Source organism: Trachypithecus francoisi, unplaced genomic scaffold (genome assembly GCF_009764315.1).
Source record: "Trachypithecus francoisi isolate TF-2019V2 unplaced genomic scaffold, Tfra_2.0 Lachesis_group2, whole genome shotgun sequence".
Classification (NCBI taxonomy): domain Eukaryota; kingdom Metazoa; phylum Chordata; class Mammalia; order Primates; family Cercopithecidae; genus Trachypithecus; species Trachypithecus francoisi.
The window spans coordinates 138834426-138937432 of record NW_022681465.1 but is presented as its reverse complement, the minus strand read 5'-3'; the positions used below and the strand labels follow the sequence as shown (position 1 = coordinate 138937432).

At 50.3% G+C, this 103007-nt stretch overlaps 2 protein-coding genes across 9 annotated transcripts; both read right to left on the bottom strand.

Moving 5' to 3' along the window:
• Positions 1 to 11537: 11537 nt before the first annotated feature.
• MYOZ3 (myozenin 3) lies at positions 11538 to 30855 on the bottom strand. 4 transcript variants are annotated; one of them, XM_033180617.1, is made up of 7 exons: positions 30618 to 30855; positions 28714 to 28775; positions 20469 to 20623; positions 19474 to 19527; positions 19228 to 19369; positions 18674 to 18836; positions 11538 to 14218 (listed from the first exon to the last, which is right to left on the bottom strand). In XM_033180617.1, exons 2-7 carry the CDS (start codon positions 28772 to 28774, stop codon positions 14050 to 14052), a joined length of 744 nt encoding a protein of 247 aa, XP_033036508.1. In that variant the 5' UTR covers position 28775; positions 30618 to 30855; the 3' UTR covers positions 11538 to 14049. The 4 variants fall into 4 exon arrangements, with proteins under 4 accessions (XP_033036508.1, XP_033036512.1, XP_033036509.1 ...); XM_033180621.1 differs by having other exon boundaries at positions 11538 to 12485; XM_033180618.1 differs by having other exon boundaries at positions 30270 to 30827.
• Positions 30856 to 32476: 1621 nt separating this feature from the next.
• SYNPO (synaptopodin) lies at positions 32477 to 74839 on the bottom strand. 5 transcript variants are annotated; one of them, XM_033180614.1, is made up of 5 exons: positions 67833 to 68110; positions 61360 to 61489; positions 60540 to 60628; positions 41316 to 43675; positions 32477 to 35216 (listed from the first exon to the last, which is right to left on the bottom strand). In XM_033180614.1, exons 4-5 carry the CDS (start codon positions 43341 to 43343, stop codon positions 34551 to 34553), a joined length of 2694 nt encoding a protein of 897 aa, XP_033036505.1. In that variant the 5' UTR covers positions 43344 to 43675; positions 60540 to 60628; positions 61360 to 61489; positions 67833 to 68110; the 3' UTR covers positions 32477 to 34550. The 5 variants fall into 5 exon arrangements, with proteins under 5 accessions (XP_033036505.1, XP_033036506.1, XP_033036503.1 ...); XM_033180615.1 differs by lacking the exon at positions 61360 to 61489; XM_033180612.1 differs by lacking the exons at positions 60540 to 60628; positions 61360 to 61489; positions 67833 to 68110 and adding an exon at positions 74195 to 74839.
• Positions 74840 to 103007: the final 28168 nt, after the last annotated feature.

Below are 103007 nucleotides of genomic sequence, written 5' to 3'. Positions count from 1 at the left end.
TTTATATTTTCAGTAGAGATAGGGTTTCACCATGTTGGCCAGGATGGTCTCGATCTCCTGACCTCGTGATCCGCCCACGTCAGCCTCCCAAAGTGCTGGGATTACAGGCGTGAGCCACTGTGCCTGGCCATTTCCTTAAGCCAATTTTATGCCACTTTTATCTAAAATGTTTACTTCCAAGAAGGACATGCCCCATATGGCACCCTGTTTTAGATTTGCAGAATTTCTATTTTTCTCTCTAGAGAACTTAAATTGCCTTTTTTTTAAGATTTAAAAATCTATACTTAGAAATTTTCATTTTATTGCTAATAATGTCAAATGTGAAGCAATGTAGGATACTTCCCAAGTATTTTTGTACCCTTTTGGGTCTTTTTTGATTGCCTGCTTTTGAGCATGTAAAGGATTTTTAGCCAATTTGTAAATGAGATGTGAATCTTAGGGATAGCATTTTAATAACTGCTAGATTCAATGATTTACATCTCCACATATACATACATACATACATGCCTGTCCAATTGTGTATCCTAATGTTGCTTTCTTGGGGAGGAGGAGATTCTAATTTTTGTGCAGTCTGGTTATGGATCTTTTTAAAAAAGATATTAAGTATAGAATAGCTATTCATCATAAATAAATCAGAATTATGAGCAATTAGATCTTGGCAAAAACTCTTTTGCTTGCCAAATTCCATTGCCTAGAACACACAGCTGGGTACACTTGGTGAAAATCAACTTTTGCCATTCCTAGGCTTGGCCTGTAAAACCCTCACCCAGTCCTGTGTGCTTTCTCCATCTGGCTGAATGCACAGAATGGTCTCTAGAAGACAGCAGAGTCACACGGTGGAGCCTGGGTTCCTCCATCACCACTTAGAAGACAATATTGTTGCTATATGAGAAATTTTTGTTGTATTAAGGCATTGAGACTTGGGGATTTATCTGTTATAGCTGATAGTGTTACTCTAATAAAAATATAGATGTCCTCAAATCTAATAATAAAAAGGCACTTGTTTATATAGTAGGTTTACACTGAGTGATGGTGTTTTCCTCTTTTTTTGAAAAATAGGGGTCTCACTACATTGCACACGCTGGTCTCAAACTTCTGGGCTCAAGTGATCCTCCCACCTTGGCCTTCCCTTTGTTGGGATTGCAGGCATGAGCCACCGCGTCCAGGCAAGTAATGGTGTTTTAAACAGACTCTGGAGCCAGACTACCTGAGTTCAAATCTCAACTTCAGCTCCTCCCAGCTGTATAACCGGGTACGTACTTAATCTCTGTCTAGTTGTCATAAGGCCTCATCTCTTAACCCTTTTTGCTGCCTGTAATATTTTGAGCTCCTCCTACAGAAAAGGCTCAGAAGGTAAAGCATTATGACAACCGAACTAAAGCAGTGACAGCCCATGGGGCAAACAGTGAGATGTAACAGATGTTCTGAAAGCCAAATCAGTGAGCCACTGTGACCTGAAATAAATGGAGGTGAACAGAGAGGAGTCTAGGGTAACCCCTAACCTCCCACCTCAGGTCTCTGGGTTGGTCAACTGAGTAGAAGGGTGTCTTTTCCTGAAACAGAGAATGCTGGAAGAAGAAAGGGAGATTGGGAAGTAGGGGTGGGAAAATATGAATCCCCTATGGGATCTGGTGAGTTTAAGATATTGTTAGGCCAATAGAAACTCACAACCCAAGGGGAATGGAGGTTCAGGGAGATTAAGATTTGGATGGGCAGTGAAGTGGTGACAGCTGAAGCCCTGGCTGTGCAGTGGAATTCTTCTGGGTTGGCAGGTAGAGCAATTTTTAAACTTCAGTGAGTCTTAAGTTCTTGGATTTTTATGAGGCAAAGACCACCCTTTGAGAAATACTAGTATAGGATGAGATCACTTTTTTTAATTTTGAGACAAAGTCTTGCTCTGTTGCCCAGGCTGGAGTGCAGTGGTGTGATCTCCACTCACCACACCCTCCACCTCCTGGGTTCAAGCAATTCTCCTGCCTCAGCCTCCCGAGCAGCTGGGATTACAGGCACACACCACCATGCCCAGCTAATTTTTGTATTTTTTTTTTAGTAGAGACAGGGTTTCACTATGTTGGCCAGGCTGGTCTTGAATGCCTGACCTTGTGATCCACCTATCTCAGCCTCCCAAAGGGCTTGGATTACAGGTGTGAGCCACCACACCCGGCCGAGATCAATTCTAAGATCTGAAAATGTTACTCTTCTCAGATTCTGTAGTCTTTTTTTTTTTTTTTTCTGAGATAGAGTCTCACTCTGTCACCCAGGCTGGAGTGCAGTGGTACCATCTTGGCTCACTGCAACCTCCGCCTCCCGGGTTCAAGCAATTCTCCTGCCTCTGCCTCCTGCGTAGCTGGAATTACAGGCGTGTGCTACCACACCCGGCTAATTTTTGTATTTTTTTAGTAGAGACGGGGTTTCACTATGTTGGCCAGGCTGGTCTTGAATGCCTCACCTTGTGATCCACCCATCTCAGCCTCCCAAAGTGCTGGGATTACAGGTGTGAGCCACCAACTGATTCTACAATTAACATTTTGCCATATTGGCTTTATCACATATCTATCCATTTCTTTATGCATCCATCAATCTATTTTCTTTTCTTTTCTTTTTTTTTTGAGCTAGAGTCTCACTCTGTCGCCCAGGCTGGAGTGCAGTGGTGCTGTCTTGGCTCACTGCAACCTCCGCCTCCCGGGTTCAAGCAATTCTCCTGCCTCTGCCTCCTGAGTAGCTGGAATTACAGGCATGTGCTACCACACCCGGCTAATTTTTGTATATTTTTAGTAGAGATGGGGTTTCACCATATTGATCAGGCTGATCTCAAACCCCTGACCTCAAAAGATCTGCCTGCCTCAGATCTTCACGAGATCTCCCTCAGCTTCCCACAGTGCTGAGATTATAGGCATGAGCCACCGTGCCCAGCCCCATCAGTCTATTTTTATGCATTTCAGAGTAAATTGAAGACATCAATAGACTTCACCTTTGAACAGTTCAGCATTTATATACAGATGCTCCTCAGCTTATGGTAGAGTTACATCCTGATAAGTTGAAAATATCATTAAGTGAAAAATGTATTTAATACACCTACTGAACATCACAGCTTATCCTAGCCTATTGAGCAAAATCACGTAACACAAAGCCTATTTTATAATAAAGTGTCGAATGTCTCATATAATTTATTGACTACTCTCCTGAAAGTGAAAAACAGAATGGTTGTATTGCTTTCACAACATCATAAAGTTGAAAAATCATAAATTGAACCATCCTAAGTCAGGGGCCATGTTTAATTAACTAGAGTTCAATTCTATTTTCCATCTGTCCAGATGAAAGAGTTCAATTTTTTTTGTGGATTTTTAAGGTCAAAGTTACATAGACTAAAATGCATGAGTATGTCATTCAAGAGTTTTGACAAATGTATACATCCATGTGACTCAAACCCCTGTCAAGATATAGGACATTATCATCATTCCAGAAAGTTTCCTCCTGCTCTTCCTAGCCAATACCCACTCCCAACAATCTCCAGAGGCAACTACTGTTTTGATTTTTATTACCATAGATCAGTTTTGCTTCCTTTAGAACTTCATATAAATAGAATCATGCAGTGTGAACTGTTTTATATTTGGCTTCTTTCTAGCAGCATGTGTTTCAGAATCATCCATAATGTTGTATATAGTTCCTTCTTATTGCAGGACAGAATTCTACTGTATGACTGTGCCATCACTTATCCATCCTCCCATTGATGGACACCAAGGCTGTTTCCAGTTTATTTGGGGTTTTTTTGCTACTGAAAATAAAAGCTACTATGAATATTCTTGTACAAATTGTTTGTGAATATATGTTTTCTTTTCTCTTGAATAAATACTTAGGGCTGGGCCCAGTGGCTCACGCCTGTAATCCCAGCACTTAGGGAGGCCAAGGTGGGTGGATCACCTGAGGTCAGGAGTTCGAGACCAGCCTGGGCAACATGGTGAAACTCCATCTCTACTAAAAATACAAAAATTAGCCGAGTATGGTGGCAGGTGTCTGTAATTCCAGCTACTCGAGAGGCTGAGGGAGGAGAATCGCTTGAACCTGGAAGGCGGAGGTTACAGTTAGCCAAGATGGCACCACTGCACTCCAGCCTTGGTGACAGATCAAAGCTCTGTCTCAAAAAAGTAAAAAATACATAAACTTAGGAGCAGAATTACTAAACATGTCTGGTTTTAAAAAGAACCATCAGACTTTTTCCCTTTACGTTCATACCACAATGTAGGAGAGTTCCAGTTGCTCCACAATGTTGCCACCATTTGATGTAAATGGTCTTCTGAATTTAGCCATTCTGGTGAGTGTGTAATGGTAATTAATTGTGGTTTTATTTTGCATTCCCATTGTGACAAATAAGTTGGACACCTTTTCAATTACTTATGGCCATTTACATATCTTCTTTTTTTTAAAAAAATTGAGAAACTTAAGGATGAAAAATCTGTTTTTATTTTTATTTTTAGAAATGGGGTCTTACTTTGTCAGCCAGGCCGGAGTGCAGGGATGTGATCATAGCTCCCTGCAGCCTTGAACTCCTGGCCTCAAGTGATCCTCCCACTGCAGCCTCCCAAAATGTTGGGATTACAGTTGTGAGCCACTGCACCCAGCCTATATGTCTTCTTTTGTGACATATCTGTCCAAATATTTTGGTCATTTCTATTGGGTGTCTTTTTTTGTATTAACTAGTTGTAGAAAGTATACATCTTAGGTATTAGTCCTTTTTCAGAGACGTGTTTGCAAATACCTCTCTCCCAGTCTGTGGCTTGCCTATTCACTTTCTTTTTCTTTTTTTTTGAGACAGAGTCTTGCTCTGTCGTCCAGGCTGGAGTGCAGTGGCGTGATCTTGGCTCACTGCAACCTCCACCTCCCGGGTTAGGTGATTCTCCTGCCTCAGTCTGCTGAGTAGCTGGGACTACAGGCATGCACCACCACACCCAGCTAATTTTTGTGTTTTAGTGAAGATGGGGTTTCACCATGTTAGCCAGGCTGGTCTCGAACTCCTAACCTCAGGTGGTCTGCCCACTTTAGCCTCCCAAAGTGCTGGGATTACAGGTGTGAGCCACCATGCCCAGCTTTATTCACTTTCCTAGTCATATTTTTTGATAAGCATAAGCTTTTTGTTTTAATCAAATCTAACTTAGTATCTCATATACCAAATCTGTATTAGTTTGCTAGGGCTGCCATAACAAAGTACTAAAAACTGGCTTAAACAACAGGAATTTATTGTCTTACAGTTCTGGAGACTAGGCCTCCAGGATTAATATGTTAGCAGGTTGATTCCTTCTGAGGCTGTGAGAGAATCTGGTCCATGCCTGTCTCCTAGGTTCTAGTGGTTTGCTGGTAATCTTTAGCATTCCTTGACTTGTAGGCACATCACTCTGATCTCTGCCTTCATCTTTCCTTGGTGTTCTCCTAATGTGCATGCCTCTGTGTCCAAATTTCCTCTAGTTATAAGGACAGCAGTCATACTGGATAGGGCCCACCCTAATGATATCATTTATTGTTTGTTGAAAACATTTTCCTTTTCTAGGGCCCTTGCATTTCCATATAAATTTTTAAACCAGCCTGGCAATTTCTGCAAAAACGTAAGCCTGTGTTTGGGATTGTGTTGAAAATAGGTCAATTTGAGAAGAACTGACATCTTACAAATATTGAGTTTTCCAATCTATGAGCACAATATATGTCTCCATTTAATTATCTTCTTTAATTTCAGCAATGTTTTAAGGTTTTGGTGTACAAGTCTTACACAACCTTTCTTACATTTATTACTAAGAATTGTGTGATTTGTTGCTATTTTTTAAAAAGTGTCTTTTCCAATTGTTGCAGTTAATATAGAAATACAGTTGGGTTTTGTGTCTCAACCCTGTATCCTGTGACCTTGCTAAATTCACTCAGTACTTCTAGTAATTATTTTGTAGATTTCTGCAATGATCTATGTAAACAATAATTCCATCTGTGAACAGAGACCATTTCATTTATTTATTTCCAATCTTTATGCCTATTTCTTTTTCTTGCCTAACTGAACTGGTGAGGACCGTGAGTACTACATTAAATAGACGTGGTAAGAGAAGACACTTTTATCCTATTCTCAAACTGGTGGGAAATGCATGCAGTATTTCCCCATTAGGTTTATTAGCTGGAGATTTTTTGGAGCTAATTTTGATCAGACTGAGGGAGTTGCCTTCTAAATTTTTAAAGAATTTTCACCATAAATTGGTGTTGAATTTCATCAATGCTTTTCCTGCACCATACAGTTTTCTCATTTACTATGTTAATGTGAATTCATTGATTGATTTTCAAATAAACCAAGATTTCATTCCTGGGGTAAACCTAACTTAGTCATGATATATTACATATAGTTATTTATAAATTATATATACAGATATATTTATAAATATGTGTTTGTATATACATATATGAACGCACATGTATATCTTGGGTTTTGTGTCTGTATTAATGAGGAATAGTGGCCTTTTCTGTAACATTTTTGTCGGGTTTCTTCTGGCATTATAAAATTTGTTTGGAAAATGTTGTCTCTTCCTTTATATTTTGAAAGCATTTGTGTAACAATGCTCTTTTTTTTTTTTTTCTTTTTTTTTTTCCTTAAATGTTTGATACAATTCTCTGGTGAAGTGATCAGGTCCTGGTGTTTTCTCTGTGGGATTTGTTTGTCTTTAGTTTCACAGCTTGTTATTTTGGAATAACTTCAGATAGACAGAAAAGTTCCAAAGACAGTTCTTGTGTACTTTTCATCCAGCTTCGCCTCATCATGTTAACACCTTACATAGCCATAGTATGTTTCTTTTTTTTTGAGACAAAGTCTTGCTCTGTTGACCAGGCTGGAGTGCGGTGGCACAAACTTGGCTCACTGCAACCTCCGTCTCCTGGGTTCAAGCAATTCTCCTGCCTCAGCTTCTTGAGTATCTGGGATTACAGGTGCACACCACCATGCCCAGCTAATGTTTGTATATTTTTAGTAGAGACAGGGTTTCACCATGTTGGCCAGGCTGGTCTCAAACTCTAGACCTTGTGATCCACCCACTTGGCCTCTCAAAGTGCTGGGATTGTAGGCGTGAGCCACCACACCCGGCCTCTTTTTTTTTTTTTTAGATAGAATCTAGCTCTGTCACCCAGGCTAGAAAGCAGTGGCACGATCTCAGCTCCCTGCAACCTCCACCTCCTGGGTTCAAGTGATTCTCCTGCCCCGGCCTCCTGAGTAGCTGGGATTACAGGCGCCTACCACCACGCCTGGCTAATTTTTGTATTTTCGCAGAGACAGAGTTTCATCATGTTGGCCAGGCTGATCTTGAACTCCTGACTTCAGGTTGATCTGCCTGCCTTAGCTTCCCAAAGTGGTGGGATTACAGGTGTGAGCCGCCATGCCCGGCCTAGTATGTTTTTCAAAACTAAAAAATTGGCCAGGCGTGGTGGCTCATGCCTATAATCCCAGCACTTTGGGAAGCCAAGGTAGATGGATTGCTTGAGCTCAGGAGTCCAAGACTAGCCTGAATAACATGGTGAAACCCCAGCTCTACAAAAAATACAAAAATTAGCCAGGTGTGGTGGCATACACCTGTAGTTCTAGCAACTCAGAAGGCTGAAGTGGGAGAATCACTTGAGCCTAGGAGCTGGAGGTTGCAGTGAGCTGAGATTGAGCCCCTGCACTCCAGCGTGGGTGACAGAGTAGTGAGACGCTGTCTCAAAACAAAAAATTAAAAAAAAAACGAACAAAAAAAACTTAAGAAATTAACATAGGTACCATGCTATTAACTCAATTAAGTCTTTATTTGGATTTCACCTTTTTTTTCTGTCCTTTTTTCTGTTTCAGAATTCAGTCTAGGCTTCCACATGACACTTAGTTGTAATGTCTCCCAGTCTTCTCCAATCTGTGACAGTTGATTGGTCTTGCCTTGTGTTTCATGCTGTGGTAGGTTTTAAAAGTACCAGTCAGGTGTTTTCATAGAATGTTGCTCAACTGGGTTTTTCTGATGTTATCACATGATTAGACTGGGGTTAAGGATTTGAGGAACAATATCACAAGAGGAAGTGCCCTTCTCATCACTTCATATCAGAAATCTGAGTATCGCTGATGATGTTAACCTTGATTACTTCGTTTAGGGAGTGTCTTCCAGGTTTCTCCTTTGGGAAGTCATAATTTTTCTCTTCCTATGCTCTGTTCTTTGGAAGTAAGTTGATAAGTTCAGTCTATAATCAATAGGATGGGAATTAACCTCCACCTCTTAAAGGGGAAAGTATCTACATACATTATGTGAAAGTCTTCTACAAGGAAAAAGGAAGTTTTATCCCTTCTTTCTCACTTGTTTGATTTTTATTTATTAAATTATTAATTTATATCCCTACAGTTTCATTGATATTTATTCTTTGAGCTATAATCTCCTATTCTGTGGGTTCTCTTTTCACTCTCTTGATAGTATTCTTTGTTACACAAAAGTTTTGAATTTTGTATATTTGGTTTTTTAAAGTGTATGTAGTTAGAATGAGTATTCTCTAATCTGGTGGTGCAGGATGCTACTTTTTCATTTTATTGTTCATATCTTCTATATCCTTACTAATTATTTGTCTGATAACCCATCGATAATTGAAAGAAATGTGTTAAATCTTCCACTGTGACTATGGGTTTATTCTTACGTGAAGATCTGCTTTATCACAATAATGCTTTTTGCCATCAAGTCTACTTCGTCTGATGTTAATGTGGCTAAAACACATTTCTTTCTTTTTTTTTTTTTTTTTTAAGACGGAGTCTTGCTCTGTCACCCAGGCTGGTGTGCAGTGGCGCGATCTCGGCTCACTGCAACTTCCACCTCCTAAGCGATTCTCCTGCCTCAGCCTCCCATGTAGCTGGGACTGCAGGCGCCCCCCACCACGCCCGGCTAATATTTTTGTATTTTTAGTAGAGACGGGGTTTCACCGTGTTAGCCAGGATGGTCTCGATCTCCTGACCTCGTGATCCGCCCACCTTGGGCTCCCAAAGTGCTGGGATTACAGGCGTGAGCCACCACGCCTGTCTAAAACACATTTCTTTTGGATAGTATTTCTTTCTCTCTCTTTTTCTTTCTTTTTTTGAGACAGGGTCTCTTTTGCTCAGTCTGGAGTGCAATGGCATGATAATAGCTCACTGCAACCTCAAACTCCTGACCTCAAGTGATCCTCCTGCCTCTGGGATTACAGGCATGAGCCACCGTGTCAGACAATTTCTTTTTTTTTTTGAGACGGAGTCTTGCTCTGCCACCCAGGCTGGAGTGCAGTGGCCGGATCTCAGCTCACTGCAAGCTCCGCCTCCTGGGTTCACGCCATTCTCCTGTCTCAGCCTCCCGAGTAGCTGGGACTATAGGCGCCCACCTCGTCGCCCGGCTAGTTTTTTGTATTTTCTATTAGAGACAGGGTTTCACCGTATTAGCCAGGATGGTCTCGATCTCCAGACCTCGTGATCCGCCCGTCTCGGCCTCCCAAAGTGCTGGGATTACAGGCTTGAGCCACCGCACCCGGCCCAATTTCTTTATTTTATTTCTGTGCCACATATTTTAGGGGCGCTGCTTATGAACAGCACAGAACTGAAATTATTTTCGTCCAATCCACAAGTCTTTTTTTTTTTTTTTTAAGACGGAGTCTTGCTCTGTCACCCAGGTTGGAGTGAAGTGGCTGGATCTCAGCTCACTGCAAGCTCTGCCTCCCGGATTCATGCTGTTCTCCTGCCTCAGCCTCCCGAGTAGCTGGGACTACAGGTGCCCGCCACCACGCCCGGCTAATTTTTTGTATTTTTAGTAGAGACGGGGGTTTCACCGTGTTAGCCAGGATGGCCTCGATCTCCTGACCTCATGATCCGCCCACCTCGGCCTCCCAAAGTGCTGGGATTACAGGCATGAACCACCACACCCGGCCCAATCCACAAGTCTTTAAACTGGTGAGTCATGTCTAAATGCAAATATTAGTTACTGTGATAACTGATATGTTTGAAAGTAATTATACCACTTTATTTTATGTGCTTGTGTTTCTTTTTCATCCTTCCTGTCATCTAGTGGATTGATCGTGTTTTAGGACTTAGTCACGTGCTTACCATTTCTCTGCTCACTAGTGCTGCTTAGATTCCATAATTTCTTTCTGGGTCCTTCCTGAAGTATGTTCTTTGTCATTTTTTCAGGGGTCAGTAGAAAACTCTCTTAATATTTATTTGTCTGAAAATCAATGTATTGTGCTCTCACTCCTTGAAGACATTTTTCCATTATTGCCGGAAAGTGTCGACATTAGTAGTGTTGGGCATTGTCATTTTATTCTCCATATCTTTTAACTTCTCTCTCATATTTTCCATCTCTTTAACTCTCTGAGATGCATTATGGGCACTTTTAGCTCACTAACCCTCTCTTCAGGTATGTCTCATGTCCTATTAACCCGTTCATTCCGATTTTAAAAGGAGGGATTATTTTGATAAAATATGTACATGTGCAGAAAAGTGTGAAACACACAGGTGTACAACTAACTTAAATATTGTAAAGTGAACATTGACGTAACAATCACCCAGGTCTAGAAACAGAATTTTTCCAGCTACCCTAGAAGCATTTGATGGGGCCCTTCACATTCACAACCCCCTCCCCACTCCGAAAGTTATCACTATTCTGACTTTTATATTAAATCTTTTCTTCCATCAGGAAACATTTGCCTTCCTTTGCTTACCATTATGTTTCTGAGATGCATTCACATCATTGCATGAAACTATAGTTCATTGTTGCTATGTCTAATGCCACGTTTCTCTGCGTTTTGGCTATTCTTAGTCCTTTTCATTTCCATATCACTGTATGATTTAATTTATGGAAAGAACAAAAACAGGCAAAAATATAGAATTTTATATGAAGGATTTCTTTCGTTTTCTTTTTTTCTTTTGAGATGGAGTCCTGCTCTGTCGCTCAGGCTGAGTGCAGTGGTACAATCTCAGCTTACTGCAACCTCCGCCTCCTGGGTTCAAGCGATTCTCATGCCTTAGCCTCCCAAGTAGCTGGGATTACAGGCACCTAATCCATGCCTGGCTAATTTTTGTATTTTTAGTAGAGATGGGGTTTCACCATGTTGGCCAGGATGGTCTCGAACTCCTGACCTCAAGTGATCTGCCCACCTCGGCCCCTCAGACTGCTGGGATTACAGGTGTGAGCCACTACGCCCAGCCTATATGAAGGATTTCTTATGATTTATTTCATGTAATCTCAAATTACATGAAAGGTGAGTGATTTGCTTTTTCAGGATCCAAATTTTACTTCTTAAATAAAGCAGCATGATACAGAACAATCCATATAGTATGATTCCATTAAAACAAAGACATGCCTATGTGGGTGTGCATCTATATACACATGCACATATTTATCCATTCAAATAATTCCACAATTCTAGAAGGAGCAAATTGTCATCAGTGGTTACCTCTGGTGTGTAGGAATGGCAGAGACAGGAAGGTAGGAAGGGGTACATATGTGCATGGGAGGGCTATGTGGGCAGACACTTTCACATTTTACTCCTTGCTTCTTCTTCTTATTATTTTATTTTTACAATGAGCATTCTTTTTTTTTTTTTTTTTTAACAACACCAGAAAAAGTCACACTCTCAGAAGAAGAAAGGATTTGTTTTGGGTGCAGTGGTCTCCCCACCAGGCTCCTTTTCGTACCCGGTGGCTACAGTTACCTTCCAGAGCACAGCAGAACCAACCCAAGGCAATTGGAGTCCTTTTGTCTACTTTTCAGACTCTTGAATGGCTGCTCCTCAGCACATGGAAACCTGGCTTTCAATGGCAGCCCCCAAATTCAAGAGAAAACACCAATTGCAAGCAATTCTAAAAGTCAGGCCATTGGGCCCTTGGGACCCAGAAGGGGAGTGAAACTCCAGAGCAAAAGGAAAATACAATCATTATCCCATGCACCCTGGGAATGGGCTGGACTCCTGACCTTCCACATTGCTCCCAGAGAGAAAGGCAGGGAGAGCTCTACAGCAATGAGAGGCTTTCCTTCAGGCTTCAGCTTTACTGACCCCCAGTGACATCTTAGCAGCCAGCTTCTCATGCTGCATCTAGTGCACAAACAACTTTTCCAGCCTAGAGCAGCAGTTGCATGAAACCTACCATTGACTGAGCTCTTATAAATGTGTCCTGCACTGTGTTCACAACAAACCCATAAAGGAGGTTTTATACTTGTCCTCATCTTACAGATGGAGAAATAGAGGCTCAGAGATGTGAAATGATTTGCTCAAGTTCACCCGGCTAGCAGTGGCAGAGTTAGAACCCAGTCCAGCCAGTCTGACTCCAAAGCCTGCACTCAACTTCCAAACTCCAAGGCAGGGCACCACAATCAGATGATTTCAGAGCGAGTGGGCATTGACCACCCAGTGCAGAGAAAACAGACATCCACTGGAATCAGATTTCCATTTGGTCTCTGTCCCTGGACAAGTCACTTCCTCCTTTTGAGCCTAAATATCCACATCTGTAAAATGGGGACAACAATATCTTGCTCTCAGGGTTGTTGTGAGAATTAGAAATAAGATATGTAGAGAACCTACCACCAGCCCAAGCACTGAGGCACTCACTATAAAGCTGCCTTCATCATCATCATCACCACCACCACTTTAAGCAGCCTGCTCAAAATGGACAGTGGAAAGAAGGAATCTTAATAAGCACCCCACTTTGTACCTGTCCTGTAAGGTGCCCAGCAGGCGGCCCCTTCTCTCCATTCCCATGGCCTCATCCCTTGCAGGCTTCCTGGCTTCCGGCATTATCCTTCTCCAATATACGCCCCACACAGCACCCAGCAAGACCCATCCCTAAAACCTTCCCCTTTTCCTTAGTGAGGTCCACCCCACACTGGCCCTCACCGGCTCCTCTAGCACAGCCCTCTCCCTTCTGCAGAACACCCTGCACCCGTGCTCAGTTCCACATTTTTGCACATGCTGGTCCACTTTCCAGGAATACCCTCCCCCTCACACCCCCTTCTCTTCATGGACTCTCACACCTCCTCCAAGGTCGCACTCCGATCCTCCAGGAAGCTTCTGGAATCCCATCCCACACCTAGGGTGAGGGACTCCTTCCTCTGCCCCACAACACTTTGTTCCTCAATTGTCAATAAGCATGCTTTAGGGAAAATTAGGATGATTTCATGCTCTATAAATCTGTCTTCCCTACTGTCTTTTCCTCCTCGAGGCCCGGGCCTGGCACAGTGTCTAGCACACAGTCAGTGCTTAGGAAGTGTTTAGAGCATGAATAGATGAAGACCAACTGCCTCTCAGTAAAAGGAACATTTTCTAATTATTTGAGTTATTCACAGGAAGATGGGGTGCCAGTGAGCAGCACCCTGTCACTGGGGGAGTGTACACTGCAGGAACAGGGAAGAGCAGAGGTGTGGATGTGGACTCCTAATGACACAAACCATGGAAAATTTATGCTGGAATCACCTGGAGTACTGATTGTTATTTATTTTATTTTATTATTTTGTTTTTTAGAAGGAGTCTCACTCTGTTGTCCAGGCTGGGGTGTAGTGGCGCAATCTCGGCTCACTGCAACCTCTGCCTCCCAGTTCAAGTGATTCTCCTGTTTCAGCCTCCTAAGTAGCTGAGATTACAGGCATGCACCACCATGTCTGGCTAATTTTTGTATTTTTAGTAAAGACGGGGTTCCACTATTTTGGCTAGGCTGGTCTCAAGCTCCTGACCTCAGGTGATCCTCCCACCTTGGCCTCCCAAAGTGCTGGGATTACAGGCATGAGCCACCATACCCGGCCCTGGTTGCTATTAGTAATACAGATTCCTCGACTTAGGAGACTCTGATGCTGCAAGTCTGGGATAGTCCAGTCATCTGTATTCAGAACAACATCCCCAGGTAATTTTGAAGCACACCCATGTTTTGGGACTACTGAACTTTGTGACCTCTGAGGCCATTTGCAATCAGGTTTTGTGTGTGAAGGCCCTTCTTAAACTGTGAAGTGCTGTCCGCAAGTCTTGGTTCCGGATGTTACCAGGCCCCCAAGACTGGGGAACTGAAGATGCAGGCTTGGGCTACAGCTCCTCGGACTCTGGGAGGTTACGGACCCAGCCCTGGGCCACTCTGTTGAAGCTGGGTCTGAGGCGGAGGAGTTCCAAGCCACTGAGGGGCTCCGGGATGAAGGGGGTGCCTGGCCTGGGAAAAGTGCCCCCCACGAGGGGTCCTCCAAATGGCACCGGGGTCCTGGAGAAAGAGAGCAGCAGGAGAGGTGGGCTGTGTGGAACAGGGACAGCAGTATACTGACATGTGGGTCACCATGTATGGGCCCCTCCCTGCTGTTCTCTGAGCCTCAGTTTTCCCTTCTATACAGCAAGATTCTGTACATCTTTTTTTTTTTTTTTTTTTTTTTGAGATGGAGTCTTGCTCTGTCACCCAGGTTGGAGTGCGGTAGTGTGATCTCGGCTCACTGCAACCTCTGCCTCCCAGGTTCAAGCAATTCTCCTGCCTCAGCCTCCTGAGTAGCTGGGATTACGGGTCTGTGCCACCACACCTGGCTAATTTTTATATTTTTAGTAGAGACGGGGTTTCACCATGTTGGCTAAGCTAGTCTCGAACTCCTGACCTCATGATCCGCCCACCTTGGCCTCCCAAAGTGCTGGGATTGCAGGCATAAGCCACCGCGCCCAGCGATTCTGTACCTCTTAAGAGGTTTTTTCAACTTTGCCCATTTCCAAGTCTGCGCCTACGTGGGTGGCTCGTTGCTTAGCAATAGAAATGAAGCTGATAGAGTCAGAATTGATTTGTCCTAGGCAAGACTCTAGACTCCCCTTCAGTAAGCTCCCCTTAGGACAAAAGGCCCAAAACTAGAGGGAGAAGAGAGCATTAGAAAGAGCACTGAAAATCAGGGGGAAAATGCAGATTACAACAGACATGACATTTCTCCTCCAGGACACTGGCACAATGAAATCATTTGATAACGGGGCAAAGTTGGTGAGGTGGCGGGGAAAAGTTTCACAGCGTGCTACTGGTTAGAGGGTAAGCCAGTGCTGCCACCGCAGAAGGCAATGTGGCAGGATCTTTGTAACCTGAAATGTGTGAGCTATGTCACCCCGCATCTCCACCTCCGAGCATATGGCTTAGGGAAGCACAGGTGCGTAGGCACTGGGATGCAGACCTCAGCAGCACATTAGTGACAAATCAGAAACCACCCGTATGCCCACTAGCAGAGAAATGGGCAAGACAGATAGAGCATGTTCACACAATAGAAAACTATACAGCAGGCTGGGCACAATGGCTTACGCCTGTAATCCCAACAATTTGGGACGTCGAGGTGGGCCGATCACCTGAGGTCAGGAGTTCGAGACCAGGCCTGGCCCACATGGTGAAACCCCATCTCTAGTAAAAACACAAAAATTAGCTGGGCATGGTGGTGGGTGACTGTAATCCCAGCTACTTGGGAGGCTGAGGCAGGAGAATTGCTTGAACCTGAGAGGCAGAGGTTACAGTGAACTGACATTGTGCCATTGCCTGGGCCACAAAAGTGAAACTCTGCCCCACCCCGCCAAAAAAAAAAAAAAAAGAAAAAGAAAACTAGACAGCAGCTTAAAAGGAACTAGAGCTCTACGTATTAGTATGGTAGATTTCGAAAGCATAATGTTGAGTAAAAAAAGCAAGTTAATAGAATTAAATGCAAAGTATTAAAACACACACACACACACACACACACACACAAACATCATTCCCCCTACAGGCATGCCGTTGCCCACACAAAATGTTCTGAGCCCATACAGGCCAGCCTGACAACCATGTTACCTTTGGGAAGCAACTGGGATTGAAGGATGGTGAGCAAAGGGGCTCTACATTTATTTGCCTAACATTTTTTAAAAGAGAACCTATGTATGTGATTTTAATAGTACTGTTTTGTTTTGTTTTGTTTTGAGACAGGGTCTTGCTCTGTCACTCAGGCTAGAGTGTAGTAGAACGATCTCGGCACACTGCAACCTCCGCCTCCCAGGTTCAAGCGATTCTCCCACCTCAGCCTCCTGAGTAGCTGGGATTTTAAGTGTGTGCCAACAAGCCCAGCTAATTTTTGTATTTTTAGTAGAAAAGAGGTTTCACCATGTTGGCCAGGCTGGTCTTGAACTTCTGACCTCAAGTGATCTGCCTGCCTTGGCCTCCCAAAGTGGGATTACAGGCATGAGCCACCACACCTGGCCTTAATACTGTTTGTTAATTTTAAGAAAAATAAAAATCATTGCTTGCGTTGTTTTTCCAGCAGCTTGGGACCAGTGGGAAGAGGATAGTGCTTGCCTCTGGGGTGGAAAGACAAACCTCGGGCCAGGGCCTGGGTCCCAGCCAGGAAAGCATTTCTGCCTGGACCACCCCAGTTTTGGTGGCAACAGCCAGGCCTCACAGGAACAGGCTGGGTGGTGTCCAAGCCATGCAAGGCCCACAGTCAGGCCCTTGACCGGGAGCCCAGGGCCCTGGAAGCTGAGCACATCTTGGCCACCCAAACTGCTGTTTCTCTTCTCTATGCCTCAGTTGCTCTTTCTCCCTCAGAAGAGGTCTGGGTGCAGGGCTCCCTAAGACCCTCTTCCTGCTAGTGGGAATGTGCCTTGCTGTCATACTTGAGGCATGAGATCAGTGGGAGATGCAACCTGAGTGGCCCAGCCTGGAAGCTGCCTGCCAGGACTGAACGTCTGGTGCAAGTTTCAAATGGCTGGGCAGGCAGGGTCTGAGGGCCCAGGAGGAGATAGGGCAGTCCTGCCTGGCGGGGAACTCCAGAATGTCTGTTAATGGCTTGTGACTCACACAGCGCCTGCTAGGCCCAATTCTTCCCATCAGGACCGTCTCTGCCTATTCAGATATTTGAGGGCAGTCACATCCCTCCGGAGCTGTCTCTTCTCAAGGCGGATCACCCCCAGTTCCTTCAGCCTTTCCTCCTAAGTTCTGATTTTCCAGGCCTAGCTAGGCTCTGGCACCCACCCGTCTGTCTTAGACAGACACAGTCTCCACGTGTGGTCTGAGCAAATGCCAGAAGAGCAGGACCGTGGCGTCCTCTCTGTGGACTCCCCTTTTCCTCACTAAATGCAATCCAAACCAGAGGAGTATATTCAGAAATAGCACCAGACCGAGGAAGCCAATGCAGTTAACATGCACCCCTCAGCCCAAGGCCTTCCTCCAGTGCCAAACTTCTGTCTTGATTCCTACGGTTTGTTTTCAGGCCTCCAGTGCAGGATGGTAAATGTATCCCTTTAAGCTCTCCCCTGTCCAAACCTCATCTCAGCTGTAAATAATAATCATAATAGGCCGGGGGCAGTGGCTCATGCCTGTAATCCCAGCACTTTGGGAGGCCGAGGCGGGTGAATCACGAGTTCAGGAGTTCGAGACCAGCCTGGCCAACATAGTGAAACCCCTGTCTCTACTAAAAATACAAAAAATCGGTGGGGCGCAGTGGCTTACACCTGTAATCCCAGCACTTTGGGAGGCTGAGGCAGGAGGATCACGAGGTCAGGAGATTGAGACCATCCTGGCTAACACGGTGAAACCCTGTCTCTATTAAAAATACAAAAAAATTAGCCAGGTGTGGTGGCGGGCGCCTGTAGTCCCAGCTACTCAGGAGGCTGAGGCAGGAGAATGGCGTGAACCTGGGAGGTGGAGCTTACAGTGAGCCGAGATCTCGCCACTGCACTCCAGCCTGGGCGACAGAGGGAGACTCCATCTCAAAAAAAAAAAGCCGAGGCTGAGGCAGGAGAATCCCTTGAACCCAGGAAGAGGAGGTTGCAGTGAGCCGAGATTGTGCCATTGCACTCCAGCCCAGCCAACAGTGCAAGACTCCGTCTCAAATAATAATGATAATAATAATAATAATAATAGTTATTGTTTGTTGAAAGTTTCTTACTTGCCAGAAACTTTACCTATGGCTTCTCATGTCATCCCCACAGCAACCTTATGAAGTAGGTACTATAAACCCCTCATTTTACAGGTGGGGCAGTGGAGGCTCAGAGAGGTTAAGTCACTCGCCTTAAGGTCATACGGGCAGGCCTGGGGTCTGCATTTAAGTCCACGTGGAGGCCCCATGCTCTAAACCAATACAGGCCACTGCTGTGTGGCCCTCACTCTGGTGTCCAGTGTTTCACTGCCACTCTCCACTTCGCAGCATCCTCAGAGCTACCTTGTTGGCCTCTTCTAGGCCATTGGTGAAAGGAAAAGCTGAGCTGGCCTCAAACTGCTGAAATCTGGGGACTCCTCAGAGAAGAACACAAACCTAGATGTTCATCAAGGAGGTAGCACACAGCAGCCATGGGGAACAAGGCACTGGTCTCTGGAGTCAGACAAACCCAGACCAGAACCCCAGCCCTGCCGGTGCTTCCCTGTTTTGTGACTTTGGCCGGGTTGTTCATATTCCTGAGCCGCAGCCTCTTCATCTGCAGAACAGGAAAACTCATAGCACCCGCCCACCATGTCCTGGAGAGGATCCAAGATGTGCGGCACCTTCACTCTTCATTTCTCCCACGTTTACTGAGCACCTACTAGGTGCGGAGGCGCTGTTCCAGCCAGAGCTCAGTCAAAGAGTAGAAAGCGCTGGGGACAGAGCCTGGCCTGCAGAAAGTGCTCAGGAAACGCAGGCTCCCGCTGTGGCTGTGACTGGCTTCCCACCCCTCCCGGTCTGTCCCCGGGCTGCTCGCCCCGCCTTACTTGTTGAAATTTCGGTAGTCGTTGGGGCTGGGGGTGTGACTTCGACCATCGCTCTGGTAGTCCCGGTAGCTGACGAACTCCTGCCAGGGGCAGCGGTAGCCCTTGGGGATGGCGGTGTGGTTGAACTTCTCTGGCGGGACGCCCTTCAGCGGCTCCGCATAGCCTAGGGGCGGAGGGGAAGGGGGCGCCTCGGTTCTTCCACCCTCAGCCCCCACTCCCACTTCGCCCCACCCCCATTCCGCGGACGCGGTTGGAGGAGGGAAGATCCGAGTAAGGGGAGAGGAGTAGGGGAATAGGACGCCACAGTTGCTCCAGCACAGGAGACCCCTTCCCGTCCCAGGAAACTCGGAGGACTGCAGTGAGGAAGCCACGAGTTGGCGGCGCGGGTTGCAGTCTTGGCCTTGGCTGACTTGCTGTGTGACCTGGGGCGCGGCGGCGTGTGTGTTGGGGAAGGGGGCGGACTAGCTTTCTGGGTGCTCTTCCTGCCCCATGGGAAGCACACCCATGCTTCAGGCCCCCAAGCCCTGGTCCTGGGACCCGAGGAGGCCACTCACCTGGCGCCAGGGCGCTGGGGCTGGGGACGCACCCAGCTGGGGCGGCTGCAGAGTGGGCACCCTCGGGACCCCCGGGTGAGGCCCGGAAGATGTGGAGCTCCGAGCGGTAGTTCTGCCCCTCGGGGCCATTGGCATTGGCAACCTGGGCACAGGGGCGGGCTCTCAGAGGCCACCGACGACCTCCCGCCCCCAGCCGCCTTCCCCTTCCCCCAGCTTCCCTTCCAGGGAGCTCCCCTCCACGCTCACCGTCCCCGACTCCGCTGTTCCAGTCACCTTCCTCTTGGCGCTTCCGGCCAGCATCTGGGAGCGAGGGGGTAGAATAAACCGCAGAGAGGCTCAGCGGAGCGGGGGACCAGGGTTTTCCCTCCACCAAAAAAAAAAAAAAAAGGGGAAAAGGCAAGAATCCTAACGCCCATCATCGGGGAACAGGGATGAGTTACTAGTTTACAGCGCTAAACCCAGTGCCTGGGACCGAGAAATAATCGATATATGTTAATTGCTATTGTAATGCTGAGCCTGGGCAAGATACTTAATTTCCCTGAGCCTCAATGTCCTTCTCTATAGAATACTCTCTTCCTCAGAAGAATCTATGAGCATTAAATGAGATACCTGCAAAGTGCTTAGCTAGCACTGACTTAGGCACATAGCAAGGGCGGGTGTTTTGCCATCTTTATTTTTCTGCCACATTACTCCCTCTCAGTTGCCTCCTGTCTGGCCCAGAAATTAAGTGGAGGGTGGATGGAATAGCCCTGGCTTCCTTAGAAGTATCTGGAACTGCCTGCTGCCTTTCTGAAGCCTAGGGAAGAACCATTCTTGCCTTTCTTCTCCACCAGCAGGTTATTCCATGGCCTTTCCTTCCTCCAGTGGGAAGAAGAAAAAAAGGCATTCTACATTTTCCATCTTAGATCAGGCCCAAGTCTAAACTAGATCCTGCCTGCTGCAAATGTAGCCTGGAATGCATGCCTGTCTTCGCATTTTTTTTTTTCTTTTTTTTTGTAGGAGCCAGAGTCCCTTCACTCAGCGGCTTATCCTCAACCCCCCAATCTACTTTGTTCACTTTGTTCTGTAGCCAGGGTGAAATGCCTAAAAAAAAACACTTTTCAAGGATCACACAGAAAGGCAGGAGCTTAATCTGATAGGAACATCACAGTCTTCAGCCTGGCTTACCGTTTGGCTTTAGGCTAACCACTGGCTCTCTGTCGTCCTCAGTTTCCCCATGAGCACAATGGTGGCTTACTCACCGCCCGCTGGCTGGCTGCTAACTCGAAAGTGAACTTCTGCACACGGCGCTGCCTTTTCTGGAAGAGGAGGGACCCTCTGTTGTTGCGTAGTGACAGCTCCTCCATCATCAGGTCCTGGGGCACGCTCACCTTCTTGCCCAGGTCCAGCGTAGGGACTGCCAGGAAAGGCCAGAGTGTATCCCCCATACACTCCAGACCCCACCTCTCAAGGCACCTCCTCAGCATGGCATGCTGTGTGTAAGAATGCCCGTTTCTCCCCAAGCTTGCTGACACCAGGTGTCATGATTCTTTGGAATCTTTGCCCACCTGATGGGCAAAAAATGACACCTTAGAGTTTAATTTGCATGTGTTTGTTGCTCAGTGAAGTTTAGCACTGTTTCAGAAGTTCTTTGGCCACTTGTATTTATTGCATGAATTCCCCACGCAGGTCTTTGCCCATAATGGTGGAGGTAGTGAGCAATGGTCAGATTCTAGCTATGTTTTAAAGGTAAGCCATGGGTATGGTCAATAATCGAGAGAGGGGTTGAGGTTGACCGCAGGGCTTCTGGCCTGAGCCACTAGAAGGATAGAGCAGCAGCTCACTGAGATGGGGAAGGCAAAGGGAGGAGAAAGTTCTGGGAAAGATCAGGAGTTCAGTTTTAGACATGTGTTCTTTTAACTTTAAAATAACCTTTTATTATTATAAAAAAGCATATATGGGCCGGGCGCGGTGGCTCATGCCTGTAATCCCAGCACTTTGGGAAGCCGAGGCAGGCGCATCACCTGAAGGATATGAGACCAGCCTGGCCAACATGGCGAAACCCCACCTCTACTAAACGTAGAAAAATTAGCTGGGCATGGGTGGCACGTGCCTGTAATCCCAGCCACTCCAGAGGCTGAGGCAGGAGAATCACTTGAACCCAGGAGATGGAGGTTGCAGTGAGCTGAGATTGCACTGCTGCACTCCAGCCTGGGTAACAGAGTGATTCTCCATCAACAACAACAACAATAACAACAAAAAGACTATATGGGCCCTGAGGAAAGTTAGAGAATACAGATATCAGACAAAAAAAGAGAAAAATACCATTATCTATCGCCCAGAGACTGCCACTATTAACACCTTGGTGTATGTCCTGTCATATCTTTTACTTTTCTTTTTTTTTTTTTTTTTGAGACGGAGTCTCGCTCTGTCGCCCAGGCTGGAGTGCAGTGGCCAGATCTCAGCTCACTGCAAGCTCCGCCTCCCGGGTTTATGCCATTCTCCTGCCTCAGCCTCCCGAGTAGCTGGGACTACAGGCACCAGCCACCCCGCCCGGCTAGCTTTTTGTATTTTTTAGTAGAGATGGGGTTTCACCGTGTTAGCCAGGATGGTCTCGAACTCCTGACCTCGTGATCCGCCCGTCTCGGCCTCCCAAAGTTCTGGGATTACAGGCTTGAGCCACCGCGCCCGGCCATATCTTTTTCAATGACTATATTCGTACGAGATTTTAACCAAAACAAAATCATAGCATACATGTTTTGTAACTTTTTTTTGTTTTGTTTTTTGAGATGGAGTCTCGCTCTGTTGCCCAGGCTAGAGTGCAATGGCACAATCTCGACTCACTGCAACATCTGCCTCCCGGGTTCAAGCAGTTCTGCCTTAGCCTCCTGAAGTAGCTGGATTACAGGCACGCACCACCACTCCTGGCTAACTTTTGTATTTTTAGTAGAGATGGGGTTTCACCATGTTGACCAGGCTGGTCTCAAACTCCTGACCTTGTGATCCGCCCGCCTTGGCCTCCCTAAGTGCTGGGATTACAGGCGTGAGCCACCGCGCCCAGCCTGTAACTTGTTTTTATCACTTAAAGATCTCCAGCTTTCCAAGTGAACAAATTTTTATTTTACCTAATATCTAGTCCATATCCAAACTCTGCTAATTATCTCCCAAACTGGGCATATTAAATTTGAGGAGACTTGTAGGCATCTAAGAGGTGGTGCTGAGGAGGGAGATAGATGTGTGAATCTGGAGAAAACTGACCTGAAGGTGAAATTTTGAGCATCATGAGCTTTTACTGGTATTTACTGGTATTTGTTGTTGTTTTTCAACGAAGAACATTACATTTATTTCTTTCCTCATAGTTGGAACTACTCTTTATAGCTATTTAGGGGATTTTCAGGGTGATGACTGTTCTTAGCAGTTTGTGCTTTTCCCACTAGCCAAATGCAAACTTTCACATTTGGCCAACAAAGGAAGCCTTTTGCAGGACAGAGGGGAGAGAACGGTGAGGACCTTGGCAGGTGAGAGCCCTGTGTGGGCAGCATGGCCTGCCTGGTCCATCTCTAAAATCGGATACACATATGTTCATATTCCAGCTCCATAAATGGTACTTTAAGCTGGGAGGCTGGATGAGATCACAAAGAAATGAGAATAGGTAAAGAGGACCAGAGACGGAGCCTGGGGCCTCCAACATTTACAGTGAGGCGGTGAGGATGAACTAAGCCAGGAGCCTGGGCAGGAGCAGCCCACAACATAGGACGAAACTAAAGAGGATGGTATCCTGGAAATAAATGAGGAAAGCATTTCAGATATGATAGAGAGACTAACAAAGCCAAATGCTGCTGATGTGTCAAGGAAGATGAGAGCTGAAAATCGACTATTATATTTAGTAACACAAGGTCATTGGTAATTTTCACCAAAGCAGTTTCTATGGAGTGTTTGGGTGTGAAAGCCTAACTGGAGAGGGTTCAAGAGAAAATGGACAGAGGAACAAGTTTAACCACACCACGAGGAAACGATAAGGCAAATCCAGGACGCAGGACATTCTACAGGACAACGGGCCTGGTTTTTCAAACAAGTGAGTGGCATGGAAAAAAGGGGCAGAGGGCTTGCTTCAGATTAGAGATTTAGAAGCCATAGCAACCAAATAAAAACTGTGGCCCTTGTTTGGATGCTGATGAAAACAAACCAGAAAACTGAAGAAGGTTGAATACAGACTGCTTATTAAATGGTATTAAATCATTAGTGCTAATTTTGTTCAGTGTGCTAATATCTTTGTGACATGTAAGGAAACATCCTTTTACTATTTTGATGTATTCTGAAGTATTTGCGGGGTGAAATAACATGCTTTTTGGTATTAGCTTTGAAATTTAGGAATGAAGGAGGGACCATGAACTCCCTACTTGTATGTGTGTTTGGAAATTGACTAATAAAATGTCAAAAAGAGAGAAAGAGAGGATTGGTAAGAAAAATATAGGCAACTGCTTGGAAGAGTTGGGCTTTAAAGGATCTTGGCTACAGACAGCTGTGGGATCAAGAGGGGTTTGTTTGTTTGTTTGTTTGTTTGTAAAGAAGGAGAATAAAAGCATGTGCGTTAACTGATGGGAACATTTGAACAATGCAGTAGAGAGAGGGGAGAATTGCTGCAGGAATGTCCTTGAGCAGGAGTGACAGGAGAGCTGCATTTCCAGAGCCCAGCCAGAGGAGTTGGCACCAGGCAGGTGTGAGAAAAGTTCATCCACCATATCAGAAAGGAAAACCACAAACACGGGCGTAGATGCAAGCAAGTAGACAGATGTGGCAGAGGATGCTTGCAGATGTTCTCTTCTGGTTACTCTATTTTTCTCAGTGGAATAAGAAACAAGGTCTTTAGCTGATAATGAAGTTGTGCAAGGAGGTATTGAAGGTTTGAGGAGAGGTGGTGCCAAAGTCATTAAGAGAGTAGCATGAGAGAGTGAATGAACTAGGGAGATGGACATGGCTACCGGGCAGCACTGGGGTCACTCGAGTGCTGTGATTCATGCCAGTCAATGGAATCCTGAATAGCTGTCTAAAAAGGACACTGATTTTTTTTTTTCATTCTTTCAACAAAGACATAAAGGGCACTTTCTATGTGCTAAGAACAAGCTGGGCGCGGTGGCTTACGCCTGTAATCCCAGCACTTTGGGAGGCCGAGACGGGCGGATCACTAGGTCAGGAGATCGAGACCATCCTGGCTAACACGGTGAAACCCCGTCTCTACAAAAAAAAAATACAAAAAACTAGCCAGGCGAGGTGGTGGGCGCCTGTAGTCCCAGCTACTCAGGAGGCTGAGGTGGGAGAATGGCGTGAACCCGGGAGGCGGAGCTTGCAGTGAGCTGAGATCCGGCCACTGCACTCCAGCCTGGGCGACAGAGCCAGACTCCATCTCAAAAAAAAAAAAAAGAACAGAAAGAAACCCACTTATAGGCTGGGTGCAGTGGCTCACACCTGTAATCCCAGCACTTTGGGAGGCGGAGGCAGGTGGATCACTTGAGGTCAGGAGTTCGAGACCAACCTGGCCAACATGGCAAAACCCCGTCTCTATGAAAAATACAAAAATTAGCTGGGCATGGTGGCGTGTGCCTGTAATTCAGCTACTTGGGAGGCTGAGGCACAAGAATCGCTTGAAGCTGGAGGTGAAGGTTGCAATGAGCTGAGATCATGTCACTGTGCTCCAGTCTGGGTGACAGAGCAAGACTCTGTCTCAATAAAAAAAGAAATCTGGTATAAATTAAATTAATTCCCCTCCAATTGCAGGGAAAGTAAGATTCAGAAGAATAGGTATTTTAAGATCCCATTTGTATTATATATTACATAAATATTATATGTGTGTGTGTGTGTGTGTGTGTGTGTGTGTTTTTGAGACAGAGTCTTGCTCTGTTGCCCAGGCTGGAGTGCAGTGGTGCAATCTCGGCTCGCTGCAACCTCTGCCTCCTGGGTTCTGGTGATTCTCCTGCCTCAAACTCCCAAGTAACTGGGACTACGGGTATGAGCCACCATGCCTGGCTAATTTTTGTATTTTTAGTAGAGATGGGGTTTCACCATGTTGGCTAGGCTGGTGCCCAACTCCTGACCTCAAGTGATCTGCCTGCCTCGGCCTCCCAAAGTGTTGGGATTACAGGTGTGAGACACCACACCGGGCCCCCATTTATATATTAAAAAATAAGTATGTGTTTTTGCATGCATTGAAAAATCTGCAAGGAGACATGCCAAGGAGACATGTCACCATAGCAAACATCTACAAGGAGACATGTCACCATAGCAGTGACCATGGGACATATAAAGGAGGAGGGTTAGAAATTGTTTACACTGTTTTGTTGTTACTGTTTTTAATGAGAAAGTGTACTGCCTACTTAAAAATACAAAAGAATAGTTATACCTAAATACATAATAAAGCATGCTCAACATCATATTCTCAAATACTATACAGATGAGCTGAGTTCAATATTGTTTTTTTTTTTTTTTTTTTTTTTTTTTTTAAGATGGAATTTCGTTCTTGTTGCCCAGGCTGGAGTGCAATGGCGCCATCTCGGCTCACTGCAACCTCTGCCCCCCAGGTTCAAGGGATTCTCCTGCCTCAGCCTCCCGAGTAGCTGGGATTACAGGCGTGTGCCACCACACCTGGCTAATTTTGTATTTTTAATAGAGATAGGGTTTTTCCACGTTGGTCAGGCTGGTCTCAAGCTCCCAGTCTCAGGTGATCTGCTTGCCTCCATCTCCCAAAGTGCTGGGATTACAGGTGTGAGCCACCTCCCCCAGCCGAACTCAATTAAAAAAAAAAAAAGAGCAGCTGCAATGGCTCACAACTATAATCCTAGCACTTGCGGAGGCCAAGGTGGGTGGATTGCTTGGGCCCAGGAGTTCGAGACCAGCCTGGGCAATATAGCAAGATCTTGTCTCTAATAAAAAATAAAAAAAGATAAAACCTATTTGACTGAGTAATTCTATTTCTAGGAATTTATTCTCAGGGAAAAAGTTGAATAAATATGTCCAAAGATATATGTATAAGAATGTTTATTGCAGTGGGGTTTAAAATTGTGAAAACCGGGACTCAGTCTTCTGGTGGATGCTGCCCAGATGCCCCTTATTAGCAGCTAATAGTTCAAACTGCCACCTTCTACAAAGAACTGCCAGTGGAACGGATGCTGCCACAGCACCCTTGCCTCAGGTGGGATGAATTTTGTGGAGGAGTTCATGCTCGAGAGCTCCCCACAGGCTCACACTGAACCTGGACAGCCGCTGAGCCCACATCCTCGCTCAGCAATACCCCACCCTAGGCTGCATTCCTCCTTCTCTCCCGAGAGCACACTCTCAATAAGTCACTTGGACAAGGCTCCTCTGGTTCTGCCCTGAAGGATCTCACCCCAGACAACCCTCATGACCACCATCAGGGGATGTTTAAATACACATGGCGTGTGCAAACAGCGGAATGATGGTAAGCACGGGGAAGGAAGCCATGAGATAAATCATACTAGGATGGAATGCTGCTAAATGAAAAAAAAAAAAAAAAAGCCGAAGAACATAGCATATAGTATTTAGCCCATGTGTATGTATGTTTATATAAAGACATTCATATATGAACAGAAGAATTTACATAAATATGTTAACAGTGGTTATCTCCAGACAGTTCCATTATGATGCACTTTCATTTTCAAAGCCGTTCATGTCTGTTTTGTCTGAATTAAACAAATTTTTTTAACGTATGCCAAGTCAATGGCAAATGGATATTTTTTTAAGAAGTGATGTATTATCATTGTAACCATATAATAAGGAAATAGCTCTGGAGACAGAGACCTGGAGTCAAATTGCAGCTCTACCACCTACCGGATGTGACCACCTGCTCTTCCCAGCCTCAATATTCTCATTCCCAAAATGAGGATAATATCTAACTTACAGAGTTGTGCTGGGGATGAAATGACACAAAGCATAAAGGATACTTTTCTCTTAGCAAAGTATCTGCCACCTAGTAAACATGCAACGATGGTAAACATTTTTATAACTTTTACTTTACAGTGGCTGTCTTTAGGTGGAGAGATTATAAGATTTATTTTTTCTTCGTACTTTTCTTTTGTTTCAAAATTGTCTTTAGTCCGTACCTTAGCAATAATCAACAAGTTATATATTTCAAATCTTGCATCAATGATGTGTCTCCATATTTGGGGGTCTGTAATTAACTCCCCAAGAGAAAAGAGAATGCATTGCCTGACCCTTCTAGTTAGAGCGTCAATATGCATAGAATGTGCATATTTTAGCTACAAAATCAGGGTGGGAGAAGAAACTGGACATCAACAAAAGGAGGCAAGAATACACAAAATAGGTTAAAAGGATGCCACATATAAAGTCATGAAATATGATTGACTCCTTAGCACGCTGAAGGCAAATGCACAAGTCCTGCCTCAGGTCCCCTGAGTCAGAATCCTCAGGAGTAGATGCTGGGCATCTGTATGCCTAACCAACGTCAAATCATTATGATTCACAATAAAGCTAGAGAGCTCTGATTAGTTGATTTTTTTTTTTTTTTTTTTTATACAGAGTCTCACTCTGTCACCCAGACTGGAGTGCAGTAGCACAACCATAGCTCACTATAGCCTCCAACTCCTAGGCTCAAACGATCCTCCTGTGTCAGCCTCCTAAGCAGCTGGGACCACAGGCATGTGCCACCATGCCTGGCTAATTTTGTGTGTGTGTGTGAGATAGAGTCTCACCATGTTGCCCAGGCTGGTCTCAAACTCCTGGGCTCAAGCAATCCTTCCACCTCAGCCTCCCAAAGTGCTGGGATTACAGGCATCAGCCTCTGTGTCCAGCCCCTAAATTAATTTTTAAAATACCTGAAAGTAGACCAAATCCTGTAAAGTAGACCAAATACACAGATTCCAAAATTGTATCAAGAGTTCCTGAAGAGGTCTTATAAAATTGATAAAAATGAATTTAAACTTTTTAAATGAAATGATAAAAATGATTTACTCATTGGATAAATCAGCTTTTAAGTAAAAAGTTTTGTATCCAAACGGGCAGCCTGCTATTCCCACCCTGCTCCATTCTCTCCACTTCCCTGTCTGAGCCATGGGGCCCAGCCATTCTGGGCCATCCAGAGGCCTCGGTGAACCCCAAGGAGCAATAAGCAAGGGCAAGTATGTGCAGAGCTTGCAGCCACAGGTAGAGCTGGAACTGGGACCGGGGTCTTCAGAGCTTAATTGGGGGCTGAGGTGAGGCCTTAGATAAAGCCAGGGCCAGGGTCATTTTAGAGCCAACGCCCAGCCTGGGACACTCAGCCTCAGCTCCTGGGTCTGTGGACAGATGGGCAAGACCCCTCCCGGTGCCTCAGGAAGCGTCCCAGCGAGGCGGCACATTCCACAGGCACTCCCTCAGGGCTGGCCTGGAGCTCACACCTGTCTGCTCAGGCCTGGGGCCAGCAGGCCAGGGTGAGTGCAGCCTGGGAGCGAGGAAAAAATGGAGTCTGAGGAAGGCATGAGGCTAGAATCACCTTACCTGGTTCAGCGAAGTTCCCCATGGCAGCCATCACTGGCCCCTTCTGCTCCTTGGGGATCATCCTGTGGAGGAGAGACCCCCATAAATGGACCAGGCTGCCTCCATTTCTCCCCAGACCTCCTTTCAGTCCCTGGTTCACCCTGTCCCGGTCCTGAACAGCTTTAGACCAGCCCAAAATCACAAGCAAGGGATATCTGAGCTGGAAGGGCCTTCAGGGTCTCCATGCAGAGGAGACTGAGGCCCAGGGAACGACAGGGAGGTGCTCAAGTTTGCACAAATTGATTTTCATGTTGCTAGGGAAGCACTGTCTCTTCAGGGGTGGTTTCTAGGGGCTTTCCCAGCTCAGGCATCCTGATCAGAGGGAGAGTAGGTGCCAGGGGCATCCGGGTGGGGCAGGCAAAGGTCTCAGGCACTACTGTCATCTGTTGACCCAGGAGAGTCCTATTCCAAGACTGAAAGAGGTTGGAGGTTTAAGTTAGGGGAGAGGGAGCATGGGCTAGGCTGCGGCTACAATGGGGTCTGTGAGGCTGGTGTGCCCCTCTCATCCCTGGCCCTTGGCCCTGAGGCTTGAGGGCACAGGCTGGTCCAACCAAGCAGAGAGAACCATCCCCCATCTTCCACATCTCCCCATTACTGGGCTAACTTCTGTGGTGTTCTCTTCTCCCTCATCCCTTCTCTCCCTCCTGTTCCATCCCGCGATTTGTATCTCATGGCACTTTCAAGGAATCTTGGAAGATATCCGCAAATAAAATGAGGTCCAGAGCCCTTAACTTGCTCTCTGGAGAAGAGGCAGAGCCCTTGAGCCCCTTGACTGACCACCTAGCCTGGTACCCTTCTCCTTTGCCTCCGGGTTTTTCTATACTCCTTCCTTTGGAAAACAATCTGCCTTCATCTGTATCCCCAACACCCACAAGAGGCCCTCGGTCTGTGGGCACTCATTGTGCAACTGGAGTCTAGTGGATGTCCCTGACTTTCTCTGTAACTGCAAACAAGTAGCTCTGCAGCTCTGCACCTCAGTTCCCCCTTCTGTAACATTAGGGGGCTAGGCTAAATCACGGAGATACGTGGATGGGCTTTAGGGTGTTCACAAACCCCCTAAAACTGTATGTAAACATGAGTGTGTCTACATGCATTTGGGGTGAGGGTCATGGGATGACTGAGAATGCCTTGATCATGACCGTTTAGGATTCTACAGTCCACAGATCTGTTTCTTGATAAACACTCCCTTTACAGAAATTCACAGACGCTGGGAAGGGTCTCTCATTTTACAGACAGAGAAGCTGCTTCCCTCTACTGTGTAAAAATCCCAAAGTCCTGAGCAGAGCCATTACCTATTCCCCACCTTTAATCCTAGCCACACCCTTCCCATTTAATGCAGGGTAACCTAGAGCTTAGAGTTCCTCTCCTCCCAAACCAGGATCTAGGCTTTCATGGGGTTCCAAACTCCCTAGATCTACTGCAGGGCCCTTCCTCTCCTGGAGAAGGAGCTCTGGGGATTGGCTCGTCTTCTCTGCCCACTCCCCCGAGTTCCCCAAGCTCCCCTAGGATGCTGGTACCTGAGAGGGTGGGACCACAGTGGGCAGGAGGGAATCTTAGACCCCCAAGATTAACACCTCTGTCGGGAAGCTGAGAGTTGCGTGGTGTCCCTGTAGGCAGTCAGCGGTCAGCAGTCAGTAGGCAGCGAGCAGGGTGTCCCCTGCAGCCAGCTCTGGCTTCAGCTGATGAGAATCATTCCTGCCTTGCCATGGGTCACAGCCTTATTTCGGGCTGCAATAGGAGCTGGAGCCAGATGCTAAAAGCACCAGACCCTAGGGAAGACAGGTGCCCTGGCAACAGGCCTTTGCAGACAGAGGGCTTGCACCCACGTGTACACACACACTCACATATGCACGCACCAAAGTCACCTGGAAATATTGAGGGTCAGCTGTTGGTAGCTTCCGCTTGTTAACTGTTAAATCCTTAGTGCCAAGAATGGTGCCTGACAGGAACTCAGTAGATATTTGCCAGATGAATGAATGGATGGATAGATAGATGGATGGATGAATGAACTGCTCCTCAATATCTTTGCTTGACTTATCCTTTTCTTCCTTCCTTTTTTCTCTCCTGCCTTTCTTCTTCTGTCTCCTTCCTGCCTGCCTTCTTTTCTCCCTTCCTCCCTCCCTCCCTCTACCTTCTCACATTCCCTGAGCCTCTCTCTAAGGACTGAAAATAAATAAGGCAGGGCTGTGTCTTCAAGGAACTCAGCCAGATCAGATTCAGATGGGTAAACAAGCTTTGGGGAAGGCTCTAGGAGAGCTGAGGGGAGGGAGTTACCAGCTCAGTCTGGGGTAGGGGGTGAGAAGGCTTCCCAGAGGAGGACACACTGGAGTTGAGCCTTGAAGGATGAGTGGGAGGTCACTGGGCAGAGAAGGGGCATAGCAGGCAGTGGACATGTCACTTATAAAGATGGTAGGGGGTTGGCAAGTAGAGCCATTGCTGAGGGCAGTGCTGAGAGATTAGCCCAGACAGTGGGGGCAGGGGCCAGATCCCAGCAGGCTTTCAAAAGGAAACTGTGTTTATAAAGGGTTGCTGACGAGATCAAAGTGGTGAAATGGAGTGATCTGATTGGCATTTTCCAAAGATATCTTTGCTGCCATGTGGGAAATGGGTTGAGGGGGCCAGACTGGAGGCACGAGGATCTGTCAATAGGGGTGGCTAGATCAGAGCAGTGACAAGGGGATGGAGAGGAGAGGGAGTTGAGGGGTATTTGAAGGACTCTCGGGTCTTGGTGAGGAATTGGATGTGGGAGGTGAGGAAAGGGAGTCCCACTCACCTGTTTCATGCTTGGGTGACTGGAAGAGGAGGAGCAGGTGGGGTAGGGGTAGACACTGAGGTCAGTTTTGGATGAACTTTGTTTGAGGTGTCGGGGGACTGGGATGAGATCACCAGTAGGCAGTGGGACACTGTGCTGTGGTGAGGCCCCAGCTGAAGATAAAGATTGGGTCCAAGGCACACACACCACTCCTGGGGAATGGTGGGCCTAGCAAGGATGGGCTGGGCACAGGGTGGGGAGCACCTCTGTCTGTATGCTGGCAGACTATCCTGGGGTGTATTTCTGACACTCTCTCAAATCAGAAGCCTGGGTTCTGCTGTCCACCGCCCTGACCTTAGCTTCCCAGCCCTCAGTGGGCCTGAGCTTCTAGAGAGGAAGAGTGAGATGTGTTCCTAGGGCCAGCTTAGCCTCACCTGGGAGCAGGACCACAATCCTCTGGCCAAAGGACGCTCCTGTCAGGAGAGGATGCCTCATGGCCCGAGTCCTTGCCTAACTGGGGCTTCCTGGCTCAGATGGGACCTCTTACAGTGGCTCCTTTCCTGCCCTGGCACCCCCACCTGCCATGAGGAAACAGCCCCAGAGCACAGAGCCCTGACCCAGCTTGGCCCTGCCCACTCTGGTGACAGCGCTCTGTGGTCAGGGCCTGGACAATACCACCTGAGACATTACCTAGACCAACTCTCCCCTTTATATAGATGGGGAAACTAAGGCCTAGAGAAGGAGTGGGCTCACCCAGGGTCACCTCGCTTATCCATGACAGGACCAGGACTTCAGCCCAGGAACTTCTATGGCCTCAAGTTGTCCGTTGTTCCCATCTCTCCCCATGGCTGCTTCTTCCCAAGCTCCCATCCCATGTGTCTCAAATATTCCCAGCCACCCAGAGTCCCATGGACTGCTCCATGCTTGGGGAGAAGGGAAGGGCATCAGACGCAGCTGAAAATGACACAGGAGGCAGAAGAATGCAGGAAGCATTTATTGAGGGCCACAGCTGAATTCTACAAGAGGCAAGAGGCAGGACACAGGCAAGCTCTAGTGGGTTAGAGGAGAGTTTGGGGAGAAGGCAGTGACAATGAGAGAACAGCCAGGGGCTGGCTTGGGAACTGCGGGTTTCTCAAGGCTGCCTCCTGCTAGTCCTTTGGGAAATGCAGGTAGAAGTGGATCCTCTAGGCAACTGCCTCAGCCAGAGGCCTGATGGTGGCCCTTCTCCGGGAGGGGCCCTTAGCCCCAATCTCCTGCACTACAAGGGACCCAGCAGCAGGTGGGGGCTTTGGTAAATATAGTCACTCATCATTAACTGAGTAAGAGCCCCTTCTCATCTTCACACCAGCAGGAGCTGTGTCCTCATTCCTGAGGCCCAAGGAGCCCTCTAAGGTCACACTTTCATTCCAAAGCACCCCGTCCCAACCCTATCTTTCATACTGACCTTAACTCTCTCCAGCCTCACTTGGGGGTTCCAGATCTAACACCACCCTGACGGGTAAGTCCTAAACCCACACTCTCCATCACCTTTAGCAACATCCTGCTATCCTTTCACCTACATACATTTGATCCTCAGCCAATTCCATCCCCTCAGCTGATCCTGAAGCTAATATTCTGAACCTCTAAAAGGCTCTACCAGCCAACTCTGGAAACTACAGAACTCAGCCATATTCCTCCCTGAGTCCCACTGGGGACTGGAATCAGAGCCACTGTGGTTTAGGGAGTCAGTGAGGGCCTACAGCCAGGCTCCCCCAGGTCACTGGACACCAGGCACCAGCTAGGTCAGAGTGCACTGGGGAAGGGATGCAGCAGGATAATGTCTACTTTTCTGGGCATGATACGGACACTGGGACACTGAAGAAGGGGACATTTCCAAGGGGGCCAGAAATACACGCAGACCCTAACCTAACAGCCTGCTCATGTACCCAAGCTCATCAGCCCCTAAATTCAAGCCCAACTAGCCCACCACCACCACCCACCCCCCACTTCCTAATACCATGGAATGCATTTCAAGACTGGAAGAGACCTCAGGGGTCATCTGAGCCAATCCTGTCCCCTGCTAGAATCTCCTCTATGCATCCTGGCCATGCTTTTCATATTTCCCGTAACAAGTAACTCTTTGTCTTTCTCTTTCCCAATAAGCAACCCCGAACTGAGGGCAATCAGGTAAAGCCACATGGTAGTTCTGTATCTCTTCTCTCCCCAGTTCAGCTTTGAGCCCAGAACCTGCCATGACTGGGCCCAGAAGGAACAGATGAGCTGGAGGCCCAAGTCCTGGGCCTAAGGGAAATCACTGCCTTATAGTTCTCTTATGGCTGCAGATAAGATGTCCTGGACAGTTTCAACCGGGGTGGAGAAAGTAGCATGACAGGGACCCAGGGAGAATGTTCCTGCCTCTTCTCTCCAGAGGGTATAGTGGGACACCTTGAGCTGGCCTGGGAGACCTCTCTAAAGGTCATTGTGATAAAAATAGTGCTTGTCTGGGAAGGGATGGAAAACAGCTGCTCCTGCCTGGGACTTGGTGCCAGGGAGCCGGATGGTCAGGCCAGTGCCTGGACATGGGACATAGGCCTAGGATCTTCCGAACACACTGCACTTGCCAGACTCCAGAGAGCAGAGCCAGGAGGGGAGGGAGGAGTATGGAACCCCGAAGGCAGCAAGTCCCGGGGTCCATATACACACTGCCCTGCTTCATCCAAGGCACTAACGTGTATATGTGTGTGTGTGAGAGAGAGAGAGTGTGTGTGTGTATTGATGGGAAGGGGAATTTTGACGTTTGTGGATTGTCTTGGCCAAAGCCACCATTAAACAGATGGGAAAGCTGAGGGTCAAACAAGGAAGGGTCTTACCACAGGGTCACACAACAGCTGAATGAGAGCAAGGGCTAGAACTCAAGCTTGCATCCCTAACCCATCCCCAAGCCCAGAGCTCTCCTCTGCTGACCCCTCATCTCTGGGGCTGCCCAAAGAGGCCAGACCCTTTGGGTCCCCCAGGTCTGATGAGCCTTCTGGCTCTGTCCTCCCGGGGTGGGGCCGGGGGTGGGGCTCTAGGTGGTGCAGGAGGCCTCAGCAGGGAGGCTGCCACGCTTCAGCCGAAGGCTGCCGTTCCACCCGCGGGGACAGATATTGTAGCCGAGGATGCCGGGAGACTTAGCCCCGGAGTCCTCGGAGTCGAGGGACACGTCGGAGTCCGTGGGCGAGCGGCGGTAGAGGAAGGGCCTGGGAGGCGCGGGCAGCGGGCTCCGGGGACTGGTGCAGGACGACGGCCCGGCGGGAAGCGGGCTCCGCGGGATGGGCGCGAAGGCTGCCCCCGGCACAGCAGCCGAGCCGGGGCGGGCGGGCTGTGGCGAGCGCATGCGCGGGGGCGGGGGCGGCGGTGCCCTTGGCGGGGAGAAGGGCCGCAGGTTCTCGGCCCCCGCCGACCGCGGGGAGGCGCTCTTGCGCCGGGCCGCGTTGATGATGTTTCGCGCCAGAAGCGCCTGCAGCTGGCGGCTGGGGGGCCGGGCCTCGGTCTCAGGTCGCAGTGGGGACACTGAGCGCTCGCTCCACGAGGGAGACATGGGCGGCGGCGGCGGCAGCGGCGGGGGGCTGCTCATGCTGCTCCCGCGGCTTGGCTCCCACGGCCCCGGGCTTACCCAACCGTCTAGGCTGCTGGGGGGCCGGGACGCGCCCGGCGTCCAGGGCGGGGAGGTGGGCAGGCTCTCCCGGCGGTCCTGGGGAGAGAGCAGAGAGGGTGGGGCAGTCATTAGTGCTGGGGTCCTCCACACCGGGCTTTAGGAAGGGACGGAGTCCGATTTGTCTATTACATCGAGAAGGGAAGCCACCGATCCAAGTCAGGTAGTGCCTGCAATAAAACGCAGGCGCCCAAACTCAGCCCAGAACGCTTGAAGAGCCCCCGCTGTCTTGTGTCTGCCCCCGTGTTAAGAAGACTCGCTTTGGAGAGAGACGCCTTAACTTACTAACTGAGCTTGGGCAAGTTCCTTCACCCCTCTGGGCTTCAGTTTCTGCTTCTGTAAAATGGGGTGTAACAACAGTACTTAACCCTATAGGGTTGTTGTGAGGGTTAAATGAGATAACTGATGGAAAAGAACATTACATATATCGGCACATTCCTTGGAAGAAAGTGCTCAATAGGTGTTGATTACCATAAAGAAATACTAGAAGGGCCTGCCTGGCGCGGTGGCCCGCGCCTGTAATCCCAGCACTTTGGGAGGCCAAGGTGGGTGGATCATCTGAGGTCAGGAGTTCGAGACCAGCCTGGCCAACATGGAGAAACCCTGTTTCTACTAAAAATGCAAAAATTAGCGGGCATGGTGGCACGTGCCAGCTACTGTGGGAGCTGAGGCAGGAGGATCACTTGAACCTGAGAGACGGAGGTTGCAGTGAGCCGGGATCATACCACTGCACTGCAGCCTGGGCAACACAGCGAGACTCTGCCTCAAAAAAAAAAAAAAAACTAGAAGGATATAGAAAAATACACGCGAACTAACCAAAGTGGTCACCTGTTAGGAAATGGGGTGAGAACAGGATCAGGGCATGCAGCCTGAGGCACTGGGAGCTGCTCTGTTTGTGGCACATCCCGGGAAGCTTTCAGTCAGGCTAGCTGAGGGAGGCTTCGGTTTCCCCATGATTTAGGGAGAGGAGCTGGGAGGGAGGTCCTGGACCCAGGGCCACATGGGAAGAACTAGATAGAGGCTGAGGCTAGTGTCTCAGGGCCAAATGACAAGTCAGGATGGGCTCTGTATGTCCTCCCGTCTGACCACAGTGTCACCTGAGCAGGGAGGTGGGGCCTAGAGCTCATGACCCAAGCCAGTCAACAACTATTGAGGCAGGGGAACCCGGCTCTTCAGCCAGAAGAGTAGGCTGGGGCAGGGAAATGGGAATAAGACTTTTTAACGTATTACTTTTTATATAAGTTTAGATTTCCAAACCGTATGAATGTATTACCTATTCAAAATTAAAATTTAAAAATATTGACCATTATTATTATTTTTTTAAGATGGAGTTTTGCTCTTGTTGCCCAGGCTGGAGTGCAATGGCACAATCTCAGCGCACCTCAACCTCCGCCTCCTGGGTTCAAGTGATTCTCCTGCCTCAGCCTCCGGAGTAGCTGGGATTACAGGCATGTGCCACCACGCCCGGCTAATTTTGTATTTTTAGTAGAGACGGGGTTTCTCGATTTTGGTCAGGCTGGTCTCCAACTCCTGACCTCAGGTGATCCACACATCTCAGCCTCCCAAAGTGCTGGGATTACGGGCGTGAGCCACTGCGCCCAGCTGACTGTTATTAAAGTTGGACTTAGGGAAAAACCTTCTCAGCCCCAAACCCCTTGCCATGTCGCCATGGTCACTTCCTCATCTTTCCTTGGATGCCCAAGCAGGGAGGAAGAGCCTCCTGACAGATGGAAAGACAAAAGGAAGTCGGGTCATTCTTCCCCAGGCAGCACATGCCCCTCACTGAGCTTTCTCACAGCATGGGGAGGGGAGTGTGATTTTGGAGAGGCCAAGATGGTGAACAGCTTGGAGGCTATGAAGCACTGGTTGGCAATGCACGGCCATGCCTGTTTCCTATGTACTTAAGGACTTTCAGTCTACAAACTTTGTTCTCATCCTTTATCTTATTAGGTTTTCACAACAGACTAGTGAGGTAACTAGCATTACCACACCCATTTTACAAATGATGAAAATGAAGCTCAGAGGTGTAAATAACAATCTAGTGTGTTCTGCCTCACCAGGAAGTGTGTTTTGTGTGTGTGTGTGTGTGTGTGTGCGGCTCAAAGCCTACATGTTTAAGCAGTTTGAACTGGTTGGAAAGTGGAGGGCTTGGGAATCCCTGCCTAACATGTATCTCCTGAACTTTCCAACTGTTCACCCAATCAGATTCCAGCAATAACCAGTCCACCTTGCCATTCAATCCAATCCAAATTCACTAGCAGTCATCCACCAGAGTTCAGAGCTAGCCAGGCCATTCCATGCTTCCTACCCAATCAAAATCTAGAACCATCCAAAGATTTATTCTTTCATCCAATCAATGATCAGCCATAACCAAGCCAGTCATCCTCTCATCCAACTGAGGGTCTTCTAATTCCTTCCAATCCAAAGGAAATAGACACTAATTGTATGTTTTATCCAAACTGAATGTAGCAGCTGCTAGATGAGCCCAGACTCTAAATTGGAGCCTTTTAAACTAAAAAGGAATGTTATACAACAGCCTGAGCAGGACATTTTTCATGGGATGCTAGTGCTGGAGTGACCTTAGAGACTCTCTAGGGACATCCAAGCTCCCAGTCATCAAGCTGAAAGTTAAGGCTCAGCCTGGGATCCCACTCTTTTCCTCCCAGGGTCAGAATTGTATATACATGAGCCAGAGACACTGGGAGCTTCTCTGCGTCTGTGAAACATCCCAGTCAGGCTGGTCGTAGAAGGCAGACTCCACAGTTTAGGGAGAGGAGCTGGGAGGGAGGTCCCAGTTCCAGGGCCAGAAAAGGAGGGCTAGGGCCAGATGCCAAATCAGGGTGGGCTCTGGCATGACCCAACACCTGACCACAGTGCCACCCTGAGCAGGGAGGTGGGGCCTAGAGTTCATGACCCAAGCCAGTCAGTAACCACCCAAGGCAGAGGAACCTGGGGTCTTCAGTCAGGAGAGTAGGCTGCGCAGGAGAGCTATGATAATTACCTAAAAATCTCTAAAGCATTGTTTCTGCCTTTGGTGACCACACGGGGAATGCTGGGGCCAATAAGTGGAAGGAACAACAATTCAGCCAAGACTACAAAACAGAAGGGCTCAAATGGGGTTGAATGTTGAGGGCAGTGGTAAGCAGCTCCTCATATCTGGAGATGGGCCAGAATCTGACCTCACTCTAACAGCCATGCCTGGGCACTGACTCTGTGTATGTTTGGAGTAGGGGGTGTGCACTATAGGAAAAGGCTGCAGGAAATCAGAACTCTTCACTTTCTGACAGACAGTTCAATGCACCATGCACACCAGAGCTCCTTGGGAATGCGGTGGGTGAAAATTCAAAAAGTAGCATCCGCTCAACCCAACCCCAGACCCAAAGCAGGGCACGTGTGTGGGGTGAATGCATAAGTAGAACACAATCAAACCTGGACTGTCAGAGATCAAATGGAGCTCCCATACCACCTTCTGTAATCCTTTCACTGCACAGAAGGGGAAACTGAGGCCCAGAGATTGGAAGAGGTTGTCTGAGGTCACACACGAATCAGATGCAGACCTGGGGTTATAACCCAGTTCTCCTGACCATCTATGGCAGTTCTTTCCTCCCCACCAGGGGCAGAAACTCCATGCTTTCAGGATCCAGACAGTGAAAACAATGGCAAAAGTGGGAAATGGCCAAATGTAGATAATAGAGAGGAGGGAGGGGGCCTGAGGGAACTGGAGAACGAATGCTGGCTAGAGGAATTTCTATTCCACTTGTAAAGAACCCAAACAAACCTGAACCAGAAGAGGTAGTGCATTTTCCCCAAAAATCCTCTACAGTATTTTTGGCCAAACTCTGAGGGAAGGAAAGAACAAAAGGTTGCTATTTGCACAGGGTTCTGGCTCCCTGAGTGCTGTAGAGGAAGCCCTCCCTTCCAAGCCAGCACACGTCTGTACCCGTGCAGAACCAGACATACAGCAGATGCAGGCAGCACGCTGGACATAGCCACTTTCACGCACAGTAATTGAGCAGGCCCACTCCACTTCCCAGGCTAGAATCAGGGAGGAGGAAGAGAACCCTGACCCCTAGCAGCACGGAAGAAAGAAAGAAGCAAGACGGATTTGAGGCAGAGTGTATTGAGAACATGAGAGAAAACAAAGTTGGGGGCAGAGCTCAGCCTGGCCGCAGGTGCTGCAGAATGAAAGGTGGGCTCTTCCATTGATGGCCCTCAAGGGTCGAAGGGAGCAGGGGTCCAGGGCAGGGGCTTCACTCTCTTCTGGGAGGGGCCAGGCCTGAAGGAGCTGAGCTCACTCACAACTCTCCCATGCATACCCCCTCGATTTGTGTGAAATGAGCTCACTAAGAAGGCACCCCTGTTCCCATGGAGACAAGCCCAGAGCTCACAAAAACTGCAGGCTCAGCCCAGCATGGGCACCGCCTCCACCACCCCTTGCCCCACTGGGGAGCCCAGAAATAGGGCTGGGAAAGAGAAGTGGGTGGTCCTCGGCCCCCAGCCTTGCGAAGCTTCCATCTGAATCCTGCCACTTGTGTCTGTATTCTCTCACCCCCCACAAAGCTTTGGTCGGGGGCTGTATCATATCACCTCTAAAAGTGTCAGAGGTGATGGGGAGTCTCCAGCTACCTGACTTAACACCCTCACTGTATGAATGTGGAAACTGAGACCTACAGACACACATGCAGTTGGTCTGTTAGAATCCAGGTTTCAAGTCCTAAATTTTCCTCAAAACTCTAAGATCTCCTCTGCCCCTTCCCACTGCACTGCTATGCACTTGCCCCAGCTCCTGCTGGTACTCCCACTGTCCCCAGGCAATCTTGAGCCTGAGCCAGCCCAGCCCAGCCCAGCCCAGGCATCCCTTGGCCTCTTGCAGCAGCTCATTTCAACCCTTCCCTCACCAGGTCACCCTCACAGCCATCTAATGCCACCTGTCCTTTGGCAATAGCCCATTTCCTTTCTCTTTCTTCCCGGGGGACTGTCTTGTCACTTACAAGGTCTTCCTTCAAAGGACCAGCCTATCCTCTCAATCCTCACAGATTGTTACAGCTAGAAAAGCCCTCTTTGTATAAATGATAAAACTGAGGCCCAAAGAGAGAACGTGAGTGGGCCAAAGTCACACAGCAAATGGGAGGGTAACATGGGACCAGAACCCTCCTCTCCTGCCTCCCCCTGGGCCCCGTTCCAGTGCACTGAGGTGGCTTCTTTTAGTCAGGCAGATCTTGGTTGAATCTGAAGCCAAGAACAGCCAATGGATACATGGCTAGGGGCCACCCTCCCTGTGGCACACCCACATCTGCACAGCCTCCTACAGGGCTCTCCTTCTCTTGGGGATCCCCTGGGACGTCCCCTACCCCTACAGCAGTGACAGCAAGCCAGGAAGAACTGGGGCTGAGGCCTGGGCCCAGTGGTCTCCCTAAAACAGAGCCAGGCCTCGGAGGGGGCAGGAAGAAAAGCGTCAGACAGCAGTGGTGGGCTGAGTCCGCAGCCAGCAGAAGGACCCCGGAGAGGAGCGCAGGCGGAGGCGAGGCAAAGCTCTCTGAAGCAGCGGAGAGGAAACGGTGTCCGGAAGGCAGAGGCAGAAGAGACAGGCCCATGGAGGTGAGAATCCAGCGATAGGAAGAAAGATGCCAGGAGCTTGAGCCTCAGGAGGGAGGCCTCCACTGGGGCAGCTGAGGAGGCAGACCCTTGGCTGGCTGACTCCACAGGCACTGGCAGGCTCTGTCTGCTCCAGAAGTCCCTGTTAGGATCCCCTTCTAGGCCACTCCTCCAGCAAGACGCTGGCATCAGACGCTGCATCCCTACAGCTCACAAAGGCCAGAGGATGCCCCTCTACGCATCAGGGCTTCCAGACAGTTCTCTCTCCATGACCCTCCTCCCCACTCAGACATGGAGTCCGACCCCTGTTGTAGTAGGGGAGGGGCAGCTTCAGCTCAGAGAGGGGAGGCGACTCGCCCAAGGTCACAAAGCCAGCTGGTGGCCGCATCTGACCTTGAACCATGGACTCCCCATTCTCCTCACTCAGCTCTGTGCCATTTCCTGCCACGTCTGCTCTCCATCTGGCCCTCAAGGAGGGGAACTTGACCGGCAGTGGGACCCCAATGGGGTTCGTTACTTGAAGCAGAAGGAAGGCTTCCACACCTGAGCCTCAATCCCGGCGTTCCGGGTAGAGAAGGAGGGCCTGGGGGCCTGCTTGGCTCGGGGAGACCATGCCCTGGAGGGAGACACAGGGGAGATGTCACCGCCGTAGGGAGGGCTCACAGCCGTGGGCTGCAGGCTCTCCTGGCCGGGGGAGGTGTAGAGGCCCGGTGAGGAGCGGGAGGGCCGAGGCAGGGCAGGAGACGGAGGGAGAGCCCCCTTGGGCAGGTTGGGCACCAGGTCCAAGGAGCTGGGCTTGGCAGGCGAGGCAGCTCTTGGTGAGACCTTGGCAGGCTCCTTGATAGGCGAGAGGACAAAGAGCGAGGGCCGCAGCTGGTACGGCGGCTGCTTGGTGGGCTCTGGGCGCAGGACCCCGTTCTCAGGCAGGTAGCCATGGTAGAGGGAGGCAGGCGGGGTCCGGGCTGGGCTTCGCGATGCCACTCGGAAGGCCCCGGGGGCATTAGTGGGGTATTTCCAGGAGGAAGGCAGGGACATGGTAGGTGATGGGCAGCGGGCCAGCTCCGGTGTGTGACTTGAAGACTCGATGACATATTTCTCCATCCGTGACTGGCGGCGGGCATAGAGCTCAGCCCCCTTCCCAGAGGCCTCGGAGAGGTTCTGGTTGGGTTTGGGCTTCGGCTTGGCCTGGATGCGGGGTGACTTGAGGCAGGAGGCCCACTCTGGGACTGCCTCCTCTACCGCCGCGGGGCTGGCCCTGTCGCGAGGTGCTGGCTCCTGCTGGAAGTTGGAGGCCTCGGCCCCCAGTGCGAAGGGCTCCTCCTCCACGCCTACCTCCCCCTGGTCCCTCTGCCGCCGCTTCTCATCCGCTGTCTGTACCAGATCCAGCAGGTCTGGATTCGGGGTCACCTTGGGCTTCTCCACAAAGGTAAACATGGATTTGCGGCTGCCCCGGCGGGCCATCGACTCCTCTAGAATGCCTGTCTTGCTGGCAGGAACAGCCTGGCCCTTCAGATGAGAAGACTTGGGGTCGGAGCTGGGGTACAGGGCAGAATATGAGGGAGGAGACCTCACCCAGGAAGCCAGAGGGGCTGTGGACAAGGTCTCAGTGTAGGTGGGGGGTGCAGTGAAGTTCCCCAAGGGGCGTCTTTCTGAGGCCGGGCTTCGCTGCCCCATCAGCCTCCTTTCCACCATGGGGCTGTGGGACATTATGTGTCTCTGTGGCCGGGGACTCCTGTCTGGGATACTGGGGGGCTGGGGAGCCGGGGCCTTCTCCCCAAAATGTCGTCTCTCTAGCATGGGGCTCCTCTCCATCTGGCTGGTGCCTCCTGGCGCCTGGATCCCAAAAGGCCTGGCCGTCCTGTTGACCACTGATGGGGGCTTGGCCAGTGTGAAGTGGACCTCACTGTAGACCTTGGTGGGTGTGGTGGCAGCTGCTCGCCCAGACATCTCTTGATCTGCTGACACCACTAGGGTGTTGGGCTGGATGTCAATGAGCAGAGAACTGGACATGAAATCTGAGGCTGGGGGCCTGGAGCTGGGGATGAGCGTAGCTTCTCTGGAGAAGGTGCTGGTGGTGGTAGCTGGAGTTGATACCTTGTCAATTAGGAGTGTGCTGCATCTCACTTCCTCAGCCGGTGCCTGGGGTTGCCCGTCAGCACACAGGGTGCTGGGTTTGGAAGCAGGCACTGTGCCACTGGATGGGAGTTGGGCCTCTGAGGAATTCTGTTGGATGCTAGAAAGTGGCAGGCTCTGTGGGACGACAGTTGCCGGTGGGTTCTGATTGACATCGGTGGCTGGCGGGTTGTGGCTGCTGTTAGAAACTGGTGTGGTGAGCGTGGCACTGGGCGAGGCAAGGTTTTGGTTGACATCTGCAGATGGGCTGTGGTCCTCAGCTGGAGGTGGGGCCGGTGAGGACTGCTGGGCCTCTCGGTTTTGGGACAGGTGGAGCCCATTGGCTGTCAGCAGTGCTGCGTTCTCCTTTAGATAAACCACCAGTGGCACCTCTTCCTCCTCACTGGCCACCCTCTCCAGGTGCCGCAGCAAGCTAGCCTCCTCTGAGTACCCCTCCATGCTGCGGCCAGGGACCCCTCTGTCGGGGCTCTGGGGATTGGGGTGCCGTGGAGGGCCTGGCTCCGGCAGCGAGGTAGAACTCAGGCTGAGCCCCGGGGCATGGCCTGGGGGGCTTTCAGGGAGCACTTTGAGGGACTCTTGGCTGGGCTTCTGTCCCCTCTGGCCGTGGCTCTCCAAGGTGAACTCGTTCACCCTCTGCCGGCGCCTGTTGAAGAGTTGGACGCCACGGGAATTGGAGCTGGGAGGGGTGGTCAGCTGGGCTGCAATCTGCTGGCTCCGCGCCTTGGCCTCTTTCAGATCCTTCTCCGTGAGGCTAGTGATCTGGCCCAATGCTGCGGGGAGGGACAGAAGCCCAGTTAGCAAACAGGAATGCAGTGACACAGGGGTGCACAGACAGACAGGCAGACCGAGATGGAAGCCTCGGCCCTTCCTACACAGGATCTCTTCTTCTGGAATTTAATTGTCACTCACTGTTTCTTAGAATTAGCTCACTTCGTAATCAGCCCTGACCTACCTTTCATGGCCCAACTCAAATGCCACCACCTCTACGCCACTCTGATTATCCTCTCAGGATTAACTGGTCCCTGATTTGGATTCCCCCTGACAGTTGCTGATACGGCACTTTACCAAACTGAGTACGAACACCTCACCCTAGAAGTCCCACTGTGTCCCTGGCTCCTCCCCACCGCCTTCTCCTCTCTCACTAGGCTCTGCCACACTGGCTTGCTTTCTCTTCCCTGAAAATGCCAAGTATGTTCCTGCCCCAGGGCCTTTGGACTTGCTGCTCCTTCCGCTTGGAATAATCTTTTCCCAGGTAGCAGTCCATGCTGGCTCCTTCTTGCCACTCAAGTCTCAGCTGGAATGTCCCCTCTCTGGAGGCACCTTTCCTTCTCCTATCCCAATCTGTTTTGTTTTCTCCATAGCATTCACCAAGTTGAAATGATTTTTATGTTTCCCTCTCTATTATCCATCTCCTCACCTAGAGCATAGCTCCAAGGGGGCGATGACCTTGCCTGACATGTTTTTTGTTTTTTTTTTGTTTTTTTGAGAAGGAGTTTCGCTCTTGTCCCCCAGGCTAGAGTGCAGTGGCGCAACCTCGGCTCACTGCAACCTCCGCCTCCTGGGTTCAAGTGATTCTCCTGCCTCAGCCTCCCAAGTAGCTGGGATTACAGGCATGTGCCACTATGCCCAGCTAATTTTTGTATTTTTAGTAGAAACAGAGTTTCACCATGTTGGCCAGGTTGGTCTCAAACTCCTGACCTCGGATGATCCACCCGCCTTGGCCTCCCAAAATGCTGGAATTACAGGCGTGAACCACCACACCCAGCCACCTGACTTGTTTATCGCTCTAACAGCAGCTCCTAGAACGGCACCTGTCATACAGTGGCACTCAGTAGATATTGCTGAATGCACAAATGAACCCCCAGAATATTTTCTGTGTGCCTTCCTTAGGGCCCTTTATACTTTCAGACTTATAGTATAGGAATGTGCCCTAATTTTTTTAAACAAAAATATTTTAATAAACCACTGTCTGGTTTAATTTTTTTAATTTGTATTTATTTATTTTTTTGAGACAGTGTCTCACTCTGTCACCCAGGCTGGAGTGCAGTGATGAGATCTCAGCTCATTGCAGCCTCTATGTCCTGGGATCAAGTGATTCTCCTGCCTCAGCTCCCCAAGTAACTGGGACTACAGATGTGTGCCACCATACTCGGCTAATTTTTTTTTTTTTTTTTTGAGATGGAGTCTTGCTCTGTCGCCCAGGCTGGAGTGCAGTGGCCAGATCTCAGCTCACTGCAAGCTCCGCCTCCCGGGTTCACGCCATTCTCCTGCCTCAACCTCCCGAGTAGCTGGGACTATAGGCGCCCACCACCTCGCCCGGCTAGTTTTTTGTATTTTTTAGTAGAGATGGGGTTTCACAGTGTTAGCCAGGATGGTCTCAATCTCCTGACCTCGTGATCTGCCCGTCTCGGCCTCCCAAAGTGCTGGGATTACAGGCTTGAGCCACCGCGCCCGGCTAATTTTTTTTTTTTGTAGAGACAGGGTTTCACCATGTTGCTTAGGCTGGTCTCAAACTCAGGTGAGCTCAAGTGATCTGCCCACCTCAGTCCCTCAAAGTGCTGGGATTACAGGCATGTGATTTGATTTTATAAAGAGATGTCACTAATATTTCCCCTTTTTAGAGTAGGTAATACATTCACATAGTCTAAAAATTTATTTATTCATCCATTTTTATTTTATTTTTACTTTTCTGAGACAGGGTCTTGCTCTGTTGCCCAGGCTGGCATGCAGTGGCACCATCATAGCTCACTGCAGCCTCAACCTCCTGGGCTCAAGCCATCCTCCCATCTCGGCCTCCCAAATGGCTGGACTATCATCAGTGTGCACCACCACACTTAGCCAATTTTTTCTTTTTTGTATTTTTTGTAGAGAAGGGGTCTCGCTATGCTGCCCAGGCTGGTCTCAAACTCCTGGGCCCAAGTGATACTCTGGCCTTGGCTTCCTAAAATGCTGAGATTATAGGCATGAGCCACCATACCTGGCCCTAAAAATTAAAACATAAAAAGGTATACAGTAAAAAGTGTCACCCCATCCCCGATTACTCCATATCATAATCAGGTAACCACTGCTTGTGTCATTATTCTATCTCCTCCCAGGATTTCTTCCCATTTTTACTTAAATAATCATTTTAAAATTCACATCCTTTAACACTAGAAAAGTAACAAATTGAGCTAGTTTCACCAACGACTACTCTAGAACATTGCATTCTTTTATTTTATCTGCACAAGACCACAATGAGATAAGCATTGCTTGCCTGTGTTTTTCAGAAGAAGAAACGGAGGTTCAGAGATATATAAGGAAATCCCCCAAGGCTGCAAAGCCAAGGGTGACAAAGCTAGAGTCAGAACTGTTCTTTCTGGGGTTTCCAGCCCATGCTCAAGCTGTCTGCTCATCCCAAAAGGTCTCTTTGGGACATAAGGGGCAGAAACAAGGTCATCAGGGGTAAGGGGTCAGTCTGGGACTTGAGGTCCTGAGATCAGGCTGAATTCAGTCCCCTATTAATCTATAAGATCACTATAGGCAACCATTTCTCTTTCTATCCCCAGTGCCCAGCTGGCACACAGTTGGTGCTCAATTTATAATTGTTGAATAATTAATGAACAAAGGATGCATGAACAAACGACTTGACAGACAGGTGGATGGATCAGCCTGTGACCAGGGTCAGAAGCAACATCAGTGGCTAAGAAAATTCCTCCCTCCGTCACCCCTCTCCTCCCTACTGTGGGAAGCTAATTAGTTCTTGAGGAATCTGACCCTGCTCTCCCCTCCCTTGCCCTCATTAGCACTGGCCATGGCATGCTGAGTCTGTCTCCAGGGACAGTCTTTCTAGGCATCTTGCCAGCAAGGCTCTGAATTCATGGACTCTCAGAGCTGGAAGAATTCTTATAGAGGAGGTATTTCATCACCACCCTGTTTCATAGGTGGGAAACAGAGGTCCAGAGAGTAGCCCAGGGTAGAGCCAGCTGACCCCACATGGGAGCCACAGGGAGGTCCACACAGAGCAGAGAAGCTGTGACCAACAGCGTCACAGCAACTCCACTGGGGCTAGGCCAAGTAGCCACAGGTTTTCTGGCCACAACCTCCTTCTTCCCTCCTCCATCGAACCTGGCTTTCCCCTAACCTATTAGAAACAGTGAAAGCATACAGCCTATCCCACCCACCCATGATACTACTCACCTCAATAGGACTCCTCTCCTGCCTGGATCACCCTATCTATTAAAGATGTCTATTAGCCAGGCTGTTCCCCTGGGAGGTGCCTAAGGGATGGGGTGCCAGCCACACAGGAGGGCTCTGAGAGGTTGCTCAGCTCATGCAGCATCTGCTTAGAAACCAGGTGTCCTGGCCTGAATCCAAGCTCTGCCATTTGCTAGCCGTGTGACCTTGGCAAGTTACTGTACCTCTCAGAGCCACAGTCTCCTTAACTCGACATGAGTGTTGGGAGGCCACAATGAGATCATGAATGCCAAGGCCTGACTGCCATGAAGCCCAGGTGGGCAGAGGGCTCATGCTCTCCCGGCATAAGCTGGCAATTGGTCACCCCATTCCCCTCCCTGGAAAAGGTCAGATACTCTTCCAGCATAGGAGATTCGCTGAAGGTCAAACAGCAGGGGATTCCAGAGCTACGGGGAGGCAGAGCTTACTGCCCCCAAACACGGAACCTCGGAATCTCAGAGGCGGCTGTCACCAAGTCCAATCCCCACACAATTCTTGCATCTTCAAAACCACACCCTTGAGTGTGCAAGTCTCTGCTTATATACTCAGGTGACATGAGCTCACTCCCCCAGGAGGTGCCTTCCACTAATTAACATTCCTCAGTTAGAAAGTTCTTCCTTACATTAACTTCCATCCACTTTTTTTTTTTTTTTTTTTTTTCTGAGATAGGATCTTGCTCTGTTGCTCAGGCTGGAGGGCAGTGGCGCCATCATGGTTCACTGTAGCCTCAACCTTCCAGGATCAAGCATTCCTCCCACCTCAGCCTCCTGAGTAACTGGGACTACAGGCATATGCCACCATGCCTGGCTAATTTTTGTATTTTTTGTAGAGACAGGGTTTCACTGTATTGCCCAGGCTGATCTTGAACTCCTGAGCTCAAGTGATCCACCCACCTCAACCTCCCAAAGCGCTGGGATTACAGGTGTGAGCCACCATGTCCAGCCTTCATCCACTTTCTTGATGTGGGTCTGCCTCCCCAGGCTGCACAGAAAAAAATCTTCTCAGCCAGGCGCGGTGGTTCACGTCTGTAATCCCAGCATTTTGGGGGGCCAACGCAGATGGATAATGAGACCAGGAGTTCAAGACCAGCCTGGCCAATATGGTGAAACCCCATCTCTACTAAAAATACAAAAATTAGCTGGGTGTGGTGGCAGGCGCCTCTAATCCCAGCTACTTGGGAGGTGAGGCAGAAGAATCACTTGAACCAGGGAGGCAGAGATTGTGGTGAGCCAAGATCACACCACTGCGCTCCAGCCTGGGCGACAGAGCAACATTCCGTCTCAAAAAAAAAAAAAAAAAAGTTTTCTCGTTCATTCCAGCCTGACAGCCCTGCAGAGATTTGCAGATACATCAGATCCCCTTGGGACAGGGTCAGGATAAACATCTGTGGTCCTACCAGTGTTTCTTATGACACAGTTGCAGCAACAGTAGCTAACATTGATTGGTCCCTTACTGTATACCTATACACATACTTTACTCATATTATTTAATTTTCAAAACAACCCTATAAGGCACAAATTATTGTTATTTATTGATGAGAAATCTACGGCCCAGAGAGGTAAAGTGAGCTGCCCAAGATCACAGAGCCAAAAGGAGTAGAGCTGTGTTCACACCTGGCTCTGCGTTACTGCAGAGAGCACTAGGCTCCTGGCTGGCTGGTTCCCACCGTGCAAGGCTCATAGAAAGCCCTTCAGTGTTTGATTACTCCAGACCTCGCAATGCCCTTGCATTTTTCTGCTTTTCTCCTTACTGGCTCTAGAAGGCCATGGGTTTAGAAAATCCTCAAATGTCAGAGTGTGAAGGGCCTTTAGAAATAAGCTGGCCTGGGAGGCCCAGCCAAGGAAGGGGTCAGAGAGGAGGATGTGAGTCCAAGACCAGGTCAGCTGACTCCCAGTGAGGCTCCATTCACAGCCTGGGCTGCTGCTAAGATCCCATCACTGCCACCTCTCTGAGCTTAGAACTGCTCCCAAGCTACTGTTCTGGAACAAGAGGAATGGCAGAAAAGGCCAGGAGGTAAGAGAGCTCTGCCCTCCAAGGCAAGCTCCTGCAGCCCACACTCCAGCCCACAGTGACTCCATGGAAAAGGAATTCAGCAGGAGGTTTGGACCAGATCCAGCCAGCCATCCAGATGATTTTTGCCACCCTTCACAAACAAAGCTGGGGAGGGAGGGGCACCCCAGAGTCCCTCGTAGCAGGGCACCAGGGGGCAAGTCCATCCAAAATTCCTCAGACTAGGGAGCTGCCCTCTCTGGCAATACCCCAGGCAGCTGCTCCAAGATCTTGCTCCTGGTGTCAAAGGTAGGGGTGGGGAAGTGGCCAAAGGCTACAGGGGACAGGTACCTCATTGAACCCTCAATTGGCCTGGCTGTGGCCTGCACTTGTGCAAGTCATGATGTCCCCACCGCCTCCCCACCCAAACGGATGCAGAGCCAGGTTGGGGGGGCTAGCCCTTTAAAGACCCACCCTGGACATTGGATCAGGAGCCCTGAAGACAGGCCTTCAAGAGAGGAAGGCGTGGAGCGCGGACACAATGAAAAGCTGCCTGGGGTCGGGAGACTTGGGTCCAACAGGGTAAATCCTGAAGTGGAGGAGTAGGCAAGAAGCCCCAGCACAGTCATTAGAAGGGGGTTTGCAATGACCGCTGTCACTACCAAGCCCCCGCTGCAGCCCAGGTGCAGTGCTGTGCACTTTATGCTTACCACCTTGTTCAGTTCTCACAGCACCTCCAAGAGGTAAGTCCTGTGATTCTTCTCATTCTGCAGGTGAAACTGGGGCTCAGAGAGACCTGCCCAGGGTCACACAACTTAAGAGTGGCAGAGCTGGAATTCAAAACTCAGAAAAGTCTGGCTCTGAGTCTAATCTCTTAACTATTCTCCTTCCAGACTAGGACTCTGGAAAGACGAAAAACAAGAGAGGCTCCAGTGCTCCTGGATGATGGTCTGCAAAGCCCTCTGCTTCCTCATCTCGTGATCAATGCCCCTCAGCAGCGTCTTCTCCCCTGAAAACCCAGCTGCCTAGAACAACTCCTTCTTTCTCCCACTTCTTCCTCTCAGAAGAAGAGTTGATGAACTCATTCTTACTAAGGTAGAAAGGACTGCTAGGACATGAAAGATTAGTAGAGTGGGAAGATCACAATGTTGGGAGTCAGGAGACCCCAGTTCTCGTTTGGCGTAGGAAGGGACAAACCCTTTCTCCCCCGCCACCACCCACTGTGGACAGCTGCCTGTTCTGCCCACCACTTGGGGCCCGTGTGGACGGAGGATCCGCAGGAGGGAGGTGGGGCCGGGGAGGGGAGGCCAGAGCAGAAGGTCAGGACAGGGAGAATTCAAGGAAATGCTTCTTCACACGATGCCGTCAATGGGAGTGACTAGCCAGGGTCGGGTGGGGTGGGGTGGGCCAGGGGGCCAGGGGTAGGAATAGAGATTGGCTCAAGGCAGCCCATTGTGGTTGTCCAGGGGTCTTGGCAACAGGAAGGGTAAACAGGCTGGGTAAACTGCCGCCCTGGTGAGGTCAGGAAGGAACCAATGACTGGCCACTGCACAACCTCTGGCTCAGCTGGGGGCAGGAAAATGGAGAGGCCTGAGTGATGGCCTGGCTACCTTGGCAGCCCCTTCCCCATTCCTCCCGCTGAAAGGAGGAAATGACGCAGGCTCCAGGCCCTGGGGACTTCTCCATCCCCAGAGTCATGGCGAGTGCAACCTGACTGGGGCCGGCAGACTGCCAGACCTCCTCTTGGGAGGAGAATAATCTAGGCTTTGGTGGGAAAGACTGCCGGGCATGGGAGAAGACACAGAAGTGGGGTGGGGAGCCCCAGGCCCAGCCCCCGCCTCACCACTCACAGGCTGGCAGAAATCACCGCATACCTCTCCCTTGATGCCCAGAGGACAGACTAAGATCAGAGGGGGATACCACATGCCCTAAGTCATATACCCCAAGCCACAAAGGCACCTCCGGGTGCTCATCTTACTCACTCTGCTGGGTCCTCCCTGAAGCCAAGCTTCTCCCTGGATGCTCCTGCCGGCCTTCGGGCCTCGGTTCTCAAAGCCTCCGGCAAAGGCAGCCAATTGCCTGGCTGACGAAGCCAGGAAAATCCCACATCGACAGCAACACGACGGAGCTGGATATGACTTTTCTCCTCCACAGATGACTCAGCCCAGCTCTTTATCAGGAAAACCGATTTTGCAACAGCCTTTTAAATGGCCTCTCCACCCCCAGTCTCTCCCCCGCCAATCTACCCGCCCCACGCTGCCAGATTCATCTTCCTCCCTCTGGGCTCCACTCATGCCTCTCTCCTGCTCAAAACCCTCTGCTGCCTCCCCAGGACATGGAGGATCAAGAGGAGAGGCTTCATCCTGGCATTCAAAGCCCCTCCATTGGGGCCTGCCCGAGAGCTCACTCACCTTCTCTCTGTGCCCTCAGCAACAGTGGAGGGAGTTCGGTGGCCTGCAGTTCCCACAGTTGCCCAATGAATTCCTGCCTGCAGAGCAGCGTTTGCACAGACCCCCTCTACCGGGAACCCTCCTCTGTCTCACATCCTTTCTACATGCCCTAATCCCTCAGATTTCCGGCCTACCTAGAATGCTACCACCCCCTCCAAAAAGCCTTCCCTGATCCACCAACGTTCTATCTGCACCACTTCATAACCATCACCTTGTGTGTTATTCATTCTAGTAAAAGTTATCTTTCAGGGTGTGCTCACCACATGCCAGGTGCCAGGACAGGGCCTTACTTCACTTACTTCCATAGCAACCCAGGAGGCCAGCACTATCCTCATCTCCACATTAGAGAAGACGCTGGCTCAGAGGGGTGCAGTGACTTGCTCAAGGTCGCACAGCCAGCCAGAGGAAGAGCTGAAATTCAAGCCCAGGTTGGCCCAATGCCCAGTCCAGGGCCAGTCACGTGGGCCATGCCGCCCCTCCCAGTGTTTGCTTTGTAGCAATCAGGCTATGGGCCCTATTTTCCCCTAGAGACTGCAGCGGCCTCGAGGGCAGGGGCCTTTACGGCTTCACCTCTGTATTCCTCCCTGGTCCCCTCCACATCTTTCACTGGCACTTGCAGAATAAACATGAAATCTATGAGAATGACAAGAGCCAACATTCTGGGAGCACCAGATGTTGCCAAGCCAGGGGTTTAATGTGCCTTTTCTCATTTAATCCTCACAGCAGCTCAGAGAGGAGGTTCCCTTATCCCCATTTCGTAGATGAGGAAGATGAGGCACACAGAAGCAGCTAACTCACTCCAGGTCTCACAGCTTAGCAAGGGCCCCTCATGGTCTGACTGATCTCAAGCCTGGACGCCTTCCTTCCAAAGAGCTCCCCACAGGGCAAACTCACCTCCCCTACTCACCCACCCAGGCCCAGCCCAACAGCCATTTCTTGTCGGAAGCCCTCATCAGTCCATTCAGACTCCTAGATCAGTGCTCCTCCCCTGTTCAACCTGGCCCAGAGGCCTCAAACAGAAACAGGGCTCAGAGGAAAGAGCAGGTTGAGAAAACTCAGAAACCCAGGGGAAGGAGGCTGGGCCTGGCCAAACTTCTGGTTTCTCTCTGCTGGCACTGGGTCAGGATCAGGGAGGGCAGAGATGGAAGGGTTAGGAGAAGCTAACATGAGGGCTCCTCAGTCAGCGCGGGCCCGACCCATCTTCTATCCTTGCAGACCACAAGCCCTGCTCCCTGCTGGCTGACCAGGGCCCTGCCAAAGGCCAGGAGCCACAGCCTCTCTCTTGCCCACTCTACTGGGGTAATCATTAATCTATAATCAGTCGATTTTTAGAAACTTTGAGATGGTAACCCAGAGAGAGGCAGGCTGAGCCCCAAGTATACAGCAAACTGAAAAGGGAGGGCTCACAGAGAGGATCACAGGATCACAGCCCAGCCTTCCACCTCTCCAGTCCAACCCTGGTGAGCTAGGCCTGTGCTCACAAAGCCCCCTCCTGCTGTTTCACTCTCCCCACTCCCAGCTCCCTGGAAGCCTTAGGAATACAGAAAGGACCGTCACACCCTGCCTTTCCAGAGAAAACGCATAATCTAAAGGACAAAAAGGTGGCAAGTCAGGGCAGGGGAAAGAGGTGGTTTCCCCTAAACTGCCTCTGCCAGGGTCAGGGCGAGGCCTAGGTCATCTGTGGGTTCCCTACTCTTCCCAGGGCCTGGCACACTCTGGGCCCACCACAAAGATGTGGTCCTTCTCCTTAGCCCTGTGCCAGCCTAGGGTCAGGACTGGTCTCCGTCCTCTGTAAATGTCCCCAGACTCAGCAGAAGTCATCAGCCAGGAGGGGCTGAAACCATCACTGTGTTGACTAAATAAACTACTAAAGGATGAGCACTTCCACAATCCAAAGCCTCCCCCTTCATATTTTGCTTCACCATTCATCCCTGGAGATGAATTTTAGATTTGTCTAAATCCAAGATTCATCTAGATTCTAGATCAAAGATCTAGAGGGTGGTTCCTGGGAGTGGGAGGAGAAGGAAGGAGAGAGCAACACGCTTGTGAGAGAAGAGGGAGATGAAGTCTCAAATCACTGTGTTAGATCTAAGAGGAAGAATGTTTCATGAAGTGAGGGGAGAACACAGAACCTAAGAGAAAGATGAATTAGGATGAAGCAATCCAGGAAGGCTTCCTGGAGGAGGTGACATATGTCCTAGATCTTGAAAGATGGAGATAAGGAAGCATTCTTTTTTTTTTTTTTTTTTTTTTGAGACGGAGTCTCGCTCTGTAGCCCAGGCTGGAGTGCAGTGGCCGGTTCTCAGCTCACTGCAAGCTCCGCCTCCCGGGTTCACGACATTCTCCTGCCTCAGCCTCCGAGTAGCTGGGACTACAGGCGCCCGCCACCTCGCCCGACTAGTTTTTTGTATTTTTTAGTAGAGACGGGGTTTCACCGTGTTAGCCAGGATGGTCTCGATCTCCTGACCTCGTGATCCACCCGTCTCGGCCTCCCAAAGTGCTGGGATTACAGGCTTGAGCCACCGCGCCCGGCGAGATAAGGAAGCATTCTAAGCAATGAGGATAGCTCAGCAGAGACTAGGAGGTTCAAGATAACCCCCGCCCCACTCTCCTACCCACCCACATACCCCAAACCTAGACTAGCTGAATAGAAAGGAAATTTTGATAGAAGAACACACCCACTGGGCTTGCCCACAGGCCAGGGGTGAATGGGAAGGGCCAGGAACAGTTCCACAGGAGCTACGTACATTACCAGGCTCAAGACCAGAGACCAGAACCTGGGCCTCCGGTGAGTTACATAACCGCCCCCCACTCCTTGGGCCACAGAGCCAGCTAGGACCCTCCGCCTCCACCTCTCCTGCCATCTGTCTCAGCAGCTTCCTTCTTATAGGAAAGGACGCCCTGCAGCCCAGCTGAACGTGAAGGCCAGCGCCCTGTGGTAAATTCCCCACATTCCTTCCTCACAGAAAAATAAATAACTCAGAGAAAAAACGCAGGAGGAATGATAATGACAAAGTCACCGCACATGGGGTAAACAACAGAGAGATGAGGTTTATCCCCGGGAGGCGTCATCACCAGCCTGGGGCTCTGGGACAGACAAACCTGCCCCCAACCCCTGCAGGTCCCCCAGACGGGGTCTCAGGCTCACTCACAGCTGCCAAAGAAGGCACTGGGAATCCCTCAGTCGTGGCAGGTGGTCACTGTGCGCAAACTCGTCAGGGGCCGGGTGCACTCATGTTCATCACTCAAGTTGCTGCTTCCTGAGCACATCAAATGTGCGAGGCGTTCGGTTTCAGTGTTATCATTTTTCATCATGTTGTTTTATTTTATCCTCACAAGATGTGAGTTAGGGAGTGCCATTATTCTCATTTTACAGATGAGGAAACTGAGCCTCAAAAAGAAAGGTTTTGCGATTTGTCAAGGTTATTTGGCCAGTGAGTGGACTGTGGGTTTCCAGCCGGCCCCTCGCTCCCGAATCCATTCAGCCTGCCTGCTCCTCCCACAGACAGCCCTCCTTTACCAAATCCAATCAGAGGTGCAGCCAGTTCTTCCCCCATCTATGGCTCAGCAAGGCATCCAATTCAAATTGCTGGGCTACCTTCAGTAAATCATTCACCTCTCTGAGTCTCAACTTCATCATCAGTGAAACAGGGATGATAATATCTGGTTTGCAGAGTAGCTGCTGAGTAAATGAGATGCAGCAATGATTTCTAAAGTATAAAGCACTGTGCACACCTTGGAGGAGTGGTTGACTGTAGGCTTTTGCACACACCCACCTCTGCATAACTCGACCAGGCTGGGGCTGTATCTGTCTCTCTCCCTGTCTTCACCACCCCTCTCTGGGTCTGGTCACACTCGTCTGCTCATCATCAACCCCATCCCCCTTCCCAACACCCCCTAGCATCCTCTCTGCACAGGGATCCCCATGTCACTTCTAGCCAGAATCAGTTTTGAACTCCAGGGCCCCTCAGAGGAGGACACCATGGCTCTGGGGCGCTGGAGGCTGCTGACCCTTCCATGGCCCTCTCCTCTGCTGCCATTCACCCGTTACCAGGCGGGTCTGGCCCCGCTCCAACAGGAGGAGTCTCCTGCCAGGGAAAGGCTGAGCCATGCGGTCCCGCCCTCCATGTTTCCCTCAAACTACAAAACAAAAGAAGACTAGACGTCAGGAGATTTGGTTCTAGGGTCTGTCCTGTCACAACCTGGGCGAGACGCTGGGCTGATCCCTGACCCTCTTGGGGCCTCAGTGCATCCAATTTGTCCAAAGGAGGGATTGGACTGGTCTGGTGGTTCCTAGAGTGTAGTGCCCCCACCACTAATGGAAGCAAAAAGGATTTTAGGTGGTACCCTGATATTTAAAATCTTAATAGTTATGTACATTTCAAATGTGAATTGGAAAAGAGGTATAATAAACACACTTGTGATCTCAGGTATATTACTGCTTAAGGAGAGGCTAAAGTGGACATTTCACTGGCAAAATTTAAAGAAAATACGTACAGGTGGTGCATGGATTCATTCATTCCATGAGTATTTATTGTACACCAACTAAGGGCCAGGCACTGTTCACAGGTGTGAAGGGAAACAGATTAAAACCTCTGCTTGCATTCAAGTAAGGGAACAAGATAATAAATACACAAGTAAGTCAGATGGTAAATGCTATAAAAAATAAAGCAGGGACTGGGGGTATACGGACTGTAAGGGTGAGGAGTGATTTGCAAAGGTAGATATGATAACCAAAGGTAGATATGATAACTAAAGCTATCCTCACTGAGAGGGCGCATCTGAGCAAAGAACGTAAGAAGGTGAGAGAGTGAGGCATATGCTTGTCTAGGGCAACAATGCAGGCAGAGGGAACAGCGAGTGCTAAGGTCCTGAGGCAGGCTCATACCTGGCAGGTTTAAGAATGATACACATAATATGGAGGTAAGACATGAATAAGAAAAGCGTGGGCCGGGTGCAGTGGCTCACGTCTATAATCCCAGCACTTTTGGGAGGCTGAGGCGGGGAGATCACTTGAGGTCAGGAGTTCAAGACCAGCCTGTCCGACATGGTGAAACTCCATCTCTACTAAAAATATTCGCCAGGCATGGTAGCGCATGCATGTAATCCCAGCTACTTCAGGGGCTGAGCAAGAGAATCACTTCAACCCAGGAGGCGCAGGTTGCAGTGAGCCAAGATTGCACCACTGCACTCCAGCCTGGGTGACAGAGCAAGACTCTGTCTAAAACCAACCAACCAACCAACCAACAAACAAATGTTTTCTGTAATGGCCCTTCTCCTTCTGAGCTCTGCGTTGCAACCCTTTCCATACACACACACATACACCTGCAACATACACGCATTCTCAGTAGCCTCTTAACGCTGGAGAGGCTCCAGCCGGCAGCAGCACATCCTCCTCTGCACGTATGCCCACACACAGAGGTGCTGCTTGCTTCCAGCCTGTGCTACACAGAGCAGAGCGTGCCCAGGCACACATGCACACCCACAGAGGGGGCAGGACATACACACAAATATGTGCACACTGAGCACCCATAGGTACACGGGACTCATATGGAAGGCTGGCATGGATGGACGGGCATCAGGTACACACCTTGTGGGACATACATGTTTCATTCCTGCCACGCTGCCCTGTCTTCAAGTAACCGGGTTAGCAGACAACTCTTGCCTTGAGGGCACATGCTCCTGGAGAACGGACAATGCACTGATGGTATGGTTTCAAATTCACTTCTCCAGTATCTCTGCACCTCACTCATAGTCTCCCTTTTCCAAGGGTACATTAAAATCTGCCACTTGATGCTCAAATGAGCCAGGGGATCATGTGGCTGTAGAGAGTGTCCCCTTTTGTGTGTGTGTGTGTGTGCGTGTGTTTTAAGACAGAGTCTCACTCTGTCACCCAGGCTGGCAGGCGGGAGTGCAGTGACATGATTACAGCTCATGGCAGTGACCTTCCAGGGATAAGGGATCCTCCTGCCTCAGCCTCTCAAGTAGCTGGGACTACAGGCATGGGCCACCACACCCGGCTAATTTTAAAAGATTTTTTGTACAGACGAGGTCTCACTTTGTTGCCCAGGCTGGTCTCAAACTTCTGGCCTTAAGCAATTCTCCCACCTTGGTCTCTCAAAGTGTTTGGATTACAAGCATCAGCCACTGTGCCCAGTCGAATATCCCCTTTTCTATCCTTATTGCCATTAGATGGAATAAGCCATGTGAAATGCCTGCCATAGCACCGTACACCTTAGCACCATCACCAGCATCCTCACCTGTCACCAAAGTCATCTCCACCTTCATTCCTCTAGGGTTCTTGGGGGCAACTGAAGAGTAGAGGGAAAGGATCAGGCCAGGAGCTGGAGATCTGGGTTTTAGCCTCAACCTGGTCTCCAATTCAATGTGAGGCCTCTGGCAAGTTCCTTCCCTTCTCTGGTCCAGATCAGAAACTTGTAGGTGCTTCACAATCCCTCAGGGAATGTGGTCAAGATGCAGATTCCTGGGCTCTACCTTAGACCTGTGAGACCACAGAATATGCACCTTAACAGGCTCCCGAAGGGGTTCTGTGCACAGCCAGGTTGGGGACCCACTGGGCTTTAGAGTCCATGATCTTATAACTAAGTGTGTAAGTTAGTTAACACAAGAAAATGTCTGGAATACAGACTTGCACACAGTAAGACTCCATAATGTTAATAAAAAATTTAATAAAATATATTTTTATAATTGTCTTTTTAAAAAATTTTTATTTTAATAGAGGTGTGTTTTCACTAGTTTCCCAGGCTAGTCTTGAACTCCTGAGCTCAAGCAATCCTCCTACCTTGGCCTCCTAAAGTGCTGAGATTATAGGAATGAGCCACCGCACACAGCCTATGATAATTATATATGGTAATTTTATAGCATTCCTTGACTATGCACACTTTTATTTTTTATTTATTTTTTATTTTTTATTTAGTTTTTTATTTTTTTGAGACGGAGTCTTGCTCTGCTGCCCAGGCTGGAGTGCTGTGGCCAGATCTCAGCTCACTGCAAGCTCCACCTCCGGGGTTCACGCCATTCTCCTGCCTCAGCCTCCCGAGTAGCTGGGACTACAGGCGACCGCCACCTCGCCCAGCTAAACAACACTTTTATAGTTTTCCTAGCACTTTTCATCCATCAGAGATAGAGACAGAGCAAGGATTGTTACACCATTTTACAGACTAGAAAACTGAGGCACAGAAAGGACAAGGGACCTGCCCAGGATCTCATGGTTCGTTGGCTCCCAGCCAGAGCCGTTCGCACAGCCTCAGGGGGTGCACCACTTCGGGGCCTTATCCTCTCATCCCATGTGATTTTGACTCCCAGCCCCCAATATAACTGTCCTTCCACTCCAGGTTTATGAAAACTCTGAGTACACATGACTTCTCCATGACTCTGGAGAATAGGACAACCTCAACCAGTTAATTTCCTTCCAGCCACAAGATCCTTCTCACTAGTAGTGCAGAGAGTCCCCAGAGCCCTAACGCTACACACTACCATCTGATCTAAAATAGTTGTTTTATTCTAACTAATCTGAGTTCAACCTGATCACTAGCTATGGTGACCTTTACCAAGCCTTATATGTGCTGAGCCTCAGTTTCCTCTAAAAGATTCTTAATTTCTACTCTGCTATGTTATTGCTCAGATCAGCTCTCACATAGGCAAAGGCCTGAAACCTACACTACTGCACATTAACTCTCTGGCTAAAGTGTGAGCTCTTGGAAGGGAGGAACCCTGTTTCATCCACCCATGCACCCACATCTATGGCTTGTAATATGTGCTCAATAAATATATGCTGAATGCATGATGAAAGGAAATGATATGGCCAAAGCAGCTCTTTCCTAGTCCTAACTGACCATGGTATTTCATGAGTCATTTCCCAGGTCGAGGGGTAGGGACTCTGAGCAGGGATGAGCAGGGCCAGAAGGAATGGTTTCTGGGTCCTGGGAAATTGCCCTCCATCTGCATATAGTGGACCGCCTGCCATGGCTGTGATGAAGGCCAAGCTGGGAGGCGGTGTTCTGGGAGTCCTGGATGTAATTCTGTTGACTCACAGACATAAATAATGCACTAGTATGTTCTCTCCTCACCACCCTGTCACACTAAGAATAGCACCGGCTACTCTTTCAGGGATTCCAAGGGGAAGAGGGCAGGACAGCAAGATAGGGACAAGCAGGGAAAGACGTCACTGGACTATGGACTATCAAGCACTCCCTCTCCAAAGCCATAAAGCAGAGGTGCCTGGAGGGCAGAGCTGAAAGGGCCCTTAGAGGCCAACTGTCAGGAGTGCTCAAGAGGTGAGCAGATGGCACCCACCCCTCCACCAGCCTGTTTTATCTTTTCCTCCTCCTTTCTGACGCCCATCCTAATAAAGCTTGTGCCTCTAGCTTACCCCTCCACACTCCTCCCCCTCCTTGTTCATGGGATGAATAAATATAGAGTGGGTGGGTGCCCTCTTATGTGTTTACATGTAAAGCTTTAGAGAAAGAAAAATATGCTATAGATTTTCATTTGTCTTAAGTTTAAAAATAACTGACCTAGAACAGTGCTTCTCATAATTTAAAGTACATGGAAATTACTCAGGAATGTTGTCAAAATGCAGATTGTAATTCAGGAAGTCTGGGATGCGGCCTGGGATTCTGCATTTCTAACAAGCTTCTGGGTGATGCCGATACTGCATCCATGGGCCACACATTGAGTGCAGAAAAATTAGAGTATTTATCTATAATAGAGATGGGGAAACTGATGCCCGGGGGGAAAAGGGGTGTGCCCTAGAGCGTCCAGCAGAGCTGGGCTCAGAATGCAAGCCTCCCGCCTGCCATCCCAGGACTTTGGCTCCGGGGTTGGTGCCTGGAATGGAACAGGGGACAGGCAGCCGTTACAGGCAGTGGAAGTAAGTCCAGGGGCGGCCTTCATTCAGACACAAGCTGACCCTCCTTTGTCCACAGACTCCCACAGGGAATAAAAGGAAGTAAGAACTCACCTGAACAGGGTCACTCTACCGCAGCCTCCTGCCCAGGAATGCACTCTCACCAGCTTACATCTGAGACCTGCTGGGCCTCCATAACCCTCCTTGAAGAAAGAAGGGAGAGATGGCCCCAGACTCTGCATTCAGCCACCTCATGAAGTGGCTGAGGGGGCATGGATGGGGTCTGTCGATAGCACTATCAGGGTGGACATCCAAGGGAAAGACGAAAGGAAAAGAGGAAAGACCCGCCTCCCAGATCAGCACCAGCATGCTCCTCCTTCCTATGATCCGCCTCAAGCCCCTTCACAGGCTCCAGGCCCTGTACCACCAGCCCCAATGCCCCCACCCCCGCGCTACAGCTCCTGTCGTGGTGCTTCACCTCCCAGCCAGCGAGGCTCCAGCCGTGCTGACCCTCTTCCTAGTGCTCGGCCAGCCCAGCACTTTCTCCCCTCAGGGCCTCTATACTGGCTGCTCCTTTTCCTAGAGCCCTTTCTTCCCTTGCCCCCTCGGCTGCCCCTTTCTGACCATACTTCTCATCCTTCAGGTCTGTTCACAGATCCCAAGGCCCTCAGAGGTCACATTCTCCTGTCATAACACCCTCTGCCTCTCCCCTAAACGCTCATCACCTTTGTAATTCCATCAGGATTTGTTTTCATGTCAGTCTGCCTGTCCCTGCTGGGCAGGGACCTTGGCTAGGTCCATGCCCCTGTGCCTCAGCCATAGCTGGGGCTCAATAAACAGTTGTTGACTAAGTAAAAGAGCAAATGCATGAAACACTGCTTACATCACAACTGCAAAGCCTCCTGCCTCCATGCTTCCATGTGACCTCACTCACCCGAGTTGTACAGGATTGGGATTTGCACGATTATCTGGGCATCAGCCTCTGCTGTGCTGCACCTTAGCTGAGTGGCCACTGCAGGTCACATCACCTCTCTGAGTGGGGTCTCCTGCACTGTCTGTCAGGTCTAAAGGAGAGAAGAAATCTGGAAAAGAACTTTGATTGACAGCATTACCCTGTCAATGTCTGAGGCCCAGAGAGGGAAAGGGCTCATTCAAGGCCACACAGCCAGTGTGTGGGGGATGCCAGACGCCCCTGGCACAGCTTCAACTCCACAGCTGAGCTTCAGGCCCACCCAAGCTCAGTAAGTGCACCATCTGCCTGGAGGCTGGGCAGGGATGCAGGAGGGAGAGGAGAGGGTGGACGGGAGCATTCCGCCTCAGGCCCAGAGCCAGGGTGTGGTGGGCGGGGCCCGCAGCAGGAGACCTGAGTGGGGCCTGGCAGCCGGGCACAGGGGAGCCAACTGGCTCGGGCTGGGTGGTGGCATGCTTGTTCCCTGTGCGCGTGACAGTCTATTTTTTAATCCGTACTCTCCCCATCCCCCAACTCCATGTGCCCTCCCAAAGGACCCCATATTGGGACTAATGTCCTGGCTGAGGAGGCTAGGACCACCTTAGTGATCCGTGGGAGGGTCCCCAATATCTCATCTTCCTATGGAGCCCACAAGAACTTAGTGGCCCAGAAGGCAGGACAGGAGGCTCAGGGATGAAGCATGTCCTCTGCCTGTGTGACCCTGGGCTGGTACCTAAACACTCTGACCTCAGTTTCCCCTACCTGTACAACGGTGGCAGTGTGCCAGACTGCATGGGAGTTTATGACAACTTAAGCACTTATGAGCCACTCAAGCTCCAAGGCACTAACAATGCCCACTCATCAGGCCCTGGCAGAGCCTTCCACGCCCACAGTGACTGCAGGGCACCCTTGATCCTCTCCGACCTACTCCCAGGGGAGTAGAAAGGTTGAGCTGGTTCAAGGGCCGATCTCAGAGCCCTGGACCCTAGACCCAGTGAGGCTCCTCCTTCCAGGACCTCAGCTTCAGGGATAATGAGGATCAAAGATGAATGCTGTCTGTTCTGGGACAGGTGGCTTGTTTTTCTGAGTCCCTGGCACTCCATCTAGTGTGGGAGAGACCATGTTGTGAAGAAGTTAAGCACATAGTCTTTGGGGCCAGACTGCCTGCATTTGAATCTAGTCACTTACCAGATGTGTGACCTTGGAAGCTCACTTAACCAACCTATCCGTGCCTCAGTTTCCCACCTGCAAAATGCTAATAACAGTACTCACCTCATGGAGTGATGCATGAAGAACTTAAAGCACCCATGGTACATAGTAAATAACAGTAAATAATCATTTTTCAAGAACTGTGGCTTTTATCTTTCAAGCACTCTTAGACTCCAAGAGATTTTATTCTGGAGGATTACACACAAGGGTCTCAGGTTAGCCCACTCTCCTGTCCCAGGGGCTCACCCAGCCTGCCCTTCCTTGACCCTTGACACCATGATGTCAGCCCCTCCTGCTAGCCCCATGTTTTTGGTGACAAGCCAGTAAGGATCTTTGTCACACCCATGATCCCCCCAGATCCATATCTCAGCAGTCAGAAGTGAAGCCTGTGGCCCAGAGGAAGCAAATGATTTGCCCAAGAACACCAGCCAGTCAGCTAAGAGCAGAGGTTCAAGCATCCATTCCTGAAGCTCAGTCCAGGCATTTTCCGCTGTACTTGTGCCAATGCTCCCACCATCAAAACCTGTTCCTAGGCCAGGCATGGTGACTCATGCCTGTAAGGCTGAGGCAGATGGATCACTTGAGCCCAGGAGTTCAAGACCAGCCTGGGCAACATAGTGAGACACTGTCTCTACTAAAAATACAAAAATTAGCTGGGCATGGTGGCGCATCTCTGCAGTCCCAGCTACTTGGGAGGTGGGAGGATCACTTGAGCCCAGGAGGTCAAGGCTGCAGTGAGCCATAATCATGCCACTGTACCCCAGCCTGGGCAGCAGAGCAAGACTCTGTCTCAAACAAACCAACCAATCAAACAAAAACACCTGTTCCTTGCCAAACATCAAAAAGTAACTTATAGTGAGATACAACTAGTCTTGAGCAAGAGCCCATCTCCTTAAGAACTTGCTATTCCTATTTTTTTTGGTGGAGTCTCACTCTGTTGCCCAGGCTGGAGTGCAATGTCATGATCTCAGCTCACTGCAACCACTGCCTCCTGGGTTCAGGCGATTCTCCTGCCTTAGCCTCCCGAGGAGCTGAGATTACAGGCGCGCGCCACCATTCCTGGTTAATTTTGTATTTTTAGTAGAGATGGGGTTTCACCATGCTGGCCAGGCTGGTCTCAAACTCCTGACCTCAGGTGATCCACCTGCCTTGGCCTCCCAAAGTGCTGGATTACAGGCGTGAGCCACCACATCTGACCACTATTTTAACAGAGATCAAAACATGACAATACTTTTTTTTTTTTTTTGGGACGGAGCCTCGCTCTGTTGCCCAGGCTGGAGTAAAGTGGTGCCATCTCTGCTCACTGCAAACTCCGCCTCCCGGGTTTATGCCATTCTCCTGCCTCAGCCTCCCGAGTAGCTGGGACTACAGGCGCACGTCACCTCGCCCGGCTAGTTTTTTGTATTTTTTAGTAGAGACGGGGTTTCACCGTGTTAGCCAGGATGGTCTCGATCTCCTGACCTCGTGATCCACCTGTCTCGGCCTCCCAAAGTGCTGGGATTACAGGCTTGAGCCACTGCGCCCGGCTAAAACATGACAATACTTAAGTGGTATCTCTCCCTTTTTTTTTTTTTTTTTTTAGCATTTATCATCATCTCATTTAATTTTCAGAACGACAGTATACAATAGGGTCTATTATTGTTTCTATTTTATAGACGAGGAAACAAAAGCCCAGAGAGGTTACATAACATAGTTAAGATCTCCCAGCTAACCAGGAAGGGAACCCAGAGGTCCAACCACAGAATCTGTGTATTAGCCACACACGAGGCATTCAGGAGTAGACTGAATTTTGTCCCACCCACAGCAACCCTAGGAGGCCTGACAGGGTAGGCTAGGGCAGGGTCTGCACAGTACTATACGACCCTGCCTCAGTGAGTGGAAAAGCTGAAGCTAGGCTGGTGGAATTTCAGGCAGCAGCAGCCAGTTGGTAGATTTCATTCCAGACAGAAGGCTTGTGTAAGCCTTTGGAATTACAGGGCCTGGAGGCGGCTTCCATGTTGACTCCTCCTCTAGCCACACTGGGTAGCAATTGAGCCCCAATATCCAGGGACAGTTCACAAAAGACTCTGGCCACACACACACGCGCGCGCGTGCACGTGCATATACAAACACACACACACGCGTGCACGTGCACACACACAGATACACACACACACACACACGCCTAATTTAGAAGAGCCACTTTGCAGGCAGGTTCAGCCGCCCCTCTGACCAGATCTCAGGCGAAGCTCCTTTGGATCTGCAGTCTGAAGCCCCTGGGGATGCAACCAGCGCCTACCCTCCAGTCCCAGCCCGTGGTCCCAGCCCCTAGCCCCAGACCGTGACCATCTTCTGGGAAACCTTTCCTCCCAACCAAATTCTCCCCCACCCCTGCTGCCCCATTCTTCCAGACTCCAGTTGCAGATACACCTCCCCCAGGAAGCCTTGAGCATTGCTTCAAATAAGATTCAGGTCTCTGTTCCGAAGTCACCTCTGAGAGAGGACTTTCCTAACCACCAACCCACGGTAGCCCCCTAACTGCTCTCCATCTTAATAGCATGACTTATTTTTTTATGCCACTTTTGCCCATCTGAAATTATCCTGATGATTTATTTGCTCCCTTTTTTCTTTTCTATCTTCCCAATTAAAATGCAAGTGCCTTGAGGGCAGGGGCCTGTCTGTCTTATTCACTACCGCAACCCCAGTGTCTAAGCGCCCATCCCACCCCATTGCTAGCCAAGGACAGTGAGGCCCACAGAGAGAAAGGGATTTACCTAAGGTCACACAGTAAGTGAGTGGGTAGCAGAGGGTGGCCTAGCACTACAGCCCAGGGCACTTGGCCTGTCTCCACCCCTCCTCAGTTGACCCTTAGCGGACCTATCCCGCCACTGCCTCTTCACTACAATGGGGACCAGAGCCTGCAGGGCCTCACCAATAGCACCCCCCTGTACTTCCCCGGGCCCACGGTGCCCTGATCTGGGCAGCCCTGCCTGCTTCCCCTCAGTCCCTCCCTTCCTGGCACCAGTAGCTCTGATGAGCTCATGTCTGGAAGCCTGGGAGCTGCCCTGAAGGAAAAGGTGCCTCCCAGGCCAGGCCGGGGGCCTGGAGGTATGCTCAGCCTTGTGGGAGGGCAGCCCTGGCAGGTGGAAGGAGTGTGCTGACCCCTGCCCTGCCCACCTCCCAGAGCTGTGACGTGGGCTCAGGGAGACACATGTCAACCCTGGAAATAGGCTGTGACTAGGGGTGGAAAGAAGATGGAAGAAGGTTCCTCCCATGCTTCTCCTCTCTCTCCAGGTGCTCCATGGACACTCATGTCCCCAGTCACTTATCAAGGAAGTGCTCTTTCCCAAGGAGAGGGAGCTCTGTTGCCTTCTACCCACAGAATCATTCTGTGCAAACCTCTTCCCCTCCTTGGCCTCAGTCTCCCCAATTCTAAAATCCGAGACTGGATAAAATGCCGTGGAAGAACCTAGGGATGCACCAGGAACCAGGCGCCTGAATGCCACAGGTTTGGTTTGGTTGGTTTTTTTCCTACCTTAAGGAATGGGGAGTAGATAAGGGCAAGAGCTGACTAGGGAGGAAAGAGTTAAAGTTCTCATTTAGCCATGTAAATGCTGGTTCCAACCACAGCTTAGTTTAGGTGTCAGTCGTGGGGTTGAGGGAAGCTGGCCCATGGCTTGCAAAGATGGGGCAGGCCTGGAAAGTGGGGGCTGCAAGCCAGAGTGGTAAACAACATTCCTGGGGGAAGTTTGAATATCAAGCTAGAGTGATCCTCGTCCATCCCCTTCGTACTGATGGAAAAACTGAGGATCAGAGAAGGGGAGGAAGGAACCAGCCCAAGATCTCCTAAGGAGACAGAGGAAGGGGATGCCCCACCTAGCAAACAGGGTTTTTCAACTGTTCGGAGGGGTTTTCAACTCCCTTAAGGGATCTCATCTGACTGCCTGAGACAATATGGCAAGTAGTGGGGGAGCACATCAGTTTCAGTTTGTGGCTGTGCCCCCCAACATAGAATGGGCCAGGCCTGGGCTTGGTGACAAGGCAGGCTGGCGCCAGCAAGGCTTCCAACCCCTTGCCCCAGAGTACCCTAGACCCCCATCAGCATCCAGTTTCACTTCCACTTTCTAATGGACAGGAGGTAGGGCACCCTCTGACTAGCCCTACAGCTACCACCAGCACTGCTGTCCACAATGCGATTTCCCCCTCAGGGGCCACCCTGCCACCCCTCTCACTGGAGGCTAAGAGACCAAGGGTCTTGCTCCATGATCACATAACAAGTTGGTTTATTCCAGTGTCACCTGCCATTCAGGACAGGGTGGGGGATGGGGGATGGGGCACCTGCTGCTTCCCACTCAGCTCTTGTCCCTTCCAGACAACCTGGACCCCATGGATGGAGTTCCCTGGCCCCTTCCGGAATAAGCCCACAACTTGGGGTGATGTGGGGAGGAAAGGAGACCTTTTCCCAAGTCCTCAAAGAGGTGTTGCCAGGGCTCTGGACAGTGCCCCTGATTCCACAGCGCAGTGGTTAGAAAGGTGCCGGGCCCTCCACTCACTTCGCCTCTGGGGCCTCTCTCTCACCTTGGCAAGGAGGGCAATTGCAGAGGTGTTGTGAGGCAGGCACAGGGCAGTTTCCCCTCTCTCTGAAGGCGCTGAGGAAAGGCCTCGATTTCCCCAGGTAGGGCTCGGGAGGGATGGTCCCCAGGATGTGACTGCTCTGGCATCCTGTGTGCCCCACCGCCAGAGCCAGACCCTAGAGCCCGGTCGCCCCGCCCGCAGGGAGGAGTGAGGAGGCCCAGCACTGGCCGTTCCCGCTGCCCCCACGGCGCCCATGTTGGTCAACCCTGGGCAGAGCCCAACCCGCCGTTGTCCTGGGTCAAGTCGGTCCGACTTTTCCCAGAACGGGCTTGGGGACACAGACTCCGGGCTGTTGCCCACCTGTGAGCCTGGGGCTGCCTCGCCCTGATCCGCTTGCGGGGAGGGGCGCAAGGGCTGGAGCCCCCACGCAGCCCGGGAGGGTAGCTTCCCGGCGTTAGGGCGTCCTCCCCGTCCTTAGCTGCTCGAAAGCCTCGAGACCCCTCCAGCCCCCCACCTACAGATGGGGAAACTGAGGCCCAAAGTGTAGAAGCGACTTGGCCAAGGTCACCCCGCGTGCGAGGACTGGAGCCTAGATGTGCCACCTCCTCCTGGGCGGCGCCGGGAATAGCGCAGGTGGGAAGGGGCGAGGCTCGCGCGGTGCCCGCACCCCCGCCAGGCCAGCGCCCCTCACTCACCTCCAGCCGCTGCGCACGGTCCCCGAGCTCCCGGGCGCCGCCGCCTCGGCACACCTGGCCGCGTCCGTCAGCGAGCCCCGCCCCAAGGTCCCCGCCACCCCCGCCCCGCGCCAGGCCCAGGCTCCGCGCCCGACGCCCCCTCCTCGCCGCCGCCGCCGCCACCACCTAGCGGGCTGCTCCGGGACCCCGGGCTGGGAGCCGGGAGCGCTGGGCGGGCGGGCGGGCGGGTGAGCCGTGCTCCTGCTGCCTGCTCCCCGGGGCCCTAGCGCCGCCCCGCCCCACCCGCCGCGCCCCGCCCAGCCCCGGGGGTGCGACTCACTCCCCCACCCGCTCAGCCTCCCGTCTCCAGGCGGGGCCCCCTCTCTTTCCTCTCGCTGTGCCTCACTCTCTGCTGCCTGGTTGTCTGTCTCTCCGTTTCCTTATCATTTTCTGTATCTGTAGGTCCGTCGGTCTGTCCTAAAATCCTATCTCCTTTGGATAGGAGGGAGACAGTTTCTTTGTGTCCCCTTTTCTTTTCTCTAACCCACCCACTACCCACTTTGAAATCTGCCTTTGTGAGTCTGTCCCTATAACTGGTACCACCTCCCACCCCACCTCTTTCTGGCTTTCCTTTCAGACCTGGGTGCTCAGGCCCATCTTCCCCGCTATGTCTCAGCCCCAGTAATTAGAATAACTGTTTCCCTTGGTAGGACTTAGGCAAACGGGCACGGAGAAGGGTGATGTCCCCACCCACTTGCTGCCATTCCCTGACTTAACCAGTGGGTCAGCAACAAGGCAGGTGTGCTGTATGGCAGCTCTAGGGCTTAGCTCCCCACCTTTCACTGCGCAAAATGCCATTTAGATTGAGTGTGTGAAGCCTCATGGCAGTGGCCATGTACATCAGAGTCACGTGGGGATGCTGTTAAAAGTCCAGATACCCACATTCTAGCACCCCTCCCACTGAGGCCACGAGCCGATTGGCTTGGCACAGGACTGATGGTAAGTACCCTCCACAACCCCAGCAATTTTGAAGCAGAACCACAATTGGAAAAACGCTGGTCTAGGTTTTCACCAAAGTTTCCCTGGGTTCCCCACCCCCTTGACCAGGGTGGTTCCACGTTCATCTGTCTTCTGCATCAAGAGTTCTGTGTTTAGATTTCTGCTAAAGGAAGTTAGGAATGTGCTAGTGTAAGCCCACCCCACCCAAGGGCCTGTGAAACACAGACCTGCAGGTGGCCTGGGTTTGGGATGTCCCCTGTTCACACTGGAGAGCCTCAGAATGCAGGAAGTCAGGTGACAAGGGGCAAACCCTCCCTGGTAGTTCCCATTTCTCCTCTTGGCCTCATGGGCTTCAGAGAATTACTCTGATCGTGTGGCTGCTCTGCTCTCATCCGCTTGTATCCAGGGTAGGGGGTGGGTTGGAAGAGTGAGGGGTGGAGGGGGGATCCTAGGACCCCCACCAGGTTGGGATATCGCTAACCCTGAGAGTGCCTGTTCTAGGGAAGTGGCTGCAGCCCAGCCTGTGGGAAACCAGGAAGCTGTGTGTGGGTGAGAGGAAGAGAGAGAGAGAGGCTAGGATTGCTGTGTGGGTGGTATGAAAGAGAAAGAGATATGGAAAAGAAAGGAAAGAAAGTGGTTCGGTCTGTGCGTAGGTGTGTGACAGTGGGTGTGCAAGTGTGGCTAGGTCTGTAGGAGAGAATGTGTGAAAGATTTCAAAGTGTAGGTGTGTAGCAAAAGGAAACGGAGAAAAGAACATGCTTTTCACCTGTATCTATGAGAGGGAATATGTGTGTTTGTGTGAGAGAGTGTGCCTATGTCTGCTTATGTTTTCAGATGCGACTGCAGCTCTGTAAGCAAATCTGAGACTTGTGTTCGCACGTGGCAGCAGTGCATGGGTGAGGGGGCCTTCAGGAAGGTGTGTGCCAGTGTGTACTACATGCATGGATGTGTGTCTGAGGGCCTCCGTGTGTGAGTACATATATGTGATGGTTTGCATGAGAACATGGCATCTATACATCATGTGTGAATACATGTGTGTATGGATGGATGTGAAAGCATGTAGGTGTGAGTGCATGGTGAGGTATCTGTGAACCTGTGAGCAGTGCTCCTCACCATCACCCTCCTGTCACCATCTCTGTGGAGCAGGGGAATTGAGGGGGAATGGGCCGCTTCCTGCCCAGGCTCCTGCTCCATCTGCCCTCTGTGTCACAGCCTGAGGAGCAGGATCCTTGTTCTGGGCCCAGTGACCACTGTCAGCTGTTAACACGGACACAGGTTCCTCTGCCTGAACAAAACGGACATGTCCGGTGGTAGGACTCATCTGACAACACAGACCCACACCCCTTCCCACCCCAGAGGCTCAGAACAGTGTCCACTAGAGTTGGAAATGGCTCTAAATCTGCTACACACCTCGAGCCTCCAATAACAAGTGGCCACCAGCAAAGGCGGGGAGGGATCATCAGCCAGTACCCAGGTTTCCCCCAGAGCATCCGAGTGGGAGGGAATGTGGCTTGGCAGAATCTTCCAACAACTCCCAGAGCCTGAACAACCTTTTCCCAGCCCCAGGTGGGTGGAAGAACACAGCCTGCTGCCTCATCACCATGGAGACAGGCAGCAGAGAGGGTGGTTAAAAGCATGGCCCCAGACCTCCTGGGGTTCAAATCTCAGCTCCTCCACCCACAGGCTGTGAGACTTTGACAATTCACTTAAACTCCTTAGGCCTTAGTTTCCTCATCTGTAAAACAGAGATAAGAAAAGTATGAACTTCACAGGATTGTTTAGAGGATTAAATACTCCATATGACGCATGTAGCACAGTGCCAGGCAGCTGAATTGGGAGGCATAAGCCCTGGATTCCAGCCCCTAGCTTTGCCACCAACTTACTGTGTGACTTTGGACAAGTCACTTGCCATCTCTGGCCCTCAGAGTCTCCATCTATACAACAATCTCAAGAAACCCTACCAGTTATGACCAGCTGAGACTTTGGGGAGGGCAGCTATAGCATGGGGCTGTCTTGGTGAGCTGGGGACCCTAGTGTTGGCTGAGGCCTGATCATGAGCTCTACACTACCCCTTCCTCCCCAGATCTATTTTCCTAAATTGGCAGCAGCTGATGGCATCTCTCTGTACCCTCTATCCCTCCAGCCTGCCAAGGGCTCTATGTTGCCCTGCTCAGCTGGTACTCAGGCCTTGGAGAAATGGCACTGGTACCCACTGACCCCAAACAAAGGTATCTGCAGTGCCCAAAGCAGAAGATATTACGGCTCATACTTAAACCTGTCTGTGAGCCCTCTAGAGAGGCAGGTATAATTGCGGAAGGATGGATGTCATTGTCTGAAGATGCTTATAATCCTTTGGCGGTAATGGGAGGAAGCTTTAAAAGGAAGCCCTAATCCACTAATAACCTGGCAGCCCCACAGCCTTCTTCCCTCCTGATCTCTGAGCAGAGAGAAGGAACTCTAGCCACTCCCTTCCCCAAGGCAGCAGAAACACAAGTGTGGGCTCCAACCCAAGACCACCAGATTTTGACTCTCCCGCAAGACCCAGCTTCCTTCATGCCTCCATCTCCAAGAAGTCTTCCCTGCCCATTTCATCCTTCTGAAGTCTTTTCTGCCCCCTCTGTCCCTAGAAATATTCTAGGACAGAACTGGATGACAGACTGGCCGGACAGTAAAGAAAGGAATAATGCCTGGTGTGGTGGCTCACACCTATAATCCCAACATTTCGGGAAGCCGAGGCAGCAGACCACCTGAGGTTAGGAGTTCGAGACCAGCCTAGCCAACATGGTGAAACCCCATCTCTACTAAAATACAAAAATTAGCTGGGCATGGTAGCGGGCACCTGTAATCCCAGCTACTTGGGAGGCTGAGGCAGGAGAATTGCTTGAACCCTGGAGGCAGAGGTTGCAATGAGCTGAGATTGTCCCACCACACTCCAGCCTGGGCGACAGAGCAAAACACCATCTCCAAAAAGAAAAAAAAAAAAGGCCGGGTGCGGTGGCTCAAGCCTGTAATCCCAGCACTTTGGGAGGCCGAGACGGGCGGATCACGAGGTCAGGAGATCGAGACCATCCTGGCTAACACGGTGAAACCCCGTCTCTACTAAAAATACAAAAACTAGCTGGGTGAGGTGGCAGGCGCCTGTAGTCCCAGCTACTAGGGAGGCTGAGGCAGGAGAATGGCGTAAACCCGGGAGGCGGAGCTTGCAGTGAGCTGAGATCTGGCCACTGCACTCCAGTCCGGGCGACAGAGCGAGACTCCTCCTCCTCAAAAAAAAAAAAAAAGAAAGGAATGAACCACACTGTTCCAGGCAAGAAGAACACAATCATAGTCTCAGCTCTGGCACTAGCTGTGTGACGTTGGGTAGGGGACTTAAATTTCTGAGCCTCAGCTGCCTCACCTGTCAAATGGGGAGAATAACACCTGCCTGCCTTGAGAGGCTATAGTACAATAACAAGAATCAGATGCTATCAAATGAACTGGCTTAGTATGACTTGCCAATAGAGTTCACTAAAGGTAGTGCCCTCTCCATCCATGGTCTCTTCCATTCCAGGATGTCTGCAGACAATACTTTACTCTTCTAATTCCAGAAGTGAGTGGTGGCCAAGAGCACAAGCCCCTAATCAAAAAACCGTAACTGGATCGTGCCTTAGCAGCTTGCTAACCATGCATCTTGGATAAGTCACATATATTTCTTGAACCTTTATCTTCTCATCTGTATAATGAAGATTAAAAAAGTATATCTCTCATGAGGATTGTTACGAGGTTAAATTAAGTGAAAAGGGTAAAGCTCTTGGTACAGTGGGCTTAGCACATAAAGGCTTCTAACAAATAATAGCAGCCCTATTGTTGAGCTGATGATGGTCATTTCAATTAAGTATAAATATTTCTTACATACCTATCTAGATTACTCTAAAATTTCCAAAACACTGCCACAACTAAGATCATTGCAACCTCCCAACAGCTCTTTGAGGTAGATAAGATTCATATTTTTATTTTATTTTTACAGAGGAGGAAAGTAGAGCTCACCAAGGGGAAGGGATTTGCTAGGGCTTGGCTAGTCGGCAACATCTGGTCTAGAAAGCATTTATGTCTCCTGACCCCCAGTCTGGGCCTGTGAGAGGGATGGGAGCAGGTCCTCAGAACTTCAGGCTCTAGGAGACCAAATTTGGGCTGACTCTGGTGTGAGGGCCCACCTCCAAGTTCAAGGCTGCAATGCCTCCCTGGGGTCCTCCTTCTTCCTACCCTAGAGGGATTAAAAGTTCTTTCTTGCTCCTGCCCAGCCCCCTGTGTGACCCCAGTCTGGTAGACAATGGTGGCCATGGGGGGCGATCCGAGCCTGGAGAGAATTATTTCAGAGAGAAGAGTGGGCGGGAAGGCTGGTGAGATGCCAGTCGGGCGTCAACGACGCCTGCAGAGAAATGAAGTGTTCCTTCAGTTTCCTGACGCACAAGCCCTCCCAGGACTGTGTCCCCCGCATGCCCTGCACCCCCAGGATCTACTGGCTGTGCTCCTGCTTGAGCTGAGCATGGCCCTGCTCACGTCCTCCCCATCTGGACCCACTTCAGCGTTTCCATGGGCCGGCTGTGGAGGTGATTCAGCGTGGGCTTCCCTGTCCCGCCCTGCTCTGCAGACAGCAGCCGCTGCAGGAAAATTATCATCATTCCTGCCCTTCCTTCCTTCCGCGGGGCGCACACTGTGCGCTCCCCACACGCTGTCATGGGATCTCATTGCAGCCTAGGTGGTGTTCCATCTGCCCTTGTCATCTCTAACAAATGAAAAACCGAGGCCTAGACGAGGAACACGGGCCTAGCTCAGCCACTACTAACATGCTGAGTGACCTCTAGCTGTCTTTTCCTCACTCTGAGTCTCAGTTTCCCCACCTGTAAGATTGGGAGGTCAAATTCTATCCAAGGCTTCAGTCTCTACCTCCTAAGCTCCATGAGGTCAGCAGCCACATCTGTTTTGTCCAGTGCCACGTCCCCAGCACCCCCATGTAGCCAGCACTCAATACATTTAATGAGAGGGTTCTGCCCCATCGCTTGCTTGGGACACCACAGTGATTTGTTGCCGCTAATGATTAAAAGGCAGACGAGAGTGGGAAATGGGCTCTTTTTTTTTGACCAAGCAAGATAATATGTTCTCTCACTGCCTTCTCACGTGCCCTCTTTGGCAGAGATAGGAGTGGGGTTAGATGTGGTGCAGCTGGAGCTGCACGGAGCTCCCAGTCGCTCCTATCTCTCCGCAGCTGTTCATCTGGGCATGCCCGTGGGGCTGTGATGAATTATTGTGAATCATGGAAAAATATGGTCAGGAGCCCTTGTACTAAGGACCTAAGGGGTCGCCAGTGACTCTGGTAGTCCAAAGGAAAAGGAACACAAGCTTACCTGGTTTCTGGGCCACTCTGGACCCAGGGCCAGGGCTGGGGCTGGCTATCATCACCTGCCGGGTCTTCACTACATCCCGGTCCTGGCTGGCCCTGTCGTCATGCTGGGACGCCCCTTGTTCCTCTCTGGAGCAGCTGGGTGGTTGGATGCCCAGGGCTTTGGGCAGCTGCGGTGTCCCCTGGGTGACTCTACAGACAGAGTTGTCCCCACTCCTGCTGACCCCCTCATCCTCTTCCAGGTCAGTAGGCCCCGCCTCTCCCTGCAGGCCCTCCTCACCGCTGCTCTCCTCAGCTTCCAGAGCCAGACACCTGTAGCTTCCATCAGGGATCTGGAAGGCGCAGGGGGTAGGCCTCCCTTCACTGGGCGCAAGGGGCGGAGATGGGAGGTGAGGACCCAGCATGGTGCTGTTCCTCCTCAGCGATGCAGGGAAGCAGGCTCCTGGGCCTGGGCCAGGGCCTGGGCTGAGGCCACCTGTGTGAGCCCTGGTCTCTGCTCCTTGCACAACCTCCTCTGACTCTGCAGTTTTGCCTTCCTCCGCTGATTCACAGAATTGGGGTGAGGTCTGGCTGAGGCGAAAGATAAGTCCTTCCTGGACTAGTGGAGTGATGGACCTCCAATCCCTCTTCTTAACTCGTCTCTGGTGCGAGGCCCCTTCGGGGCAATCTATCTGCACAGGGAAGAAAGAAACAGCATATGAGACAGCTCACTGGGAGTTCCAGGCTGAATTTCTGAGGCCTTTTCATCTTCAGGTGACCCTGAGAACTGGCCGGCATTTGGGGTGCAGGTTCCACACTTCCACAGGGAAGTGTTTCGAAAGCTCCAGTCATTCAACATCCTGGATTTTCACCACATCGTCATGCTACCTGAAACTTTATTTGATATTTTTCCTTTAATCAACTTGAAATCACTTACTTCTGTTATTTTAGAATTATCTTAAGTAACATTTGCAGAGAAACCACAAGTATATTGTGTTCAGTCCTTTTCCCCCAATGCACATTAAATAAATATCTAGTTATTTAACAACATGTATCCAGACACCACCTAGAAAGAATTCGCTCATGTCCCAGCAAAGGTACCTACACCACCGGAATCACAGGAGTGGTGTGACCCCAGATGCAAACTGGGGATAGGAGCCCTTGGAGCAGGTTGTGCAACAAGAAACACGGTGCGGGCCAGGCGTGGTGGCTCATGCCTGTAATCCCAGCACTTTGGGAGGCTGAGGCAGGTGGATCACCTGAGGTCAAGAGTTCAAGACCAGCCTGGCCAACATGATGAAACCTTATCTCTACTAAAAATACAAAAATTAGCTGGGCATGATGGTAGGCACCTGTGATCCCAGCTGCTTGGGAGGCTGAGGCAGGAGAATCGCTTGAACCCAGGAGGTGGAGATTGTAGTGAACCGAGATCGCCCCATTGCACTCCAGCCTGGGCAACAGAGCAAAAACTCTATTAAAAAAAAAAAAGATGGTGCAATGGCGTGCTTTCAGTTTCTGTGCCCAGGCTTTCAGTTAGAATCCTAGCTCTGCCATCTGTGTGGCAATCAGCAAGCCAGTCACAGGACCATTCTAAACCTCCACTTCTCCATCTATAAAATGGGTATTGTAATATTTCTAACTTCACGTTGCATTGAGGATTACACGAGAAAATGCATTCAGAGGACTTAGCACAGTTTCTAAGCCATAACTTAATACATGTTGGCTGTTCTTCCATTCCACAAAAATTTTTTATGATCCTATCACTTTTCAGACATCATGAAAAGTACTGGGGATATAGCAGAGGGATAAAGAAGTCTTAAAATGTGGTGAGGAGAGCTGTGAATGATAGCAGGAACAACAATAATCACTGTATTATTATTTATATAAATGTTAAGAATGATGATAATCCAGGCAAGAGGGAATGGAGGCTTTCTATAAGGGATAACGAGGAGGGGGTAGATGGGAAAGATACTTGGGTGGAAGAACTGGCTGGGCTTGGAGGCAGATGGAGAGTGGGTGTGGAGAAGAGGGAGGAGCCTAGGATGCAGCCCAGGTTCTTAGCTCTGGTGACAGCGATTTTGTTAATAGAGATCAGGAATAAATGAGAAGGAGCAGCTGTTTAGTGGAGCAGGGAGATGAGTTAGGTTTTGGATTTCCAGGGGAGATGAGCAGTAGGCGGTTCCACACAGGGGTCTAGAGAACAGGGGAGAATTCCAGGCTGGGGACAAATATCTAGAAATCATTTGTGGAGGCAAAGGATGGAGGTGGGTGAGATGCCCCAGCATGGGCAGGTAGTGCGTAAGACAGAGCAGATGGCCAATTACACTTGAGAGGAAACCCTGGAAACAAGGGATCTTGCTTAAAGACTGGATTCTGCTGCTACTTAGCTGTGTGAACTCAGGCAAGTGTGAACTATCTTACTCTCACTTATCCTATTGCAAAATGGGGAGCAGTGAGAATCCTGAAAATTGTGAAAGTCTGTGGACATCGGTAATCTGAGGACCTGAACTGACCTCAGCTGCTGTGGTCATGCCTCTGCCCCCAAGCAGGGGTCAGGCACCTCCTACCGCAACAGGCTGGGTCAAGGTCTTGGTTTCTGGCTGGGACTATGCCAGGAGAGTCTGGCAGGCAGAGAGACAGATAAGCGCATTACCAAGCCCCAGGGCAAATCAGAGCCAGCCAGGGGAAAGGCAAACAACTGTCCGGATCAGAAAGATAACCAGGCACCTGTTATAGCAGCCTCAGTGGCATGGAAATCAGGAGAAAGAAGCCCACCTTCTGCCCCCAGTGGAAGAACAGAAGCACCTCTTCCATCCTGGGTCATTCACTTAGGTTACTGCAGTACTTTCTCACATCAACCCTGTGAGAGGATTACGTTATTATTACCCCATTTCAGAGGTGAGGAAATTGAGGCTCAGATAGGTGAAGTGACTTCTTGCCTAAGGCACACAGCTAGTAAGTAGCCAGGCTGGGATTCTAACCTGCTCTGACACCCACCTTGACCATGATGGTGGATTCAGAGACCTGGAGGAGAGGCTCCAGGCCCTCATTCATCTCCAGGTGCTTTCTCACTCACCAGTTGCTGCCAGATTTCTGCCATTTGGGTTTCAAAGAATCTTAGAATCTCACAAAGGCCAGCAACACTCAGAAGAGACAGGACTGGCTGTGTGAACTGTGGCAGGTGCCTTCTGCACTCTGGAGTCAGATTCCCGGAGGACACCATGGTGAGACTGAGCCAGATGATGCTGGAGGATCCGTCCAACTCTGACATTGCAGGATCCCCTGATTCTAAGCACTTGGATAGCCCCTCCGTCATCCCCCCAGCGTAGAGCCAGATGGCTGGAGGCAGAAGGAGTGGGTGTGGGGGGGGCAGGGCTCCTCTGACTCCCCACAGGGGCCTCGCCTCACTCTATCCCTGCTTCTGTTTTGATGTATTTGACGGTGGCCACGGTTTCCAGGAAAGAAGAGAGAGGCGGAAAAGTTAACTTTCCGCCACCCACACAAATATTTTTGGCCGGCGTTGTCTTCATGCTGCCAAGCCAGGAGGGAGGAGTTGGCAGGAGCACTCCAATTCAAGGTTCCCTCCTAAGGAGGAAGGAGGACTCCCAACCCAGTCGGGTAACTTGGGCAGGCCCTGTGCAGGCCTAAGCCCTGCAGCACCCACCTCTGCGCAGGAGCTGTGGGGGTCGGGGCCCAAAACAATAATAGCGGCTGCCACTAATAGCACCTGCTAGGCGCTGAACCCAGCCCTTTACCTGACATTCCTGCTGTGTGAGTGCTGTCTACAGAGGAGGAAACTGAGGCACGGAGAGGTAAGTACTGTGTTCAGAGTCACACGGGTGGGGAATGGCAAAGCAAGATGTGAATGGAGGCAGCTGAGGTCTGTGCTTATACTCACTGCTCTCAGCAACGGCAGACTCCAGGGACCCCCACAGCCCCTGGGGTTGCTGGACTCAGCCACAGCAACCCATCCATGAGGGTGGATCTCCTCTGTGGGTAGGACAGCACCTGCCACGGTCTCCACAGACATGGGAGGGAGTCCCACCAACTTCTAATTCCATTTCCCCCAGATTCATGACCCTCATCTGGACACAGGCTCTAAAATACTTGAGCCTTGGCAGAAAGGGCTGATAGAGTCCACAGAACATGCTGTCCTCATCTCAGAGAGGAGAACTCTGAACCCAGGGGGGAAGGATTTACCTACAGTTGTATGGCAAGCCAGAGGTAGGCGTGGCACTGGAACCCAAGTACCCAGACTCTCCAACTCTAGCTCCTTACATAAGCCCTGCTCCCTCTGAGGTTCAGCCTCCCCTTCTCCCTCCCCTTCACCTCTGCACAAGTCCAAGCAGGGGCTCCCAGGACCAGAGGACTGGCTGAGCATCAGGTGCTCTACAGTCTGAGGGCTGGCCAAGACACCCCAGGGCTCCAACTGTTGGCTTCTGCAATGGCCTTGAGGACACTCGCATCCCTTCCGCTACTGCGTGTGTGTTGGGGGAAGAGCACTGGCTTTGGCATCAGGTCTGGGTGGGATTTCTCACCCAGTGGCTGCCTGACCCTGGACATGTCTCTTGTCTTTCTGAGCTTCACTTTTACTGCCTGCAAAACAAGGCTTAAAACACGATCTACTTCCCAGGGTGGTTGTAGGGATTAATAGAGGAAATATAGGCTTATTCCTTCACCCAGTGGGGAATGAGGAAGCACTGCTGTGTGCTGCTCACCTGCTGGGCTCTACAGAGGCTTGGTGAGCCTGGCATTCGGGGCCCCAAGTGCTTGGTGTGCACAGACTGCAGTGATTATAAGGCACAGTCCAGCCTCCTTCTGATTCCCCATCATCTGCAGGGTCCCCATAGGTCAAAAGAGCCTCCCTTGTGCTGTAGAAGAAGGGAAAGGGAGTGAGGGGTGCTGAGCATCAGGGCTTAAGTAGGTGCATTGAAGAGGTCAGGGCATGGGGTCCTTGTTTCAACTCTGCCATTGACTCACTGAGTCATGCTGGGTGAAATCACAAGATCTAATTTTATAGGTGGAAGACTATAGGGCGGAAAAGGGAGAAGCAGCCCAAGAAGACTAGACCCTCATTCCTCCAAAGGCCCTACTGCCCACGACTCCCTACCTGACCTCCCCACCTGCTGTCTCTTCCTGTTTCCATCCTATACAAAGTCTGATCCATTGTCCTAGAGTGTGGCTCTGAATGTGTTGCTCACCTGCTCCAGAGCATTCCATGGCTCCCAATTGCTCACAGATAAAGCAACACTGCAAATGCAGACTCAAAGCCAAATCTTATGATTCTTGGCTGAGGAGAATGAGGAAGGGCTTCCTAGGGTAAAGATCATCCATCAAGGCCCAGTGAAGGCAAGAAGGCAGGACCACTGGGGATGACTCTGAAAAACCAGGCGGGCTTGGATAGGCTGAAATTAGGGCATGTATGGAAGGGCTGAGAAGGTGACTAATTTGTGACAGGCTTTAGTTGCCTAGGCTCTCTCCTGCTGGCTGGAGAGATAAAGTAGGGGGGTGGGCAGCCCTACAGGGTTGGGGAAACCACTGCAAGGCCCAGCTCTGTGGGTTTGGGTTGGAGGCAGCATGGCCAGAACAGAAGGCAGAGGACTGAAAGAAGGGATGGCAGGCAGAGGTCCCAGCAAGAGGAGAATTCAGGAGTAATTTCTTCAGCAGCTGGCACAGGGCCAGGCACATAAAGCAACAGGCCAGGACCAGTGGCTCACACCTGTAATCTCAGCACTTTGGGAGGCCAAGGTGAGATGATCACCTGAGCCCAAGAGTTTGAGACCAACCTGAGCAATATAGTGAGACCCCTGTCTCTACAAAAAAATTAAATATTAGCCAGGCATTATGGCACACACCTGTAGTCCCAGCTACTTGAAAGGCTGAGCTGGAGGAGTGTTTGCGCCCAGGAGATCAAGGCTGCAGTGAGCCATGATTGTGCCACTGCACTCCAGCCTGGGCAACAGAGTAAGACCCAGTCTCAGAAAAAAAAAAAAAGAAAGAAAGAAAAGAACAAAACACAAAACCAGTAACAATGATAATAGCTGATATATATGGAGTGTTTACTCTGTCAGGTGCTATTCAGACACTTTATTTGCAGCAGCTCATTTGATCCTCATCACACCCTATAAGGAAGGTGCTATTATTATCCCCATTGTGCAGATAAGGAAATGGAGCTTCGATGACTTGCCAAGCTCACACAGCTAGTGAGTGATTGAGTCAAGGTTCACATCCTGATGGTCTAGCTCCAAATGTCACTCTTATCCATAAGGCTGTACTATTTTAATGGTATAAGTAGCTGCTGAGTGAAAGAATGAAAGGATGAATGAATGAAACAGAGGAATGGGAAATGGAAGGATAGGAGGGAGAAAGGAGCTTCTCTCTGATGTCTGGTACATTGCCTGGCATACTGTAGATGCGTAATATTTATCAAATGAAACAATACATGTGGGGTGGCCAAGAGATTAACTGTAGGTGTAACCTAGGAGCAAAACTGAGGCACCCTGGGAAAAAAGGTGACTCTGAACGGGTTCAGACGGCTCAGGTGCACCTGCCCACCAGACTCCTGTCTGGAAGCACCCTCGGCACCAGTCTGGGGTAGGGGAACTGTCTGGCCTGTCCAGAGCTGAGTTCTTGCTGACAACAGGAAGAAAGCTTTTGTTGTCCTTGAGAATTCGACCTATGTTCCTGCCTTAGTGTTTCTCTCCCAAGGAGGGGATGAGAGCCAAGTTGGGGGGTTTCTTCCTCATGGTTTCAAAGGCGGGGAATCCCAAGCCTTTCCAACCTCCAGAGCTAGTAAGCATGAGAAACCCCAGCATTTTCCATTACCTTGCTCTGCATTCTTGGAAGAATCGCTTTCTTGCACCAGGCCTCAGTTTCTCCAGCTAAGAAAGGCCTTGGGCAAAGTGGTTAGTGGGAGTGGTAGCAGCAAGGTTGCTGCTACACCTGAATTCTCCTTGGCCTTGCCCATTTCCAGCATTTTCCTGTTGGGGTAGTCAGTCCCAGAGGGATGTCCACCATGATCCCATGGTCCCAATCCTTTCCTCTAGTCCTTTAGGACAGACTGACCAATCTCGGCATCCTTCCTCCCTTCCTCAGCGGCCATCAACATCAACCATCCCGGCTGCCCAGCCTGCTCTGACCTCTTCTCCTTCCCCCCAGTCCTCTCCTGCGCTCCATTTCTGCCCACCTCCTGGGGCAGAAGGGACCAGTGTTGGATGGGCATTAGGTGGAGCTGGGGGGACCCCCAGGAGCCATAGGAAACCGGCCCTTGGCACTAGGTAGTGGTGAGAGGTTGGGAAGAACTTCCAGCTGGCACACTGGGTGGTCTCAGGAGAGATAAGGTTTCAGTTCAGCCTCAGAATAGTGGGTAACTTCAGATGAGTCTCTGCATCTTACTGAATTTCAGATGCCCTCTTGGTAGAATGGAGACTCAGTCATTCATTTACTCATTTGTTCACTCAACGCATATTCGCAGAATGCCTGCTAAGTGCCATCACTATTTTAAGTGCTGGCAGTACACAGTGAACAAAAGAGAAAGAAACTCTGCCCACGTGAAGCTCACATGTTAGCTGGGGTGGGCAGATAAATAAATAAGAAAGTATGTCAAATGGTGTTAAATACAATGGAAAAATAAGCCAGAAAGGCGACCTGGGAGTGCTGTGTGTCATTAAGATAAAGAAACTGTGGTATGAGCATAACAAACCTTAACAGATGTCATTCCATGTTTTGTATAGCATATGCATTTCAAGTTCACTATTATGCTAAATTCTCATACGCAATTATAAAAAACATAAACCAACATTAGGTGGCAAACTTAGAAACATAAGCCCTGCCAACCCCTGGGACACATATTTCTTATGCTAATATTTTGACTATTCAATTGTTCACCATTTTAGAACCTTCCTCTTCCATTCTGAATAAGTCTACTATTTAGAAATGAGTATTTTTTGTAATCCTGTATATAAAAAATAAGATTTCATATGTTAGCATTCTTTTTTTAGAACATTCTTTTCCAAGTTCATTATTGGTAGAGCATCTCCTCACTGTACAACACATGATATGCAACGAGTTTGAGGACAATAATAATGATATCATATTGCTGTGAGGATTAAATAAGGTAACCTGTGAACATGCTCAACAGAGACAGCTGTTGTTATTATAATTACTGTTTTTGTGAAGTGGTGACTGAGGGCATTACAAGAGCTAGCATTTATTGACTATTGAGCATGTGCTGGGCACTGTGTCAATCTTGTTTCTTGTTTCTTCCTCACAATAACACAGTGAGGCAGGCACCTACTGTTACCCCCCAGTTAACAGATTGAGGAAGCAGAGGTTCACAGAGGGTGAGTCTGCGCCCATGATCCCAGAGCAGGAAAACGACCAAGCTGGAACCTCACAGGTGTCTGGGGCCTGGCATGGCCACTGGAGGTTTTCTGAGGGTCGGGGGAGGGGCCGTTTCACACAGCACAGAGTCCTTCGTTCTAGCTCTGGCTCTGCCATGCCCACTGTGACCGTGGCCACATGCCTCCACTCTTGGGCTTTGGTGACCCCCACCGCACAATGACAGGGCTGGGCCTGGGGTCTCAAAATGCTCTTCCAGCTTTAGACTGCCTGTGGAACCCGGCACCCAGGATGCTGGGGGACTCAAGCCTGTTCCAAGTGGACTCATTGAAGCCAGCCTGCTCACAGAATCAGCCAAGTCCCCAGTACGTCACATCTATTTCTGCCCTGCTGGTTTATAAATACATGGGCCAGGGAATCAGCTTCAGAGGAACTGGGGAGACTGAAGTCATGGCTATAAATTCGGGGCTGAGACTGGCTGGGGTCAGGCAGGGGTGTGGCAGGGCAGAGGCCACTCTGCACACAGTCCAGTCTCCCTTGGCCGCACCAGAAAATGGGGGCTCAGATGGAGAAGGACTTGCCCAACGCCACGCAGTCAGCGTAGGGGGAGAGGGCTGGCACACAGGGCCCAGGCTCTGAGACTGCTTCTCACTGCCACCACCTGCCACATTCCTAGTGCCCCCTCACCCTGTCCCCCAGTTTAAACAAGAGACTGAGACTGATACTATGATTTCAGTTTCTATAATAAACTTATGCTGATAACATACTGCTTTTTATCTGTTGCATACACTGGGGCTCCCAAATATTGCATTGCAGAAAGGGTTCAAGGACTAAAAATTCTGAAAATGCCTAACCAGCCAGGCATGGTGGCTCACACCGGTAATCCCAGCATTTTGGGAGGCCGAGGGAGGGCGGATCACCTGAGGTCAGGAGTTCGAGACTAGCCTGGCCAACATGGTGAAACCCCATTTTTACTAAAAATACAAAAATTAGCTGGGCATGGTGGTGCATGCCTGTAATCCCAGCTACTCTGGAGGCTGAGGCAGGAGAACTGCTTGAACCCGGCAGGTGGAGGTTGCAGTGAGCTGAAATAGAGCCATTGCACTCCAGCCTGGGCGACAAGAGTGAAACTCCATCTCAAAAAATTAAAAAAATTAAAAATAAAAATAGAAAATTCTTAACCATGCCTACCAAATGGGATCCCTTCTTCGCTATGCCAAGTGGCCCAGCTGTGTGCTGAAGCCAGCCATACTGTCTCAGCAGCCAATGCACCCTTTCCCAGCTCTGCATTCAGAGACATTGTCAATGGCTTAAAATGGGCCACAGTGGGAGTAGCTACACCACAGAAATTGGCAGGTGCTACAAATCATAGCTCTTTTTCTCCAGAGAGCAAGTTGTTAGACATTTATCCATACACCGCTGGTTAAAACCATGGCTAGTGAATCCCTACCATACCCATTTCCTGACTGGCTGAACTTGCCCCAGTTACCTTTCTTCTGGGAGCCTCCAATCTTTCATCTGTGGAGTGGGAACACTAACCACGCCTGCATCATAGTGACTGTGAGGGCTACTGGAGCTGGTGCCCCTGAGGGTTAGCATGGCAATTCCCAAACTTGTCCAACTCATCAGAATCACCTGAGGATCCTTTACACATTCCAAAGCTCTGGCCTCACCCCAGACAAATTAAATCACAACCTCTGGGGGTAGGACCTGTGTTCAGTGTATTTTGAAGCTTCCCAGATGGTTCCTATGAGCAGGTAGGTTTGGGAGCCCTCACTCTTTACAAGCACTATGTAGCTGCCCAGAGATCATACAGGGATGGGGAAAATGCAGACCCCACATCACTGCTCCATTGTTTAACTCCTGGGGTTTCAGAAAAAAAAACCATATTAAGAATAGTGGGTTTTCAAAGGATTATAAGTCATGCTGCTACAAAGACACACACACACGTATGTTTACTGCAGCACTATTCACAATAGCAAAGACTTGGAACCAACCCAAATGTCCATCAATGACAGACCGGATTAAGACAATGTGGCACATATACACCATGAAATACTATGCAGCCATAAAAAAGGATGAGTTCGTGTCCTTTGTAGGGACATGGATGAAGCTGGAAACCATCATTCTCAGCAAACTGTCACAAGAACAGAAAACCAAACACCGCATGTTCTCACTCATAGGTGGGAATTGAACAAGGAGATCACTTGGACACAGGAAGGGGAACATCACACACCGGGGCCTATTGTGGGGACGAGGGAGCGGGGAAGGGTAGCATTAAGAGATACACCTAATGTAAATGACGAGTTAATGGGTGCAGCACACCAACATGGCACATGTATACATATGTAACAAACCTGCATGTTGTGCACATATACCCTAGAACTTAAAGTATAATTTAAAAAAAAAAAGAATAGTAGGTTTTATTCATTTGTTTTTTCTGTTTAAAAGCCTAACCAGCCTAAAGGAACCACGGGAGGAGAGGCCCTTACCCTCTCTCCCTTGCAGATGTAGGCCTGGCTGCCCCACACTCCAGAGCAGATGGGCCACAGGCTTATAGGCCCCAAGGAAGCCTCGCTTCATGTGGTACCCAGCTGACCAGCCAGGGAGACGGAGGGGCTTCGGGCTGGCCTCTCTTCCTCTGCTAGAGAGTCATGCTGGCCCTTCTGGGTCCACGGGCCAAAGGTTTATGAAGTTGGCTCTGTCTGCGAGACATCGAGCTCCTGGCTTGAAGGACTTGGATTAAGAAGGGTGACATCAGTGCACAGTTTATGCCAAGGGCTTGGGGCCTCAGTCCAGTTTCTCCCTGGACCACCACCAACAACAACCAATGATAAAAATAGTCATGCTAGTGACTGACATTTATGGATTCTTCCTATACACTAGGCTATACCACAGCGAGCGCCTCAAAAGGCAATACAGTATAGTACTGTGCCGTCCAACGTGGTGGCCATGAGCCACATGCGCTACCAAGCACTTGAAATGTGGCTAGCCCACATTGAGATGTGCTGTAAATGAAGAATACACACCACGTTTCCAAGACTTAGTACCAAAAAAAGAATGTAAAATGTCTCATTAACGAGTTTTTTAAAATTATTTTATTTTATTTTATTATTATCTTTTTTTTGAGACAGAGTCTTGCTCTGTTGCCCAGGCTGGAGCGCAGTGGCGCGATCTCGGCTCACTGCAAGCTCCGCCTCCCGGGTTCACGCCATTCTCCTGCCTCAGCCTCCCCAGTAGCTGGGACGCCCGCCACCACGCCCGGCTACTTTTTCGTGTTTTTAGTAGAGACAGGGTTTCACCGTGTTAGCCAGGATGGTCTCGATCTCCTGACCTCGTGATCCACCCGCCTCGGCCTCCCAAAGTGCTGAGATTACAGGTGTGAGCCACCGCACCCGGCAACAAGTTTTTTTCTTACATTTATTACATGTTAATATGATGCTATTCAGAGTTTAAATAAATGCATTATTATAATTGATTTCACGGGCTTCTTTTTTCCACCTTTTTAAAAACCTTTTAGTGTACCTGCTAGATAATGTAATATTACGTATGTGCTCACATTACGTTTCAGGGGACAGCGCTGGCATTGCAGTCAGGAGGGCTGGTCTCCACTGCCACACTCCAGCACTGCATTGTGCCACATACCAGCTGTGAGACCTGGAACAAGTTACATCACCCTCTGTACCTCAGTTTCTTCATCTGTAAAACTAGAATAATAATAGTACTTACTTCTCATTTAAATGTGCCTGGCAAAGAAAGTCCTCAATAAAGATCAGCTATCCCGGCACCCCCTGGCATTGGCCTAAGTGATTCCTTGGGTTATTATGTGCCTCAGTAGGTACTGAGCTCCCTGTCACTTGTGGTAAACAAGCAGAGAATGAGAAACTCCTCAGCAGAAATGAACTGACCCCAATATCACAAGAAACCCAGACCAGCACAGAGCATGGTAAGACTATAACCACCTTCACTCTGGACATTCTACCTTTATTGATGCAGCCTAACATCAGATTCGCTTTTTTTTCCTTTCAACAGCTATGTCCCTATTATGCTTATGGTCCACAAAGAAGGCACTAAACAACTGCTACTTTTGTGCCACACCTCCCACATCCTGCACCTAGGCAGTTGGCATTTTGAGCTCAATGGAGGACCTGACACGTATTTAAGTTAGTTTGGCATCATGCTCACAAGGACTCTCAGTAAGGACTGGAGCCCAGACTCAAGTCTATCAAAAGATCATAACCCCTCCCCCTACCCCTAACATAGGATGAAATAAAATAATGGAAGGGAAATATGTTTTGTCAACAGTTATCCAAGGCTACTATTAAGTCCACTCAGGACTCACTTGTTGAGCCTGGATGAAGAACAAGTGTGAGGGCATCAGATACTGGACAGGGAAGGGCTGGAGGATAGAAGTATAGGCTCAAGAGTTGGGAGCAGGTCAAGGAAAGGAAGACACTGAAAGAGGAGGCTGAAGGGCGCTGAGTCTAACTGTAGATTTGCTCGGTTAGCCAGCCCCTGTCACCTGCCTCTCCTCGTCACTGAAGCTTTGGCTCAGCACACACTCAGAAGTTCAGCCCTGCTCCTTCTAACCCCTGTGACCATGGGCAGGTCACTTTCCCTCCCTGGACCTGAGAAAAGGCAAAATCATGTTGCTGCTCCACAGGGCATGGCAATACTGGAGGTGAAAGAGCTGGTCCCCGCACCTGGTGCAGAGCAAGAGCCCAGTGCTCTGAGACAGTGTGGGGGCGCGGTCTGCCAGCCAGCTCTGTGCACTGGCAGCTTGCCTTGGAGAAGCCATAAAGGAATGGTGTGGCCTTGGGCAAGTGACTTCCCCTCTTCTCCATGTACAAATCAGGACTAATCACAGTGCCCACCTCATAGAGTGTTTGTTGTGAGGATTAAACAGTTAATATAAGAGCTTAGAACAGAGCCTGACACGTGGCGATGCCCAGTATACAGTAGGTGTTATTATTGCAGTGAGGGAGTTGAGCCTGCGTAAGTTGTTGGGGCAGAGGGGAGCAGGTTGAACGAGAAGTAGCTACAGAAATACACCATCCCAGCATCTGTCCCCCAGCTTGGAGCGTCTCTGCTGTGTCTGTGCGCGCATGCGTGTCTATGTCTGTCTGGGTGTTTATGTATTCACTGTGTATATTTGTATGTGAATCTTGTGTTTTTGTGGATATCTGCATGATATCTGCATGATATCCACGTGTGTGTATGTTTGTGTGCATGTGTATATGTCTGGGTGTGTATCTGTGTCTGTGTGTCTATACTTGTTTCTATGTGGCATTTTGTATATATGTGTCTGTGTGTAATCTGTGTAATTGTGTTTCTTTGTGTGTATCTATGTAACTGTGTGTAAGTGTGATGTATATGTGTCTCTGGGTATGTATGTATGAATCTGTGTGTGTCTGTGTGTGTGTGTCTATGTATATCTGTCTGTGTGTATTTGTGTGTCTGTGTGACTGTTTAGTCATGTGTTTGTGCCTGTATTTATGTGTGTGTCTGTATGTGTCTCTGTGTATCAGTGTGTGCTTATCTGTCAGTGTGTGCATGTTTGTGTGTGTGTGTGTGTGTGTGCGCGTACATGTGGTGGGGGTGGTTGGAGTCTGTCTGCAGAGCTGTTGGGAGTGGCCCAGGAGGTGGTTCAGCCAGACCAAACAACCCCAGCGAGCTTGCAGCTCCAGGCTTTTCTCCTGATTCTGTTTGCTTTCTTCCTCTCCTTTCCGGTCCCCTTTAACCCATTCCTGCTCCAGTGGAGCTGGGAAGGAGGCCCTGTCTGGGTAGGTACCAAGGGCCTCCCCTTCCCCTCTCCCCATAAGGTTTCCTACCTTCTTGCCTCTACCCCTCCATCCCTGCCTTGTTGCCACGTTGATCCCACAGAGACCCCTTCCCTGTCTGAGCCTCAGTTTTCTGAGTTTCCTCATCTCTTTAAATATCCTTCAGGCATGAACCATCACACCATTCCTGCTGTCAGTGACAAGGAAGAGCGCTAGTCCTGACCACCTGCCAACCTGGGAGACTCGGGCAGAACATTCCAAGAAGTGCTTTTGGTAGTGTTTATGGCAAGATTTGAGACCAGCCTCAGGGAGAGCCAGGGCCTCTGGCCATCCAACCTCACTACTCACAAAGGCTGTGGCCCCAACTTGGGACTATCAGAGGGGAGCAATTTGAGGAGCAAAGGCCTCTGGGTTTCCATTCAGCTAGAGGCGTGTTCACTGAGCACCTACCATGTGCCAGGAGCTTAGGGCTGGCTCATTTAATCCACGTAACTGCCTTGTGAGGTAGGTGCTATTCCTGCCCACTTTACAAATGCGGAAACTAAGACTTGGTGGGATTAGTAACCTGCTGGAAGTTATGGAGCCAGTGGGGGCAGGGATGGGACTGGAACCCAGGCCTGGGAAAGAGTTGGTGCTCTTCCCTCATCTTAGCGCACACCACTTGCGGCTGTGTTCCCCCCTCTGTAAAATGTCAATCACACCCCCTCCTTAAGCCAGCAGAGTTATCAGCAGGCCTGATGCCTTTGAGCTACAATTTGTTCAGTGCCAGTGCAGTGTGTGCCAGGGCTTCTGTGCCGCCACCCTGTGAATTTGCCCAACAACCCATTTTGCAGGTCAGGAAGGTGGAGTTGAGACGTAGTCGCCTGGCAAGCTCCCACAGCTGCTACAGGAGCAGAACACGGGGTCACCTAGCTTCTCTTCTTGTTCTTTTTGCCTCACCCAGCAGCTAACTTCAGTTTTCCCTTCCCTGAATTTAACATTGCCACCAATAGATCTGGATGTGACTCTATAGATGAACTGCTTTGTTGCCAATTCCACACACTGCCCCTACCAAATCTAGGAAAAAGAAATCAAAGTAAAATCTAAGGAAGTCAAGAGCCCAGGGCATCACTGTCGGTGAAGAAGTTCTAGAATCTTCAGCCTCCATCTGCACCCCATTCCTTAGCCCACCGGGGTGGCTTACTTAACCAGACCACAGTTATGGGAACAGTTTTACTTTGAAATGAGAATGTTTCTTGGGGACGGAGTTGCTCTTTAAGCACTCATCCTCCCCACATAGCAGTGCCACCTCCCACTCCCTGGTCAGGCAGATCTCTCTGTAACGGTGCCCATGCCAGGACAGCATGAAGCAGATCTCTGTTTGCCCTTGGCCTTGGGTATAGCTGCTAGTGGTTCAGCAGGACCCACAAGGCCACTGAAGGCCAGTTAGAATGTGGCACGTTCTGCAGGCAGAGGCTATGCCCCTGACCATGGCCAGCAGTTTCCCCAGGGTTTGAAACAGGATTCAAGGGAATCCAGGCCCAAGGACTCTGAATGACTCCATATGACCATCTCCAGGAAGCCCAACTCCAAAACTCACAGGGTTCTTCCCCCTAGGAAAGGCACCCTTCCTTGAGAACAGGAGGCCCTGGAAATAGGATTTTGTTTCATCCTAGGGCAGCACTAGAGAACCACTTCAGCCTCATCAAGGACAATGCCTCTAGGGGCCAGAGGAGAGGCAGACCAGAGAGGGCAAGGAGCTTGCCTAGGGTCACACTGCATGTTAGTGTCAGGGATCAGGTGGACCCAGCCCTGTGCTCCTTCCTCTGCATTTCTGCCTCACCAAGAAGGGACTGTGAATTCATCCCCACCCAAGGATGCTGTCCACATCCTGGAGTCAAAGCTTGGTACCCTTTGCCTGTTGCAGGACAAGACAAGAAAGAATGGTCCTGAGAGTTGCATTTCCTGCAGCAGAGCAGGGTCAGGCTTCCCTAAAGAGCTGGTGATAGGACAAATCACCAATGAATATCCACATATAAGCAACTGTGGTCACAACTAACACTAACAGCAACAGCAAACCTAGCAGAAAGGGAGGAGGGAGAGGGAGTATGTCCTGAAAGATGCCAGCTCTAACCAGCTTCGCCTGGAGAACTGACTGGGGAGCTTTGCCAAGGCCCCTCCCCAAAACCCTTGCATCCTCCCAGTGCACCTCTCCTTGGCCTGTCCTGGACTGGCAGATAAAACACAGCCAAGTGGCCTGGGAGCCAGAGCTGAATGGCAGGAAAGGCCAAGGCCAGGGTGGCCTCTCGCCTACCCACCCATCCTGGTGATTCAAAGCAAGGCTGAGTCCGGACAAAGCACTTGAAAATGTCAGTCAGGGGACAATCTCTTTCCCAAACTCCTTGCCTGTGACCTTGGGCACTCAGCTTTTACTCGGGACGGCTGATCTTTTCCCCAGCTCTGCGCATTCCATCCCCTGCCCCTTCCCACATAGCACTCACAGCATACACCACACACACACACACACACACACACACACACACACCCTAAGGTGGCAACTGGGCTTTCCACTCTGTAATCACAGAATTACAGGGCGGTTGCTAGTTTGTGGGGGCCAAAAGATGGCCTACATAGCAGATCATACCTTCAGGCCCTAGACAGTCAAAACCAGCGCTCTTAGGAGCATTTAAAATGATGAAATTGGCTACGCATGGTGCCTCATGCCTGTAATCCCAGTGCGTTGGGAAGCCATGAGGGAAGGATCGCCTGTGGCCAGGAGTTTGAGACCAGCCTAAGCAACATAGTGAGACCCTGTCTCTACAAAAAATAAAAGAAAAAACAGCTGAAAGAGTTATGATCGTGCTACTGGACTCCAGCCTGGGTGACAGAGTGAGACTCTGTCTCTAAAAAAAAAAAAATAAACAAATATAAATAAATAAATAAATAAATAAATAAAGTGCTGGAAACATAACAAGAGCCCATTGCCAAAATGGACAGAACACAAGAATCTTCTCCTGATCCCCGGCTTTTATTCCTTTGGGTCAATTATTCCTTTATTTCCATCTACCCGCTGACTTGACATGCTATTTAGACACCTTTTCCTAATGGGTAAAAACAACACGCACTCCTTGTTACAGTGAAAATTGGCAATCCACGTGGCACTGTCTCATGGACTACCAGGAGTGCACACACCAGACTTTGGAAAACACTATCCTGGCCCAACTCTGTCATTGTGGGGATAGGGAAACAGGCCCGGAGACAGGAGGAGACCTGTCCAACATCCATAGCAAGGCAGTGGCAGGGCCACCACCAGAACCCAGAGCCTGGCGCCCAGTAAGGCTCATTCCTTAAGGAGAGATGATCCAGGACTCAGGTCACCTAGGCCCTTGGGGAACCCCATTTGCCACAGAACCTAAGAATGTGGACTCCAGACTTGCACCAAGGCAGAGCCCACATCCCAGTGTCCTCTGCCCCCGATGAGTCCGGATGGCCCACCATGTCTCCCCAGTGGCCATGAGCAGGCTGTCCCTCACTCAGGCTAGGTTTTCTCACCTGCCAGGGCTACAGTGGCGATGCTGAGCTCCTGGAGGTGACTGATCTGAAAAAGATGAAAACAGACGTGGGAGCAGAGGTTGTTATCACCTCCTTGCTCTACTTCTCAGCTCTTCCCCCCGGGGAACTGGGCAGAGGTTGCACAGGTGCCAGAAGACTGAGCTGGGCTGAAAGAAAAGGAACGAAGGAGGATGGTGGTCACGAGGGAGTCTCTGCACAGTGAGAACCACCTCCAACTCAGGTGAGAATCCTCTCACCCCAGAGGGCCCTCCTAGGCAGCCAGCAGGCTCCCAAGCTCTGGGTGACAGGTAGGAGTGAGCCCAGTACTCAGGCCACAGGAGGCCACTTCAGCCCTGCAAGCAGGAACACCCCACCGACCTGCAGACAGGCTCTCGCGTGTGCACACGCCCTCATTCATGCAACAAGCACACGCACAGAACTCATTCACTCACACACTGACACACTCTCACTTGTACGGATGCAAATGACCCCGAGCCCTCCTGCACAGCCCCTCACCCACCCTGGGGCACATGGTGGGGCCAGCTGCATCTTTTCTCCCCCAGCCCCAAGCCCCAGGCTTGGCGGCGTCTCTGCCCCGCTGCCTGGGAGACACATGTGGTTTCAGTTAACAGGAGAGCGGGCATTTCCGTCCCAGACAGCCAGGCCCTGCCAGGGCCCTGGCCCCACAGGCGCCCGCAAGAAGGGCCATCTCCACCCCCACTCCACCACTGACCATCCCAGGGACCCCGAGGCCCCCTCTCCCCTGGAAGGCTCTGTTCTCCTTCCGTTTGGTCGCCCCCTCACCTGTAGCCGGACACCACACCCTCCGGCGCAGCAACTGGCTGTGCCCGGGCCTCTGTCCACGGCTGCCCGGCTGCCCGCCGCCTGCCCGCCTGCTCCTCACTCACGCTCTGTCTTGAGCAGGCTGAGCGGGATGGGAGGAGGGCAGGGTGTCGGGGGGCGGGCGGGAGGGAGGGGAGGGGGCGTGTGGAAATGAAACTTTAATAACAGAGCCCCTTTTGTTTCCCAGCATATGGGATATTTCATACATACTGAAGACATTAGCCGTCTATATTTTTAAGGGCTTGGGGTAAAGGATGAATAAATACAGCCCATATTCTGCTTGACAAACACACACATCAGAGTACTAACTTCTGTAGCATTTCAAAACCCAAAGAAAAAGACCCCAGCGACACAGGACACTTAAAAATAAATACGTTTCCAAAACCTCAGGCTGGCTTTGCCCCTTCACGGAGCCACTTGGAGGACTCGGGGCTCCCTTTATCCCACGGCACTTCCCACCACCCCCTACACCTTCTGTGCTATTGTGGGAAGCAAGCTCCTGGAATCCAGCCCCCTGCCCCATTTCCCTTTCCCAGATCCCCTAACGCCCAGCCAGATCCCTGAGTGTTAAGAGTTCCAGAAGAGCTTGGAATCTCTGCTCTCCTCATTGCAGAGATGGGGAACCAAGGCCCAGAAAGGGGCAGGGACTTGCCTGAGGTCACACAGCAAATCCAGATTTGGGTCAAGGGGCTGTGCCTTCTTCTTTCAACAGGAGGGATCCCCACTTCCCCACCTGGGGGATGGGACTGGGGAGACCCCAGAGCCCCAGAGGGAGGGCCGGTGTGTGGGCTGGGAGAGTGCCCGCCTTCCTTTCCCAGTGGAGTGCTGCTCTGGGTATCCCCTCCAACTCTGGGCGCCCATCCAGGGGTGACGTCAGCAGGGCTGGGAATGGGGCTGGCCCCAGGAAATCCCCTTCAGGCCGGCGGATCCCAACAGGCCCGGAGGCCTCAGGTGCAGGAGCCTCCCTCCTTTACAGTTCAGCTCCCAAGTCCCCTGGCGCCCTCCATCTTTTCTCCAGGAACAAAAGGAGAGGCCCAGAGAGGTCTGAGGTTTGGCCAAAGTCATGCAGCAAAATGATGGCAGGACAGAAAATCGACCCCGGCTCTTCTGAACCTGTGTTTGCTGGCAAGGCTTTGCCGACAAGCTGTCCCCAGCTCCCTCCGGGCATGGCCCCTTGCTTGGGGTCTGTGCAGTTTCCCCACTGGTGTCTATTCATTCTCTGGAGATGGCCTCAGGTCCCCTCTCCTGTTAGAATTCAATCCCTTCTCATCAACTGCCTAACCATACATTTAGTTAAGCAGTTAGCACAGTGCTTGACACTTAGTAAGTGTCCATGATAAATGCAAACACTTTATTATGATGATATTGATCGAATCCCTCCTACAACCAAGCCTGTGCCCAGCACTGGCACTGCAGTAGTTACTGTAAGACAAGCCCACCCCCTGACCCCCATGCTCACAGTACAGAAAGAGCCTCCGTCTTTGTAGATGTCTTCTCAGGGATTCTTCTCTGATACACTTTGCAGTAGGTACCACAGTCATCCTCACTTTAGGGCAACTGAGGCTCAGAGAGGTTTAGATGTCTCCCCAGGCCACACTGGTGGTGAGGGGGCTGGGCCTCCAAGCAAGATTCCCTGACTCCAGAGCCGATGCGGGTCACCCTCCTGGGGCTCACTCAGTCCTTGACCCCAGCATCGGTCCCAAGACTGCCCAGCACCGCATACCATTGGGTGACAGCCAGTAACAGTCACTTTCCTGGCCCCTGCCAGGAAGAGCACCCCCAAACCATCCACGAAAAAGGGAGCACTGATGCAGAAGCTTGCATCCTGGGTTCTTGGCCTCACCATGCCACTAGCAAGTGTGTGGGGTCCCTTCTCTAAGGACATGGTTCTTTACTTGTGAAGTAGAGATCGCCATTTCACTCAACTGTGAGGATCACATGATATTAAAGGATGTGAGAGGGTATACACCATGGAATACTATGCAGCCATAAAAAAGCATGAGTTCATGTCCTTTGTAGGGACATGGATGAAGCTGGAAACCATCATTCTGAGCAAACTATCGCAAGGAGAGGAAACCAAACACCGCATGTTCTCGCTCATAGGTGGGAATTGAACAATGAGAACACTTGGACGCAGGGTGGGGAACATCACACACTGGGGCCTGTCGTAGGGTGGGGGGAGGGGGGAGGGATAGCATTAGGAGATATACCTAATGTAAATGACGAGTTAATGGGTGCAGCACACCAACATGGCACATGTATACATATGTAACAAACCTGTGCGTTGTGTACATGTTCCCTAGAACTTAAAGTATTTAAAATTAAAAAAGAAAAAGGATGTGAGAGGGGCTTCGCCCAGTACGTGGTGATTTCCCTGTCTGGAATTTTGTGTCGAGAATGGATCCTGGCATTAAATCCTGTCTGGGTTCCAACAGGCCCTGACAGGCCTCCTTGTCAATGTGTGGCCCTCGGTGTATCCTGCATCCGGCTCCAGAATCAGCTTCCTGAACAAGTCCTCCCATGTCGACACCCCTGCAATAAACCCACAGCAGGTCCCCCGGCCATATGAGGGGCTAGAGGGGATTGATTCAAGGTCCCTGTGAACCTGGCCCCGACCTCAACTTCCCCCTCCTTCCCAACCCAAACCCCCCACCATGTCAGCCTGCACCTTCAGGCCTCTGGGGACCCCTCCCTCCCCACCACCGTCAGCAGCCTCTGCCTTCCACTGCTGCCATCAGCTTGCTGATGTGGGAAGTCCATGAGCTGTATTGTCTGCACACGGAACTCGCTGTTGGTAACAGTTCAGAGGCCTTTTTAGAAAGGGGATTTCATAGGAGTTCTGGGCTGGGCTCTGCATTAGGAAGCTTTCCAGGTAGGTGGGAGGTTATTATCTGGATACTAATCATCTCATAAAATAATAAGAAAACCGCCATTGATGGAGCACTTCCTCTGTGCTGGGCACGGTGCTAAGCATTTCACATGCACCATACATGCATTCCTGACAGCCCCAGAAAGCTGGTAGAGAGGCCGAACTGTTTGCTGAAAGCGCCCCAGCCTGTCTGTGGCAGGACGGGTATTTAAGTGTGTCCTACGAGTATGGCCTGCTACCTCCAGCCTATGCCCTTCACAGCAGCACAGACTGGCTCTGGGGGCAGCATTTTCTGTGCCTGGTGACAGGATGAGCCCCTGGAGGAGTGAGACAGCCTCAGTCTTGTCTTTCCTCTTGCAGCAGTGCTGAGTGCCGTGCTCGTTCTGAACTGGCATTTGTGAACATTTGCTGTGCTGAACGCCAGAGAGGTCCCGGGTAGACTCTCAGATGGAAGGAGGTAGTATGTGCTTCTCTGTGGGCACGGAACACCGCTTCCTTGGCCTGGCGAGCTCTGCCCAACCTACGTGGAGCCCATGGCCACGGTGTGTTGCGAGGGCAGTGAGTGTTCACAGGCAAGACTCCACTACTGAGGAGTGTGAGGGTTTTGACCCACGCTGTTTCTGATCCAGGGAAGTTTGCCCCTCCTTCCCACCCCCAGGAAGTCACTATATTCATGCCAAATTTAGTGTGGTCCGGGTGTGGTGGCTCACGCCTGTAATCCCAGCATTTTGGGAGGCTGAGGTGGGCAGGTCACTTGAGGTCAGGAGTTCAAGACCAGCCTGGGCAAGATGGCGAAACTCTTGTCTCTACTAAAAATACAAAAATTAACCAGGCATGGTGGCATGCGCCTGTAGTCCCAACTACTCAGGAGGCTGAGGCAGGAGAATCACTTGAACTCAGGAAGTGGAGGTTGCAGTAAGCAAAGATTGTGCCACTACACTCCAGCCTGGGTGACAGAGCAAGACTCTGTCTCAAAAAAAAAAAAAAAAAAGCTGGCCGGGCACAGTGGTTCACACCTGTAATCCCAGCACTTGGGGAGGGCAAAGCCGGTGGATCACCTGAGGTCAGGAGTTCCAGACCAGCCTGACCAACATGGAGAAACCCCGTCTCTACTAAAAATACAAAAAATTAGCCGGGCGTGGTGGCGCACGCCTGTAATCTCAGCTACTCCAGAGGCTGAGGCAGGAGAATCACCTGAACCTGGGAGGCGGAGGTTGCGGTGAGCCAAGATTGCACCATTGCACTCCAGTCTGGGCAACAAGAGCAAAACTCCATCTCAAAAACAAAACAAAACAAAACAACAAAACCAAATTTAGTGTGGGCATTCAATCAGCACAGCACACTATGTCCCAGAACTCTTGGGCTCACTGAGCCTCCTATGTATGTTGATGGTAAGGGATGGGAGACAGCCGAGAGGTGCAATGTCTAAGAAAACAGTCCTTGAGCAATGGGCTCAGAGTAAGAGGCGTTAAATGGAGACTTGAAGAAACAGGAAGCTCCAAAGCCCACTGTCTGCCACTAGCCAACTTAGCAGAAGCCACAGGAAGACAGCAGGATTGTCTTAATTTCCCAAGGAAGGCATATTGAGACACAGCACTAGGTCCCCAACCCTCACTATCAAGCAGGTGCCAGCCCTACCAGCCAGGTTCCCCTTCTAGAGTTCAGAGTGTGGACAGAAGTCATGAGGTTTTCCAGCTCCTGCAAATGGCTGGGCACATGATGGGGCCCGTGGGTGTGAAATGCATACACTATCTTCCCTTACCTTCCAGCCTCCTTGCCCTGACTTGGGTCTTTGCATCGGGGATCTGAGCCCGTGCAGGAGGTGGCAGCCTCTTCTGGGTCCCCTACCCTTGCTCAGCAGGAGACACTGCTCACCAGACACATTCTGGGACCCAGGGACCTCAAGAAGATACCCTGGGCTGTGGGAGGGGTGGATCACTGGCCCAGGAACCTTCATCTCTGGCAAAGCAACCTTCACCAGGGCCCCCTCTGACACATGAGCCGTCCTGATCAGATCACTGGTAATTGAGTTGCCTTGGGGGGTAAATTCCATCCAGATGTGGAGGGCGGGGTGGACTTCCTGAGCAGAGCAGGGGCGGGACACTGATACATGGGGCCAGTCTGTCAACTCACCAAGTACCTAGGAGGCCTGGGATGGAGCATCATCTTCTGAAAAAGCCAGATGTAGAATTTCAAGAATCTGAGTCCAGCCTTCTCAGTGAGCAGATAAGGAAACTGAGGCCTAGAGAGCCTAGAGAACAAAAGGGACTAGTCCCACAGTGACTGCTGGATTTGTGGGATCAGAATTCCAGATCTCCTATCTGGCCAGATCTCTTCTCTGGGGGTGTTTAGGGGAAAGTCGGCAGGGTGGCCCCCTCCCCCAGGAATCTCCATCAAGCCTTGGATTTGGAGGTCAGGAGTAGGGGTCAGGAGCAGAGAATCTGTGGTTGGGGGAGGCTCTAATCACCTCCAGCTTAAACCCCCAAACCATAGAGAGCTGTGTTTTATTTGCAGAGATTGTGGGGACGGAGGAGAAAAGAGTCTAGGGGCAAGCCTGTGAACAAGACTTCCCCCCACCCACCTGCCCTTGCAGGGTCATGGGAGAGCCTGTGGCCTGGGCCTCTTTTCCCAGGGGAGGCCCCTCCATGCTTCTCTCCTTTGAGAAGAGCCGCTGGGCCACATACCTTCCTGGCTCCTTTGGGCCGACTTACGGGAAGGCAGGAAGGGGCCAGCCAGCTAGGGGGGTGGGGGGCATGAGAACTTGGAGAGAATGAGAGGAAATGAGGGGGGAGTGGGCTGGGGTGGGGGGAGATTAAGAAGGGAGTTTTTTTCCTTCTGCCTCATGTTTTGGCTGCCTTAGTGTGAACATGTCTAGGCGCCTTATCGCGAAGGCCAGCACAGTCTGCATGAGAAAGAAAAGCGTCTGCAACGGAGAAAATTACATCTTGATAAAATAGCCCTTTGGAATGACGTTGTGGGTCTCTTATCAGCGAGTGGCTAGGCCTTACATACCTCTTGTCTGCCTGTCCCCAGGCCCCCAGATCCCTCCTTTTCTTCTCTCTCCCCTGTCTCCTGACTCCCAAAGCCTACCCAGAAAGTGCCTATGCCGAAACTGTCAGCGAAGTGTGGAGACCCAAGTTCTAGTCCTGTCGCTCCTGATGCTGTGAGACCTGAGCCAAGGTCTTCTCCTCGCTGGGCCTCTGTTTCCCTTCAGTGAAGAACAGGGAAAGGTGGCAGAACAAGATGGTTTCTGAAGATCCTTCCAGCATTAGCATCTCACAGTGCTGACATTTTCATACTTGGTGATTCTATATGTTTTGAACTTTTCCAACCTCTTCCCAAATGCCATCGAATGTTAAATGTCTACAATCTAAAATGTGCAAATCCCCTTCATTTCCATTAGACACATGAAGTTCTTGCTTCATCCCAAGGTAAAGCTACCCAACCCAGAGTCTCTGCAGCTCAGAAGAGGGTCTGCCTTAGCTTCCACCTGAGAAGTCTTGCAACAGCACGAGGTCTTCCAATTTTTTAGGCATAAATATTTTCTTCCTCAAAATATTTCCTACATGGAAATCCATATAAAATAACAGACAAGTGAAGCCATCATGCTTGCTTCATCCCATCCCCCTCATCCTCCACATCTGCTTCCCTCAGGCCTCTGACCTCCTTCCACAGCATCCGAGGCCCCACTGAAGCCCCTTGCAAACTTCTGGGGCAGCGGAAGGAGGTCTGGACATAGCGGCAAGAGTCCTGCTCAACCATTACATTGCTGTGCAAACTTGGAAGAGACTTTCCCCCTCTCTGAGCCTCAGTTTTTATCATCTGAAAAAAACTGAGGAGAGTGTTCACCACATGCACCTCCCTAGGTTGTTCAGGGGTAAACTAAGTGGTAAATAGGAAAGTGCTCTGTGAACTGAAAGACTTGATGATGATGAGAGAACTTGTAGTTTGCAAATGTGAGGCCCGGGAAAACTTTTAGTGACCATCTGTGCAATTCCTTCTTCTTACAGTTGGGGAGACTGAGGCCCAGGGAGGGGGAAGGAATTTGACAAAGGCCACACAGTGAGATGGCAGCAGATCCAGGGGCAGGTGGAGGGACCCATGCCATCTATCAGGAAGGCCTGTTGGTAGGTTGGGGGGGAAACTGGTTGCTTTTTAGGGATCCTGCCCAGCTTGAGGATTTGCTCTGACCTCTCTGAGCTACTCAGAGTCTGGATTTTCCCCTCTTCCAGCCTCCTGGCTTTGCAAGGCAGGGATGGGGAGAAAGCCCCTTTGTGTAGCAGCCAAGCCCCAGCTCTGACCCAAGTTTTTGTTCCCTAAAGATCTTCCCCCGGCAGAGAAGCCTCAGTCTGCACTGCCCCAGTCCCACTTGGCCAGGCTTCCCTGCCACCTTCCACACCACCCTCAAGCCGCAAGTCTTGGCCCACACACAGGATTCCACAGAGTGCCTCTGTCCTCTGGCCATCTGGATGGCAGGGCGGGAGCTAACACACGTCTGCAGGCTGAAGAAGGATAGCACCAGGGCCAGCATGGCCATGCAGGGTACCCCCTTTCGCCCAGCAGGGACACCCCCTGCCCCACGTCTGACTTCATTATCACCTCACTTTGTGAAGCTTTATTATTCCAGAACCAAGCACTGCCAGAGCTGGCAGCCCCCTAAGTCTTCCATGACTTGTACCTACATAGCTCTGAAACCGCCATTCCACTGACCACACACTGCCCATTTACCCACCAAACCCAGACATTGCCTCTGAATTCTTCTTATCACAGTTCCAGCAGCACTGGCCAACCAGAACAGACACAAATGTTTTTATTGTTAGAAATAGGCCACGCCCTGGGCATGCTGGCTCATGCCTGTAATCCCAGAACTTTGGGAGGCCCAAGTCGGGGGACTACTTGAGCCCAGGAGTTCAAGACCAGCCTGGGCAGTGAGGCAAAACCCCATCTCTAAAAAACACGAAAATTAGCCAGTGTGGTGGTGAACGCCTGTAGTCCCAGCTACTTGGGAGGCGGAGGTGGGAGGATGGTTTGAACATAGGAGGCAGAGGTTGCAGTGAACCGAGATCATACCACTGCACTCCAGCCTAGAAGACAGAGCAAGACCCTATCTCAAAAAACTAAAAAGAAATAGGCCAAGTCACTCCGAAATATATAAAACAGAGCCAAGGCTCAGAAGGGAAAGGAGTGTTGCCTGAAGCTGCACAACAAATAAGGGACTGAGTAGGGAACAGAACCCAGGTCTCTGGGGCTCCACCTGCAAATCCTGCAGACTCAGCATCCAAAAGCTCAGAAGGGAGCTTCCCTCTCTGTCCTGGCTCTGCTCTGGCCCCAGCTCCCAGGACAAACCTCATTCTTACTCCCTGCCTGAAGATAGCACACAAGTCAGGGCCGCCAGGCATGCCCTGGTCTGGGGGTCTAAGGCCATTTCTCTTCAAATGAGAAAGCCAGAGACCAGGCCATTAGAGGGAGAATTCAAAGAAGTGGGTCTATTCAGACTCCAGTGGGCTACCAATACAACTCTAAAGGACTGTCCCGGCACCGAGGGAGCATTTTGTTCAGAAGGCAGCGGTAAATCTACAGACACATAACAGGAAGGCAGGTTTCTGTTCAGTCTAAGGAAGAGCTTCCTAAGCTGCCCAGTGATGGAAAGACATAGCTTGGTAGGTGGTGAGCACCCTACCACTGGACACAAGGTTCAGATGCCCACATGGGTGGGCAGGACTTGTAGGTGGTATTAGAGGAGATGCCCTTAAAAGCCCTTTTCCATCTTGAGAGGGTGTGATTCGGGCAAACACACTCAGTTACTCAAGCTCACAAACCACAGTCCCTTCAACACAAGATCCCCTGTCTTCTGAAAGAAGGGTCAAGACTTAATACCTGAGGAGTGTCCTCTGTCCTTCAGGCCATGGCTCAATGGGAGGAAGGGTGCTTGGGCTCCAAGATTGCTGTCTTACACTAGCTGGCCTATGGGTCCAGCCCCAATGCCTCCTTCTCCTGCATGGAGCCTTCAGAATTTCCCCCATTTGGAATGTTCTTAACCTACTTGCAGATTCCCACACTAGCATGTTTTGTTGGTTTAATTCCACCTTGAATCAGAACAGTGTTTCTCAAGATTTTTTTTTTCTTGGTGGCATAGGGACATGGAAATATCCAATATCACTTAGCAGTGGGAAAGCTGTTCCTTTAAAAACTCTCTTTCATTCATCGAGGGTGGGGTTGCCAGATTCAGCAAGTACAAATACAGGAGACCAGTTAATTTGAATGTCAGATAAACAACAAATAACTTTTTTCAGGGTAAGTAGGGCCTCCACAATATTTAGGATATATACTAAAAAATTATTCATTGTTTATCTGAAATTCAAACCTAATGGGCATCTTGCATTTTTTCTTCTTCTTCTTTTTTTTGATGGTTTTGTTGTTTTGTTTTGTTTTGTTTTTGAGATGGAGTTTTGCTCTTGTCACCCAGCCTAAAGTGCAATAGTGCAATCTCGGCTCACTGCAACCTCCACCTCCCGGGTTCAAGCAATTGTCCCACCTCAGCCTCCCAAGTAGCTGGGATTACAGGCATGCACCACCACGCCCATCTAATTTTGTATTTTTAGTAGAGACGGGGTTTCTCCATGTTGGTCAGGCTGGTCTCGAACTCCAGACCTCAGGTGATTCACCCACCTCGGCCTCCCGAAGTGCTGGGATTACAGGAGTGAGCCAGGGCATCTTGTATTTTATCTGGCAGATCTAATCAAGAAGAAAGTCTTAGTTGGGTGCTAGCCTGTCTTTAACACAGCTCTGACACTTGTTAGTCTCTTTTTATCAGAGAGAGAGAGAGAGAGAACAAGTCTCAGGCTCTAGGTAAAATTTAACAACATTGTTTTGTTTTTATTGTATTTTATTTACATGGTTACTATGTATGGTGAGTGTTACCATCTTCCCTTTACGGTAGCAATATCAAATTCCCTTTGAAATAAATGTATTCAGGTTTTAAAAAGTGAATCAATTTAAAGAAAACTGTTATGTAAGTAACATCACAGGCTCAGTGCAGTTGTGACAAAAAACAGGAAGGCGAAGGCCCAGAGACCAAGGCTTGGGGCTACCTAAGAAGGTGCTTCTGCCCTTTCCCATCTGTGAGCTCCAGGGTCCCTTCCTCCCCTGCCCTGTCCCTGGTCCCACACAGGCTTGATGGCTGGAATTCTGCAGCCCCCGGGGCAGGCCTGCAGGAAGTGCTGGGGGCTCGGCGTGCCTGCTGCAATTCTGGGGGAGAGGTTTCAGTCCATTCTCCATCACCGAGGTCCCCAGAGCCCCTTTATACAAAACAGCCTCCCGGTCCCGGGCTCGACTTCAGAGGGGCTGTTTCTGAGGAGGCAGCCGCCAGGGACTTCTCAATGTGTTTCCAAGTCAAATCCCAGCCTTTTCAGCTTTGCCAAGACCCACCCCCCCTTCCACTCTGGCTGCCTCCAGGAGTCAGGGCTGCAGGCCAT

What these genes read in the sequence shown, in the direction of transcription:
- MYOZ3 (XM_033180617.1), bottom strand. Translation starts at nt 28,774, where the DNA reads ATGATCCCCAAGGAGCAGAAGGGGCCAGTGATGGCTGCCATGGGGAAC. An exon ending in TAGCAGCCAGCCAGCGGGCG is followed by an intron (nt 19,528 to 20,468) that starts GTGAGTAAGCCA and finishes CCTCGCTCCCAG; the next exon opens with ATGCTGGCCGGAAGCGCCAA. An exon ending in GAACAGCGGAGTCGGGGACG is followed by an intron (nt 19,370 to 19,473) that starts GTGAGCGTGGAG and finishes CCCTGTGCCCAG; the next exon opens with GTTGCCAATGCCAATGGCCC.
- SYNPO (XM_033180612.1), bottom strand. Translation starts at nt 74,594, where the DNA reads ATGCTGGGTCCTCACCTCCCATCTCCGCCCCTTGCGCCCAGTGAAGGG. An exon ending in CAGAGTGGCCCAGAAACCAG is followed by an intron (nt 43,676 to 74,194) that starts GTAAGCTTGTGT and finishes CCCTCCCCGCAG; the next exon opens with CATTGGGCCAGATCACTAGC. An exon ending in ACGCCGGGATTGAGGCTCAG is followed by an intron (nt 35,217 to 41,315) that starts GTGTGGAAGCCT and finishes CTCTCTCCCCAG; the next exon opens with GACCGCCGGGAGAGCCTGCC.